General features: G+C 40.0%; 2 protein-coding genes across 6 annotated transcripts in view; one reads left to right on the forward strand and one right to left on the reverse strand.

The window, feature by feature from the left end:
- Positions 1–48,005: 48,005 nt before the first annotated feature.
- Positions 48,006–109,599, forward strand: ntng2b (netrin g2b). 5 transcript variants are annotated; one of them, XM_044012234.1, is made up of 33 exons: positions 48,006–48,416; positions 49,603–50,334; positions 63,088–63,731; positions 81,297–81,469; positions 83,081–83,110; positions 88,815–88,850; positions 90,255–90,479; positions 93,686–93,778; positions 93,866–93,961; positions 94,075–94,179; positions 94,334–94,441; positions 94,564–94,674; positions 94,911–94,994; positions 95,256–95,351; positions 95,460–95,561; positions 96,158–96,280; positions 96,430–96,540; positions 96,727–96,900; positions 97,120–97,227; positions 97,672–97,770; positions 97,934–98,032; positions 98,245–98,340; positions 98,510–98,605; positions 98,688–98,834; positions 98,952–99,068; positions 99,183–99,278; positions 99,659–99,745; positions 99,834–99,944; positions 100,073–100,180; positions 101,208–101,282; positions 103,061–103,228; positions 106,200–106,334; positions 107,375–109,599. In XM_044012234.1, the coding sequence occupies exons 2-33, from the start codon at positions 50,116–50,118 to the stop codon at positions 107,596–107,598; spliced, it is 4,296 nt and encodes a 1,431-aa protein (XP_043868169.1). In that variant the 5' UTR covers positions 48,006–48,416; positions 49,603–50,115; the 3' UTR covers positions 107,599–109,599. The 5 variants fall into 5 exon arrangements, 4 of the variants coding, with proteins under 4 accessions (XP_043868169.1, XP_043868171.1, XP_043868170.1 ...); XM_044012236.1 differs by lacking the exon at positions 90,255–90,479; XR_006358133.1 differs by lacking the exons at positions 106,200–106,334; positions 107,375–109,599 and having other exon boundaries at positions 101,208–101,538; positions 103,061–103,121.
- Positions 109,600–139,820: 30,221 nt separating this feature from the next.
- The window catches only part of dolpp1 (dolichyldiphosphatase 1), a 9,130-nt gene continuing 7,615 nt past the window's right edge, over positions 139,821–141,335 (reverse strand). The window contains exon 8 of the mRNA XM_044012994.1: positions 139,821–141,225. Coding sequence (XP_043868929.1) covers positions 141,189–141,225 — 37 coding nt within the window. The 3' untranslated portion in view covers positions 139,821–141,188. The remainder of the gene's footprint in view (positions 141,226–141,335) is intronic.

Below are 141,335 nucleotides of genomic sequence, written 5' to 3' on the forward strand. Positions count from 1 at the left end.
ACTTTACTGCATTCACTTCCTGATTGGCTCTTATTGGTGCCATGATTTCACTTTGTGTCACATGACCCCAGTAAAAGAAGAAAACAACTGGCCCACAACACAACATGAAAAAGTCAGATGACGTTGGTGTACTTGGACTGGCAGGAGTCACATTTTCATGTGTTGTCTTGTAATGTTGAGGAATTTGACAGCACTTAATAAGTAGATTTGTGTTTTCCTCTTTTTTAAAAAAAGAGAGAGCTTGGCATTCGTGGACAGGATTATTTTTAAAAGAGCAAAACATGACTCAGTTACAGAGAAAACATGACTCAGTTACCTGTGTTCACTGATTGGTTCTTATCAGCCACAACTTAACTATCAGCTGTGTATGAAAAGCTCCTTAACACTTAACTTTGCGATTCAGTTTCAACTTATCATTGGTCCAACAAAATAAATTCCTGCTCTGACCCTTTAACATTGTAGGGTCTCATTAGTAATACTTCCTGAACCTGAGTAAACAAATACAGAGGAGATAATCAGCTTCGTGTTTACCGCAGCAAAGCCATGTGCACCTACAAAGTGACGTGATACATGTTTTTAGGCCTGTTGTTATGGATGCAGATTACAGAGGTGAAACACTTAATGTGGACAAGAAAGACGGCATTGTGCTGCACAAAAATGGCACAGCTGTGGAACTACCAGGGTTCAGATTTAACTGGTGCAGTATGGATTGTGTTTGAGATTGTGTTGCACAAGATTTTTTTGGTGAGGTTTAGAACATTGTGTGTGCACAGTAAAAACAAAGCTTATCTTTGGACAAAACTAGTCGTGTCTAGAGGGAAAAGCAAGCCTTTCCAAAGGCAACAAAATCCGAGTACCACCAACTCCAAAGCACTCTAATTAACATGTTATATCTTGTTTGTTTAATCAACACAAAACCCAAGTGTAAAAACTCGTATAAGTGCAGGGAATTCCCCGGAGAGTTGATGAGGCACAGTGTGCAGAGTACAACACGAGTGCTGCTGCTGCTGCTGCAATAATATATAACTGTGTTGGTTGGATTCTGGTTTCTCTTCACACTTTGTGCTTTTGTTGCAGTTTTACAGTTGTGAAATGTCAATAAATATCAAATACACCATGTTAGCTCACTGTGAGGCAAGTCTAATTACAGTCTAAGTGATGGCAGATGCTACGCTTTGCAAACAAAGGGAAGAAACAATAAGCCTTTTATGTGTATATCTTGTTTGTAACCACAGAATGTTTTAGAATTTGTTATTTGTTTGCGCACATACCAATTAGTCATAGTGAATTTAACCTCTGCATTTAACCCATCATTATTACACACTAGTGATGAACACACAAGCAGGAGCAGTGGGGAGCACCAGTTTCCAGTTTCCTTTCTTGGCTGATGCAAATGAAGTAATGCTGTTTAACATACTTTACAGTAACTTATCCAGACAGCATGGTGAGTTTTACTAAGACGTAGATACTTATTTTATTGATTCACAAGGATGATGCCACATTTAAATTTGGCATCATCCTTGTAGAAATTTAGTAAAACTACGTTTTTTTACTAAAGCCTCTTAAATGCTTAAGTTAGTGGGCATAATTGCTGTGACAATGTAGATTTCTCCACTGCAGTACTAATAAAGGACTATCTTATCTTAACAGGTGATTTGCCCAGTGGTAGTTTTTTCCCCATTTGTGTCACCGTGCATGAACATGACGTCAAAAAAAAATGTGAATCTGAGAAAGAAGAAATAACAACGCCATCATGGAGCTTAGTGACAAAGTTACCATGGTTACTATTTTATATCTTTTAATCCTAACCCTAATGACTAGGCTAAGTGCCAACAATAAAGTAGATGAAAAAGAGATGAGCATCTGAATCGTGCGTTCACACACCGATCAAAGCGGGAACAGAGTTTAAGAAAGTGTGAAGGAGGCGATTGGAGCAAGTGTGGGTATAGCAGCAGCTCAACAGTTTACCTTTACTTTCCCTGACCATATATTTATTTATTTATTTTTTTTTTAAATGTGTAAGCATCATCACTCAACAGTGTTTACAAAATACAGTCACAGAGAGGAAGATGCAGATGCACCATTATATAAAACCATTTTTTTTCTTATGACATATAAGACTGTGTTGATAGATGCTATGCTAATGGCTGTTCTGTAAATCACATGCCGATGCATAAATTAGATTACAGCTCATGTTGATCAGGAGGAGCCTGGGCTACACGGGGGTGGGGGGGTATGGTCTGTTCGTACTGCAGAGGCTCCCGTCAGTACAGGTCAGTCAAGGATGGCTCGATAGCAGGCTTAATATTGCAACAGAGAACATGAATAAAACAAACCTGATACCAACAGTACCACTCCCTCCATCCATTACTTACAACAGCGAGATATCAGAGCAGTCTTCTGGTCTGAGAAAGTAGACACCCCCTTACAGCGTGTTAGGCCCTGCAATTTAGCATGCATGCCATGTAAACACAATGACCTGATGTAGACATGGCTTAAACAGAGCTGTCAATCAGTGACAGTCCTTGACCCCAGTTGCCCGATGAGGGTTCTCCTGAGGATGAGCTAGCATTGCTGTCCCGGGCGGGTTCGACAGTTGGCTGTCAGAGTTGTGCACGTCAGTAATGCGGCACCATTACGGCCACAGAACAGCTGGAACATCAGAAGAATGGCATTGACGGATTAATGTGTGGACGAGCACATTTGTGAGTAGCCGCAACTACGTCTTGATCAACTATCAACTGTCAAAAGAGTCAAAAGAGTCAGCGCCTGCAAAGTCTGATCGGTGATTCACGCAGTGCATTTTGCAGCGATATATACTCTCCATCTCAATCATATATCTTTGTGTCATGAGTGGGTAGGTCGTTGGAAGCAGACGCACAGACTTGATGATGGACAAATGTTGACAGCATGCCGAGCATTTGTTTCCTCCGTCACTCTATCTTCATTTCATCTCACTCCTCCAAATACACGGCACGGAATCAGTGAGCATCAAGCCTACTCATGCGACATGGCACGCAGACATTATACATCTGTTAGAGTCGGGGAGGGAAATGCTCTCATTTGTGTGATTACAGCGCTCATCAGTACTCTGTAATCATAGTTTATTGAGCAAGTGGCTATAAAGATGCACTCTGTAATTTATGCCGTTATGTGTGAACGTGAACCAGCTTTTACAAAATAGTCACATGGCAGATTCAGCTGGATTATCTAGCATCACTAGTCAGAATCCTGTTGTTAAAGCATTATGTCACAGTCAGTCCCCTCACCTGACTCACTTCCTGTTAATATGCGACTCCCCTTGTCACCAATGTCCTTGTTGGTGTGTGTGTGTGTGTGGGTGTGTGTGAGTGAGGTGTCAGCATTTTATCAGGAATCGTTCAGCCAATGGCCTGTCACCCCACCTTAAGGACGTTGAGGAGAGGCGAGGCTCACCTTTGCCATGGCTGACATTTTAATTTGTCACTGTTGGCCGTCCTGTTTCTGTCAATAGTGCATCAATGCATCAGAACAAACATCGTGGGACACGAGGGGATTTCTGGACTCGATAGTATTGATATACATCACTGATTAGGGTTTCACTGCTGTAGCTGCAGAGCTAACTCGTACTCGAATACAACACAGAAAAGCAGATCTCACATGAGGAGCTATCAGACAGGTCAAATCTTCCCACAAATAAATTATCCTTTAAAGTACAAGTGTGTGAGGTCATAAAGAGTCCAGCCTGAGATTTATAACAGCTTTTTTTTTCTCATAGTAGCCTGCCCCTATTCATATAAATCCATGAACAACCAGTGCCAGCGATGCTTAACCTCACTGATGTGATTCACCTGAAGCCATTTAACACAAAGTTCAAAAAGGCAAAGTTCAAATAATTCATTTAGATGATAGATGTTATTTCTTTGTCTTTGACACAACATTTAAATGAATTATTTTGCTGCTTAAACAGAAGCAAATGGCATTATTTTTGAAGATGATTGTGGGACTGAAAGAATGCAATTTAAACACTGACTGTATATAAAAAGTCGACTTAGTGCTCCTGGTTGGAAAAAGTCGTCAGATTCAATGGAAAATTACCCTACTTCTCACACCAGTAAGCATTTCCACGGTAGGTTAATGGTCTCAATCCCGAGGATCAGATCTTCTTCAACCCATTTAAAGGAAAACAGAAGATGAAGCATGGCACGTACGAGTGGACACCAGTGTGACTGACAGCTGGTATTGTGACATAGGTGCCTGGACGCTGGACGAATCATGAATCCTGAGGCTCTACAATGGTCGTTCATTTTGAAACTGGAGGACTTCATCAATTTTTATACTGAATCTATGAATTCCAGATATATATTTCATGGACCTTTGTCGAGACCACACATAGTGGTTTGGCGAGGCACAGCTGTGCTCAATACTAACAGCAGCATGTCAACATGACTCACAATGGCTCAGTGAGCAGTGGAGTGGAACGTCATTATTTCTGCATATTTGGTCATAAACCTAAGTGCGCCGATAAATTTTAACTGATGATGAACTAATTCTCTGAAAACCACAAAAGTTGACCTCATGGTGATGCCAGAGGAAAAAGCCATAAATAAAAACGTTCCTCCCCATCTTCATTATTATCTGCTCAAAAAATTAAATGAACGCTTATAAATTAAACAGTAAATGCTGATTTAAGTTTCCTCCATGTTAACTTTTGTAATGTCTTTGTTTTCTCCACCAAAGAGGTTAAACTGTCGGTCTCCATGTTATGAGATAATTAAAAACAACTGATCATCATGAAATTTTGTGGAGGGGTAGATCATGGGCCAAGGAGGAACCTATTAACTTCTGATTCAATTCAAAATATAATATGTAACATTTCAGCATTCAAATCTGACATGATTAATGTGTGTGTGTATATATATATATATATATATATATGTATATATTGAACAACTTCAAATAACATCCTCCGCTTTACCATCTCTATTATAATTTTCTGGTAGCTCTCTCTTCAAAGCGCAAATGAAAAGGGGAAACAAACCTGACAACAATTCCCATGATCCCGCACTGCTTCCCAACATCATCAAACCAGGATTGTTTGTTACTGTTTTGTTTGAGACCCCATAGCGGCAAAAATGACATATTGTGCATTCAAGGGGATCGAAGTGAGGTTTCTCACTTTCTTTAAGACTGAGAAATGGGCAAAATACCACATAATGCAAATGAAAAATAAATGCAAATGAATTATCCACAGAAAGATAGATAGACTGATCGATCCCAAAAAACTGTAACAGTTTCACGGTTTCAGACACTTGACAATTTTTAAATATAAGAAATAGAAAAATAAAATAGGTTGTTAGAGAAGATATAGACAGCTATACAAGAAGGAAATAAAAGAAAATATTAGAATTAAATAGAAGATATTACAATAAAGTGTGGGTGCCGAAAGTGTAGCTGTACCAGGAAGGAACAAACAATAATAAAATAATCTCACCAGATAGAAATACCAAATCAACAATGAGTAATTTGTGCAAATTAAGAGTTTTGTGCAGAATTATTAATGAATATGATATTATATTACAATGGAACATAAGTAAAAAACAAGTGTGCAGTTTATGAAAGTACAGATAGAAAATCTGCTACGTGACCCGGAAGTAGAAGGAGGCGACATGTAGACAGCGTCTTTCTTCAGACAACACAGCAACCACATGACCACATGTACAGCAGGTAAACATACAGAACCTCAGCACGATCCATCTCAGTTTCTTCTTCAGAAAAATGATTCAATACACACTCGCTTATAGAGAGATACAGCGCCAACTACGGAGGCGGAGTCAAACTTACGCGGCCAATGGCCAATTCATTCGTTTTCTCCTCTCTGCAAAATTGTTCGGTTGCCTGTGGGACTGTGGCTTTAGCTCGATTAAGCTGTGCATGTAAACATACTGATTGGCGTCAATGCCTGACTGCCAGGTATTTGTAGTTCTCCACCATGTCCGCATCCTTACCCAGAATGTACAGAATGCTGTTGAGCCAGAAGTCAATCACCATCCCTCTGGTCTTGTCCACATTCAGTAGCAGGTGATTTCGCCTCGACCATGCCACAAAATCATCAGCTCGCGCTCTGTCCTCCTCCTCCTCCTCTAGTCCATCCAGGTGCAGGTGGCAAAACTCAGTTGTACTGAAACTCAGTGGTGTATAAGGTGAAAAGGAAGGCAGACAGCACAGGCCCCTGTGGAGCTCCAGCACCACTCACCACCGTGTCAGACAGTTCACTGCTCATTCAGACAAACTGGGGTCTGTCAATCAGGTAATCAGTGATCCAGGAGATGGTGGATGCATCGACACCCATCAGCTGCAGCTTCTCACCCAGTCGCAGAGGCTGAAAAGTGTTGAAGGCACTGGAGAAATCAAAGAAGCTGATTCTCACAGTGCAGCTGGCACCATCCAGGTGAGAATGGGCTCTTTGCAGCAGGTGAATGACGCCGTCATCCACCCCCAGAAATGGCTGGTGTCCAGTGAAGACCTCTACTCACTCACTGGTGAGTGGTTTTGCATATGAACAGGTAAAAAAGATCTGGATAATGAGCCAGATTTTAGCCTTTGGCAGAGATACTCACGTGGGACAGTTCAGGGCAGTGACTAGTTCTCACAGGAATTGGATATAATCATCGTTTAAATCATGGAATCATCCAATCATACTACTACCAAACAAACACACAAACAAACAAACAAACAAACAAATAAGACCCCCAATTTTTACTGGTCAAAAAACCTATTTAATCCCAGCTTCAAATGGGTTTTTTACCAGTGGGAATGTGTTAAATCAGCATTCAGTCCTGGTACAGGTCAAATGACTCTGCAGTGCACGCAGATTTTTATCAGCTTTGGCCCTGATCAGCATTAGTGGGAAGGCAAGATCCTGTTGAATATGCAGATTTGACGCAACGATGCAAACATCTGCATCATTTCCAGTGCAACGGTACAACCTACATTCATTTTGGGGCTGTTAGCATAGCCACTAACAGTGCTCAATATTTTTTCATCAGTCAAATAAACTGAATCGTTGTTTTAGATGTGAAATACACAAAATAGTATTCACACTGAGCTCCATGGTGATGTTGATTTATCTTCCTCCTACATGTGTTTTCAGCACGTTTGTGACATCACACGGGTGAAGAAAGAAAACTCCCCAGTGCAAAAGAACCACTGACAGTGCATATGGTGTTGATTGCGTTTTTTTTGCAGGCACAACTGGCTTCACAAACACTGGGTGTTACTCACTACTTCTAGTGTCTTTAGCCCTGCAGAGTGAATATAAACAAAGAGTTACTTTTTTTAAGAGGAACTCACTGAACTTCACACAGCAGTACAAACACGTACACGCATTTATGCACCTTTTCCCTGGCTGGGATGGTCATTAAGCCCTCATAGAGGCGTCTGTCAGCGTGGCTGAGACACCTCTCCTAGACGTCAATAAAGGTTTGGCACACCTTGGCCCGCGGTGCCCTCCGAGACCTCACCACTGTCCTGCACATGTCAGCAGAAACAGAAGACACTGTGTCAGGCTGCTGTTCCCTCCGTCGCTGCCTCGCTCTAAAGTGCTCCATCCATCCCTCGCTCCGTCCGGTCCCAGGGGCAGCAGGTCAATCCTAATTGTATGCTAATCAGGACATTGCACACGTCTCTCTAACTGCTGACAATCGATGAGTGACATCAAGGTATTGTAGCCAATGCAAAAGAGAGCCTCTGGAGTAAACAAGGAGGACAGGATATGGATGCAGAAGTGCCTGTCAGTCTGTCTGACTTTGGACAGTCACATTTTCTTAACTGATATTGATCTGTCATTTTGTGTCTGTATGCATGATGGTGCTCTATGTTTCGACTTGCTCAGAGGAAATGCTTCATTTCAGCGTGAACTTGAATGCCTCCACGACTTTACTAAACCTCTTCACTTCAATGAATTTAATGAAGACGCCTTCGTATCCTCAATGCAATGACTAATACAATGACTAATGAGTGATGGTGCAGGTTTTCATCCACAACTGTAGTGTCTCTCCGATTGCCTACATTCCCTCACTATCTCTCTCTCTCTCTTTCTGAAACATGATGACTCCCCCTCATCACTCTGATAAATCTGTCCACACTTCCAGTTAAACCCAAACTGGCACTTCTAAATGAATGAAACATCCATAAGCAGAGATGACACAGAATCTGATGCGAATCTGATGAATAAATCCCCCACGATGGGATGTAGATTTGTAATAAGCCACTGCGTATGGCTTGTGTGCATATAAGACTCTGTGCATGTGTTATTGCTTATGTGAGAAAGTACATTTACAAATGGGTTTTTTCATGTGTCACAATGAGACTGAGCAGAACCTCAGTGACCACCAGTGATATTTTTCACAAAACGTTTGAGTTTAAAGACGACAGAAATGTGCGTATTAAAGGAAAACAGTGCTTATAAACAGGATTTGGCTATTCGTAAATATCAGTCAGTCATTATCTACCGCTTTATCCTCCACCAGAGGGTCGCGGGGGTGCTGTGCCAATCTCAGCTACATCGGGCGATATGTGGGGTACACCCTGGACAGTTCGCCAGTCCATCGCAGGGCCACACACAGCTAGAGACAAACAACCATTCACTCTCACACTCACTCCTATGGTCAATTTAGTGTGTCTAATCCACCTAATCCCCACATTGCATGTTTTTGGACTGTGGGAGGAAGCCGGAGAACCCGGAGAGAACCCAAGCACACGGGGAGAACATGCAAACTCCATGCAGAAAGGCCCTTGTTCCAACCGGGGCTCGAACCCGGGTCTTCTCGCTGCAAGGCGAGAGTGCTAACCACTACACCACCGTGTGGCCCCTATTAGTAAATATAATGTATTTAATTGTTATGTGCAGTACAACTCATACATTCTGCTTTAACCACTGGGATCTTGCTTTTATGGTTTTTATCATATTTCAATAACATCATACTCATTGAGCAGGGCCGCAGCTAGCAATTATCTTAATTACTGATCAATCAGCTGGATATTTTTTAAAGAGTAAATAAAAATGTTCTTCACAATGTCCCAGAGCTCAAGGTAAGACCTCAAATCTCACATCCAAAAGATGGAAAAACATTAACAAAAGATCAATCAAGATGCCTAAGATTTTTCTGTCAACCACCAAATTGATTAATTGGAAAACCATTAGAGATAAAGCGCTTGACCCTTTGCTAACACCGTGCAGTTAACAACTGCTAGTTTCCTTTAGCAGTTTGTGACACATGCATGTTACAGGAACAGTGGAGGCAGATTTACTGAAAGTCTCCTTCAGGCAAAATTTGACAAAAACAAGTTACTCATTTCTGTCAGTGACCATCACTTTAGCGACCGCAATGACAACCGCCCCAAGCAGATTTGTAGTTACGATAAGATACTGTATCCCAAACGTACTGTATCTGAAAAATACTGCAAAGCTACAAACCAGGCAAACATTTGCAGTTTAGAGTAGAGCAGAAGAACAATTTAATTCTTATTTTTTTACCCAAAAACATGTGCACCTAATACTTATACATGGTTATAACAGGTTATCACTGAAAGTTTGAGGAACTTTTGCTTCAAACATCATCTCATATTTCATGACCTGTGTGACTATTTTAGTAAGAACTTCACTAAATGAGTATAATTTGAATGTACCAATTGAAAGGATATTTAATACTAAAGAAGTTAAGAGTTAAAAAAACATTTACTGTCCTTTCATGTAACTCCCTTTGCTTCTCATGTCTGTGCAGTGAAATATTTGATTTCATCTCCCCACCATCTTTTCCATTCCTCACACATCATCCATCCCACAAAATCGACTCCCAAATCCCTTCCCATCTCCACTTTCCCTTTACTTCCTTTCCATCTCTCTTTCTTGTCATTTATCCACCTTCATCTTCCCTGACAAGTCCCATGGTTCTCTACCTCTTCTACATCCCTTACTACATCTCTTTCTCACTCACACTGTCTCAGAGGGCTCCCAATATTGGGGTCAGTGTGATCCCACCATTGGTAATCTGCAGCTAAATCCTTCCAATCTCTCATGATTAAACAAAAAAAGATGTTGGAACAAGAGGTGGAAAATTACAACAGGCTTTGTGGTTGCTTTGGGAGGAGAACGCAGGGGTGAGTGTGAGGAGAAAGATGGGAGGAGAGGTGACGAGACGGAGAATTGGTTCATCTAACTGGGTTAATTATAAGATCTGTACAGTCAAACTGCTCTAACTCGTGAGTAAACACCTTGAACTTGTGCTTGTCTAAACAGAATATAAATATAAAGTAAGTCTTGTGTAAGTATTGTGAGTACTACTGGGGCCACAGAAACTTGGCTGAAGTAATGGAGTGAGTGGGAAGCAGCGTGTTGTGTGAGGTTAACAGAGATCTTCCCCTACAACTACTACTACTACTATTACTGCTACTACTACTACTACCACAACTCCAACTACTAGTACTATTACTACCATTACTACTACAATCTCCTTAGTAGTTGTAGTAGTATCTCCTTGTGTTGTTCACAAGGAGACCAGGGTAGTGTGAGGTTAATAGTGCAGCGATCTTCACCTACTACTACTACTATTACTGCTACTACTACTATTACTACTACTACTACTACAACTACTACTACTACTACTACTACATACAGTATAAGATCATGAAAGCACTACATTGTTTCTGTTTAGGTTGTGCAATGACAGATGTAGACAGTTCCTTTGGTGCTTTAAAATGACATTTGACACATAAGTTCATCCCGTTTGCAAACAGTGAGTTGTTATTTACAAGCCCTTACATAACAAGCAGTCAACATTAACTTGAGTTTGTGATACATCACTTTCAAAGTCACAGGGTCGCATTTCCCACTATTTGCACATCGCACACGCCATGATCTTTCACGAGGAGTAACCCTGGACTGGTACGTCCAGTTTCACTGGTGATGCATATGTGAGATTTTCTAATTATGCAATTCAAAGGTTTATAAATAATGACAGGTGACTGGGGAAGCGTTTTAGTGTTGAGGACCTCTGTGTTGTAAAGAAAATCCTGGTTGCACTTTAGCTAGGTTTCCATTAAAATGTATGGTACATTTTAGAAATTTGCTGTAAAGTGCTATAAAGTGCTTGGTGGTTCAGTAGTTAGTTCACTGAGATATTGCGCTTTCCACTAACTTTCCAATACGGCAAAATGCAGAAGCGGGAGGGACATTTCATTGCTAAACATCCTCTTGTTCACTGAAACTGTTTCAATTACACTCATTCGCATCTACCTTTTATTGATACACCAACTTTTCCACTAAAAACTTTAATGGAAAACAAGAACTCATAAAAAAATGTTGCACAATGTGGGCCTTCTGTCAATTTACAGGTGCAAATTACCGTAACTTCTAGAGTGTTTGTGATATCTAGAAAATTATGGACTGGGGAACTGCCCAGGGTGTGACCCCGCCTTTTGCCCTTGGTCAGCTGAGACTGGCACAGCCCCAAGCGACCCTCATGTGGAGGATAAAGTGGTAGAGGACGGATGGATGGATTACCGGAAAGCAGATAAATAGCACTTTGCGCCCATATACTTGTTATTATGGTAGCTCGCAGGACTTCCGCGGAACGACCGGCCAATCACAGACACAGACACGGACAAGTCAGCTTCTCAGTACCGTCATTCATAAACGGTTGAATCACAGCCAGATGTCGAAAGTGAACGTTATCTTGGAAAAAGAGGCAGAAGCACTCACACATTGAACATTTTTTTGACAGTAATACAATACTACTAAACTCAATACAAAGCCAGACAGCCTCATTATCTTGATGGTCATAAGAGGGTTAACCAAAACAATAATGAAAGTCCTAGTTTGACGATCTCAGGAAGCAGCGTGGGATCATGGGAAATGTTGTCTCATTTGATTCCCTTGTTCATGTGTGCTTTATTGGGAGGGGGTTTGCCCTGGAGGTTATAGCAGAGACAGTAAATGTGACAGAACAGAAATACAGATTTCCAGAGTGTTGTAAATGGTTAATGTCAGCACATTATTCAACAAACCAAGACAATACATGGTATCTTTAACTGAACAACCCCGATGGGTTTGCTTGTATTTATTCTGACTGTTTTGTTATTGATTTAGCTACAGGTGTTTCTTGCTTCTTCTATTACAGGGTATTTGACTGCTGATGTTTTTTTTTTTGCTAACCTTTTGATTTAAAAAAACAAAAACAAAAAAACAATGATAAGGTCAGAGGTCTTTATACATTTGTAAACAAATGCCATGACATTTGAGTCATACATACAGTGTTCTGCTGCTGTTAGTACTATCTAGTGGTCCAAATGTGTCATTATCCACATCCAAAAATAGTCCTCAGAATACACTGGTTTTTGCTTAAAAAAAACAAAACAAAAAAAAACTACAATGCTCGGGTGTTTCACAAAATGAATAAGCTTCTTTAGAAAGTGCAATCATACTAACTGTATGTGATATGTGTAGTATCATACACAGTATGGGGGTCAGAGAGAGCTGGTCCTGACATAGACACTGTGCCGTCAGCTTGTGTAACTCGGTGCAATCTCTCCTGCTGTAAAAAGCTCCTTTCATGATACTTTCACATGTTGAGATTTACCAAAAATATTCTAAAAACTAATCACCGCTAGACTACAGCTGACTTTAATGTCATCTATCCAGGATAACACTTGATATACATTATTTAGATGATTTTCCTTGAGCAAACGTTTGTTTAATAAACATTAATTTATTATTGGAAGCTTCATTCTTCATTTATGCTGACTTGTGTGCCTGTTCATAGTCATTACAGAGAAACTGTTGAATAGTTGGACCTTTGGAATGAAGCGTTACTGAATACACAAATGGTGTATCTATCTTTTCATTTGCGACGGTCTCCGGCTCTGGTTAGAGGGCCCCATAGCACTTTTCATGCCAAATTCCAATTCCAGTACCACAGCCTTGAATTTCTCCCAATACCATTAGCAGTTCAATACAGTATTTTTTATTTTACAGTATATTATTTTCTTCTTCTTTTATCACAAATTAGTCCACACAGCTCATTTGATCACTGCAATGTAGCAAACATGTTGATTTCTTACATTTTGGTGCACATTTTCTTTACATCTTGCCCTTAGTGAATCATTTAAGGGCTTTTTCGATTTTTTTTTGATTGTAATGTAATTTTTATTTTTCCTATCTGATCAATTGATTTTGACCAGAATCAGATTGACGGTGACAATGAATATCATATCCTCCATAGTTTGGGGATGTATTTATAAAACTGCTTCGATTTATGGGATATGAATGTCCATTAAAGGCTCCTAAAACCTGAGACATTACATTAGTCACTCGTACGACTAACATTTATAAACATCAGTGCGATTCTCGGTGAGGTTTTCGTTCCCCTGTAGCACAACCTGGAAGTTTCACTTCAGCTCTCTTTCTAGAGACCCACAAATGCATTGTTGGTAAAAAAAAAAAAAAAATTCAGACTGCAGAATATTTGCCAAACAACAACATGTCTTTCCACAAACTGTGTACGTGTGAGTCGAGATAACACAACCCGAGTGTTAACAGTTTTCCCATGGACTGTTTTGTCATGGAAAGTAGTTCCAGTGACAACTGTTCACATGGTGTAGATGTCCTTGTTAGCCTTGGAATATCAGAGACAATATTTCTGAAAAGCAACATAGTGGTTTTATTTGAAGAAAACATTTATGTATTGCTGTGAAAGGAGGGAAAAAAAAGGCAACCCCCTGCACATAAAGACACCTGCACTGTAACTGTTAGATAACACTGTTGGTGTAAAAATCCCATTTGTCTCACCCTCAGTGTTTGAATTACACCATGACATTTGGGGGAGCCCTATTTTCAGGTGGCACCGCTACTAAACATGTCACATGCACACACAAATGGAAGAGTGTGGTAGTGCGGTCATTTGCAGAGTACCACGGATACAAAGTGTGTGTCTCTCTGGCACACACTTCACATCACTCTCCTGGCATGTCCCTCCCTACTGTCTTACAACCAGGACAAGCACACCTGTGTGTCCGTCAGCGCGGCCGACACAACAAACAACGCTGTCCAACTCTGTGAAGATGAGTTCAAGAGAGAGGGAACATTAAAATGTAGGTAATTTGAGTGCAGTGCCATCACACATGGGTGGCAACAGCAGAAATAACATGAGGTTTAATAACGGAGACGCTGACAAATGAGTAATGAGCGAATAAACACATATTGATATATTTTACTATTATTAGAAAGGCAGTAACAGAAAAACTGGTGTGTCAATGGGTCGACATCTGTGGCACAAGTCAACAAGTCATGTGAGGAGTTGACACATTTTTCCCCCCCTCTCTGTGAACACTTGTGTACACAATGCAATTGCTCTGATTTGATCGAGAGTTGGGTACCGGTCACTCTAACCCCAGTCAAGGTCACCGCACCGTGGTTCCGAGTGTGGCAGTGGGCGAGTCCGGTGGGGGGTTTCGGACGAGCATATTGGGGGAAGCACATCTCATAGTGCGGACGTAGCCCAGACTAGAGCTGGGTTGTGCACTTAAAATGACCTGAAAATTCAAGGTATTAGGCTATGTTTTGTCTTTGAGAAGTGTTGATTGTTAATGTTACAGAAAACTTTCATAAAAGTTGCTCATTGTTGTACAGCTGTGCTCCTCTGCTGTGTCGATGTGATGACGTCATCAAACGACTTCTCGCCTCGACTTTATTGACAGATAAAATGAGATGTCCTAATTATTAGGCTATTTATTTCAGGAACCTCAATATAAAATCAAAGTCTGTAACCTGTGACACCAAAAAGGTCCCAAAAGGTCTCAAAGTAGGTTATGCTCCCCCATAATTTAAACCATGCTCACAACAAATACACATCAGACCACATCCACCTTCTTAAAAACAAACACTGCCTAATTGAATAGTTGAATGGATGATGCTGGACATTTATCTCTCTCTATTTTTCATAACAACTTATGCTGAGGGACAGGTGACTAACCCATAAAACTTCCGCTTCTCTTCTTTCACACACTTATGAGAATGTGATACCACAACAGCAGCACTGGCCTTCTTCCCTTCCTCTGCTCCAACACTCCATCCACACGTCAGTAAGAGAGCGGCACCACAGACAGAAGAAGAGAAAGTGTATGCAACGTCAAGACAAACATTAAAAGATGGAAAAGGGGTGAACTGGTGCAGCGGGGAGCAGAAAAGGAGAAGCGTGGGGAGCCTGGGGGAAGCATGCAGGAGCGAGCGGGGAGACGTGGAGTTTCTTTTTTTTTTGGGGGCAGCATGATTTAAATGAAAAGATAGGAGTGTTTGAGATGAGAAGATGAGTTTAAAAGAGTGAAAGAGAGAGTTGAGGAAAGTCAGAGGAGGAATAGAAAACAGCTGGCTTAGAGGAATGCAGCGAAGACGGAGAATAACCCCCTCATGTGAAGACGAACCTGCATAATTCATGTTCTGCTCCTTTTAGAAATAGCAGCTTCATCAGGACAGGGCTGCTTGACTGTAGCAATGCAGCTTGTGTGTGTGTGTGTTTGTAGGAGCATGTTTGTTAGATGTGTGCTTTCTCTGTGTGCTGTAGTTTTCACCGTGCTGGTGTAAAATATGCTTGTGTGTGTGTTGAAAGTGGAGTTGTGCCCCTTCACCTTGCTCTGCTCTTCACCCTCACTCTCTCTGACTGCACTCAACAAGGCCATTAGAACTCCCCGTGGCCCACGGAGGCTGCTCGTCTCTGTGTCTGCTTTCATGTGTCAGTGAGTGTGTGTCGGCCCCACAAAGAGTGCATGGTAAAGTTGAGCCACTATCAATGGATGTACGTGGGTGTGCAGCCCATGTGTACCTTCATGCTTCTGCTTTCATTATCAGAATGTGGACAAAGACACACTTCTGTTTCTGTGAGTGAAATGTTAATACGTGTGAGTGCGAGAGTGTGAGTGCATACAGTATGAAGCCATGTGTGTGTGTGTGAGGGACTACTCTAGCAGAAGCAGCAGCCTGTGCCAAACAGTGTGTATGCAGCTGCAAACAAGCCTCAGTAGGGTTGTGAAAGGGCTCAGCAGGCAGCGCTGGTCTGATCAAAAGATCCCTGGGTCTCTGAAACACACAACTTGGGCTTTATCACTGTTGACTGCTAGATTAGTATGCCAAGAATAAACACCGCCATACAAATAGATGGATAAAACAATATTCTTAAGATGAGTCGGCGCTCCCACCCACTCTTCTCACAGCCAACATGTTAAAATGTGACAATGTTGTTACTGCACTTCAAACAGAGACAAAAGGGAGAAACAGAGGGGGAGAGAGAACGAGAGGAACATCTTTTCTGCTGGGAAGACCAATGCTTTCGTCACAGTAGTCTCAGATATACTGTATAATATCAATGTGGGGAATATTGGGAGAATGTTTACAAGTTTGTAAACCAATGACAAAAAAATACACCCAGAAATCTATGACTGTAACACACTCATGACAGCGGAGAAAATTTTAGTAGAACCAAGCGAGGAACGCCCTTTCAAACAAGTTATCAAGGCTGCGATTGTAGTCAGTTGGATTTTATCTGATGATTCATTTAAAATATACAGCCTTTTTGCATCACAATCAGTTTAGCAGTAACCAAAGTACTGCTGCGGAAAATCCTACCATATCATCTGTGGCTCTGGATGAGCTTTGACAAGTCATCACATCTGTGGGCATAGTGATGACATCACAGTAACCTCAGTTTGTGCACGGAGGCAGAAATAAATTGCTGTCGATTGCATTATGGGGATTTCGGGATTCACAGTTTTTAGAGATTGATCCACACTAAGGGGCTGAAAGTCAGGATATGTTTGGCATCTTCGATTTTATTCAGCTTAAATAGAGAGTCTGTCTCCTGCGAGTCCTGTGATTTATCTGTTTAACATTCACTGTCCCACACGTGAGACGCTCTGGCCTTGGTAGCGGCTACTTCAGGTGTCTTTTGGTAGTCTGCTGGCGGCAGCTGCTGTCACATAATTGGTTCAGATTTGTGGCTGTAGCTTTGTGTTCCAAATAAAAGGTTTCAAAAGTCTCTGCTTCTCTTTTTTTGCAAATAGAAAATAAAACACAGCAAAAAGGGTCTGTGAAAAGGTCTGTTATGCCAGGTTTATTCAAGTCATGCTTGAGCATTTCATAAACAATGGATGAGTAGAACTCATTGTCAGTTTGCTACCAACTTCCAGTCACGGCAACGATGACAGAATTTGACAGATATGAAAACAAAAAAAGCTGCTGGTGCCCGAAGACTTTTGCACAGTAATGTGTTTTTTTTGCCTTGATTTATGGGAAAATCAGAAATCATGCTAAAAATGCTAAAACAATAAATAAAGAGTTAGGGTTGGCTCATACTGTCTATATCTGCATGTCCACAGAGTTCTGCTATACTCCGCGTGACATACCTTTCTTTTGTTTTTCTACATCGACCGACTGTACACACCAACTGTACATTCCAGTCCAGTGGTGTGCTCTTGCTTTGATCAAAGGAAATGAAGAAGACAGTAACCGTGGAAACTTGCTTGAGATTATGTGTTCCACTGGTACCCAGACATGTACAACTCTCAAAGAATACAACAAATAGCTAATAGGGTGAAGTCCTGGTGAGAAATCACTGCTTCTGGAATGGAATGTGAGCTGGAGTAAGCATGCTGGAGCTGGAGAGAGCATGACCCACCCCTTACAACATGAAAACATTTGTTTTTACAAACGGCATTCTTTAAATTCATGCATACAATTCTGTTACAGGATTTGATGCTAACAGTTAATTAAGATGATCTTATTGAGAAGGAGAATTAAAAGGTACCTTGTTTGCGCCATGAACAGAGCCCGACATAAAATTGAGAAGTCTGAAGTGGAAGGCACTCACTTGATTTGCCAGATTGAGATGGTGAAATATTTATTCTAGCAGCTGAACTGATGCATTCAAAAAGAACTGTGGACATTGTTCCCCCTTTCATACACTGGAAACACATTAGGACTGGATCTATCTAAGCTTGGCCATAACGACCACTGGGGTCTGGGCCTCTATATAGTTTTGGACATGTAAAAAATAGAGGTCATTAAATAACTGCGTACTTTGGTGCTGCAAAACACATTATATAACAACAACACGGTATACCACTTTCTCATCTGATCAATGGTGTCTGTGTCGCGTGCGCATTGGAGGATGCAGTGAAAGTGAAATCTTGTCATTACTACAAAATCTTTAGTCACCGCAGTGGCTCTTTGATTGTGTCAACAAACTTGACTAAAGTCGTTGAATCTGCTGAAGAGTGACACAGGTAACTAGAGAAATGTGCCAACAGCCCGTATGCAGCACAGTGCCTTTCATCCCAAGACACCCTCTAACGAACAGCTCCTATGTGCTTGTGCTATTTGATGCCGGCTAATTGGATTTGAATAAGTGAATTTGCGAGCCAGATATAGATAACATGAATTCCATCCTTCCAATGTCAGACTGATAAACTTTTAACCAATGTCGAAATGCTTTTTTCTTTTCTTTTCTTTTTTTGTTATTCAATTTGTGTAAAGGTTTGAATTGCATGTTATAATGAAGTATTTTCATTTTCATTGCGAGATTATTTGAGCTGGGAAACATTTGCATATAAATATCAATTGACCCTGTGTTGCAGATGTGCCCCAAAATAACTTTAGAAAAATGTCCTTGTGCTGTTCTACACAAACCAAAAGTGTCATGATCATATTCAAAAATGTAGGCTAGCTTTCCATAGAGGCAATATTTGTTCTTCGATATGAACAGTCATGTGAAAGTGTAGAATCTGTAGGTGAGAGACACAAACTCTGGGGCTGGAAGTCTTTGGGTTTCTGTTTCTAAGCTGATCTTTCATTTTTAAGGCAGGCTTTGGCTGCTCCATGTAAGCAAAGTGGAACACATCAGCTTTGACATTATTTTTACATGGAAAATTAGTCAAACATTTGCTATTTGTATAAAATCTGAGCATATGTCGTCTCTTCAACACGACGTGCAATATCAGAGCTTGTCGGACTGCGACCACTGTACAGCGGGCAGGTCCAAATTCAGGCCAAAAGTCAGATTTTGTGTGGCCCCGCAATTTCGGTCTTATTAATGGCCATGTCAGTAAGGAGTCCTGGGTCAACCCAGCTGTGAAACAAATTCATGCATTCACCTCTGTTATGTTGTTATGATGTCTGAGTCCAGATGTGAAAGAAAGGCAGATTTGTTTCATTTGTTCACTCCTACGTGGCTTAAATTTGGTTACATTACCACTTAAAGACGATAATTGTGACAAGGAAAATAACATTATTATAAAACAGTGCATTTGTAAGTAACTTTTACCGTTAAAAAAAGGTTTGAATCTTCAAATGATCAAATCTGGCCCTCTGTAAAAGAAAAGTTTGGACACCCCTGGTGTACAGCAAAGTGCAGACAAAGTCTTGGCTCATATGTCCATTGCATTTAGCAGCAGTCTAAAATGCTAGCTATTGCTCCAGATGCTAATTCACCATTAGATATTAGCCAATAGGCTTTAAGATTCATTATATGCTAACTACAGTCAAACCTATATAGGCTTACTACACAAACTTACATTTTGTTATGGTGTCATTACATTATGTTATTAAGCAAACATATTATCTATAAAGATTATGATTAAGTACTGTGATAGAGACATTTCTGCAATTACAAATGACACAGTTTTAAAGCCATTATTATTCAATGAATGCCATTCAACAACAACTAGAGAAAGCACTCCAAGAGTAAAACACATCCACCAAGGCTGCTCAATTTCACACTGTGTCAATACACTTAAGGGGTTGATCAGTATCACCACCAAAATCCAATCTCTTCTTACTTGGGCCATAACCTACATCCTCAGAAGATTTGAACAAACCTGTCCTTTACTAGTTGTGCTTGAAAAACTTGAAAAATTATACCTGTCCTTTAATCTTGCCACTAAACCTTTTCTTTTAAAATACTGTCACCATGGCCAGGTGTTAACACTTACCCCAGGGTTTTAAATATGTATCTTAAAGGTTGTTTTGGTTTTTCTTATTGATCAACACAGTGACCTGATGAGGAATATTTGTCAGATTCCATCCTATTACTCTGGATTATGTTTCACCCAAATGCATTCATTATGCGGAACCCTTGAGTATTGATCTGAACACAGATTATAGGATATTTACCACTGTTGCCCTATAACCTGTGTAACATCCATACATGCTTTCATGCTGCAGTGAGAGCAGTGGAGGTCATGGGAGAACACAGGGCGGCCCTCCTCTGGGAAAATATATGCACCACCCATAAAAATCAACAGCAAGTCCGCGCACTAAACAAGCAGCGTTTTGATACTCACTAATTATGAAATGGTTAAACATTCTATGCGTGTTTCTCCCCTGCGCTTGAGTTGAGGTGCCACACAGCTGCAGTCTTCCACCGACCCTCAGATGAGGCTCGTCAATTAGAGCACAGGCCAAAGCCCGGCATGTTAATTCACGGTAAAATATTCCTCCTCTAGCGCTAATTAGGTGCTAGCTGTGGTCGAGGAGAACCGTTCACCAAGCGAGAGCAGTCTGTGCTGCATAGCAGTCCCCCGGTATCATTTGGCTGACCAAAGCAGCCGCAATAACAGGGAATTATTTTAATTAACTGGTCCCGCCTTCTGCAGCTAATGAGCCAAGTTAAAACTAACCCAACATCTTGCTGTTCCATGCATGTTCCCAGCTCCAGAACTGTGGATGATAATACTCAACAAACAAATTTGCAGATAAATAAATTACAAGGTGTATAAATAAGAGGAGTATAAATAAGAGGAGTATATGCATCGATAAATAAGTACTGTACTTTGATTACACTGTAGAGAACTGGTACCAATGTGTAAGGCTGAGAGAAATGTTACAATCAGTGCATTTACATGCATGTTAAAAGTCTGATTTTAGTCTGACTAAGACAATAATTTGTTTTTCTTAATGTCATGTAAACACGTTAGTCTGACTAAAATTGAGCTAGTCTTAGTCAGACTGACATAACTAGATAATGTGATTCATAGTCCGATTACTCCTGCATGTATATGCTTAGTCCGACTGGAGTCATTTGCACTAAAATGTCCTCCCCGGTCTTTGACCTGAACGTAGGAGACGACATTCGCTGTTTGTTTTTCTGTGATGTAAAAGGTCAACAGGAAACTGATTCAATAGGCACTAGCTTATAGAGAGATACATTACATTACATTACATTACATGTCATTTAGCAGACGCTTTTAACCAAAGCGACTTACAATAAGTGCATTTAAACATTTGGGTACAAATAAGAGCTAGAAGTAAGTAAGAGCTTCAAGTAAGCCAAACTATGAAGTGCTAGTCATAAGTGCGATGTACATACGTTTTTTTTTTTGTTTTTTTTTCGTCCTAGCCGAGGTAGAGTCAGAAGAAATGTGTTTTTAGTCGGCGGCGGAAGCTGTGGAGGCTTTCCGCTGTCCGGATGTTGATGGAGAGCAGTGCCACCTATGGAGGCAGGGTCACATGCGACCAATAAATTGTTTTTCCTCCGCATTTATACTCAGACTTGGCAAGTGGTCCAATTGCCTGACTTAGTCAGACTACTGTCTTTGCTCAATAAAACTGTGCATGTACAGTAAACACACTGACTGTAAGAATGTGTGTATCAGTGTGTGAGTGAACAATCCTGTGAAAAGGTAAGAGATGATGACCATGAGAGACACAAAGTCAAAGTGCACTGAAGAAAAAAGACAACAGAATGAAGCCTGATTTATATCCACTCAACACTTGATAATTGTTGCTCAACTACAATTAAGTAGACGACGTTTTCAATTTATGCTCCACCTGTTTTAGTTGACAGTTTACATTATATTGTCTAAATTGATACTGGAAGCTTGTTTATTCGTATCAATATCTGTGGTTCTTTCCCTTCACGTTGCCAATGGACGGATTTGTCGACAGAGTTGAAAGAGAAGGAGATTTTGAATTTACTTTTACTAAAAGGACGGCAAGAGCACAAGAGGTGGTCTGAAAGCTTCAGAAAGAAGATGATTTGGTCCGACACTTGAAGACGAAGCGTCCACATGGAGAAGGTGACAGCTAACCACATTGCGTGACAAAATACGACAATATCTGCGACACAAGGCGCATGACGTAAGATAAGGAAGCTTTGAGAAACATTTATTTCCTGTCCATTTCCTTTGCTCAACTCAGGCTTCAGTCTCCTGGAATCATTTAACCTGCATCTAGAAAAAAAAAAGGATATATTTCCGATGTGAATGTGTGAGAAGGACACATTTTTGTCTTCTCTCTTCTTAATACTGAGTCAGAGTGTGAAAAGAGAAGGCTTTGAAACTCTGCCCAGTTTCCTACGTGGAGCAGCAGATGGGGGGGGGGGAAGCGAGTTGGCCCTTACTGTGGTTATAACTCTTCAGCTGTGTAACAGCGACATTTGCCCCAGTCTGATGCACATTCATCTCCACTGCAGAACCACCTGCATTCTCAGAAGTGCTGGCTATGAAAATTGCATCCTCACCTACAAAAATATCCCAGTCACACACGGTTGACATTTGTTTTATTAACAGGATCTACCGCATATGGTTAGGGGAGCTAGTGTAGTACAGTAGGGAAAGATGTTAACAAAGCTGCTGAGCTGGCGAGAGCAGGGACCAGCAGTATCACACTGTGACAGTGTGTTTTAAGTGTCTATGTATGCATTCAGTGAGGTGACAGCACATGTGCAAATATTGCCTTCGTTTGTAATTCCATATGCCTGGGGAAGAGACCTTGGCATTCAGGGAGCTGACACAGGTTCACACTGATGAGGTAATCACCATCAGGCTGTGAGTGTGGTGAACTACACGGTGGTGAACTACCCTCATGTCTTCTCAGACAAAGAGCAGATATCTAACTGGTAATCAGTGGCCCTGGCCTGTAGTGAAACTGCTGTAACTGTGCAGTGCCTCTCATTACCCGTACAGGGGAACTCGACATTAAATTAGTCAGAATGGCACACTAATTAAATTTACCTTCTCAAAACCTGCTAATGTGCAACGCTATACTTTATCTGCACATCACACGTCTCACTATCATACTTAGCCTCTCATCTAAAACCAAGCGATGCCGGCAGTGACAGCAGTCAAGGTCATTTGATGAGAGCTGGAGGTGTATGTGATGTGAATTCACTCACTGGATTGATTCCTCCGCTACGTCCTAATGATCAAACCCTGGCGGATTTAGAGAATAGTCAGGGCCCTTAATGAGAGTGTGGAGGATCTCGGTGTACAGGGAAATGAGACACTGTAGGTACACACCATTACAGTAGAGAGGGCCAAATGAGAGGCTCTTTCATGGTTTGAACTGCAGATCATGTTTGTGGTAAGAGAGCAATAACCTAAATCATCTTATAAATATGAATTTGACAAGCTGGCCCTGGGAAGGCATTTCAGGTTTTTTTGCTTCTGTTGCATGAGTATTTTCTGTATTTCATATTTTCTTATATAACTTGAAAGTATATGATTAAAAAAGGTTAGATAGCAAAAAAAAAAACATTGAATACTGATACTGAACAACTACTTCAATATCAAATAATAATATTTTTTACACAGTGTATAAAATACTCCACATATTTCTCAATTATTGTTTTATTATTTTGGTTTTAAAATCAAAATATCTTCTAACAAAGCCCACTAAAACTGAAATGAAGGCAAGTGAAGTTGCAATACTTCAGCCCTATACACTCACGCTTACACTGTATTAGAATTGAGCTGTGCTTTCATTTTTTAAATTCATCTTCAATGAATAAACATTCAATAAACATTCTGCTTACTCAGATTTGTTACAGAGGCTTAAACAAAAATGCATATTGCCCCAATAAATAGTCTTAAAGTACAGGTAAAGGCCTGGGATGCCCTTGAGCAAGGTACACAACCCCTGTTGGTTCCAGGGTGCAGATAAAAGTGTGTATTAAAAAAAGAAAGAAAAAAAGGGATGGGTTAAATGCAGAGCTGGACTAATTGGTGCATGTGAAAAACTAAACTAACAAACAAATCTTTATTCATCATGAAGGAAACACTCATTTTATCTTAACCTAAGGTTCAGTAAAATAAAGTTAGCAGAAATGACAACATCTTGTTTAACCCTGCTGGAACAGAAAATAAAATAAAATAAAATAAAAGAAAAGAAAAGAAAAGAAAAGAAAAGAAAAGAAAAGAAAAGAAAAGAAAAGAAAAGAAAAGAAAAGAAACACATTTGGAAGAAGATGTTAAGATTACAGAAAAAGAGGGCAAAAAGAGAGAGAATGGAGAGGGAAAAAAACAATTTCTAAGCATAAAAAATGGGGGCACAGAGACTGAGGTCTGTGGTATTTCCTGGGTCGCAGCCCCATAAATCAGACTCCTCTAGATATGTGGACGTGAGCAGTTTGTAGCCAGAAACTCATTTTGGATTTAAACACATCTTTGCTCGCTATGATTGAGCAAGGAGACGCGTATGTGTGACAGTACAACACGGCCTTAATGAGATTCCAAACCAGCACCAAGCGACGCTGGAATTAGTGCCTTTCACTCTGCTCCCCCACCCACCCCACTCCACCCAACAGCCCCCAATTCTCCCAAACCTACGACCGGCTTTATTAAAACCTGGACATGAGGCAGAGTTGAAAAATGAGCTGAACTCAATCTCGGCTTTAGAAGGGTCGTGCAGAGGGAACTGACCTATGAAACACAGCCTTGTCTTTAAATACAATACAGATCTTGTTGCACATGAAGAGTTAAGAGTGGGCTGCATATGCACACACACACACACACGCTCGTGCAATCCTACGCACACACGTGTATATGCCAACCCTGGAGCAATTACGTGAACAGTATTTGATGGGAGAGATGGAAGCTGACAGCGTGCTGCTCGATAACAAAGTATTTGCTTGAGACAAAGCCTGATCAGCGCTGAATGCTATGATTCGCAAGATCACAACCGCGTAAACAGTGAGAGATGTCCAAATTAATGACAGAGTTATCAAAATTATACATTTTATACATGAGATAAATCAACACAACCTCCTGGTGTCTGCAGCCAACTCACACAGTGGGCCTGCCAGATGACAGAAGTAAAGCAAACACTGTAGCTGCCTATTATCAAAGGGCTCCTGCTGCATCTGACTGGTTTTAATGAGGAATTGTGGTAAAAGACCGTAAACAAACTAATTTGGATTTTAGTATCCACCCTGCTCATCCTCCCTGCCCATCAAAGACTCAAACAGATCTGAGTGATCTTCGCTTTTCTTCATCCAAAGTCTTATTGGTTTGTTGCACCTCATGTTTCGCTCTGTTCTGCTTAATTTCTTTCTTTTTTTTTCCTTTTTCTTTACAATACTTTTCTTGTTTGACTGGCCAACTTATTAGCTGTGGCTCATGGACCAGCAGGGAGTATGTGTTGCTTGTCATTGAGGTGCTTTGCTTGGTCATTAGCAGTGTAGCAGGGCTGCAACACAACAGATGCATAAAGTGACCCAAACTCTCACATACACAACACTACATACAGTAAGTGTAGGTGGATCACCGCTGACTTTTGTCCTGGCCTCGCTCCACACATGATTAAAGCCAGCGGTGACAGAGAGAAACAAGACATGTGTACAAAAGCAGAGAAGTGAACACACACACACACATTCACACAAAGATGACGTCTTCACAGTAGCGCCGCAACACACACAAGCAAATAAACAGCTTTTGATCAGCTTTCAGAAGAAACCTGGTCCACAATCTCACAGACAGTGACAGTGGCAGAACACGCTCTACCGTTGCTGAGATCATTGGTAATTCACCACAAACACAGTATTTCAACAACTTTAGATAGCATATTTAATCAAAATCTGAAGCTAATCTGCTGTCTGTTTTTTTTTTTTCTTGTCCTCTCCCTGTCTTTCTCTCCTATTAGTCAGGCACATCCGCTTTCCTGCAACCCTTAGCACCAAAGAAAGGAAAAGAGAGCCTGCGGCAAAGTGACCTTCTAGGGATGGAAGGGGGCCAGGGGAATTCTCTGACACCAATGATCTCCACCAAGTTCACTCTGAGCTCAGACAAAACTCTGATCTGATGCAGCCATCAGTGATTGGCAGGGGAGACGGGGTGAATTTTAAGCACCATTTCTGTGCAGGGGAAGATCATTTGACTAGGAATTGACACGTCACTGATGGCTGTTGGCAAATTAACCCTTGAGGAAATGTCACAAAGAGAGATCTAAGGTGAAGAAACATATTAGATTTGATTAAAGAGAGAGATGCACACACACAGGAAGGTTGAACAAAAACTTGGCTTCCTGAAGATCTTGTGTACAAAATGACGAGATTTACTGGCCCCGGAGATCCGGCGCTGCCAGAAGTAGCCGTGGCAGCATAATTAAAGGTTGCTGTTTGTGTATTTCTTCTTTCTCACCACTGCAGCTATATCAAATTATGTGGCCATAGCTCTCTGTGACACTTGAGAGACCTCCAGTGCCCCAGTATCACCGCTAAACCCTGTCAGTGTCAGCGCTTCTGCACACAGTATTGCTCAGCATGTCATATAACCTGCACTTCACCAATTCTGTGCATGCAGTCTCACATCTGCATCACAAAAATAGACAGATAAACAGCGAGTGACATATTTTAAGGGGCAACTGTGACAATCCAGCAAAGGTTCACTAAGTGAGCTTTTGTTCTCCAATAAAAGACTAAAATCAACCATGCAGCTGTTTGCCACTCGACATTTTATCATAGCCACCCAGTCCATTTACATTAAGGTTAAAAAACCCTGAAAAAACTGACTTTTAAATAACATGTTAAACATGTTAGCCTCACCGAAATTGTACTCAAATTTCTCAAAGTTGCACAAACATCCAGATATTTTGATATTGTGAAATTACTGTTACTTTTATGTTCGACTGGACTAAATCTGACTGAGGAACTCTGCACATGCTCCACAGAAGAAGCCGGTACACAGAAGAAGAGACAACAGTGAGAAAAGCTTGGTCTTGCAGTTTAAGACAAAATGTATCCACACTTAGCTCAAAAAATGTAATAATTTGACAATAATGGATGGTAGAAAAAGCAATGATGGTGCTCAACATGCTACCAACTAGTAGCCAGCTAAAGCTGTAATATAACAGGTCGACCTACTTTATTCAAAAAATCGATTCCCCAGTAGTGTTTGTACGCTGGAACCAGAACAGTAGTTCTGTAAAATGGTAGAGTCGAGCTACAACTTTGACTTAACTGTGCATGGAAACATGCTGCTCTGTTGTCGGCTACGGGTGGACTACTGGACCAACGCCAAAGATTTTTGGATGCACGATTAATTTACAAATGGCTCCTCATTCATAAGTATAGGACCCATGGTTGAAATGTACTGTAGTTCCCCTTTGATTTTTTTCTCTCTCAGTCTCTCTGATGTAAGGAATTTCCTTGTGTGTTCTCAGAAGGTGGTTATGGACATCAGAGATCTATTAAAATGCAAATGTGCTATAATTATGCGACTCGCAGTGTTCTAAATGAATCCTTATCCGTGTTAAATGTCTCAAATGTGTCTGCAGTGCTGCAGTTTCTAATAGCTCGCAGGTAAAATGCTTGCAGCCTCCACGATCCACCCATTCTCTGCAGTAGTGGCATCAGGTGCAACCACTGGCCTTGCAGAACAAAAAGGCCAAACCTGACCAGATGTCTGAAAGTACAAGTTGAATCCTTTGTACGATGAAGGAAAATCTTGTTACAAAAAGAATTATTGCAGTATATATATACTGAACATAAACACTACTGCATTAAGTATTGCATATAAATACTGTATGTGCTGTAGTAAAATGACATGTTTTGCTAAGCATAGAGTGCATGTTCATATTTTGCAAAAAAACATATAATGAAGCAAATAAAAACTGAAATGTGTGTCCTGGTTTTTCTTCCTGCTGGTGGATTTAGATGAAGTCTGAAGTGAAGTCTGTGACATGAGAAGCTCCTTCTCTAAACTAAAACAAACAATTGAAACAATTAGTATTTGTGTGCCTGGCGTCAGCACTGGCTATGGCCATGGGTTGTAATCTACAATGACTATACAGTCTCGTATTTGATCGCCTGAATTCAGCCACAGCTGGACCGGGATTGAAAGCAGTCGACTTGGCCTTCACTTTTTCATATTAGAGAAGGAAGACGCAGAAGGCAACACAGTATGTTACCCTTTCAGCAAAGATAGCCATGTGTATATAAGACATAAACAAAGAAACGCACATGTATATAAGACATAAACAAAGAAACACACATGTCAAAAAGAAATAAACAAAGAAAATACAAAACTGAAAATAGAATTCATATCAAACAAGAAAAAGCACGTACAGAGCCCAAAACTCTGCCAAGGACACTCAGTTTCCCACAGTGTTATTATGGATCAAGATCCAAATTTCACCAACACTGACATTTTTTAGCAGAGTTATTAATTAGAATGCCAAAGCTTTATATTACAAGGTTACTTTTAAAAAATCAGCATCACCACCAAAATCATGTAAATTTTTATTTTACTTTCTGCTCACAGACAGTGAAACCAATTAACACAGACAATAGTATGTCATTATACTGTGTGTCCTGGAAATGAAAAACTAAATAGAAAATATCATGCTTGTATTCAGCACAGAATGCAATTCAGATGCACTGTTCCCGTCCTCTCCTTTTTTCTTACTTCTTAGGCTCTGTGATCTGACATCTGCTGGTTGGATCCCAGGCAGCAGAATAGAGTTAGACCGATTAAATCACTTCTGGCCGATTGAGCAAGCCAATTGTTTCAGTTTTCTAAAAGAAATCAGCATTGGTTCAATTATTTTTAATTATTTGGCTGATTATTACTCATGAATGTAAGTTGTTGTTCTGATTTTTGTTCTCTGAAACTTTATCAAGGTCACTAAGTGGCAAGAAAACCCCAACTGATTTTCATCCAAAATTGTGTTGTTTTTTTTATGACCTGTTTCATGTAATTACTACTTGGTTTAGACATTTTTTCAATTATTTCAAATATATAAGAGAACCTCAGTGAAGACACAAAATGTAAATCTAGACTTTAAGTCTTGTTTATAAATGTTTATCATCAGTTAAGCAATTGTGTGTATCATTTGTCATTATTAAACTGTAACATTTTACATCAAGTATATCAGCCTAAAAATAATCAGCATCATGTACTGTATCGGTCAACCCATATCTGTCAATCTCTGGAACAGTGGTGGAGAGAGATGACACAGAGTTGCCCATCAATCTGATTAATGGCCATTTAAACAGATCAATTCCTGCAGAGTTCTGGCCTCAGTGAGCGTTGAGTTTGGACAGGTGATGCAGACACACGGTCCCAGGTAGTTGCAGCTTAATTCAGCCCCAGCCCCAGTGCGTGTGTGTTTCCACATTATGTATGTGTGTGTGAAGGAGAAGGGTGAGAACTGGATGGGTTTGGGGGAGGGAGGATGGGGTGCTGGGTGTGCATGGTTTCACTTGATGTCTTTATTCTGTCGTCTCACTGGGGGGAATAAAGCAGGTGCTTACACGGCTCAGCACATCCCGGTGACTGTGCCAGCGCCAGCAGCAAGCACACATTCAGTGTTAATCACCACGTTCCCTGCCATTTCACTCAGACGCATGCCCGTGAACACACAATACAGGCACACTTGGGGCACCCCGACTGCCTGCAGGGAAACGGGGCTAATCTGACAGTGATTTAGTGATTGTGGCCAAACCCAGTGCACAGAAGAATGTCAAGGGGGGAATGTGTGTGTGTGTGTGTGTGTGTGTGTGTGTGTGTGTGTGTGTGTGTGTGCGTGCCACATGCCTAATTTCAGCTTAATATCATGTTGTTTCCAGTTTAGCTGGTGGCAAGTTGTTAGCATGTTGGAAATATTAATTATTCACTTCTTTAAAGCTCTAGTATGTAACTTTTGCATATGAACAAATGTGCATTTAAACCATTGTCAGCTGAGTTCACACAATGCTACGCGACTCTCTCTGTGTTTGTTTCTATGTCTGTGGTGACACAGAGTTTATGTGTTTCATATCAGCTAAGAGCTCGCGAAGCAAAATGAGACGACGGAGCAAACCCCTGGTTCTCTGAAACATGAGTGAACTGTAGCATAACATGCTGGTCTTTGAAACAGGGGAAGCTCAGCTTCTCAGTGCTGTAATTCCTAAACAACTGCCAGATATCGAAAGTGAACGTTATCTTGGAAAAATGGGCTGAAGCTCTCACTCATTAAACATAAATCCAGGCGGCATGAATATCATGATGGTCTTAAGAGGGTTAAGTCTGACTCTGATACAACAGAAGGTATTACACGCAGTAGTAATTCGACTACCAATCACATTATGTATGGGTGTATTAGTCTCGCTTAGAGAAATCCTATTTAGTAGAATTTTAGGCGGACTAAGATGTTTATATGTATTTAGAATCTGGTTTTAGTCAGACTAATAGAATCATTTTGTCATGTAAACACAAGTATAACTTGGACAACCTGGAGAAATATAGCATGTTTGCTTTCCATCACTGAACACAGTTTACACCCAGAAGTGATAGTTTGTTCCACTGACTGCTGTTTTAATGCAGTTGGACTGATTTGAAAGACTTCTTTGAGGAGAAGCATTATTGCTGTAGCTGTACTGTCCCGTGGCTTCTCCTTTGAGTTGCCCTGTGTATGAATAGTGCTATACATATAAACCTGTCTTGCCTTGCCTCAGCACAGGTGCAACTCAGAGGCGACTTCATCGTACCTCACATTGTTTCCATGCTCTTTGACTTCTTCCTCTGCTTATTATGTTAGCGCTCTGGCTGATGTGTGCCCTCTGTGGGTGTAAATCTTAATTGCAATAAACTGATTAGTCATTAATATCCACATGTTACATAGTAGGTTATTATGTATTGTATATGTTATATACACATATACAAACAATATTAGCAGCACCTAGGTCTAAGAGTATTTTATGAACATACTGTACAGGAAGTGGCTTATTACACATTCTAGTAAGACGTTCAGAAAATCCAGTGTGTTCAGCTTTGTCCAAACTATCCCAGGAGGCAGACATGTAATAATACATACTTTCAACACTGCCATATTTGCATATCAACTCAACACATATTTCAACACGCCCTCATAAAAAGCAGCTTGACATGTTATGTGAGAGTGTCCATGCTCATTATTTCGCTGGTGTGGGTGTGTTTCTGTACAAACTCCCCTCACATGATTACAGGCAAACAAAACTCAAACGACAGGATGTGGAAGCAGAGTCGAGAGGGGGGGGGGGTAAAACAAAAAAGAAACAAACAAAGATTAGAAAGATTAACCAGATGAAGAATTGTTTTTTCTTTTTCTTTTTCTTTTTAAAGTTGGCTAGTGAGAAACAGAAATGGCAAGATGATGAAGCAGAGAGGTGGAGAGAGTTGTATCAGGCAAACCGTTTGGACTCTCATGGGAAAGATCTGTTTATCCCACACATATCAAGGGATGAGGGAGAACAAATGTTCCTGGGCCCACAAGTCACATTACAGATCAGACTGTGCCACAGCTCCAGAAGATTCCTCTGAGCGTGCATTGTTAGAGCACAATTACCACAAGACTCAAGAGAACAAACGTAGATCAGCAGCACAGCCTTCATAAAATAATGTACATCTGCCTTTTCTCAGATTAACAGTGAGCGGTTGTGACAGGAGGCTGGCACTGATCTGATCTTTGGTCGGACTGATGTCACGGCCCTGGGTGGCAATGTCAGTCTGTCAATGAGTTCTCCACTTTGATCCAAACTGACTATTACTATGGGATGTGTTCCTCTGAAATGTTGTGGAAACGCTTGTTTGTTCATAGTAGAATAAATTATACATTGACATTGAAAGCCGTTCCACTATTTCCATGAATATTGGTACACACGTTCCTGTTCCCCTCTTGATGAATTATATACGTTATCAGTTTGGTGATTCCTCACTTTGTATCTGTTGTGATTGGATCACAGTGTTAGTGTGTTCATGTGTTTTTACTGGGATTAAACCAATATCAACTCTCTCTGTCTAAGCCTCACAGAGTAGGTGAAAGACAAAGAGTTGGATAAAAGATCATATTGCAATATTCCTGACATCTATTTTTGACTGCAATTTAACTGGCAATTTTTCTTTTAAAGTCAATACTTGCAGATTTAAAACAAGACGGAGCAATTACTTACGATACCATCAAATTAGTATCTACTGCACTACAAGAACATTAAGGTTTCCAAAATGTACTTTTTTTTTCTTATCATCGATTCATCTGTTGATTAGCTGCAGAGCAGGCCCAGGCCCATTAACATATTCCCTTTGTCATTTTAACCACTGTGTGGAAGACACAAGAGGCAGACAGAATAAAGTGGTCAGGGAACAGACAGGGCTGAGACAACAGCTGAAGTATCTGAGGCACTAATTGGAGATGAAGGAGCAGCTGTAAAGGAAGGCAGCAGATCACAACACGGTGATAGAGGTCACAAAAACAGAAAAGATGGATATTTCAGAAAAAAAAAAAACTGTCCAAAGACACAAAATTAACATCCACATGAGACATTAACAAGCTGGGCAAATAATCGCTAACCTACCCCTATTGGGATTAAAGGTTCAAATATGCTCCTGACCTTCAAACACAGAATAAAATGCCTGTGAGCTTGAGCACAAAAAGACAGAGGTGATCCAACACGGAAGTGCTTAAGCAAATACAAATTGCGGTCCCAAAAAAACAGAGTCATTGAAATATCTGGAGGTTATCAGGACCCCATCAAAGTCGGAGATGAGAACAAGAAGAACGTAGGAGCTGGAGCATTTAAAGTAAACTGCAGGAAGACTTCTTCACAAAGACAGATTTAAGAAATGCTGAATGAAAGACAGAGAGAGCAAGAGGAACAGATGGCATTCCAGATGGGAGAACAGGACTTCAACCTCTAAGGCTGGTGTGACTTAGTTTATCCTAACGTATCTGGCATATCTTATCGCATATCTTGAATTATAAAAGATACATTTCATACAGTACAAGCTGAATAAATTAGAAATGTGAATCTCAACTGAGTAGTTTTAAAATGAGAGAGCGAGAGAGAGAGAGAGAGAGAGAGAATTTCTTTTTCAGTCAGTCAGTGCATATTTCCTTCATGGTCAGCAACCATAGGGAAAACTCAGTCTTCAAGTGCTTCACTTGCACTGTGTCACAATTTATTGGTAATGGTAATGGTTGCTGCTATGGAGCCAAACAAACACTTCCAAGGTGTTTAATCTAAATAATTTTGGTATCCACAGTCAATAATGTTTATGCAAAGCATAAACTGGGTTACATTCTATATGTATGAAAAGTGCTATATAAATAATGACTGATTGATTTATTGATAGAATGAGTACAGTTATAAGAAAACTAAAGGACACAGACAGATGGTTTCTAAAAAAGACAGTGAGAATGAGACAGGACTCTGACCTCATGGGCCTGTGGTTTCAGCCTCTCCTTTTAGTTGTGCAGGTCTCACAACAACCATATTGATCACGTTTACATTAATGGGTATGTGGGGAGTTGCACAGGAGAAGCTGGCCCTGTCTTTGCTGCAGTCCTGGGATCACTCAGAGAAGAGGAAGGGCTAATCTCTGGTCAGACCTCCACCCACTGCCTGCTTCATTCCCATACTGGAGCGGACATGAGAGGTACACCTACTAACACCTACCTCCTCTGGCCCATCACCCCACATCAGTATGCGGTGGGAAAATAGTCAATAATGGCACAAAAGTAAGTCTCTGACTCCTCAAAGCAGACACAGAACAGACTGTACTTATGCAAACAGCACAGGAAAAAGGGAGACACAGAGAAGTGAATACACTTCTGTGGGGAAGTGAACAAGCTGTTGTATGTAGCATTGACTTCTATGGATAGCCTAAACAAGGCCTTATCCCTAACCCTAACCACAACCAGTTGATGCCTGACCCTAACCTTAATTTAACCACAATTTACATCAAAACCAGAGCCTCAGAAATGAGGTTCCATTCTCCAGGAGAACTACCGGTCCTGACTAGGTCAGTGTGTATTCCAGAAAAGGTCCTAAAGAGGTAACAAATACAAATAGAAACACATCCACGGGCATACTTTTTCATTCAGAGGGAAACTGTACACACTTTGACAAGCGATTACTCCAACAGACAGACTGAAGGATACATGAGGCATGAAGGAAATCGTCCAGTTATGGTGGAGCAGGAAAAAAATAATTGCATGAGAATCACAGTGTTCTCTGTCTGGGTCTAATAAGGGAGATATCATAGAGAGGGAGAAGCTCTGCTTTTAAATACTGCAAACCTTTGGTCTGTACTGAAGTCATACATTGATCCCCAGCAGTGTACGGCTACTGTAGTATGCTGGATGTGATAATAATGAACAGCTTTCATCACAGACTGTCACTGGTGGAGCTGGTTGCCATGATGAGCTGCTGTTGGTGTTGTGTTGTTCAAACGGACATGTAAAGGCTTTTGATGCTCGAGTAAAAGAAAAAGCAAAAGGCCACAAAACATGACACGGTCAGGCCCTAATGAAGTTCAAAACACAACATGGCACCAAATCAAATGGGGAAACAGTAACTAATTGACCATTTCTCACTTTAAAACTCTTTTTACTATTTTACTCACAAGACTTCATTTTCAGATGTAAACTCAAAAATGTCGGCGAATTAGGCGTATTCCATTAACATACTGTATATAATGAACACATCAAGCAATAGTCCGGTCAGATGAGAAGAAGCTGCAGACTGCAACTTTTGGTACTTTTTGGAGTTGCTGATGTTTTGATTCTGCCTCACTTAACATTGTTCCAGTCAGACAACTCACGTTTGAATGTTAGAGTGTTTGTTGCAGCAGAATACAAACGGTTATGTTTGGCATCCAGGCTCCGACTAAATCACTCCCCATGGACATGTTACATTGACATATCGGGCGAGTGATGAGAAAACATCACCCGTGGAGCCTGCAGGTTGATGCCGGGGTGGCGGTGGTGCTTAATGCATGAGCAGCAACGCCAGCACGGGGCAGCAGTAGGGCTGACGAGATGGGGTAATATTGCAGCTTTAATAGCCCGCCAAATAGAGAGGGCGTTGTACGTGAGGCGTGTTTTATGGACACTGAAATGCAGCCCGAATTTTTTCCGCTTATCAAAGACGACTTCTTCCCCGCTATGAAAACCAAAGAGGAGTCCATACAATAGCGTGACTTCAAGTGTGGCTAATGTTGTTGTTGTTGATATGGCGGTACATACAGATGATGCTGTAGTCTGTTGACGGGAGTCTTTGCAGAAGAAGAGGGGGAGGTGATGTATGGGGTGGGATGAACGTGATCAGATAGCAATGGGATCTTGATGTGGACACATGAAGACACATGTTAAAACCGAATATACACGTGGTGGAGCAGCATTCTAACGCCAGGTGTAAAGAGGCCAGAGAGCGTGGTGTGGACAATGTGTGAACTCATTTGACAATGACTTGAATATAACAAAGAATTGTTTACATTTACAAATTAGGGCCTAAAGCTTTACACCTGTTCTTACTAAGCAATAAATCAAACTTTTCATATATCAAACACTTTACTGTGTTCGCCAGCTGGTTGCGTGCAAATTCACTTTGTTGATTAATGCCTAAAACTAGTCATTTATGACCGTTTTCAAAAAGCATTAAAAGTAAACAGTTAACACTTAACAGTAGCAGTTAAGTGTTGAACAAGTCACCTGCAAATCTGGATGGAAATTGCACAATAAACACCTTCACACATCTCAACAATACATATTAGTGCAGCTTAGATAATTAAAATGTGATGATGCAGAAAAAAAATCAGCTCCACTAATTATGCAGTGCATGTGTTTATTATCGGGAAATAGAGAGAAAATCATATGGTATTACCAGACACAGAAGCAGTCATTTACCCAACAGATGGTTCAGATGAACTGTGACAGGAAAAGTCAATGAGCAAGCTGCTTTTAAGTAAAACTGGCAAAAGGTAAAAACATGAAAACGGGAATTAAAGCCATCCGATCCAAACTCAGATAAGTCTCTAATTAAACTTCCTTTTCCAAGGAGAAACTAAGAGCTGCTCAAACAGGTGGTAGTCAGAAAATGAGTTATTTACATCTCATTTAGACAGAGGGATTATGTTTGCCTTTCTCCTCTTCTTTCTAATCTTTCTTAGATAAAATCAGGTTCAGAAAACACACACATAAAGAATATATGAAGACTTTCTCGAGTAAAAGTTTTACTGTCATTTAAAAACTTCTTTCATGTTATCCTGTTGTCGATTGATTTTTGTCACACAATCGTGTGTGTGTGTGTGTCATGTTGTGTTGTTTTCGCTTCCTAACATTGTATACTATTGGTTTTGTTATTTCGTTTTATGACATCTTACCATAATGCATTTATAAATGATAATGATGAGCAAGGATAGTATTACAGGACATGATGCAATAACACATTCACACAAAGAAATATAATATAGTATAATATAATATAAATAGATTCCTTCGTCCTCATATCCATTTCTCCCGTATCACAGAGGCTGACCCATGACCTGTTGGATGTGGACCTTCCAAAGACACAGGCCTCATTACCCAGGCTCCTCTCTGGCAGAGTGGGTCTTATTTACCCCCGAGGAAGGACAAAAATAAACAAAGACCACCGCTGATCGAGTGATGGAAACAAAACACTGCTGCAGTGAAAGGTTACAGTGGACGTCAACTCCGTTCAGTGCCCACTGGCTTTCAATCATAAAGAAACTAATCACACTCATCCATGACATTGTCTCAATTATGACAGAAAAGTCACCCCAACATAGCATTATTTCATATTTGACAGTTCAGTTAATTACCCACAAGTCAAATGTTGCAAGGCAGCAGCGGTGCAGCAAAACTTGAACAAAACATGTCGAGCTATGAGTGAAATGTGTGAATTTCTTTGAGATATATTCTCTTAAGGAAACACAGGGGAAGCCAATTTAAATGTGGAGAGGTCCAGATCGGGAAAACAGATGGATACATGCAAATAAAATAAAGCAGATAGATAAATAAAGCACTTTGGATGCACATATAAAAATATCTCCAGTAGTTAGCTGTAGGCAACTGGACTGAACTCCATATGTGACAGACTCTGACATTGCGATGTGCGACATTGAAACTGTGGAGAAGCACAACTTTCTTTGTTCATGTTGCTGTGAAACACAAACAGTTCACATTAAAAATAGATGAGAGTTCTAATCCCAACGAAAACAGCGCGGCTCACTCAGCATGCCTGCTGTAATCATGTGTTCTGACCCAAAATGAGGTAAGATGTTCAGTGATGCAGGCACTTTGCTGAAGCATCCAGTGAGGGAGGCCCCCAAACCACTGATTGTCAACTGGTCATTTACAGTGCATGTAAATTGGTCCGTATTTCCTGAACCTCTCGTGCTGTAAAGGCTGGAAAAATCTGCTCAAGTTAAATGCAAATGCTCCGTCAAAATGTGGCAGTTATTACTGATTCATGGAAATAGGATTGGGTCCGAATAGGAAGACGGGGAGTCCAGACCCCCATCTTTGAACAAGACAGTGTCTGACAGTTTAGCAAATTCCAAAAAAAAAGACAATTTGAAGTGACAAATAGATCTGTAGCTGTAGGAACCTTCACATAATCACAAAAATGGAAGGTTAGGTTGGATGAATAATTCAACAAATTGATAGTTTGTTTCCAGTTTTCCCATCATCATGGATTTATTTTAATTACTGTGACATCATGACAAATAAACAAAGTTATTTTTGTTTAAAATGGTGACTTGTACATTTGCTGAGTTACCAATAGTGAAGTACGATGGATCCAAAAATCTTATACACTGCTGCTCTGCATGACAGAAAACCTGAGTAGTTTGAAACTTAATTTGTCAGCACTGTTGTTTTCTATCTTGATATCAGGAGTTAAACCTACACTGCATAACAATTGGTGCTGGCTGTTGGTGATGTTATTATTCTGACTCTTTTTGGTCATGCTTCATCTGAAAATGGGCGCTATCAAGTAAGAAGTTTTTACCCTGTCAAACTACTGAATTACCAGGTTGTCTTAGTAGTAGTTTACTAGCGTAATGTTGCTGTTAGGCTTCCTTTGTGCTGTGCCAACTCATGTTTACACTTAAAATTTACAGACTGCAGTTTTAGGTTTTGGCTCTGTGGATTCAAACCTTTGTGAAAACCTGAAGAACCACATTTAAATATAAAAGATACAGAAAAGTATGCAATTTCAATAATCACAGCCAAGTTCAACCTCCATCATCGTCCTCTTTTTCGAACATGACATCATGAGACCTTGAAGAGCTGCTTTTACCTTTCAATGTCACCATCAGTGAAATGGATAGGCACTATATGCAGATTGATGAATGAACAGTGTTCACACGTGACAGAGAGGGGTCAGCGGGGCGGAAGAACTTCTGGGTGGGACGAGGGCGAGGTTGTGTGAGCAAATCAATGAAACGAAAAGCTGGTATCGATCCTGCTGGATTTATCCCCCCAATGTCAACACAGAGCGCCAGCCTGAAGAAGAGACCGTGCCCTGTTTGCCCTCAGAGCACCAGGATAAATCCCATTCTCTCCTCTACAGCTCATTTAATGAAGGATATAATGGCGTGGGTAGGCCGCGGAACTGTTAGCAGACCTTTGAGGTGAAAGACAGTAAATCTTTTATCCTCCTCTAGACCTGGATTAAACGTGCTGCTGGGTTATTAATCTAAACAGCAATGCAAACACATGGCAAATAATGTGTTCATTTGAACTTCTGAAATTGAATATTTCTGATTCAGTTGCATTTGTGCTGAGTGGAGACCAGACGCTCTTGAATAACTGTTAAGAGTCAATAAAAGATTGTGTTAGATCAGGTTCTCAACCATGTCTTTTTTTAACAACAATCATGGCGAGTTGGCGGTCAATCCAAGGTGGCGGTCTTAAGAGTCATCCCTGACTTTTTTGACTGTCTCAACTTAATAAACGCGTGTACCAAGTTTCGTTCATGTACGTTAAACTTGGCACCAGATGACCTGATAGAAGTTTTTGGGGTCAGTTGTTTAGCCCCTCCCACTTTCAATTTTCAATGCATATTATTCGAACCACTTTCAAACGTAGCTTTTCACCGGGATTGATGCGGTCGCAAAAATCTGTGAGTTTTGGGGCATGGGATTCATTTGGAGGAAAAAGAGGAAGAATAACTACTTCAGTTTCAATAGAGTCCTCTGCACCTTGTGCACTCTGACCCTAAATATATGTGTCTCTAAATCTATAATCTTGATAAACTGAAAAGTTAAGCTCCACCATGCGACTTCTGAGTAATTACTAAAGTGTTGCTGGTGTGTGACACATGTCAAGGTGATTGCACACCACCCACCACCTCCCTGCTAAACATTTTTTTTTTTTTTTTTTTTTTTTTTTTAGAATCCCCTTCTGAAACTTTTTCATGAGCGCTTCAGGGCCATTTTCAGCCATAATCCAACGGTTTGCAGTCGTCTCACTTTACAAGCGCAATATAGCTGATGTCTTTCAGCCTTGCCCCATCGGTCGTAACTTCACACGAATGACTCCCCGGGTGCAGCATGCTACTGCTGCTGGCTGACATGAGAACAAAACACTGTTACACTGCGAAACACACAGAGTCTCGTGGAAGTGAAAGGCTCCATCAGCATTGAGTCAACTCATTTGGTAATGGCTTGAATTCAACAGAGGTGTACTGAAATATTCTACTCAAGTAAAAGTACCACTATTTTGATAACATTTTACTTAAATACTAGTAAAAGTACTGGTCTAAAAATGTACTCAGTGTAAAAGTTATTCAGTTAATAACAAGGTTGGGGCTCTTTCTTGTGTCGTGCAAAAAGGACAAGGGGACACAATCTCACATTAACTGTTTTTAACTAAAGGCAAACTGTTACAAATTAAAGTGCTGACAAAATAAAATATATACTTCATTGCCAAAGTTTCCGGTAATTTTTATTTTTATTTTCTATTAAATTTAGGCCAACATTTTTTTACTCAGTAACAGATGTGATTTAAAACGTAGCAAAGTACAGTACTTCCAAAAAGAACACATTTTAAAAATGTCTTTAAAAGATACAAGTACATAAAAAACCTACTCAATTACAGTAACGCAAGTAAATGTAATTATTTTCCACCTCTGACATTCATTTATAGTCAACTTTTCAGTGCAATGCATTGTGTAAATACAGTTAAAGGAAAATACAAGGCTACGGGTGAGAGTATAACCAGAAAAGAGAGAGCAAAACAGTGAGGTAGAAACGAAACATTAGTTACAAACAAGGGAATTGAATGAATACTCAACTAAATTGAAAATGTTTAGCTATTTGTCATCTAATTAAGACTGAATAAAGTTTTTCCTATTTTAATTCAGCATGCTTGTGCAGAGAATACTGTACATCCACCACGTTCTCACACATTCACTACAAATTCAGCCCAAGTCTGGGCATATAAATTCTTCAGCAACTCCTTGTAGGTGACAGGATGTCAGTGCATGACTGCAAACAGTTACAGTAAATCCACCTTCAGAATTCTTCCTTCCTGCTTCAACCATTCACCGACTGCATGTAAACCAAAAATCTTAACGCTATATTGACTGCCGAGCATGAGGGTGAGTGGGCACGCTCACCAGTCAGTGAACGGTGAATACTCGCTCATTCACACGACGCATGAATGACTAAGTGAGCAGTGTCTGCATGGCTGCATTCGTCGTGTTCATGTGATCTGGCGAAGCTCAGAAGAGACCAACTTGAGATTCTGAGATAGTGAATGACTAATTGATTCATCCATTGAATAAGAGGGTGAGTAAGAGGCTGTTACCGTAACCTCGGTGGTGACAGACATGTCGCAGTGTTGGAGAGTGGGGAGAAGTTTGTGTGTCAGTTTGCATGTTCTTGTATTTGCTACCTAAGTTTTAAATCGTGGTTAAGTTAACCCTTAGCAACACAGAGCATTTAGACTGCTTTTTTTCTCCATTACTATATTAAAACGTATATACAGAGGTGACAAGAATGTGCAATATAGAGTGTCACATCCTTTTTTCAGCACAACCTACAGGCAATCTGATGAAAAATATTTTCATTTTCACCAACTATACGTATATACACCTGAGCTTAAAGTACTCAAATTGTTTTTAAATCAGAAACAATTACATGATCATTAATGATTACTGAATGAATCGTCTACTATACATAAACTATTTTGATAATCAATTAATCAGTTTGAAGCGAGAAGGTTTTTAAAACAAGATTTCTGATTGTTTTAGCTTCTTAAATATAAATGTAACAAAGAAATAACATGGAATCCTTTAAACTGAATCACTTTGGTTTGTGGACAAAACAAGACATTCGAGAACATCCTCACTTCCAGGTTTGACACTGGAACACTGATCAACGTTTTTTTAACGTCTTCTGATATCTTAGGGACCAAACGATTGCTAACGATTATTTTCATAATCGATTAATCTGTTGATTACTTTCCCGATTAATCGATTATGAAAATAATCGTAATTATTTTCGATTATTTTCATTTTAATAATGAAAATAATGCAGCTCTATTTTAAATTGGATTGTATTTCTGAAAACAAGTTGGCTTGGCTCGTTTTTATGAAGAAAAATGAAAAGGAAAAAAACTTTTTTCTACAAAGAAAATATGCAATATGAAATGAATCGTAAGTTTTACCCAACAACGCATAAGAAGACGAAAAAAATGCATCTTGTAAAGCTTGAAGATGTGACGATAAACAACCCACCGCCATTTTCATTATTATTATTATTATTATTAGTGCATTATTCCCATGGTAATTTATCAAGGGTGATCTGTGCCGCATGAGCACTAAGGGTTAAGGTGAGGTATCAAGTGATTATGGTTAAGGTGAGGGATAATGCTTTGTTTAGACTGTCTAAATGAATATTAGTCTATGAGAGTCCTTCAAAGGATAGCTGTGTGTGTATGCGTGTGTCAGTGTGCGTGTGAAAGGCACCTCAAGTGTTGCTCATCGATCACTAGATCACACGAGGGCACTGAGAAGGTTCAGTCATGTAGCAGTCAGCAAGCCAAAAAGAGGCCACTATACACACACACACACACATTTTGTGCAGCTATTGTTCTTTGGACACACCATTGACTGCCATTCATTCAGAGACAGAGAGACACACAACACATGGATTCACCTTCCAAACCCCCTGCAACACCACATTCACACATAACACAGCACAAACGATGCCTCTTTTGTACGATCAATCACACACACACACAGAGTGATTACACAAAACACACACAGAACACACACATCACAGTAGATTAGCTTCTCTGCAGCTGGCCCAGTGTGGGACATGACACCGACCGTGTCCTCCTCAGATGCAGTTAAGTCTGCAGCGTGATATCCGTCCTTACCAAGTGACTGAGGAGTGATACAAACGGATGAGCTTTGTGTGTTATTTCTGCTCATTACAGCCTCTTTAAGTTCAGCAACAACAATCTACTACACAGAGGTGGGGAAAATAGAAATGTGTGGTGTTAATACCGTTTTCACTCTCTACAAGGTAAAAGGGTTGGTGGGACTGAGGTGAAATGTCGCTGTGCTTCAGGGTCACACCAAGGTTTTTTTCTGGTTCCCTGGTGGGCAAACACCTGAGGTAAGTGAAAAGAGCATCAGTCCCAAGGTAGTATCACTAACTAGGAGTTGCTAGGAGACCATGATGTATGTGTGTGTGTGCGTGTGTGCACCTATTCATTGTCTGGAGGACCCATCTGGTTGCTTTAAGAGCATCCTATGTTCATGGTGTCAGGTGCTCTGTAGTCTGAGGTTTTCTGACAAAAAAAAACAAAACAATAATAATAAGAGAATTAAATGTTAGAAATACAAACAAATAAAAACTTTGATAAATTAAATGATTATAGCAATTTACTCAAAGCAGCAGAGCCAAAAAATGTTGATATTTGATATTCTGTGCATTTAATTTTCCAAAACTTGACTTCGGTCAGCGATTCGGGTGCACAATAGCTGTGGAAAATCTAACCTTGAGCCTGTGTCCTTAAACATACTGCAGAAGTTTAGCACGGTGTCTTCCTTTTTTATACGTAGGATTTTATGTAGATTTTTTGTTTTTAAACTAAACAATATACACAACAACAAAAGTACAACATACATGGAACAAAAACAACAAAAACACTTCCTGTAACTTCCAACAAACAAACTCACTGGATAACTTCCCTCTATAGCTAATTCATAGTTAATGTAAGGGGTTAACAGCAATCCCAAGTACGGCTCTTGCTTTATATCTTGGGATGCCTGTGGGGTACAAGATCTGACTGTAATCATTTTATTCCCCACACTGACTGTGTTTACATTCTTTTGATCACTTCTACTTATTATCTGAGCGAGAGCTATGATCAGGGCTTTTTGTAACACTGAAAAATGAATGAATGCTTTTAATTGTTTTATAGATAGGGAACATTTCAATGAGCAAAGGCTTGAAGAGCATTTCTTTAACATATATGACTTTACACTAAAAAAATAAATCTACACACCTAAGAGAAATTACAGAAAAGACGAAATGACCTCTGCAGTTGGGTGCAGGGAAAACATGTATATGTATGTATGTATATATACATATATACATACATGTACATATATATATACATATATCGGTATATATGTATATATGTATTGATATCTTATCAATTATCGGCCCAATCACTCTCGATATATCAGCATAACCGTAATCGGCAAAAAATCCAATATCATGCATCCCTATTGTAGAAACTATGTTGCCTTCAGCTAATATCAAAACACCACAAAATGCCTCTACAGAGCTGATCTGGCTCCTGATATTAAGATAATCATACAATCAAGTGATTTTACATTTATATTTAAAAAAAAACAAAAAAATTTGAACTTTATCCTCAGTGTCAAATAAAAATAAATTCACTTACATTTTATACACTGGACCTTTAAAGCCCAGTCGTGTTGTCATAGCACGTCATAATGGATAGATGAATCATTTCTGATCATGCACAACTTGTCTGGGACCTTTCCAAAGTTCTAAACTGATTTATGCAGGAGTGTGACTCCCGCACAGGTTGACTTTTACATCATCCTTTTGGCAAATAGAAAGAGAGGAGGAGAAAAGGAGAGAAAGTGTATGAGGCCTGTCCTGAATCTTGTCCAAACTCTGCAGGCTGCCATGATGAAGGGTATACGGTTTTTTGTTTCTTGTCAAGGTCTGCCAGCTAGACTACGCTAACAGTTCTATCCTCTGCAGAAACACAAACACAGGGAGAGTGAAAGACAGGAAGAGTATAGAGGAAGATGAAGAGTCTCAAAAATATAAAAAGTGGTCTAGTTTTTTTTTGCCACTCGCTGACACACATTTTGCACCACTTTCCAGATTTGGTGAGCACACTACAGTGAGTCAAATGAATTGCAGAGCAGGTTTCTATATACACTGCTAAATAAATCGCTGAAGTTATATAACATTCATGTGCAACCGATTCAGAATTAAATAGCATGGTGTTTAGTTTTGGCTCTAATACACAGCACGGTCAAATCACAACAAACGCTGCACTGCAGTGCTACGTACTGGTGTTAAACACATGGTTGTTAAGACAGGCTATTCTATTGTTATTGATGCTCTTATTGTGGTCGATATAATTGAATTCCTGCATATAAAATCACTCATCGATCATGATGAGGGTTGACATTTCTCTCAGGTTACTGATGCACATCCAGGTGAGTTAAGTGTAAAATCACACACAGCTGTAGTCAAAAGGTGTTGTTAGCTAAACATGATCATGGTTTCGGTTTATTAATCACAGAGGCTGCAAATGTAATCCTTACCCATTTGTGAAATAAATGTTTGCTGCTTAATTTTGCATCGCTAAATCTGTGATGACTGAAACCAATCACACTAGGAAAGTGAGTGGAAGAGAAGGAAGAGGTTAACAGTTTGTTTTATCATTGACTCAGAAGCCATTTGACTAATTCAGCAGACCCCATTTCCCGCCTTTGTTCAAGAGCAGTGTCGATTAAAGGCCCCGTGTTATTCTATATCAAAGGCAGTTTCATGAGTAAATGCTGTATTTGTAAGGATCTATTGATCCCTGAGAGTAAAATCTGTCTTTCTGTCTGTCCCTGGTCAAAGTCCTGGGGAAAAAGGGGGTCCTCTCCTCTTAAGTGCCTCAGTACAGTACAAAAAGTGTTAAGACTCATCTCAAAGATGCGAAATGAGAGGAAAAGCCCTGCAAGGACAAACTATCGATCCTCTCCTGGGTGTACTGTCCGCATTTCATACAAAGGTTCACAATTTCTTGTGAATCATACGTCTCTTTCTTCTGCTGCCCCACTTGCCTTTTGGCCTCCTTTTTCTCGTGTTCCTATAAAACCAGAGGAGAGGTGTGAATGATCGAAGCCCAGATGGTTGACATTCACCTCTGAAGTGTGAATTACAGTGTCCTGGCTCACTGTGAGCTGATTATACACATCTGTTCACATGGCAGTATAAGAGTGTTAGTTAAGTGATTTCCAAAATTAGGTGGGTTTGCCTTTTGTGTGCCACATTCAGACATATAATCTACCTGAACATCCTCAGTTAGTCGGCAGGCAGAAAATTAAAAAATATTCTGGTTTTGCATGAACATATCATAATTTGATTATAAAAAATAAATCAATTAATGTGAGTATTTGTTATTTAATTGAAAAGATACAAAAATACTATTACCTATTACTTCAATGACAAACTAATTTTATGGTGCATTATCACAAGTTGGCAGTAGCAGCAGCTATAGTGCGTAGACATGTGTGTATGTGTGTCTGCAGAAGTGATGACATTTTAAGAGGTTTCTTGAATGCATCTTGAAGCTGCTCCTCTGAGCTCATCGTGCCGTGAACCGTGCATTACTTTCACTAGCGCTGATGCACTGGAGTGTAGATTATTTCAATATATCTTGTTTGTGTTTTTGCTTGAAACGCCCATCACTCATAATCGATGAATGACTTGAGTCATGTTTCAAGAAAAATGTCAATTAGAAATGTAATATCTTTGGGTTTTTGGCTTTTGGTGCAAAACATTTTGAATTAAGGTGCAGAAATTATCACCAGATTATTTACTCATGACAATAATTGTTTATTTCATACCAAAATGTTCATTTATGACCACCTCTCATGAGTGTCCATTGGTACACGAATAGATAAATTAGAGATTAGTTTATTTCTTACTGTTTGATATAAATTTATAGATTAGAAAAACCTTTGGACTGTATACTGTATATAAAAATGGCCAGTCAAATCACAAATGTGGAGACCTCACAATGGAGATGTGTTTAATAACCAGACGATTGCATCCATTCTTATATCCAGTGTATGTTAAAACCAAGATTAAAGGGTTAATTCAGTGATTTAATAATAAACTTTCAACGTGCAGGTGCATGAGCCTGTTTCATGTCTGACCTGATGCTGGGTGTGATCACGTGAGGTTAGAAGTGTGCTTAGTAGCATTTGTGAGCACACACCAAACAGCAATGGTAGTCACTCACTTTCAGGTTACATGAATGCAACACGATGAAAAGTCAAACCACTAGAGGCCAGCAAAACATGACTTGCACTCTGTTCATTATCTCTGAATAAAATAATTTGCGTGTCAAAGTCGAAGCAGCAGAGGCCAAAGGTTAAATTCCAAGCTGTACCTGAACCATGTCTCCTCAATAACAACTTCTCCCACAGGCCATAAGTTACGTATGTAAATAAGACTCTGCTAAGAAATGTTTACAGCTCAAACTAATGACATGACAACTTGAGCAGTAGTGGCTGTAAACTGAAAACAAAACCCTGGTGAAATGTGGGGTCTTACTCACTAAAAAACACCTAATATTGTGTTTTAACTTTACTGGTAAACCAGCCATTATCAAGAGATATATGACTGATAAATGAATCACAACTTTATTTTATGCATGTTGTTAATGTTAATGATAATGAAACAACTAAAACAACAAGTAAAAGTCAGGACATTGTTTTGAAATTGTATTTGGTGAACCACAATATGTCCAGAGCCAGTCTCCAAGAATGACTGTAATCGACATTGTGGAAAATGAAAGGTTCAGGACCATGGACAGCACCACTCTGCCACAGGATGAAAGTGTGGTACTTGAACATAAAGAATCTCATCTGATTGTGCATAATAATCCTAGAGAGAACAAAGATTTCATTCTCACACACTGGAGAGAGCAAAGGGAAAAAAAAGTTAACAACATTGCAGAACATTGTGTTATTTAATGTTATAAGGCAATTTAAGGTAATTCTACACGGAATAAACAATACAATAAAGTGGAATATTGAGCCATAGGTGCATTGCAAGTCTCAATATAACATTTAAAGTGTGTGTGCAGGACCCTTTCTGGCATAAACACTGATCTTGTCAGGACCAGTCCTCCTCATGGGGACCAAAACCTGGTCCTTATGTGGCAGAATATTATAAATAAAATTGAATTATTTCTGAGTTGAATTGTGGTTATATTAAGGTTAGGCATTAACTGGTTATGGTTTGGTCAAGCTGTCCAAATGAATCCAAGTCAATGCAGTGTCCTCAGAAGAATAGCTGTGCACAATTGTCAGTGTATGTGTGTGTGTGTGCGTTTGTAATCCAATTTTCTTTATAACACATTACACACTATACTGAAAATAAGTTCAGCCTCCATTACGTGTTTTTTTCAGTCCGTTTTTTTAACATCTGAGCACATTAGGAGAAGGGAATACAACACCACCATCTCCCGTGTTTTATCTGCTGGTCCTTTAAGTCGAGCAGGCTGCAGACCGGACCTTGTGGGGAACACTTTGGAGTCGGAGCGGAGCAGGGAAGTTGCACCGCCCCGGTTCAGGCAGCAGGACTGGAGCAGATAAAAGCTCAGATAGTGATTGAAAGTGATGGTAAAGGATTTAGCCACGGTATTAGAGAGAGAGAGGAGGAGGAGGGAGGGTGATATTTTCCATAAAGCCTCTTTATTCTCTCTCTCTATCTGCCCTTGAGCATCCCGGGTAAACCCGAGCTTGTAAAGTAGGGACAGTAGGAGGAGAGAGGGGACGGAGGGCGGGCACAAGCTTTTCCTCAAAGTCAATATTTTATACTTTTGATACTCCTGGATTTCGGTCCTCGTTTCCCTGCCGTTCCAGATCTAGGACAGCGATCAACGATCTGCGCAGCCATTCACGGCGTGATTTTATTTCTTTTTTTAAAAAAAAAGGGGAAAAAAAAGTATCCAACAGAAGAGAAGGCACAATCAAACAGGCAGATCACGGGAGTACAGTGAGGACGGACGGAGAGGATTTTTGTGGCCAAAGAGAGGACGACGGTGTTTTCACGGATGCATGTTTGAAGTAAGTGCCTTATCTGATCAGATTTAAAAATAAACAAATATCCTGTAAGACGATGCATCTGTGCGAACACCGAGAAGCTACACACGATGTCAGGAGGAAGCACAGTTTCACACAAATCCATGCGTAATTGTGAGGATTTATATAAATATAAATATAGAAACATAATACTACAAATGTAACGTGCGCGATGGAATGTACTACTGAGGTGGGCTGGCACACCCTTACAGTTACTGTCAGTGCTGTGGAAATTGAATTTGGCGACTTCACAAGTGAAGTAAAGTCACAGAGTCCACGGGGGAAGCGTGGGACAGGGTTGCGCAAGGACCTGGCTTCTTCTGTGTTCGTGTGGGATGACAGTCGGATTGTGATCAATGGATCCACACAGCACAGAATGTCACCTTGTGTTAATTCATGTGTTAATATATTCCGTTTAAAACCTGAATTATAATTGCAGTGAACGCACCTCCCAATGACGAGTCCCACTGCAGTTTGTTCTGCTTAAAGTTTATTATTAAATTAACGACAACAGGCTGAAGTAAAATTGAATCTTTTTCAAACTTCACAGATAAAAGGAGTCTCCATTTAAAAACAACCCGAACCACATAATTAAGTTTTTGGTGTTACTTACTGTGCCATTACGTCAAATACAGCTGTACCTTCAGCAGCAGTGACACAGGAGCGATTACAACTCTCTCTCTCTCTCACACACACACACACACAAACCGGCGGCGGCAGAGCACGTGTTTTTACGCACAAGTTCATCCACACGTTGCTGCGTCTTTCTTGCGTTTTTAATGTGGAGCTCTCCTCATTTTAGTGTCAACGACTGCGCCAAAGGTTTGAGGGACAGGATGAACTCATCTCTGAGCTTTTTTTTGCTTTTCTTTTTTACCAAGTGACTGACATAAAGTGAGTGACACGCATTTACTTCAACGATAACCGCGTGATCTACAGATGTTTCATTTGTTGTACCAAAAAGGCAGATTTAAAGACGACACTCACTAAATAATAATATATTTTTATTAACAATATATTCAAAAGTCCAACATCAAAAAAGGGAAGCACTGTGCTTGATTTCATCTTCACTTTTCAGGATTATTCTTGCATTAAGAATGAATGACGAGTCATTAACCACCGCTCTAACTCTCTGCTTCTCTCACGTTTGTCTCTATTTTTTTTGCTCCAGGACAATCACTGGAGCTCAGTCCAATGGATGCACCTGAGGACACGGCGACTTCTCCGTCACCCTGCCCGACTTGCCCCACTGTTTGTCCGCAGGACGCCGCTCTCTGAGACATGGATGCACGCTGACGCTCCCACACCCAACTCCCTGCAACACTATGGTGAAAGTATATGCCAGCAAGAACAATCTCTGTAACATTATCCGCCTCTCCATCCACCGCCCATCTTCCTCGGGAAGTCAGTCTTCCAATCAGCAAAGTATCTGGGCTCTGCATGAGCCGTCAATATTTATGAAGAGACACTGAGCCAAAGTTGCCGATACTGTGTTTTTCCTGCTATTTAGGGAATTTATAAACCTGGAGGCGAGTCGTGTCCATTCAAAGTATAGCAGTATGGTGGTATAGGGATGTCCACCATTTCCTCATGATCACCACTCCATGCGCGTCACCTCTCCTCTGAGCTCCGTGGCCCCCTCACCCTGCGCCGGACCTCGCTCCAAACACTCCCCCAGCCTGCCATGCTCCTCCAGGCCGTGTTACTGTTGCTCCTGCACTGTGTGGCCTCCACTCTAGGCCAGTACGAACTGTGCAAATCCCTGGTGAGCACGGATGAGGGCTCAGTGTGGGAGCATTACGCGTGCCAGCCCAAACCCGCGTCCATGAAAGACTACATGCGGATCAAGGTAGATCCACCCGGAATCACGTGTGGAAACCCCCCGGAGAGGTTTTGCACTCTGGTGAGTTCCTGCAGCTGAATAAGCATACTTTTTTTCAATTATTTACTTTAAAATATAAACCTATTATTGATTATATTAAAAACAAAAAAAAAAGATATGTAATGTAAACACGTTTCATGTGATGTGTGTAGAAAAAAATGCATTTAATTTATAGTTAAGAGCATAAAAGCAACATCATTTTGGGAATCACAGTTATGTTAGTGTGACAATATATAAAAAGTAGTGACAGATAAATGGTCAACTTCAAATCAGAGGAGGATTCACACTAAAAAAGCCACAGCCAGATCTAAAAAAAGGATGATGTAGTGTGAGTGTAATAACTTGGCGTGACTGTTAACATCCTCAGAGAGCTCTGGAGGTGTTGTTTACATTAATGTGGACTTGGCATTAATTGGATCCGGTTTGATTTGGGCTTTAGAGGACCTCACATTTCCTCTGGTTAAATAGCAGGACCTTTTAGTTCCAAGGACACTGAAGGGTGAGCGGGAGGAAAACTCATTAAAATGTCTGCCACAGCAATATTTAACACACACTTAAGCCTGCAGGCTAGTTCCCATCCCAGTTAATGTAGGTGTAATAATTTGAAACAAGGGTTATAAAATCATTGTAATCCTGAGAAGACTGCAATTAAGCGTCACCCTGCGTCTTCTGAGGAAAGTTTTATATTTGACAGCGATTGAGCGTCCATGTCCGCTCATTGAGTTGGCAATTACAGAAGGTGCTGAAACTCATCGTGAGCTTAAATTTCACAAGTGTTTAAGTCTGTCTACATCACATCACATGAATCAATCACACCATGTTGTTAATTAGCTGTTTGTGTTACTTAAGATTTGTTATGTGAAAACAGATGTTACAAACAATCCTCCTCTCGAGTCTCCTGCTCTTCCTCTCACTGAGACTGATAAAAGTAGTTAGGGTCATCTGACAGGAGCAGGAAAGGATATTGTGCTCGTTGGATACCTAATGGTTAATGATTTGTTTAATGTAGAGGTAGCGGAAACCACTGTCGTCTTCAGAAAGCTTCTCCGATGACTTCTCTTGAGAGGGTAGACGGACGGAGGCAAAGAAAAGGGGGGGTGGGGGGGTGTAGAAAGTGAAGAGAGAGGCTTGCTGCCATAACGTATTGACGTCTGCCCCCTAATGGCCCTGGCCTGGAAACTTCTATAACTATGTTTCTGAGTGAGCAATGATGAAATATTGATGGGCTCCTTAATGGGCTTCCTTACAAGGGTTGGCCAGCCTTGCTCCATCCAAAGGATCTAGGGTTTGCTGCCCAGCTGACGGGAGCGAAAGAAAGCGAGGTATACAGGGTGGGACAGGAAGTCTGGTCTTAGTCAGCACTTTGAAATCGGACAGCGTCTTTATAGTGGAAAGTTTGGGTTCCTCTCAGGTCATCGGTGGCTGTGGGGATTGAACCAGGCACCATAGTGCACCAGCTAGGGATTTAGAGAGTAAAGAAGCAGTGAGATGAAAGTTTACAATAGAGAGGGACTGGATGTCAGACTCAAAGTCCCATATAATGAGAAAGCAGGGCAGGTTTAAAGGTGCGGGTTGTAACTTTTGGAGAATTGTTTTGTTGCTTTATGTTGTTATTATTCCGCCTGTTTGCATGCTGCATATTTAATCTGAAGACAAGCTCTGTCCAGCAAAACTGTTAGGTCCGACAGAGGGAGCATTTGTTTGTATACACTCGTAGTGCAGGGGCAAGAAAAGTTTATCCCATCCATCTGCAGAACTCACTGCTCAATGTTCACTAGTGACTTGTGAACATTTTTTTCATATTCCAACCTGTTAATATTCCAAGACATAATGCTTCATTAGTGCAATATTGCTGTTGCCCCATCTGTCTTAATGTAAAATGAATCACTTCCTGTGTGCAGGGCGGGAATGTCGCAGTGTGACATAAGATCTATACACCACTATACGGAGAAACGCAGAGAGAGTCGTGTGGAGCTGATGGGCTTAATCAGCACTGTGTGAACTCTTTGTGACTTGGTTTGATTTGGTTTAAATGTAACAGATTTTAAATTTACACATGACAGTTTTAAGTCTCATTTAAAACACTTTCAGCACAACAACAGTAACCTATATTCTTTGCATGTAAAAAAACTTAAAATCTCTACATTAGCTAGTGAAGCAACATTCCAACTTCTCAGGTTTAAATCATTTGAACACACTTCACTTCAGCAGAGAATCAAGGTTTTCAGCATCGTCTCTTCCTCTCTCTCTTCTGGACACACCGGTGAGGTAGTGGTAAAGGGTTATTGGTATACAGATCATTTATTTTCAGGCAAGCTGCAATTTTCCCCCTCTTCCTCTTGCCCCCGGATTTTGGCAGCTTTACAGAAAAGCCGACTTCTTATCTAATTGGTGTACATTTACATTCACTCACTCATTCGGCAATCCCATAAGTGAAGGGAAAGTCAGGGCACTGAAAAAAAAAGACTGCATCACCCAGCGCGCAGAGCTGCTCATCCTTAATAAGACTTGAGACATACTGCGGAAGATGCAAAATAATCCCCCCCCTTCTTCTCTCCCCTATGAGTGCTACAGTGTGTTCCTAAAAAAAACTATGGGAGAATTTAGTTTTGGGGGTTCTGACGTGGAGGCATAATGAAGCTTCCCCTGCTTGCATTGGTTTACAGTAGTTTTGGTCTCTCCATCTCCACAGGGATGCATTTCTTCTACTCTATTTATCACTCTTGCTCCCAGGGAATGCAGCATCTTTTCTCCTCAGCCAAACAGGCCAGCACGTTGGCTTCTTTAAACATAACGGGCTTCCAGCACTTTGACAAAGGCGCTACTGTCACGAGCGCTGCGTTAGGAGCTTCAGTAGTTTCTTTGTAGTTTCTTTTTATGCTAGCTACTATAGTCTTAGCTTGCAGTTGAGGATGATGGCGTAAGGAGGTTGGGGGGGTGAGGCAGTGTGTTGCAGAGGGGGATAGCTAATGATGAGGGAGAGGTGAGGAAGATCCAAGCTTAGCTAAGCAGAAAGATGAAATCAGACCACGGTTCCACAGTACACACTGTGTCGATGTGAAAACGCTGCATTCAAAAAAGGCTCTGCTGTTTTTGGTTTTGAACAGAAACCTTCAATCAATCGTCTCCCTTGAGGACGAGAACAGAGAGGAGCCAAATGCAAATGGGATGCGTGCACGTGTGCAGGAATGTACGGTGTGCGGTGACACTAAACAGGGAGCAGAAGGCGTGTGAAGCATGTGCACGGCACACAGTAGTATGTCCAAGAAAGACAGAACACACACACACACACACACACACATATCTTCCTGTTCAACAACACATTTGCCCATTTTAGAAAGTAGAAATCAGCCAGCTCTAAAAATAGACCTGAGAAGAGAGAGAAACGGCGCAGCAGCGGAAGGGGAGCATGCAGGAAGAGGAGGAAATGGCAGCTGGTAGTGTGAATCAGTGCTTCTCAGACTGGGCCTATGCCCATACCTCACACTCCCTGCCTGGTGTAGTCCTACCACATCCAACTGCCCAGTGGTGAGGCATCAAGGCCGCCCAAAAGGGCCACCCACACCCAGCAGTGGGCTGTTGCTGATGCACCTCGCTGGTGTAAAAGATAGCTCAGGTGAACGTGGACTCACAGCACAAGCAGGTCTGATAGTGTTGGACATAATTAACAAAGAGACAGAGATGGGAGGGAACGAAACAGACAACCACAGTAAAGTGACCAAAGGAGGAGGTGAATGCTATGGTGATGTAATGGCGTGGCTTGTTTCCCCATAAGGACACAGATGAAAGTGATCAGTGAGTGTTTAGATGCGTTGGCAGAAACAGGAGGACAGTTATAAGTGAGATTTATCTCCGACTATCTCCGGTGATTCTAAGAGGGATTGACTGCAGCGGCTGAGACAGCGCGAGGTGAACTCAGGAAGTCGCCATGTTGCACCAGTCGGGATCACAGGACCGACAGCTGGTTTGGTGATACAGGTCATATGTATTGTTCGCTTTTGACAACAGTTCATGACAGCGCTTCAGTCGCAGAGATTTGGGAAACAGAGATGAGAGCAAAGAGGACAGGAAACAGGAAGTCATCCCATGGCAGCCTCTGTATATATTTGAGATTATTTCTGCTGAAGTGTTTTTGTGCAATGGCACAATTCTCACTGCCCGACTATGTCAACAACTATGGGTTTGGGGGAAAAGGACATGATTCTTTCCAAAAATACTTTTTGAAATACTTTTCTGCAAAGATTTCCAAGGGAATACACTGTGTTTACTTTTGGTCCGGCTCAAAAGCAAATGTTTGAGATGATGATTCTGATAATTTAAAGTTTGCGAGAGAAACTTGTGCTCTTTGCCCCGAGTGATGTTCTTACTAGAGTTCAAATTACCCAAGACATCCGTACAATCGGAAAAGGTGGATACAATGTATCATGACCAAGGAACGACAAGGATTCTTCTTCAATACAAAGTGTGGAGAAATACCAGAGAGAATACCAGCGTTTTACTTAAACACTGTCAAACCAGTCCAGACACTCAAAGGGAAATTGCACCGATTTTACACATCAAAGTGTTTTTTTTATAGACCTGCATGTGTGAAGAAACTCGTATAGAGCTGTTTGAAGCTCAATAATATCTGATACCGTCAGTTGCCTTAAGTGATGTCACGAGAGTCAGAGCCACAGACAAAAACTAAAATAATTTTTTAAAAAAAGGTTACCGTGGGATTAGAAACTATGTATTGTATTGTAACTATGATCACAGAGTTTTTGACTGAACATTGACAATCAAGGCAGAAAAAAACAGTATTGCTGGTTCATGCTAGGTCATGCCAAATCACTCTGACAAAAACATAATATAAAAAGCTCTGACGCACATCTCCTATCAATTGTCTCCGAGATTAAAGTCAAACTTCATAAACTCTGCGTCTGCCTTTATATAAACGCCCTCTCCTTTATGATTAGTTTAGATTCAACAACAGGCCTCAATAAAAAAAGCTTTTACCTGAATTCAGTAACAATAACTCTCTCTGATATTTTGTTTGTACAGTGCACTTACTAATGTCCGGGCAGTAATTCAATAACGACATACATTTCTTCAATTGTACATAACACAGGTACAATATACAGTGATATGATGTTTATGCATTGTACAAACACATTTAGAGGTATAACAAATGTAATCGCTTTCAAAGTTTTACCGCAGATTTGTGAAATGTTTCTGGGTTACACAGGTGTTTGTTTTCTGCCCTTAAAGCGTCTACAACCAAAAAATCTGCCTTTCATCATTTGACTAAACCACTGATATTCACTAATTTGGTGATAAGCTTTGTAACTATTTTGTCCAGCCAGCGCTTAATCATGTAATGGCCCAACTACGGTGATGTGAGCAGCGCAAACTGTGGCCTCTGTTCTGGAGCAGCGTCTCGTCCCCCGCTCTGTCCTCCTCTCCTCCTCCAAAAGAATCATTCATTCCCCCGTTAACATTGACTTTGGCTTGCAGACACACACACACACACACACACACACACACACACAGACACATTTACACTTGTCAACTGCTGCTTAGTGAGCAGGTCATAAAAATCAAAAGGCAGATTTATAATTTACACATGTAGGCACACACCAAAATACACACACATACTGTACAGTGCAAACACTAGCACAGACACACACACACACACACACAATGAATCTTCACGGGATAACAAGAACCTCCAGTATGATGGAAAAACATTTCAACATAATAAAAGATTAACGTTATAAGTGAAAAAGCAATATCCCTTCCTCTTCCCCTCTGTGGCCTTTTTAATGGGAAGGTCATTTCATTTGATGTTTCACCAAAACAAAATAAATTGTATTCTCTGAGTGTGCGTCCTTACCTTTATTCCCCTTGCTGGCAATATAACTTAGAAACTTATATAAGGGGAGGAAGAAATAAAGAGAGGCGATGACTGAAAAAAGTTTCAGGGGACGGGAAACGGTCATAAAAGCAAGAGGGAGGGACGGGACGACAAGGAGAGCGCAGTTTTCTTTGTGCTTTATGCCTGCATAAATGCATTATGGCAGCTTTATATATCCATAGGCAACCAGTAAGTGCTTCGTTACTGCCATTGTGTTCAAAAAACCTTGAAATATATGACTTGTAAAGCGACAATGATTTTTTGGGTTCACAGAGTCTCAAAAATCAAACGAGGTAGTCCGTGCTTGTGGCCGCACAGCGAGGCAACACTATCACACTTGAGAAGTTATTAATGAGATGTTTCCAATGGCATTCTTGCACCGCAAGTGATAACAAGGAAGTAACTCATGGCTGTGGGGCATCATGGTGGCCGTTGTCGTGGAGACGGGATTCCGGCGAGAATAATTGCTGGAGGGGCTTAGCGGCGCGGGCCACCTGCCGCAGCAGTTGGCTCAGGCTCTGTATGTGTGTGTTTGTGGGTCTGTCTGTCTGTGTGTGGACGTGTGAGCGAGCGAGAGTGTGTTTACATGGAACAGATACACTGGAGCGGGGCAGAGTAGTGGCAGCGGACAGAGCGGGATAAGGAGGACAGGGCACACAAAGGGCTTAAACATAAATCTCTCAGGAGGGATCAAAATCATCAAGCCTATGTAATGTAACAGCACATACATGTCACCTCTGCTGCGGCTAAAACTCAGAAGGTCAGAGCAGACAGATGAAGAGCAGCTTTTGGTCTCAACAAAGTGATGTGAGCGAGTCAACAAAAATGATCATATTGATCTCTCCTCCTTTAATGTTGAATTCAAACTGCAGCTGGACGATATGGACAAAAGCTTTATCATGACGAGTCATTTTTGCTCCTGAGTGAATGTTGAATAAAGCAGTTAATTGTGATTTTAAACTTCTTCAAACACACACACCGTCTCAAACACACACTTCCTGGAGCAAGCCTGCCGTTTCCACTGTGTATGGAACAGTGTGATCATTTTCAATAGGATTTGTAGGTTTTGGTTCACTCCAAGAACGACAGACGACTAATCCAGTCTTGTTTATGCAGACGTGTGTCTGTCGTAAGGTCATGGGACGCCGCGATAGAGAGCACAGAAGCAGCAGGGCCACTACACTTAACTACAGAGCAGCTTTTGAATAAAACCAGCTTCTCATTTCAACTACACCCCCCTGCCCACTTATCTAATAATTATTATCTTTCCTGGTTGCACTTGCTTATGAGTATTGTAGATTATCATCCTAAGTGTGTTTGCACAGACAGTGATCTCTATCCGAGTCAGTGCAAGGGAGATAATTGTGTTATCCAATACTCTGTGTCATTCTGGTGAAGAAAGAGATAGATTATGTGCAGTTTTTGGTATAAAGATACTATAGTTTCACTGCACATGCATAATGGTCATGTATAGGCTCTTCTGTGCCGTACAGCTTCCCTCAGCAAAGGCTCAGGCTTTGCTTATGTTTGGAGTTTTCTCTCCTCTCTGTGTTGTCACCATATATCAGATGATTTATAATCGCGGCCTTGCAGGATTGTAACTTTTGCCTTTGTTATTAGATCACTACAGTGGGTTTGAGTGACTGCCCCCTTTCCCTAGGTACAGCCCAATGACTCTATTCAAAAGGCGGTAACGTCGGCAGATGCTGCTCCTTGGCAAAGGACGTGGAGGAAAAAAAGTGACCGACTGCAAAGAAGCAGTGACACATGATCCGAGCTTGCACAGTATATTGATATGATGCAGTATTGCTTTCACGTTAGAGCTTAGATCATAAAGAAGAAACTGCTGTTTGAGGTGATACTCCATCCAAAATCCTCTACAGGCATTAGAGTACTGCATACGCCGCATTTTTCTCAACTAGACTAACCCAGTCTTACCAAAACCAGACCCAGGCTCCACTGAGTTTGTGTCACTTTTACCATGGTAACTGCTCGTTCTCCCTGTTTACAGACACACGCTGTGTAAATGACCTTCATTGCGCACGTAGATATAACATGAAAAGACATACACATGGACTCAGGTCGGCTCAGCCAACAAGACCAAATCCAACTAGGGCTGAACAAATAATCACATCCCAATCAAAAGAGAGGTGTCCTGCTGTGGTCTGCGGTCAGCTCATAGCATAACCGACACTCACACCGCACACCCCCACTCATGACACGCCCCATTTATAATCCCAAATCCTAATCCTAACCCTAATTGTCAGGGAGTGTGGTGTGAGTGGCGCGTGTGCAGTAAGTGTATGAGTAGCTGTATATGAGTGACCCAAAATCACCATTTGAAAACAACGCTATTAGCAAATCGCAAAGGCTGCAGTTAAATCACGACATTATTGATTGGTCTGTGTTCAATGACACTTAATGTCATTTATAAAAAAACAACTCATATATTTTAGTTCTCATCATTTTGATAAGGTCACATGTGGGAATGTTCCATGTCCTTTGAAATTCTATAATACAGTTAATATTGTTCTGTTGCTTGACTCAAAGCATATATTGCATATTAGAAAAATTAGAATTAGGTATTTTTCACAAATCATTCAGACCAATTTCAAAATATTTGTCTGAACCCAAACCCAAACCCATCAGGTTGGGTATCCAAGCTCAAATAGGCAAGTAGAAAGTTTGTTTCAAATTTCAAACAACTCGCTGGAAAATTATGAAAACATCCAAAGAAAGACTTTAAATGACTTCATTATGTTCATCTACATTCTCTGAGCGTGCACCATATAATATACACAGCTGTATTTGTGTGCAATACGGCTGAATACACAACTTGCAGCCCATTCATTATGCACAACTCTCATTAGCAAGCACATGTGGGTTTGCACATGTACAAGAGCTCGCCTCCTGCTGATGACATCAACCATTTTCCATCAAGTGTAGAATTACAAACTATTTACAGCTAACTTTTAGGTCTCCCCCCGAGTGTTTGCTGGTTTGACTATCACTTAAATGTCACCATGATCTAATTCTGCTGTGCTGAACTAAAGCACTGGCAACACTTCATTACATTAATGTGTAATTCCAGTATCTCAGTCATGGCTTTAATTTAATTAATGGTTAAATAGGCAGTCATTATGGTTAGTTAATTTCCTGCATCACTCTAATAAGAGGATAAATGAAGCTGCAAAAAATCACATCCTTTTTAAATTGCTGCCGTTTTCATCCGCATTAAAACTAAAATTTAATGAGTATAATGACAAAGAGGTGAACACACACACCCTCCAGTCATTGAAAATGGTCATTTAAAAAAAAATGCTGGGGTAATATACCTAATTTAGGTTTGGGTGGTTGTAGCCTAATATTATCATTTGATTTGATTGATTATTACTTTTCAAGTGTCTCATCTTCTTTAATGTTAATCACTGCTGTCTTCCATTGCACACCTTAGTGATGTGCCCAAACTACTACTTCTTCTTCCACATCAATCAAGTGTGTACTCAGCAATGTTTCAAGTTATTTCTTTACAATATTATTTTTGCTGTTATTATTTGCTGATGAACAGTTTTCCTTATTATTAAACCCAGACTTATTCACATTCATAGTTTAAATAAGTAAAATATTGAAGTGTTGTTGAAGAGGTGCTTCACAGCAAGAAGGTTGCCGTTTTGGATGCCGGTTCGACTAAGGACCTTTCTGTGTGGAATTTGCATGTTCTCCCTTTGTGTGTAGGTAGGTTCTCTTTGGAGGCTTCATCCCATAATCTGGATAAATGCCAATGAGACCCTCAAGTAGAGGATAAAACTGTTGAAAATGAGTAATAATAAGGTTCTCGGTCCAGGGTGCTTGTATCTCACCTGGTTGTAGCAGAAGCCGGAAGAGCAGTGAGTCCTCTCCAGTGGTCGCGGTTCAGTTCTGACCTCAGTCTTTTGCTGCATGTAATCCCCGACACAAGCTCGCCTCCTTTCACGTAAACTGTGCCGTGTCTAATAAAAGCAAGAAAAGCTTTGGTAAAATAGCTTGAAAAACATTCTCTCTCTCTCTTTGGCCATAATAATGTTCACTGAGGATTCACGTTAAGCACAAGTTAAACACTACGTAACTATGTAGATGTCACTTGATAAAAGTAGCACATTTCAGCAAGCCTAAAAAATATAAAAAGTAGTGTGCAAAAATGTAAAATGCAACAAGCTACTGTTGTTCATGTTTTTGTCATATGTGGGTCAAATGTTTTAAAGTGTTAGCCTTCCTCAAGGACTATTTATACCACTTCTTTGTCCTTTGTACAATAATACTAAAAAAAATCCCAAAAATTCTAAAAATATTCTTACTGCTGTCAACATAATTAGCATCGCCTTACCAATAAGGCATTACTGGTCACATACTTAAACTCTACGGTTAGAAGTAATATAAGACAGACACAATAATAAGAGCAAAAAAAGGAAAGGAGAGGAAGCCTGAGAGGAGGGAGGAGGTGGAGGTGTAAAAAAAGAAAGAAAAAAAACAAGATATTTATACTCTGCACTCCATCAAGAGCTTGTTAAGCACAATGCAGTAAAATCCAGAAAGACTATTGGACTCCCAATAAATGAAATAATAATAACAACATCAGCTGTAAAAGGTAATAAGTTACTGCAAGAGAATAGAAAACACAGGTGGAGGCTGGGAACAAGTGAAAGCTCCACGGGGAACCGCAGCTAATTATTTGTCTAAATAAAATGTTCCTCCTACATTTAAAGATGTTTTTTTTCGAAATATTTAACAGATAAAAAAATAGCTTTATTGTGTAAGAAATGACAGCTTTGGGACTTGGATTTTAGACTGTTGTGCTGCAACTACATTATATACAGTAAAATATATTAAAAAATAAAGTCAGTGGCTGTGTAAATGAATACTTTTGATATGATTTCAGACAATAATGGGCCCTGATCAGATTAATTAGTGCATTATTTGTGTGATACTATCTACCAGGTGAGATGACCGTATGGATCTTTGGGTTTTCTTTGTGTAAATATTAAAACTCTGAGGTGATGCAGATGTAAGACAGCTGTTGGCTTACAACAGTGAGCTACATCAGTGAGACTAAAATGTCTGAAAATGTGTCAACATGAGGAGGTACAGGAAACTGGAGTGATGGATTCTGGGACCTGGAAATAGAAACTAAATTTAGATGAAGGGCCATGAAAACTTTTGATAAAAAGTTATGGGCAGAACAAACACCACCCCCTCGGGCGTCTGTCAAAAAACATTGGACATTGTAACACAATATCTGCTCACAGCAATATTTGCTTTAATATTCGCCTGTTTGCATGACTTTGATAAAGTCAGAGAAAGTTCATGTTCCTGTTTATTACAGAAAAAGTCAGCTGTGTCTTCAATCACGGTGGCTTTATTTTTACATTTAAGCAAAACCTTAACGACAGCATAATTGCTTCTAATCTTTGTACTTGATTGGATGTTAAGATGTTTTTAATTTATGTGATTACTTTGATTATAAAGCACTTTGTGGTTTTATGTCTGTCAAAGGTGCCATACAAATAAACTTCACTGACTTGTTTTCATACTCAACTGGAAGACCAGTTAATTACATACAGTATTATGTCTCAGGACAAGGTTAGAGGTACAGGAACGAATGTTTTCTCTCACATGGATATTTGGGAATCTGAATAGCGATTATTTTAATTTTGAGGGAAAGGACAATGTGTGGCGTGAGATCTCTGCACAGAGAGGGATCGAGCGGCAGGTGGAGAAAGGCCTGTAGCTCCCTGCGGTACGTGTGAATAATCCCGTTGACTTGTGAGTCGAGCACAGAAACCATGGCTTGAAAGTCTTGGCATCCCTAAAAGAGAGGGATCAATTCTCTGGAGTTAAAAGTGCAGCTGCACTCTGCTGTCTATGCAAAGACAGTGATGATGCATGATCCTCTTGACCTTCACACTTCCTGTTGTGTTGTTGTTTGGCAAGTTTCCTTTAAAGCTCTCTGTCCCTCTGTGCCCTTGGTCAGGAGTTAAAGTTACTTCTCATTTAGAAAAAAACACAATGTAGGTGTTTTGGAGAAGAACTAGACTGCACAAAAGTATACACACATCTTTTGGCTCAATCCCATTTCACCCATTTCCCCTGACCACCGAGCCCCACCCCTCTGTTTTGCGCGTTCACTCGTAGGTGTAGTGTGACCAGATCATTGTTGAGGTCGAAGGGGGAGTGAAATGTAAGGGCTTATTAGCCCTTCAAACTAAGATTTTTCAGGGGCAAACTTTGAACAGAGTGCAATGACATTTTCCCCGGATGAAGCAATTACAAGGAATCTAATGTTACTGTGATAAAGCTGGCACTGGATGACCATAGATTTTTTTTCTCCAGAAAAACAAGGAGCAGCTGCTTATGACATTTTACTTTCTGGAAGGGGGTGTCAAATATCCTCGGGGTAGATATTAACCACTACTTCTTTTAAATAAGAGCCATGGGGCAGAGGAAGCTTACAGTTTTTTGACCATGTTTAATGGTTTGTTATACTATATTTTGACTGAATAATTGTTTTGAGTTTGATCAAATGGAATTGTTTAAGTTTATGGGATGGAAGGAATAAATACTTTGATTTTGGAACTTTGGAGAATGTTTTTTTTTACCGGTGTGGGCTTTTTTGATTGCCAAAAAAGACAGGGCAATTACATTAAGCTTAACATTTGGTGTTACAGTAAGTCCTACAGGCTGCATTAATGTCATGTTTAAGTGTTAATGACCAAAACATAAACACTATGCGGTCAGCAAATGATGGCATGTCATGGTCATTCTATGACTTAATATAATTAATGACTTACATATAGCAGCTTTAAACCCTGGCTGATTGTACTTCTCTGTGTCCATCTCTATTTTAGGAGAATCCATACCTGTGCAGTGATGAGTGCGATGCCTCTAACCCAGACTTGGCTCATCCTCCTCAGCTGATGCAGGATCGTGAACGCAACGGCCTAATCACTTACTGGCAGACGGTCACATGGAGACGCCACCCAGAGCCCCTGCTGGCTAACATTACTATGTCTTGGAACAAGAGTCTGGAGCTCACAGATGATGCCCTGATCACCTTTGAGTACGGTCGTCCCACTATCATGGTGCTGGATAAATCCATGGACCATGGGCGCTCCTGGCAGCCCTACCAGTTCTATGCTGACGACTGTCTGGACGCCTTCAACATGCCACCCAAGCGTGTGCGTGACCTTTCACCTGCCAACATCACAAAGGTCATCTGCACTGAGCAGTACTCGCGTTGGGTCGGTTCCAAGAATGACAAGAATGTTAAGTTTGAGGTGCGGGCACGCTTTGCTGTGTTTGCCGGAGCTCGGCTACAGAACATGGACAATCTGTACACTCGCATGGAAAGTATGAAGGGATTGAAGGACTTCTTCACCTTCACCAACCTTAGGTTGAGGCTTCTCAGGCCGGCCCTTGGAGGCACATATGTCCAGAGAGACAACCTGCTCAAGTACTTCTATGCCATCTCAAACATCGAGGTACCAGCCAGGTGAGGGTCAATGTTGCCTTGACAATTACCATAAAATAAATAACTACCATTAAAAACACCATATTTACACAAACGACTACTGGAAAAACACTTGAACTGCAAAATTAGGAAATAGGAGCTACACTGTTCAGTTAAATCAATAAATGTGCATTGACAGAATTAGGGGAAAAAACTTTTTTTAACCACTTAGTTGTTAAAAGCACATGCATTTATCACCTACCCATTAGCTGCCATTTCAAAAAGATAATGCTCCAACAGTTTAACACATACTCTGCTCCAATAAAGATGAAATAAACAGCCCACAGTTTTACAAACTGCTTAGTGGAGCATTTATGTGATATATAAAGTTTTTGGATAGTATCAGATTTTAGATTTTTGTTTTTCAGATATCCGATTCAGTGATTGTGAGCAGGGTGAATAATTCTCCCATGAAATGTTTAAATAGCTTTTCAATATATGTCACACCCTGTGGGTCTACTTTGATTGACATTTGATACTTGGGCCCCTCCTAAAAATTAGAAGGGGCTGTCTTTCTCATGAATTAAAATGCCTTGTGATAGTCCATTCCCTAAAATTATGTAGAACACAAATCACATTTTACTCACTTGTTCAGTTGAACAAGAATCACTGACATGAATTATGCAAAAGTTTTTTCTTGGCAGAAATACATCCCGCAATTATATTTAGTCCGTTGACATGGCTCCAGTTACACATCAGTAACATGAGATGTGTCCTGTATGCATCTATATAGTTTGAGTATTCTTGCCTCCATATGCCTGAGTATCACTTGTGTCTTTCATTACACTTAAACAAGACAGATAAAAGAAAACCACCTGGTGGTGAACATAACCCTCTGCTCTGACATGCATGCACAAATACACACGTAGCTACTGTGATCCGAAGACGTTTAAAATGACCCTTTCTTTCTCAGCGTGGGTCTTGGTCTGCCTGTCGCTGGCCTGTGAGGACAGTGATTAATGACAGAAACATACGGCCTCGGTGGTCTTAGCGTAAACCGCCATCCACACTTTGCCAGGGAGCTGGAACCCCTTACATGGCAACTTTATGACAGTGAAGGATGCTCAGGCCGTCACGCGCCCTGCTTAGCATCAACAAGCCATCTCTCCTACCTTTCAGAATTATTATTCCAATCAATACGGCAGGCTGACATTTGAATGGTATTTAACATCCTCGTTGGGATGGCCTGGAATAGAGGAGGGAGGCAAACTTTGTGTGCGCGTGCGTGTGTGTGTGTGTGTGTGTGTGTGTGTGAGTCAGAGAGAGAGAGAGAGCGAGAGAGAGAGAGGAGAGGAGAAGGGGAAAGTGAAAATGAGCGGAGCATCAGCCGATGTGGGTGTGTGGGGAGTCAGGGTATGGGGGATGTTTGATGAAGTCCTGAGTGGATGCTGACACAGCACACACACACACACACACACACACACACACACACACACACACACACACACACACACACACACACAAGCCCTCTGGCACTGGGTAAAAGGCCTGCAGGTACAGTATTGATCACAGCCACTTTTCAGGCTGAGCACAACATCAGAAGCGCCTTTAATACAGGAATCTGGCTATATTGCCATTAAGAAGACCCCTCCTTATGTCAACTTTGTTTTGTTTACACTGAAACACACGAGCCGCCATATTGCCACCGTGGTGATTATAGACAGCATGCCTGTATTCAAGAATCAGAGGCATGACGAGTAACTCGACAGCATCTGCGCCGCCATGACGGCTGTCTGTTTTACACTGATATTGATTCAGCTCTTTGACTGCATCTCCTGCCAGCATAAAAACAAAATAACAATGGCTCTATTTCCATATCCTTTTTCATATCCTTAATGCAGAACAGTGAGATGGAAAGTGCAACATTCTTGCCCGGAATATGCTAAGGGTTCAGGAGAGAGCAGGCCAAGTACCTTGGAGATGCAACATTCCATCACAGCTGGAAAAATTTCACCCATCCCAGTTTGAAATATGTGTGCTCCTTTCCTTTGTTTTGCAGTCTGCAAATGGCCCACATGTAAGAATTTATCAACTAAATTCCCTGAATCCCTGCTGTGCCACATTGCCTGAAACACCCCCTATAGGGCTGGTGGCTGCGTGGTGGCAGCTGGCGATAGTGTCAATATGTGCTGGATCTGGTAACAGAGGACCCAAATTTAGCTCTGTGGAGATGACTGAGGCCAGTCCATCTTCCGCCCCGGCCACCCTCGCCTCCCGTAACATAATCACTAATCAATAAGTTATTCTGGGCAGCCAGCAGGAGTATTAGGTGATAGTGATGGGGGGTCCTCAACAGTACAGTACAATCAGGAGTGTCTGATGCTTATGGCTCGGAAATTGATTTTGGGGTCGAGATGATTAGTCAATGTTCCCTGGACAAAAGGCTAAGCTATTTCATCTCATCTCATCTGGCCTTAGTAACATATTGGGATTTCCAATGCTTAAAATTTGAATAATGAATATTCCACTCTGCTGGTGCTCCAGCGGGGACGGCGCACTGAAATGGGTTTTATATGATCAAGACCGAGTGGCAGTGTAGTGCAGGTCACCAAGGTAATGAGATATGCTAGTGTTATCGATGGAGAGAGGGTTGTAGTCACTTCCTGGCTGTATTGTATATCCCCAGGCCTTTAGCTATGGCTCTCCATCTGAACCCAGTTAAAAGTAATTATTATTAGTTAACTGTACTTAATGATCTGTGCCCGGACAGTGAGAGAAAAACAAGCCCTTTCCCCATAAGCTAATTTAAGATGTTAGCTCTAAGGGATAGGTCTGTTTTAACTGACGTTGCAGTGGCAGAGTGACTGGCAGGAGTCAAAAGAGCTGGTGCAGGTATGCGGGAAGCCAGGTAGTCAGGCCCAAATAGTGCTGCTTTATCAATAAATATGTAACCTGATAGGCCAGTAAGTGCAAACGCAGGCATGCGATGTTTGATGGGAGGGAGATTGTAAGTTTAGATTTGTGGACGTGACGAAAACACTCAGCAAACTGGATCGCGGGGCAAGTTGTGAGAGGACATTTATAGTAGAGGGCAGCCAGAGGTGGAGCAGGAATCAAGAAGTTGGTACCAAAACAAGAAAGTCAAAAAGAGTACTGGAGGAAAAGTCAAATTAGACAGAGCTGATAGAATATTATTCTAATATTGAGCATCACTCACTTTGTGCAGCAAAGTTTTCTTCCAAGGTTAACTGTAATGAGCTACAGTACCAACTACAATATACACTCTAAGCCAAGGTGTTTGGGGTTTTAAAAAGCCTCGGGCTTTATGCTCAGTTTACAGGCGATATTCAAGACTTGGATGTGTCCATTTCCATATCACTGATGTGACATGTGAAAGTCATCTCCAACCATCAAAGATAGAGTAGCAAAGCCTCAACTCTATCATCATTTACATCAGTGAAATCATATTCACCAGGAAGCTTCACTCATGAGCGCAGATCTCAAATTCTCCCTCAGTCATTGGACCTCTCTCTCTCTCTCTCTCTCTCCCTCTCTCTCTCGTGTCTCCGTCTCATCTGTCAGGAACCCTGCTGGATTGTGAGGCATGACTATAGCGGGCCTTGGCTTGCTTGTAGTCCACATGGATTAGATGTGGGGTCATGGACTAGGCCTTTTTAATGAAATAAGCAGCAGGTTGTACTGTGGGTCTTTATAATGGAATAAAGGAAAGGCAGTAAGCTCAGGAAGAGCCAACTAAGTGGATTAGAGCAAAGATGGAGAGGGAGGAGATAGAGCATTGGTTTTCTCTCCTGGCTGGTTATCGCTCCACCATCAGGTCCTCTTCTCACAGACATCTGAATTTGATTTGATTGGCTGATGGGCAAAGAATGACATTTAAAGAAAGAGAAGTATGTGTTGTCTATTCTTCCACAGAAGAACACAGTAATAGGCTTTTTTGCTTTTTCAAGTCAGCTTGAATGGAGAATGGGAGAATAAGTCTACTGCTCACATGTACACCTTGTTTTTGGTCTCATTCGCTAGTTTCAGGTCTTTTTCAAATTATGTTCCCATTTAGATGAAAACATACAATAATGAGTTGACACCAGCATGATTGACAGCTGGTAACCTCAATATTGCACTGTTCTAATAACTTATATCAAGGCTACAAAATGGGAAACCAAATTTTCAAAAGCAACATCACTTTCAATGCCTTTTGGCATTGGCAATTTTGGAGGAAGTTCGAGAATAGTGAGGCTATTTTGCCAATTATGGTCAAAATTCTTGACCACAGAATAGAATTGCTACCATACACAAACTATATTGTAAATAGTAACAAACAAGGAGTCAGACATTAGGTCTAACGCTAACACTAACCAAGTTTGACTGCACCAAATTCATTAAGTAGATTATGTTTAAGTGAGGTCTAAGAAGGTGAACCAACTGGAAACAACAAAGTAACCACACCCACAACAAACATACGCAGTCTAGTCTTGTATGTAAACCCTTTCTCCCTAACTATGAATTATTTTTCCAGTCATGAAAATGAGTTAAGAACAGTCCTGGCAGAAAACAAGCCATATGAATGTAAATGATATTCAGATTTTTTTTTGTTAACATGGTCATGTTGTTTCATATCTGTTTGGCTCATTTGTCTGTGTGTGTGTGTGTGTGCGTGTGTGTGCGTGTGCTTCTCTCAATGCCATCTTGGCCCCCCGCTGACACAGCTACTGTACTTCCAGACATTGAAGAATAATTAAGGGGAAGTAAAGTGATGATATCTCTCTTCCTGCTTTATTATGTTTCACAGTAAAGCTGAGTGAAAGAAAAATGCACACAGCAACAGCTGAAACATAAAGCTAAACAGTCAGAGCCGATCAATTACACAATAAGAACTAAATTGCCATATAAACTACAGACTTACTCATTAAAACTTGAAAATCACAACTCTCCAATAACCCTGATCTGTACTGGCAGTCACATCGCTTCCTGAGGGATTGACTAATTAGACCCTGAACGGCTTACGTTGGCTAAATCCAGCTGTTACAAAGGTTTTTACTTGTAGTGGAAGCATGACTGAGGATGACAGAGCAGATAGAGAAAAATCTCTGTGGCCTCGAGGCTTGTCCGTCTTCTCCAGCGGAGAACAAGGCAGAACACATGCTTCTCCTCTGCTCCCCTTTCGGAGCCTTCGGTCATTTTGTGTATTGATTATTCACGAAGGGTGACTTTGACTTTGAAAGCTGTCACTACTATTTTTGAATCACACCAAAGTTTTCTTTTGTGTCCTTTGCAGAGTGAAGGTGAGAGGATGGGAGGTATAAGCCAGGATCAGGGGGAGAGGGAGAGAAAGAAAAGAGGGAGGCAGATGATGGATTAACTCCTAGTTTCATGGGACTAGCTGTGGTGTGTGATTTTGTGATGAATGATGGGAGGTGTGATGCTCTGTAAATATTATCCTCCAGTTCGCGCGGCCACCGCTGAGCAGTCTCTCCACGTTGTCTCTCCATATTTTCCACCCACAGTTGAAAATCTTTTCTGTTTCATGAGGAAAACCACTTTGCACGCGAATATAACTACTTATACCTCCCATGCTGGTTGCGAGAAGAGGAAAACAGTGGCGGCACAGTATGTTGTGTGGCCCCTCCCACCACACTCAGACTCCACCCCCCCGAGTTATCTCCCTCCGAGGCAGCCGAGCCTCAGAAAACAGATCACTTTTTAAATCATTCATGAGAACTCTCCAGAAAAGAAGGGCATGCAGAAAGCTGAGGGACTGCAATGAGGAATGTGTGATTGTTCCTCTCATATGCGATGATTTATGACACAATGGATGTAACTGATTTGATAATCACAGTTTATTTCCCCTCAGAAGAGCAGAGAGTTAACGTCAGCAATTTTGCCAGTTTTCCTTTCATTCCCCTTCTTTTGTTTCACATGAATGTCTTTTTTCCCCATCCCCACACTCTACGATAGATTTTTCTTTTCCTCCTGCACCTTTCCCACCCCTCCTCTTACTCATCCCATAAATATTCTTTTAAATTCACAAATACAATAAAGAATTCTCCCCACCAGTGCCTGCACTGTGCCTTACCGAGCATCTGGCGAGAGGGGAATCTCTTGATACCGCAAGCGTGCTTTAAAGCTGAAAAGCATGCTGGGAATTGTAAGTGGGAGAACACGAGGTGGAGGGAGTGTGTCCTTGGAAAGATGGTTTGTTCTCAGTCAGCCACATCAATTAGCATAGCATTATTACTGGCATGGTGAGTTCAAAGCAAACCTGTGTCTTTACTGCGGGACTGTCGCGGTCATTACGAGACATGATTGAGCACGAAAAAGACAACGCAAGAATTGGAGTGCGAATAATTGCAAGAGGAAATGAGTCCATGTTGACGAGAGACACGGGTTCTCATACTGTGATCTGCTGGTTTTTGATGTTAAGATACTGTAACATAGGAGTCGTCCTGTAATGAAGGGACAGAATCTTGCAAGTTTTTATTCCAAAAAAACTGTCCGGCTGTCTCGGTGACCACAGGTTTGGTGAATTATATGAAGAAAATCTTCAGCTGTACTGTATAGATGGTACATAAAAAGTGGCCATAGTCATAGACCGGAAAAGGATCCTACCTCTGAATTGACGTATAATATCAGTCAACATTTCCTGTGGAGTTAATGGTCTCAATCACTACTTTCAGGTCTTATTCAATAGCACAAAAAAAATAGGTTTTTCCATTTTGTGACAATTGGACACCATGTCATTGACAGCTGGTGTCGTCCAACAGAAAAAGAAAAAAAAAACATAGTGCAAGTCCATCCATCCATCTGCTACCACAGTGCCAGTCTCAGCTGATAATAGACTGATAGTACACCCTGGACAGGTTACCAGTCCATCACAGGGCCACATATAGAGACAAACAACCATTCACTCTCACACTTAATTTAGTGTCCAATGTACCTAAATAACTACTACGGATGAACACAATGAGGAAGTCCTAATCCACTTTGTGCCCAGATTGGCAGCTGTGTAGAGCAGAGAAGAGAGCCAGGTCTTGACCTTCTCGCTCTCTCTCTCTCTCTCTCTCTCTCTCTCCCTCTACACATCTCTGTTGTCAGTCTTGACATAGCAGCAGCATATTTCAGTCACATTCCATGTGAACAACACGGTAAATGCTAACCCAGGAAAGAAAATGATATCCTGCCATACTTTCAAGATAGCACTCTGAGACATCAAAACACAGTGTACCAGATCAACCTTTTTGATGGCCATGTTTTAATTGTGTTCACACGTTTTATGGTAACGTGTTGCATGATTAATTGATTAATCAAAAAAAATAATTGCCCGTATCACGGGGTCATTTTGACTCTGTATCACTGTATGAGTTGTTTAAAGTCATATGAAGTTCAGCACACTTGAAAGAGATAAAGACAGATGCATATAGCATCCCCTACCCATCCTAATGCGTTTCAAATGGAGTGAACTAATATGATGAATTATTTTGTGATCAACTATAGCAGCCCCTGATCTAATTGTTTTCAGACCTACGCTTTAATATCCATCAATTAATTTGCCGGTTACTAAACGCAGTCAGTTTATAAGAAGTGAGCAGAGTCCAGAGGTTGTTTCATTAATTGTTTAATAAACAGGTGAATCAACTTTCTGAACCATTTCATCACCCCACTAACTCAGCTATACGGACATTATTAAGGAAAATATAATTATTCCATAAATGAATAATTTTCCGCTCAGAGCACTGTTAAACACCATTCTTTCAGTTTTTTTTTTTTAACAAAGACCCCAGGTTTTAGTCCTTGTACTAATTGTCTTGCTAACTGCACTGGTGGGGTTTGAAGCCCTCCTTTCCTCCTCTCTTCCACTCCCCTCCTCTGGCCCGGGGCTGGGGATAGCTCTCGCCTCACTATATGACTAATGATGTTCCTTCTGTCTCAAGGTTTTAGCAGGATAATTATATTAACCCTTGTCCTCTGGCTGATCCCTGCTCAGCTCTTCTTCCCCAGGCATCCTCCCTTTCACACTCTCCCTGGAATTAGACTCTCTTGCACACATGCGTATGCAAGAATGCGAAGTGTGTATTTTATGCTTGACGGTGTGTGTGTGTGTGTGTGTGTGTGTGTATGTCTGCAGATATGTGTGTAAAGTAGTGGTGACTTTTAGGATACTTTTTCCACAGGAGTTTAGCATTTAAATTAGAGGACACAATAAGAAACAGGAGCAGGTATGTAGATGCAGTTGTGATTGTGTGAAAAACTGAGCGCATGAGCGGAGATGGATAAAGGGTACAGGTTTAAAAATTTGTTATTTTACAATCACATCCAGTCGGGTTTAAAAGTCTCACTGTCTCAGGGAGAACTTCCAGATATCCAGAGTATTTTTGCTTCTCCATTCCAAAGGATTCTTTTATTCTAATATGCACAAAAACACAGACAAAAGATCCTACAAACATCCACACAGCCGTAGGGGGTGTGACAACTCTGTGGGGGGGTGCAGCATAACAGGAAGAACCTCCCACCAAACCCCATGTACAGTAGCTTCAGAGTTTTCAGTTTCTTCATCACTTTTTATTCCTCCCTTTGCCTCCCACCTCCCCGTACCTCTTCTTTATTCATATCTCAAGTAACTTATAGTAAAGACCCCCCAAATTGCACCCAATTTCCTCTCTCCCTAGGCGTAAGTCTCTGCTATATAGTGTTTATTAAAGCATATTCAGCAGCAGCAAGCACTCTGTGGGGAGGCCACACTCTAATATTCTGCACAGTTACACAGCGATCTCAGGACGATCGCAGGAAAGGCCAGCAGTCTTTAGCTGCAAGGAGCCTAACGATGCCGTGACGCGGCTGCTTCAGTAAAACAGTGTCAGCCATTCTGCACCTTCATGCTGCATCATTCTGCATGAATATTACAATGCTGGCGTGCCGAGTCTTAAATTACCACCCGCCAAGAGCCAAATGCCAGTAAAATATGTCTTGTGTGGATGAATTAATGAGGGTCACCCATCACAGTGGTCAGTGATGTTTGACAGTGCATCTGTTTATGGGTGATAAAACTCAGCATATGTTGTGTTTTTTTTTAAACAGATACATTAAGATCTGACCAATATGAAGCCTGAGCGAGGCCATTAAAGTACACAGCTTTAAATTATATGACTTGCATCTGCCTGTGTTTCTATTTTGGTCCAGTGAAAGTAGCACAAACATGAGTTTGAATTATTCCTACATGTGTTCATTATGACACAATTTTTTACAAATATGCAACGTTATCAGGCTGTATTTTTTTTTCTTACACAGTTTGGTGTATGTAGTGTAGACAACAACACACAAAAACAGATGGAACAAGTAATTGTCCACGAACACACATGTGTGCTTTACCTATGACGTCTCTGTGTCTCCAGTGCTGTGATGTCCTTACGGTACAAACACGGTATATTTAAATGAATTCAGACACGCTGCACATTAAGCCGCACCGAAGGGGAGCACATAAATCAACATACTCTGCTTGGTTGCAGCAGACTGGCTCACAGATATAATCAGCACATTTTAACAAGTCAGGTGATCTGCAAACAAATACAAGAAATCGCTTTGTAAAATAAGGGCGACGCACAAACGGCTAAGTAAACAAGAAAGTTATTTACAAATTGGGTCTTATCCTCATACGCATGCAGCAGATCAGTGGAAACAGCCAGTGTGACAAAATCCTTTGAAAGCTGTAAATTAATTACCCCCGCAGTTTGAAAGGTCAGCAAAAATGCTAAGTTTCACACAGCTGGCATGTAACCCGCACCTGAACATATTAATATAGAGCGAACACACAAAGAGAGGGAGTTTTTGCTATACTCATGAGAATGGTCCACTGAGGTCTGGACTAGAGAACAAGATGTGCCCATGTAGGCTGTATTATTTAGTTATTTGGTCCTGTGCATAAAATATACTTACTTAACAGAGCAGGTAGCTCAAAGTGGACCCGACTTCGCCTGCTGCTCTTTACATGACCCAACCCGGCCAATCAGAGGGCTGCGCTCAGATCTGAATGCCAGCTAAGCAGCACGCAACAGCCATTTACTGTATCCTGTGTAAATAATTCACTCAAACGCTTAGTCTCACACAGCCTCCCCCAACCCTCTCTCCCTCTCTCTTTCACTGTGTGTGTGTGTGTGTGTGTGTGTGTCTTCCATCTCTGTATCCACCCCTCTATCTAGTGCATGATCCCAAAGTCAAAGTCACACTATTTTACACAGAGAAAACTGTGCTAATATAATGAATCATCTCATATACTCACACCAGGGAGCTCACACTGTGCACTGCACAGCAGATACACACTCTCTCTCTTTCTCTCACACACACACACACACACACACTCACACACTCAGTCCAAACCCATGGTATGGATTTCAAAGTCAGTCAAGGTCATTACTGCACCATTTAAGATTTCTTCCTGTTGGACATTTTTGATATTTACTGTGTGTGCATGCCTGTTCAAAAACATGCAGATTCTTTTTGAAGCTCTAGTAAAAGGTTTTCTTCTAATAGGTGTTTTTTGGGGGGATTTACCCAAAAACATAGAAAACTGAGAGGTGGGGGGAAAGACAGGAAAAGCGGAGTGAAGCAGGAATTGTATCTAAAATACACTTGCAGTTAACAGCCCATCATTAAATATATCACATGTCTGAGCGAAGTGATTTGTAAAAAAAAAAAAAAAGAAGTCATAATTCTTGTAATAATTGTGAGGTTGACCTACTGTGCTACTAAAAACGAGGCACTGAGTAATTCCTACTCACCACTTGCTTGCACAGGAGGCCAGTTATAGATTACCTGTTTAGCGAGCAGGGAGAGCAAGAGGGTGCACATGTGTGAGAGAGGATGGATGGATAGCAGATAGAAAAAAGGTGAGGAGGGGTAGAGAACAGAGAGGAGAGGGAACGTTTGAAGAGACTCTTGCTGCTCCCGTGCTACGGGAGGCTGCACTCGAGGAAAATCGATCCTCTCCCTTCAGAGAAAGAAATTTATGAAGCTGGAACATAAACGCAGTCATGTCCAATTAGCTGCACTGAATTTACGAGGCGAGGCGAGGGGAGGAAGTGGGAGGGGATGTGGTGATAAAGACTTCAGCAGAAGCCAATAAGTTGTGCTGCTGATCAATGATCCCGTCGTCACGCAACTCCAACTCCTCCCCTGGTCATTGTACGCCGCCTCTGTTCTACAAGCAAGTTCAGTTGCCCAGTTTAACTAACGTCTCCCCCGTCTCCCTCACCCAAACACACAGAAACTATGAATATATGAATTTTGTTTATTTGAAACGTTTAATTGGTAGACACAGCATTTCTCCTTTTTCATTTAAAATCCACTCTCAATGTAAATGTGCTGAAAGCTTTAAGTTACTATATCACACTTGTGTAAGTTCTGGAGTAGTTGCAATGTCACAAACTTGTGCTCATGTCCTGAATTTTGATTTAAGGCGAGCGCAGCGATGAATTTGAATGCATCTGGTGTCACAAACAGTACTGTTCTGAAACTTAAATGAAAATACTTGTAGTTTTCTTTAATCACCTACTAAACCAAGTGTAGGAAAAAGAAACAAATAAATAAATCCAATCAATATTTGATTCATATTTAACTTATCACACTAATCTGGGGCAAAAACTGAATGTCTGTGAACAGATTTTTCAACACAATTAATTGGGAAAACATATTGCATAAATAAAATGTAATTTATAGGAAGCAGAGTTCCTTTAATTCATCCCCTCCATGTGCACATACATCTCCATTATCATTATTCTGTCCTGGTTTGGGTGTTAAGCCTCTCTCCCTGACAAAAAAGCATTGACTCTCATTGCCCATTAGACTCTCACTCCACTATGATTCCAGCATTTGTGCAGACGGCTGTGTATTTTGTGGTATCAAGAGAAAAAAAGTTGTTGCAAGTGAGCCTTCTCAGTGACGGCTGATCGAACACAGAGTAGGAGAGGAGGGCTTGCTTGGTCGGCGCTGCATTGATGCAGTCTGTCATCACAGGTTCGAGCACGTCAACGCAGACCCTCCCCCCGGCTGCTCCTTTTCATCCTCCTCTGAGCCTCACCGTTGAAGCCAGACAGGCAGCCAGACTGTCAGGGCTTTGACACAACTGCCCTACTCCCTGCTGCACTCACTGCTCAGCCTATGCCCCACTATATTCTCCTCCACACACACTCCTCTCAAACGCATGTCCACAACCCAATTTACCCGACACACTCACACTCAGTGAACACTCATGCAACGGGGCAGCGGCCAAAGAGCTAAAAGGAGACAGGGAGACACAAAGATGGAAAAGAGAAAGCAAAAGCCCAAAAAAAAACTGGAGGACTGGAACGGCTACAGTAGATGGAGTTTGGGAGCAAACTGGGAAAAAAATAAAGTGGGAAGAGAGCAAACCAGAAAAGAAGAGAGAGCGAGTGATAGCCGCGTCTCTGGAGAGGAACAGAGGCATAGGAGTCGACTACAGTATAGAGACAGATAAAGCCCCATTAACTGCTGCTTCCAGCTGCTTTCTCAGGCTCTGCCACCACATGACTCCCCCTTGATGTTTGTTTATCTTTCTTCTTATTTATTCTCCTAATTGCTGCATCTCAGCTGTCTAAAAGAGGCAATCCTTGTATCATTAACTACACAAGGGCCGACATGACTTCACAGACTGTGAGGAGAGTGGACAGATAAGCCTGGACAGTGATACAGATCAGATTACACTTATTTTAAATGTCTAATAGATAACTGCAACAGGTCATGAGTTACATCGTAAGTCATTATGACATTTCCTGTGATTCTGACCATGGGCGGGCCTTAGGAAGCTGCCTGCTGATTGGCTAGTGAGTTTTGGAGCAACAGCTCAATGGACCGAAACTGTCCGTCTGGAACTCGTTCCCCAAGTTTTCCCCCGTCGAAATCCATCAAAATTATCTGATCATTGCAAACAAGTGTATTTTTAAACTAATATAATATACTATCTTTGAATGATTACATCCATATTTTATTCGTAGTTTGTGTATTTTGATTTTGTGGCTCATTTTTGTTTGCTCAATTCATTGAGTGTTGCTTGCTTCTTAAAAAAAAATAAATAAATCGACACAAATCTAATTCCATAACCTTCAAGCATTTTTGTGCAGCTCGTTGTGAATGGACTCTGGTCCTCTTAAAATGTTGTGGCCTCAGGCCGCTCGCACGTTAACCCTGGATCAGTTCATCACTGGTACAAACTCCATCCACACCAGGGAGCACAGCATTTAAGTGGTATCAATCGTGTTAACTTTTGTGGTGTTTATCGTGGCAGAATCACAACCGTTTTCTCTTGTAAACAACAATAACTGACTATATTAATTGCCTTTTTTGAACCAGTGGAGAACACGCTTAAATGTGAACGCACTCAAAGAACACTCAAAAACTCTTGTTCTCTAACATTTACCGACATTTAATTTGGACATCCCCATGAAAACATAAAGTGGCAATTGTTTTGCAAGAAAAGAAAAAATTGTACTTTCCAAATAAGTTAACTTAAAAATTGTTGTCATTCTGTCATAATATAATTTTTCTTTTAAATGAATGCATGGGGTATTGCTTTACTCTGTTTATCAGTTTATTCCCTTGAGGTGACACAAAAACAGTAGCTTCTAGTAAAAATCTACACAAAAAGTAATGAATAGTAACTGATGTAATGTGTTACAGCATCCGAATCTTGTCAAGAATTGTATCTAATATACAGTCACCATTAAATGAATACTACAATTTTGATATTAGAAGATGTAAAGCAGCGTGCATAGGTCTTTTTCAGATACTGCCTTAGAACACATACAATTAATCCCCCAGGTTTTATCCTTTAGTCTTTGTAATTAAAGTGTTGTTTAGTGCCTGCAGCAGTGGAGACAACATAGTTTCCAGCAGAACTTGGGCATCTGTATTATTATGACACACCTGCTGTTACCACAGGTGTTGCCAGTTCAACCAGCTGAAATCCTCAGTGGTCAAATTTATAACTTTAACAGGTGTCCTGTGTAGTGGACTTGTAAACAAATAAGTTGTGTTAGCAGTCAGTGCTGAAGACATGTCTGTCCTCATTAAACGTTAAAATTAAAAGTATTTTTTTTCCTCTCTAGTTTGAAACACACAGTTTACATCCACGTACACTTGCATGCGGTCTGTCTTTACTGCTTTGCTGCCACACTGCTGCCCATCTTGGTACATTATCATCACCTGCCTGTCAGTGAAGTACTGTGAAACATCAGCAGAAACTTGTCTTACATCGTGTGTGTGTGTGTGTGTGTCCTCAAGAATAACCTCATAAACATCCGAAACGACAGCTTTTTTATGAACTGAACAGAGTATGTTTAAATGTCTAATGGTCAGGCTGCAGAATGTAAAAAATGGAGGACTCACCCATCACTTTCCCAAATGTTAAAAAAGCTTATTCTAATGCCTGAAAAAAACCCAAATGATTTTTATTTTAACGTATACACGTATAGAAACACACTTATGGGTAGTAGATTCAATTTCTGACAATAAAAACGTTGTAAATGGTACGCACACACACTGATAAACAGAAGTATTGACCCATAATTACAGCAGCTAATTAAAACACCACCTTGTTTGTGTGGTTTCTAATGCAGACTGGAATACATTTGCATGCCTTATCGTCTTGCCTTTTGCAAAATATACACACACACACACACTCTTCTCTCTCACATCCTGCCCTTCTTTGTCTTTTCCTTCGCTCACCGTCTCACATTTCAACCCCTCTCACTCTCTCTCTCTCCCACTCTCTCCACGTAAACAGACAGGGTTGAGAAGGATGCAGCTGTCCCATCTTAACTCAGCTCAGTGCTGCTACTTCCTTACTTTGACGACTGTGCAGTGAAGGTGGACATCTTGCACATTAACATATGGTTGTGCCCATGTATTATTTGTGTGCAGAGGGACTAAAGAGAAGGATTGGGGAAGAAATCCCAGGGCAAGCTGTCACCCGAACGAGCAAGAGAGACAAGGCACTTGAAAAGTCAGAGTGTCACATCACATCAGTCATGTGAAAAGAGTCAAAGGCTACAGTGCCCTTGGTCTTCCTGGACTGCATATGGCAGGAGTCCGAAAAGGCAGGTTACGGGGATAAGCCTGAAAGACTGTGCAGCTCAATATTAATGATACAAAAACTAGACGGGCTGGTTAACAGTGGGTGAGTGACATATCTTCAAGGTAAATTCAAGGACTCAGATGGTTCCAGTCATGCAGGCTTTAACGTCAGTCTGCTGTTCACGTAATTGATAAGTGGAGGGCCATTTCCTCTACTAGGCTGCAGCCATTAAGGCCTACAAGACACAACAGTATGCCTAGAAAATCACTCCGCTCTTCAGTATTGATTTTAAACTACAACTTCTAGGCCCCCGCACTCAGCGGCGCTTCCACATTTGTGATGAGACAGATGAGATTTATCACCAAAGACGCAGAAGATGAGAAGCAGTGATATGTTCAGCGCTGTCAGTCACTCAGCGCGGGCATTAGTCACCGCGCTTCTGCCTCTCTGATCTGTTGTCTGTCATCGGCTCTGTCGGAGAAATACATCACAATCACACCGAGCAGAGACACACACTCACACACACACCTGTCTCATTTCACACACAGTCACTCTCATGGAGGCATGCATGATTTTCTCCATGAAAAAGAGATGTTCAATTTCCCCCTTTGCTAAGTGGACAGCTCGTGTCCTTCAGGAAGCATGCGGGAAACAAGGCCTTGTCTGTGAATGGATTCTCCCTTGCACATCCTGTCAGCTCATTCAAGTGATCAGAGAGAAATGTGGGTAATTTATAGGAGTGAGCGCAACAGTGTGATAGCAGACACAACTCACCACCAACGGCTGTCTCCACTTTTGTCCTGTGAAGACAACTCTGTGTTTCTCTGCGAGTATTGTGTTAAGTTAGAAACTTTGGGCTAAGCTCGACAGGCTACCAGCGTAAACCAAGATAAATAAATATACGGAAGCTGATGAGAAAGCGCAGATTAGTGTGAGGAAGGAAGATTGAAGTCGTCATCTCGCCAGAATACAGGGGCCATTCTTTGAATATTTGATGCAGGCGGATAGCTGTTCACTCCAGTGGAACAAACTGGATTGGAGTCAGTCGCTCATCTGGAAAAGGCTGTAATTTAAAGTCGTAGCTGCCGAGTGTCCTTACGATCCTCATTTCCTTCCCAGCTGAACTTAAACCTCTGAATCTGCCAACCTGGGGCCTGCGGTCGTAGTGTGTGTACGGTTATATATACAGAAGATAGGTTTATGTCTGTAAGCGAGCGTATACAAAAACACATTTAAATTTCACTGGCAATAACTGTCAACAATTAAATGCTCCCAATGGTAGAGTGGGAAAGAGGGCAGGGGAATACTGTAGATTATCAGTAATGTTAGACCCACTTACTTTTGTGTCCATTTGTTTTTGGGGGGTTATAACACATTGATATGTAGTTTCCAGAATTATTTAGACAGTGGTCACACAAAAAGTAAAACATACACAGCCTTTTAAACGTCCAGTGTGTCATTTATAATCAGTTCTACTCTACATTCTGTTCAATCAAGATCTTTGTCCTCTGGGAGATTTATCACATTCAGTCAAATACTGTTTAAATTCAGTTTTAGAGCATTACTCGGCCCAAGGGTTCAGTAAAGCTGCTGTAATCCCATGCCACAGAATAAGATGTTGTGCCAACTGTACCAGTCTAGCAGCACACATCAAAAATACAAGTGGACGCTTTAGCTCTGCCTGTGACTTCTGAGAGAAAGCTGAATTTAAGCCAGGACACAACACTGTAAGCTTTATTTTGTCACTCTGATATTTTCCTTCAGATAAAATGTTTTTCTAAGCAATTACTCTGGACTTAGAATGTCGTATATCGGTTTGTTTCACCTCATACGTTCACCAGTAGCAACCGGTCATGTCATCACAGAATCTGAACTTCCATTTTGAAACCTCTAGACTTTGGCCAGTACCATGTTGCAGCTATGCAACTGGAAGTACAGCAGTGTTTCCTACAACCAGACTCCCATTGGATGATACCAGCTGTCAATATCACTGGTGTCCACTATCTGTTGTGCTTTAGAGTCTCTCTTCCTATAAATGGGAATTGAATTTATGAAATGGCCATCATGTGCTATTGAAGAACATCTGAAAGCAGTGATGCTTATTGATGTTGTGAATCAAGTGGGAATTGTTTTCCCATAGATTTCCATTCAAATGGAGTCCCTTAAGTGGCTATTCAATTATTCTTATTATTTGGCTTCAGGAAGAACATTGACACATGTATGAGAAAATGTATAAATCGAGCATTTTTTTAACTACAAAGTCTACAATCTTGTCACTACAATACAACTTAACAGCCCTTACTTGAACTTTTTTCTGACTCCAAGTCAGTTTACTGACACTGAACATGCTCCTATATTTAGCAACATTAACACCTCAAGAAGGGGGGAAAAAAAACACTGGGTGATTACAACTTTCACTTGCTGCCTTATGTGAGATGTGTGCAACCCCCTTCCACACATACTGGATATCACCTCACATGTGTTACCAATCTTCTCTCTTTTATTTGAAGGTGTAAGTGCAACCTACATGCCTCCCAGTGCCTGCTGCAGGATGGGAACCTCCAGTGTCAGTGTGAACACAACACCACAGGCCAGGACTGCCAGCGCTGCAGGAAGGGCTTCAAAGCCAAATCCTGGAAGGCTGGTTCCTACCTTCCGACACCTAACGGAACACCCAACACTTGTACGTACCCAGAATATGTTCATCCAACACATCAATATCACTCACAGAGACACAGAACTGCTGATGTATTTCCTACTGTTACACATTCATTCACTCTGGACTGAAAAATGTATGTTTCTAAGTATGATATTCATATGACAAACTGCATTTTATAGTCCTTCTTCCTCACAGCTTTTATATGATTTAAACAAAGACACAGAGTAGGGTGTTAATTGGTGAGATTTAAATTTGTTAATTAGTGACTTTTCATGCTTTTCTCTGCTTTTCAGAGCTTCTACTATTTCTACTTAACTGTCATTAAAGCTTACTCATTAGTAATGAACTACCATTCTCATATTGATTAGTGCAGCATTAAGAAATTTGATAAGCTAGTAAAATAGGTAGACTGATACATTATTTAGCGTCTAGTTTATACCTATATTTGGGTTATACTTGCATGGTGTTGTTATTTTGGATGAACAGTCGCTTCAGTCCCACTGTGTGCTGACACTGTTACCTGATGTGTTGAAACCAGAGAGTAATGATAGTGTAAAAATCTAACTCGACTCACTCTGCATGGCCATTAAACCGGGAAATATGTGACTGGCTGAACAAAAACTGTGATCGTCTTGACACACCATTATTCTCACAGTGACACTGTTTTTCATATAATTGTTCATAGTAAGTTAAGTCCATCTTGGTCTCTTATTGCACTCGGTGTTTTTAACACGGCTGTGCTTTTATTTTAATATCAGTGTATTTGTGCATCGTTTTTTTTCATCACTCCGAGGTCCTGAAAAGGCCCTGCTAAGCCGAGGGATAGCGTTTGAAGCACAGGAGACAGTGAGAGCGACTGAGCTTTCAGAGTTGTCGTTAAATTACTGCAGAGAGCAGATCAGAGCTGTGTAACAACGGGAAAGTGCGTGGGGGGAAATCCTCTTGGAGAACTGGCTACAGTAGTGAGCAATGATAAAATAATAATCTAGGGCAGCCCCTCCCTACGTTCCTCCTTTAAAAAAGAAAAGAAATGGACCCACTCATGCACAGGGACATGCACACTCACATATACCTGCACCTGCACATTCGCTGCAAAGAATGGCTTTATTGTCAGCCTTTTTTTTTTTTTTAATCAGGCTAATGTTTCCAACCCAGTTCTAGTGGTACTGACACACACCCTCAGAGCCCACCACTACCCGAGATCCATTAGTGGAATTTAAAAATTTAAATGTTGGCAACCTTCTTGGCTTAAATGCTACACAAAAATGGCCATGGCTCTTAAAATAGTCTGGTCTCGACAGATTGCATTATGCACGCTAAGCTATGCTAACTAAAAAAAAAAACAATAAAGAAAAATATGCAAGGAAGGCAAAAAGTTTAGTTTCAAGCACAGCAAAGCACTCTTAAAACATACATATATGATGAGGTTTGGGAAGTAGTAACAAGTGAAAACGGAAGGGAGTAATTACTGCAGGATATTGACAGGTGGTCTGAAACAAGCCGATACTTTGCAGAACAACTCCTAAGCTCTCTAGGCCAGTCTGATGAATGAGGCACAATCAAGTCTTGAGGCAAAGTGAATGCGTACATAAACAACTTCTCATCTCTCCTCTTTCTTTTCTTATTCTCTTTCAGGTACAATTGCTGGTTCCCCCTCCGGTTCTAGTAAGTAATAATGCAAAGCAGAAGTGGTGATAATCCACTGTCTCTCCCTCTCCCTCTGTCACTTGTCTCCCTTTGTTGCATTATTTTCGCAGGTTTTAACCCCATACCTCACCTTGTGCTTGTCTCTTAAACTCCCCCTCTTGACTGTGATGTTCTTTAGTCAGTCATTTTTCTTTTTCCGTTGTCTGTACTCTCAGAGCTGAGAGGCTCGGGCCCGGTGCCGTGTACTTCATTATTAATAGTCCTCTCTGTCACCATGTCCTTTCATCACAGCACATCACACTAACCTGCACAGGAGGAATTCTTCCACAGTTGTGCTTTTCTTATTTAGACAAAAGTCAGTGGTGTTGATGGATTAAAGAAAAGGCACGTGAAAGAGGGTTGGGTGAGAGCAGGCGCAGGATGCAGCAGCAAGAGTCACAAAAAGAGGAAAGGAGAGAGAAGGATGCGGGCATATGTTAGTGTGTTGTAATGCAGTGTGATTCCGGGTGAGGAGCTCTGGGAGGCAGGAATAAAAGGGAATTTGATTAGGGATTCTCTCTGTGGAGAAGCTCTCAGCCTCCGAGCTGTTAGACAGAAACGATCGGCAAAGTGGCAACATCAACTCTGACAGCATTGGGCTTTTCTCCACATGGCCTACCAATAAAAGGCTGATGCATGGACAGACTGAGCAATTGGACTGCACTGCAGAGGTCTGCTTTTAAAAGATCTCCTCTCACAGTTAAATACAAGAACTGTACGGTGATTTATAAAAACAGCAGGTATATACTTACATGTCTCAAAGAATGATGTTAGTAATGGACCAATAGGTTTCAAGGGGAGTCTGATATTAGTTTTAGTTTTCTGATCAAGATTTAGTCGAAGATCTTGACTGTCTCTGCTGCTGAAGGTGAGATAGAGGGTGAAGCTAAAAGTAAAGCTGAGGATATAGCCGAGGTGAAACACAGGTTGAAGCTAAAGGTGAAGGTCGACCCAAGAGTGAACCAGAAAGTGCAGCAACCAACAGGCTGAACAGCCTCCAGCTGTTTCCCATGAGCTATTTGAAGCTTCATGGTAAGCAGTAGCTTAGTTACAGCCAGAGGTAGAATGTATCCCATTAGATTTGTTCAATCCTGTACCAACTTCAGATCTTAACACTTAACTGCAACACATCAGTTTATTCACCAGTGAGTCGGGGAGTAGGGCGTCTGTACACCACAACATGTGCTGATAAACAGGTAACATCAAGACTGATGGCCAAAAAAAGAAAAAGCTGCAGCAATAACACACATCTTATCTCTGTTACCATTAGGGGAGGGAATCGCAGGGTACCTCACGATACAATATATAGTCCATGATACCAATAATATCACAATACAATGATTCTGCGATAATCAGTATATTGCAAGACAACCATATCACGATATCCGTCTAACCGAAGAAAACCAAAAATTAAAAGTGCACGATTCCACTATTTATTCACAACCAGGTAACTTTCCATGTTTGTGCTGAGCTAGGCTAATCAGCCACTGGGGCTTAGTATTTCTCAAAACATCTATTTATTTTAATCACTTATTCAGTTTAATCACTTTATTCCAAAACCTGGCTGCACCATTGACCAGCCAACATAGTAACTTCTGTACTTTACAAGCAATATTGTGTCGATAAAACATTTTGAATGAAGAATTCTTAGTCCAGTATTTAACTCATGTAAAGGATCTGAATACTTTTTGTATCGATGGCGACAGCTGAACAAACAAATTAGCATTAAAGCAGAGACTTTCCATATACTTGCCTGAGACTGTTGATGTGCTTATTGACGCTGACAAGCTGTGCGTCTTTATCTGTGTACACATCATATATAATTTATCCTTCAACTATGACGTACATTGGTCACTTCCGTTGCTGCATATATCTCTGGTGGCAAAGTCAACTGGAGGTTGTTCAGTCTTGAGAGTATAGGCATCAAACTATATGGGCCTTCAGACTTTATTTGATCTGACTGACTGACTTTTAAGCAACCCCGGCATGATGTGAACAAATGCCTGAATGTATATTGAAGTGGTCCTCAAATCCAGCATGCTAAATTTAAACCTGCCATCTTGGTAGGCCAGTGAACCTCTCATGTTCCACCAGGAAAGCACTTAGGACGCAGGAGGATCTCAGCAAGGCTGTGATGTCGATGTCGTCAAACTTTTTTTTTTCTTCTTAAGGAAATCCATTAAGAGCACGCGTGCAGAACAGCACAGCACTTTTGTGTTTGGCTGACATCAGTAGCAAAGTAAGCAGAGAATTCACTGATGAGCTGTGATTTAGGAGGAGCTGACAGAAGCTTTAACACAGTTTAACAGTTACAGTGCTAAAGTTTTATTTATTTGCAGTTATATGTAATCATGTAATTTATAGTTTATATCCAGGTTTGCAACTACAGCAACTCCATCATTTAACATATGACAAAATATTCTGTTAGCTATCCTAGAGATTAGTTAGATACTTGTATTCTAATAACATATCACATATTTGCTGTTTTTTTTTGTTTTTTTTAATTAATAACAGAGAAGACTGTTATTATTAGTAACACTAAACTCCCATCTGTATTTGTTGTATTTGTTTTGAAAAGATCATCAGCAAGAGCAGACATTTTGAGACCAGACAAACAGTTTGTGCATGACGATAAGAACGTAAAGTGAAGCATGTGACATTTGCAGCAGCAGTTTTCTGTGTGTGGAGACAAACTGTTCTTTGTTTGTGAGCCAGGTTCATTTAGTTTAGTTTGAGGGAAATTGTTACTAAGTCTGAACTGGATCTGAAGAAGTTATTCTAACATAAGACAGAAAAGAAACACTAGGGGTGCAATGATTAGTCCAGGTTGTAAAAAAATCAACAGTCGAATTTAATCTTTGTTAATTGTCTGCTACATTATCCTTCATATATTTTTTCTGCTGTGGAGCTGAACCACATAATTTTTATGGATTTTTAACCATCTCTGCTGAGAATTACAAACGTGACCACAGGCACTTGTGTATGACGCCGCCACTGCCGCCGCCATCTCTGTTTACTCTGCTAACTTGTTTTTTTTCCACTAACCCACTATAATTCCACTGCTTAGCTAAACTGTTCCAGTGAAGCTCAGCTGTTCTGTTTACACTTTACCCCACCGTACAAATACACCAAATCAATACATTTTAAAGTACTCACATTGCTTAATGACTCCGACAACCCTGGGCTGCACCAAGTGGTTGAGTGAAGTGACAAGAATGCTTTCCAAAAACACACTGCTAAATCTGAAGAGATAGTATCTGGACTGTCGTAACGTTCCCATTACCATCCATAATGAAGAAATCAAACGTACTACTGTATCTTGTAAATACTTGGGTGTAGTGATTCACTAGCTTTTGTTATGGAAAGACCACATTGAACTGGTCTGCAACACAAAACAAAGGATCTATTTCCTCTGAGGTCTTTTGGGGCAAGAAAGCAAGTTCTTCTTCTGTTTTATACCTCTGTGGTAATAATGAGTGCTCTGCAGTACTGTAATAGCGTCATGGTACAAAAGTCTGTCCATTGTTGTCAAATCAAAACTGCATCAACAAATGAAAATCTGCCTCTGAACTTAACCATGTTAGGTGCAGGGTTCCACAGTTCCACAATAAGGTTAGAATGAAAAACGCCTTTGCACACCAGTCAATCTTGGAACTAAATATGGGACTTAAAAGAGTCTTGTCTCTGGTTCTTGGCTGATTGGAATGTTTAATATCTGTAGTTTTTTTGTGATCGTCTGCTCAGGAGGACAAACAGCAAACAACACAGCAATCAACATGTCACTGTTGTGTTTTATGCAGGTCACAGCGCTCTGCGATTGACTTGGTTCAAAACAGTCAGGTGGCGCTTCTGGGCTGACTATTTTGAATTTGAAGGGATTTTTAAGGTTATGGTAATAGTCGATTAATAGTTTCAATAGTACGTAACTGGCATCATAGTCTTTAGTTGGAGCCCTAAATAGCTCATACTTGAAAAGTAGCGCTGTTTTTGTCTCTTTTATCTCAAGTTTAGAGAAGTGTATTTTGCTTGAACCTGACCCTGATGTGAGAAAACGCTTGTTATCTCGCTCTCTCTCTCTCTATGTGTGTGTGTGTAAAATCATGGTGGGGCATATGGTGCAGTTCAGTGAAACCAATAAATCATCTTGATCCCCTCCTTTTCCTCTCGGGATCTGAGGTCTTAAGTTCCATTCTCACAGTGGCCACCACCGCCACTAGTGTGCACGCGCACACACATGCACGCACAGATAGTTTTATCATACCTGAAGGTCCTGTGACATTTGGAACTAGATTACAATGTAATGTTTTATGGATTACTAACAATATATAGTTTTCTTCTCTGGCAGCCCACTACTTCAAAAAGGCACATTCCAACTCTGTACATTTTCTAATGTTTGTTATTTGCAGCAGCATCAAAAAGAAATCAGTGATGTAATCTGTGAACTGTGTATGAGAGTGTTGAAGCAGCGCAGGATTAGATTTTGCAATATTTCATCCATATAAAGTTGGTTATATAAATCATAATTTTCAGCACTGTTTCCAGGAACATGAAAATGCAAATCCCAGCTTAGAATATATATTGTTTAATTTCACATTGAGATAAGTGCTAAGTTCTTGACTGGAGTGTGTGTGTGTGTTGCAAAGACAGATGTTTGTCTATAAACATTACAACATCGAACAGGTTGGACAGTAGATCATAACAGTGGCATCTTTTGTCATGTGGCTGCCCCAGTTAAATCAGTGAGCATGCTCAGATGAGGATTAGCAATCTATTGGCAAGAAGGTCTGATCCACAGAACTTGCAGCCCATTGGTCAGCTGGACAGATGGGTGTTTGGCACAGGGGGGAGGGGAGGTCATAGAAACTAAATCCTAAAACCCAGTCATACATCTGCCTGTCCAGCCACAGTGACCACACATGACCCCACTTCATCTTTTAATTTAAAATCAGATCCCAAAACGGCAGAGGAGTCTGAGCACAGTACAAGCACACAGAGATACGGTCACTTACCTGCACACACAGAGACAGACAAATGTATGCAAACTCATACACACTAATGATGTTCGACACGAGGTAGACCACAATCCTATCTCTGTATGACCGTCATCTCACTCCCGTCTATGGAAATCTTTGCATATTGATAAAGGATGAACTTGGCCTTGGACTGAGAGAGATTGGATCATGTCTGGAAAATCATGTGACACATTAATAACAATCACGCTGTTACTCAAACCACCTTCATTAGGCATTCTGGCAAATGTTAACCAGACCCGAATTACAATGGCTTCATTAGAGTGGATCTAAATCAATGTCTTGCACTGTGGTAATAAATGATGAGAATGCCGAGACTGACGGGTGGAATTAAATATTATTGTTATCATTTTGCAGGCTATATTCATTCAAGAGACAAATTATCACATTATATGTAAATGCATTTTGGTGGAAGACACTTAAAAATGTGTCTGTGCAAAAAGAGGGTACGGGAACCAGCCCTGTTTGCTGTGTGCCAGAGAGAGTGTCATGGGACAGTTAGCGAGTCCATCTGTACAGACAGACAGGCAAATGTTAAAGGATTATGTAATGAAGCAGCTTAGATTGCTGATGCGTTGTGTGAGAGAGTGATGGTGCTGTTGCATGGCTGAAAGAGACCTTGACCCCTGCCTAATTGTTTTCTTTTTAAACAGACTCCATTGACTTCAGCAGCTCTGATCACAGTGAAGGTAGGCACTTGCAAACCAGGAAGTATGAGACTCGAGGTCATTCAGACATGGTAGCAGTTGCCATATAAAATTGGACATGGTCCTCTGGTTGCAAAACAAACTCCAATTGCTCCAAATTCACAGATGTCACCAGCAACCGGGCTGTCAATCACACTGGTGTCCACTCATGAGTCATGGTTTATTGTCTATTTTCCTCTAAATATGAACATAATTTACAAAATTTACATCATGAGCTATGGAAAAAGCCTGGTGATGAAGCCCATTAACTCCTCAAAAAATGGTTATTTGCTTGTTACTTTTCATACCAGAAGACTACTTTCCAATTTAATTTACAGTCTACAGCAGCTGCACTGTACTAGAATACAGTGCTATAGGTGCATCTTTATTAAAAACAGAAAGAGAAAACATGTAAACTGCTGCCTTTATTGATGATGTAGTGCTTTAAAAAACATTAGATAGCATGAAATTAAAGGCTGCAATATTCTTCTTTCCTATGCCTGATTGATGCTTTCTCCATCACTGCTTTCCATCAGTCTAGTTGAATAATAAATATATACTTTACTATGTAGGTGGATAACCTGCTGTCTGTTAGTGAACATAATTATTTGTACAAAATACTTCACAGTTGTCACAGAAAAATGCCTTGAAACGGCAATGACTGGAAAAGCCTTAGGAACAAAATTAACCGACAAAAACACAGCAAAAGAGACTAAACACACTAGGGAGGCAGTGGTAATCAAACACAGGTGAAACTAATAAGACATTAGGGCAGGTCAGGTGATCAGGATTGAAGATAGGACAGGAAGTAAAACTACAAAATAAAACAGAAAAACAAAAGGAAAGTACTAAAAGCCCAAGGTAACGAATACAGACAGGAACAACTAAAAGTCCAAAGAGAATAAACATCAAAACAAAAGCACCTGGAGTAATCCAGGGGTCATGGCATCATTGTGTTGTGCAGAAGGAAAAAAAATGACATTCTTCCAGCACTGAAAGGGTTGTGGAGCAGCTTTTGAGTTTAGCCTATCTCAGCAGTGTGAAGTCACACTTTCATTTTGTGTTCTCACTTCTGTGTGTGTGAAAGTGCATACTTGCGTGTGTGTGTGTGTGTGTGTGTGTGCGTGCACGCAAGCACATTTGAAGGGAAAAAAAGTAAAAAAGGAAATCTTTGGATAAACAATCTAAGGCAGCATCTCTTATGCTAATTTCCTAGCCTGCACATTCCTCAGTGCATTAAAATATTCTGTTCTCATGCAACTCATGCAACAGACACCACAGCTCCTCCACCAGCAGAAACCAGAGTCACGCAGAGCTCAGCCCCATTTAGAGATAAAGTGTTACCCGCCAGCCCTTTGTCTGCACCCTCACCCATGGGACAACCTGACACATTTCTTCTTACAACAGAGGTTCTCCCTCCAGGAGAGGAGCACAGAGATTCCTTGACACCGGAAGAGTCCGCACCCTCGGACACAATCCACACACACTCACATCTGTCCCACCCAGTCCCTAAGGAGCCCGCACATCACGCAGTTGTTTTCGATCATCATCACCATCCAGTCACAGCCGACCACCATCACACAACTTTGGTCAATACTGGGGAAAATCAGGCAAAGAATGGTCAGAGAGGAGGTAAGGCACAGCTATAGCTCTAGATGGCAGTAGATGTAGACTAGAAGCCCCAGGAAACAGAATAATCTAATTTAGGATCAGGAGATCGTTTTTATTTATAGTCAGTGTGATGATTTTTATGGTGTCAAACACGTCTGAAATTGACAATTTTCATGAGGTTAAAATCACTAACATGCTCGTATGAACAATCTATAATCATTTTATGTTGCTCAGCATCATATTCTATGTCGGAGAAGCTTGTTCATGTTATGGAGGGACATTGAAATCTTGTTAATATGAGTGAGAGGCAGCTTTAGGGTGAAGAGAGAAACCAGCGGTGTATGATCACTGGTAATGGAGGTCTGAGAGTTCAGTTGATATATTGCGACATATTGGGACACAATGAGCAAGGCAATATATTACAACCTTTTACCCACATTACTCCATTTTAAGAAAAGCTGGGACAGTGAAATATCAATGTCATATGCATAAATAATACACACTTTTTCTTTGTCTGATGAGGAGTGAAAGCCTGCTGCCAACTAGCATTTGAGGCTTAAATACGATATAAAAAAATGTCCATCTGAAAATGACTGCAAGGTATTCTTCCAATATATCAATACAGCACATCCAACAGTTGATTATTGAGTATCAGGTCTTGAAATGTCACTATATTTGTGTGTATCAATTATATCTTACAGCCCTACTGGTAATGGAGAGTTTGTGAATGTCTGACTACAGTTGACGTTATTTTGACATCACTCAGAGACAAAAAAAAAAAGGATTTGTTCAGACACCAGATCAGAGCGATGAAAAGATATGAGAACAGGAGAGACAGAATCAGGACTGAAATTTAACTTCTAACTGCAGCACATTACAAATACTACGCCCTTCGGGGGGCAGCATTAATATGTGAAATGTTGAGATATAAATAAAACGATCGCATGATATTTCAGGTCACTTCTGGTTGAGGCATGGTGCCATTCTGCCAGTAAAGGAAGCAGATGAGGAGCTTCATCACTGTCAAGGTTTACTAAACCAAATAGACTCTCACTCTGTCTCTCGCTCTCTCACACACAGCACTCTCTCGGTCAGGGTAGAGCCACGGGAACCCTGAATGCTCAGTTTTCTGATGTCTGATGTCAGACGGTTTGGGCTGAGCTAACTGAGATTAATGCCAAGAATAGTTCAAATCACTCCTGCCCCTCAGGCAGCATGGATTACTGAGATTAAATGCATTTATGTTCACTACTGTGCTACATCAGCCTTTGAAACAACTGTTATTCAGAATCCTGCTTTCCCACTCCAGAGCTTTTCCAGCTAGGCTGTGTATACACGTGTGTGTGTCTGTGTGTGTGTGAGAGAGAGAAATGTGTGTGAGAGTGGGAGTACGGGATGCAAGAAGTCGGACACAAGTAGAGGTACATAGGGGTTACTTTGATGAGATATAATGATGGCATGATGCCAGTCGTGTGAAATGGTTCAGGGTGCTGTGAGAACAGCTGCTGGCGTCCTGTCTCACTGGAGCCTCTGGAAGGGGGAAGGGATGAAGGAGAAGCGAGTGGGCGGGAGGTAGCCTGAAGGGGGACACTCCGCAGGGGAACAGGATGCCCCTCTCTGAAGATGAACAACTGTAGATGTACATCGCCCGTGCACAAACACCACAAGGGGAAACACAGATGGAAGCATGCAGCACTGTATTCTCTAACGGTCCGGTGATCATTCGTCCCTCGATGACATACATGGTGTGGTCGCTTTGTGTGATTGGTTATCTGCATTTTTGTGAGTGAGAAATGTGGTGTTTTAGTTTCCAGAAATGTGCATGAGTTGCAGTAAATGGCAGTAGGTAGAGGAGGCTTGATCGACAAACTGAGCTATAGCTCTTCACTCCCGCTCACTTTTGTTCTAAAAGCGAAGCAAAAGGATGCTGGGAAAGGAGGAAAGCCCCCTGGGAAAGTGTAACATTCACAGAAACAGAGAAAGGACAGGGAAAAACTTTGAGCAGGAGACAATTAAAAATGAAGTAAAAGAAGGATTCTTCTCTCTCACACACCCACATCCTTTCTTTTGGTCAGGGTACAGTGACAGGAACCCCAAATGCTCAGGTTTCTAATGTCTGATGTCAGACAGTTTGGACTGAGCTGACTGAGATTAATGCTGGGAACACTTCAAATCAGCCCTGGAACATTCACTGGAACAGGGAAAGGACAGGGGAAAACTTTGAGCAGGAGACAATTATAAATGAGGTAAAAGCAGGTTTTATGTGTTTGCACTGTGCAAAAGTGTCTGACTGGAGATGCTTCGCATGGGTGTAGCACCAGAATGAACATGGAAACTTACACCCATGAGCAGATATTACTTTACTATTATGATTGGAATATTATTTGTGGTAAATAGGGATAGCAAATATAAGCCCACGCAGATCCCCTTTGTCCCTGAATGGGAACCAAGAAGCAGGAGGAAAATTTCATGACATGCAGATAAAAGGAAGTGCATGTCATTTCTTTTCACACCCAGTGAAAGTGGAGCAAGGAGTTTCTCAAGCCTCTCTTACTCTCACAGCTTTTCCCCAAGCCCAGGGCTGCGGCTCCTGATGGAGCAATCTGCTATCTGACAGAGAGACAGAGAGACAGAGAGAGAAAAGGCAAGCAAGGTCCCTCAGAGAAAGATGGGAAGAGATGCAGGTGATCAGAACAGTAATTTTTACTACTGCAGTATCAGCCTAATTATTACACCCCTATAATTCAGGTTGCTGCAGGTAGGAGTGTGTTAGATATCTCATATGATGTCATGTCCTCTTCTGTTAATGATGACTGTGTGAGAGTCTCCCACAAGTCTGAGGAATATACTCATGAGACTCAAGACATGGTCACAAAAGGACATCATCATCTGAGCTCAGAGGCGCAGAAGGGAGGCGGAAGAAGAAAAAAATAACTGTAAAGAAAGAAAACTTATACAGATGTGATAGATTCATATACTGTAGTTCAGTTATGGAGCAGAAGATATGCAGTAGTTAAACCTGACAGCTTTGAGTGAAAAGTGAAAGAGAAATGTGTCTATATTTATCTCTGCACTGACACATCTGTCTGTCAGTCAACTCTCAGACAACGTCTGAAGGTGCAGAGCAAGAACAATACCAAACAAAGGTGGATGAAGCAAAGACATAATAACTATGGTAAAGAACGTGTCTTCTTCTTGTAACCTCATTGATTATGATGGTGTTTCAGTCTCTCACACGTCTGAGGAACATGAGACACACTTTCACAAAACAACCATCTCGTCTGAGCACGGAGAGGAGGAAGGAGATGCTGAGAGCAGAGGTAGCTTGTAGTATTAGTGGCAATCTTTCGCAAATTGAATCTGAGAGATTTACTCGTCATGTCAATTATGGTGTTATGGCGTTTCAGTCTCCCATGATTTTGAGAAGCACGAGCCTCACAAAATTACACACACGTCTGACCACGGAGAGAGAGGAGAGGAGTTAAAAGAAGATGAAAGAAAAGGTATCTCTTTTGTACTGTAGTGGTAGTTGTAGCTGACACGAGTTAATTGTAACAGTACAACTACTTTATGAAGTAACTACATTTTTGCTTATATGTTTGTTTTTTACCATCAGTGTCCCATGAATCTGATCACCATGGACATGACACTCATGGAGAAAAACATTCAACCTCATTTGAACACAATGAGAGGGGTAGAGAAAGAAAACCTGAGGAAATAGGTAAATTACATTATTATTTGTAGTGGAAGACAACATAGTGGAAAGATCTGCAGTACATATGTGTAGTTTACATGTCGGCCGTTTGAACATGCATTTCTACAAAACTAAATTTCTTGCTTGTTATTTTAACGGCATGATTTGTGGTGTTTCCCAGTTGCCCACAACTCTGAAGAACATGAACACGAGAGTCATGGCCACAAAACTACAACTCTACATGAGCACAGAGACACAAAGTGGGAGCATACAGAAGCTGACAGGACAGGTATCTCCATCTATGTGCTGTGTTGCTGTGGATGTAGCTACCTGTAGTGATCCTCTAGTGATGGAAAAAGCCGCAACATTCAACTTAAGTTTTATGCCCTTTAAACAATTATGTTGAGTTAGTCTCCCACAACTCTGAGGGACACGTACACGAGACTCATGGCCACAAAGCAACAACCTCATCTACGCACGGAGAGAAGCACGACCACAAAGAAAGACATGCTGAAAGGACAGGTATTCTGTAGTGGTAGAAGTGTTCTTGTAGTTTTTACAATTTAAATAATGTAGTTGTGTGCATTATTTAAAGCTGTTAAGCTAAACTTGAACCCTCAGTGACGTAAAATTCCATTATAGACCTCAATTTGGTAGAAAAGGCTGAGGTGGAAGAAAAAAGTAGTAAAAAAATATATTTAGAAGTTTGTTTAGTTCTGCTGTAATGGCATTTTAAACTGATTAAACATTTCTGTCAGACCACCACAAGACTGAGGAACATGTTCACGAGACTCATGGCCACGAAACGTCAACCTCATCTGACCACAAGGAGGAAAAAGAAGGTACCTTCTCTAGAGGCAATAGATTTACACAATGTAGTTCAGGCGTAGTTCTCCACAAAAGTAAACACATTTGAAATAAAACCATATAAAAACAGCTAATTCTCTACATGACCCCTAGGGTGATTATGATAAATTAGCAAGGGCATCAAATTTAATTTCCTTTGCATACTTCAACCACATTCACAGATTACAGGGTCACAAGTCTTTGGTGTCTTTGGTTATTTTGTGAGTTTGAAAAGTTTAACACTCACGTTGTATCAGGCCTCCACACGCACGAGACTCATGGTCACAGGACAGCAGCCTCGTCTGAGCACGGAGCAACATGGGGGGAGGAGGGGGCGCATACAGGGAGGAAAGGTATCTCTCCACCTTTAAGTTGTAGCTGTAGTGAAATAACCATTGAATTAGAAAAGATAGAAATGTATTTGAGCTTTTTGCTGTTTATGTTCAATCATGTTGAGCCAGTTTCCCACCATTATGAGGCACATGTTCCTGAAAGTCATGGCCACAAAACAGCAACCTCATCAGAGCATGGAGAGGAGCACCACCACAAAGCAATAATGACAGGTATTCTGTTTTATATGTAGTTAGAGTTGAAATTCAAACCACCTATCAGATGGAGGGGGGGAAAACTGCCAAACATATCGGCCGTATGCTCTAATGCAGTGGTCACCAACGTGGTGCCCTCGGGCACCTGGTAGCCCGCGAGCAGCCAACGAGGTGCCCGTGGGCACATTTCACTTCACCTCACTTGCAAGTATCCATATGATCACTGAGTAAAATGTCCTTGATATTGTTTATACAAACTGTGATAATCATTAGGAGTAAGCACTGGAAATAATGTGTATGCACTTGAATGCATAATATTCATCATTTAAATGGTAAATTGCACAAAATAATAAAAATGAATATGGTAGCCCTCCATATTATTCTCTACCCTTCAGGTAGCTCTCGGTCTCAAAAAGGTTGGTGACCCCTGTTCTAATGTCTAAAGATCCACATCAGCCAGAGAGAAATCCATATCGGTCGCCGCTAGTCAATATCGTTCATTTAGAAACTGACCTCGACTGAGTTGGAGGGGGAAAGAAAAGACATAGAGCAAGTGTTTAAGTGTTCCAAGTTGTTCTAAATGTTTGATTTTCATGTCAATGTTGGTGTGTCAGACCACCACAAGTCTGAGGGACATGAGCACCATGGTCACAAGACATCAACTTCATCTGAGCACAGGGAGAAAGGACAGGAGAGGGAGGAAGAGGAGCATAGAAACAGAAACTCTGAAAGAAAAGGTATCGCTTTGCAGTACAATGTCTACTGTAGTGTTGGTTGTAGCTACCTGTAGTTCATCTGTTGTGTAGATGTGGAAATATACACATTAACTACATGGGCTAAACTACATTCTTGGTATGTTGTTTGTAATGCAATGGTGGTGTTTTAGTCCTCCATCAGCTTGAGGAACTCATGCATGAGACTCATGGCCACAGAACCACAACCTTGTCAGAGCACGGTGAGAGACAGGAGGAGAAAGAAAGAAACGCCAAAACAACAGGTATCTGCTTTAGAAGAGAGGAGGCAATGTTCCACATTTATATAATCTAAGTCACTGTGACACAGTAAATGTGCAGCAGATCTACTTCCCTTTAGGTATTCACCAAGTCAAAAGGGCCTAAAAACAACAGGAATTTCTGTATAAACTTTCGTTCCATATGTCAAAGTATATTTATTGGTGTTTCAGGCCACCACGTGTTTGAGGGACATGAACAAGAGCCACACGGACACAAACATGTGACACCTGGCCATAAACATGACACACATGGGTACAAACATGAGCTACATGGCCACAAAACGACAGCATTTTCCAAGCATGAGGAGGAGACAGATGAGGTTGAAAGACACGCTGAAAGGAAAGGTATCGTAAATGTAGCAGAGATAATGTTTTCATACACTGCAGTCTTCACCCCGGTGCAGTAGATATCTTTTATTCAAAGATAAACTCGCAGCTTACAGTGAAAATGTGCCACTATAAAAATGAACTGGCAACTGGGAGCAGCAGAGAATAAAAATTCACCTCAGATGTATTTTTTCTTTTTTTTTTCTTGTTGTGTTCATGACAATCACGCCGTGTCAGTCTCCCAGAGGTCTGAGGGGCATGTACATGAGACTCACAGCCACCAAATCACAGCCTCATCTGGGCACGGAGGGGAAAAACATGAGGAGGCACATGACGACAGAAGAGGTGAAAACAAGCGTAGAATGTAAAGTTATCTGGTAGAATTAATACAGTCCTTTCTCTTTCTTTAGTCAGGCTGTGAAAGTCTGGTGTGAATTCATTAAAATGTGCACATATTATATTAAAAACACAAGCCACATTGAACTTAGGCTGTTGTGTTGATTAACTTCCACAGGAGTTACATTTGGCACAATACAGTGAGAAAGATCCCTAGAGAAAAGGAAACAGAAATTTTCTGAATTTTGTCTCTTCATCAACATGAGAAACTGTCAGTCGATTTAATTTCCCACCTGTCAGAAACTAAAGCTACAGAGAAAAGGACAATGAGGTAAAAGAAAATGGATAGCTTTATTGGAAATACTTAGTTTGGTGAGAGAAAAAAAAGTAACGCACGTAAGGTTGACGATTCTGCTTGTTATGTTAATAACTCTGGCATTTCGGTCTCCCAAGAGTCTGGGGGACATGTGCATGAGATTCATGGCCACAAAGCCGCAAGCACACCTGAGCACGGACACATCAGGCATGAAGAGATGCATAGAGAAAGCAAAGGTAAATGCACAGGTATTTCTTTAAGTCGCACAGTAGTTTGCCTGCAGCAATAGAAACAGGAAATATTAAGCATGGACATGGCAGATCTCAATTAATGGCTTTTGTAAACTTAAAAGCTGCAATAGAAGTACAATATCTAAATATCTGCTTATGTCAATTGGAGTTTCCCACAAGCCTGAAGAGCATGTACATATGACACATGGTCACCAAACAACCTCATCTGAGCATGGAGAGGAAAGAGAGGAGGACGGACATGTGACAGGTGAATGGAAAAGTATCTTGGATATTGTAGTACAATTTATAGCCATAGTAGTGTCCATAAAAGCTGCACCAGTAAAGTATTTAAATTTGTCTCCTCATAGTCAATTTAAGCTGTAGAAGTAAAGCTTCACTTAGCACTAAACTTAGTCTCATAGCGCTTTTGTTGAGATTGCTGAACCTGCGCACATGCAAGTGACTTCTGTGGTGTTTCAGTCTTTCATAAGTTTGAGGAAAACGAACACAAGACTCATGGCCATAAAGAAACATCCTCACATGGGCACGGGGAGGAGAGAAAACCTGAAAGGAAAGGTAACGTTTTTACAGTAGTGGTAGTAGGTGTCTGAATATAGAGCTGAAGGGCAGTGCGAAAAGAAATGACATTTCTTGATTACTCTTTAGGTTGTTGGGAAATAAGCCCATATACATGTCCTGATATGATTTTCTGACTGTTATGCTGACGGAAATTGTGGTGTTTCAGACTCCCATGAGTCTGAGGAACACGTTCACGAGACTCATGGCCACAGACCAACAACCTCTCATGGGCACAGGGAGGAAAGAAAGCCTGAGAGGAAAGGTATCTCCGTTAGTGAGGGAAAACGTCTCGTACAATTAAGCTCATGTGTTTGCTCATTGTGTCGACGACTGTGGTGTTTCAGTGTCCCATCATTTTGGCGAACACGTCCATGAGACACATGGCCACACACCAGGAACTGCAAATGAACACGGCCATGACACTCACAATCACAGGACTGTGTTATCCGAGCGTGGAGGGACACAGAAGGAGAGGCATGAGGAAACACATGGTAACTCATATGTAGTGTTAGCAGTCACATGGTAGTTTACCTGTAGTGTCACCTGACAGTGAGAAACATCAGAACTACATCTTCTGATCCCTATGCTGTTGACTGTTTTTGTATCAGTCCACCACAAGGCTGATGGACACAAATATGAGACTCATGGCCACAAAACAACAACAACAACAATCTCTCATAAGCACGGGGAGGAGGGGCATAGAGAAAGAAAACCTGAAATGACAGGTATGGAAATATGTAGGAACCTCACTGTGCTACAAAGCAAGTGGGCACTGAAAACTAAAATGTAGGAAGAGCAGAAATAAATTTGAATTGTTGCTCATTATTGTAATGTTTCAGTTCACCACACGTCTGAGGGTCATGTACACGAGACTCATGGCCATAAAATCACAACGTCTCATGAGCACAGGGAGGAGAAGCATGAAGAAAAGAAAGGTATCTGTTTTCTATGCAGATGTGGAAGCTGTTTATTTTTTCGCGGATTAACTCACCGTCGTATATCTGTCCTTATTAAATATGCAGTAGATAAACTTTCCTCACAAGCTGAATTTGGCAACTTTAGCATTCAAACTGGGCCACAATAAACAGTAGTAATTTATCTAAAGTCACGCATCGGCATCTGTTCATACATAGTGGCCAAGTCGTTAAATTTAGGGAATAGAGTAAAAATCTTAACATCTTAGAATATTATTACCTGAGTATATAGCTGAAGTAGTCTGCTAGACAGAACAAAACAGACATTTCTTGATTGTTGTTTAGGTCTTTGAGACAGAAGCGTGTCTGTTTGTTATTATTGATCAAAATTGTGGTGTTAGTCTCCCAGAGCCACGGTCACGAGACTCATGGTCACAAAGCAACAACCTCACATGGACACGGGGTGGAAAGAAAGCCTGAAAAGAAAGGTATCACTGTTGTAAATATTGAGGCAAACTCTTTCTTAAATTTGACTTTACATGTTTGCTCATTGTGTCGTTGATTGTGGTGTTTCAGTGTCCCACGATATTGGCGAGCATGTACATGAAACACATGGCCAAAAAGCATCTGAACACGGCCATCAGGAGCACAGCCACAGATCAAGGGAGGGGCATGAAGAAACACATGGTATCTATAGTGTTTGCAGTGATATGACCGTTTATCTGCTGTGAAAATATTTCCCTTTAAAAGTGGTGGAAATCTCATGAATAGACCTCATATTTTTGTTCACCGTGTCATTAATTGTGGTCTTGCAGTCTCCCACAATTTTGGGGAACACTTACATGAAACAAACAGCCATAAAACCACCTCATCTGAGAAGGAGGAGGAGGAGGAGCACGCAAAAAGAAAGGCTGAAAAAAGAGGTATCTCTTATGTTTGTAGTGGTAATGGTGAAATACTATACAAAAAAAAGTAAAGGCAGAAGATAAATTATCCCTGTGGGCGAAACAAGTAGCACCTCATAATAAAACAAAGTCTCTAAATGTATCTCTTCAACTACATGACAACCTGTCAGTCAACATCAGCTATAAGGCTAAATCTTTATTTGGTTCAAACAGCAGTGGCATATTTTTTACTAACCAATGACAGACACTGAAGGGCAAACAAGGAAATTAAGCAGGAGACATGGGAAGAGTAGAAAGGAAATTTCTACCTTAAAAGAGTGCAAACTGTTAAATTGTCACTAGGTTTTAAACTCACATGTAGGACTGAAAGATGTATTGTTTTGTATCGAAATCACAACTTGAAACAACACAAAAGGCAGCCTTTTGTGTTGTTTCAAGTTGTGATTTTGATGTTTCAGTGGTCTCATTTAGATTGTTCCTTGTTCTGCGCCAAAACAATAACTGCACAACATAAATGTTAGAAACAATTATTATTTTAGGTTCTTGTCCTAGCATTTGAACAAGGTACTAAATCATTTAATTTATATTGTGGTAATAATTCATCTTGTTTTAAATCTATAACAATAAATACTGAACAAATTACAACAAATTAATCAATCAGTCCTACCCTCATGATGTCACTGTCAATTGTTTATAAATAGTATGAAAAATATGAAACAAAGATGTGAACAGGAAAACATTCTGACTAATATTTGAATAGGTGTGTCTTTGTAATATCTTCATTTATAAAACAGCCTGACATAATCGTGCAACGTGAATGTAGGTTATTTTGCTATTTTCCTCTGTAGTCATGAGGTTGACTGTTCCACGTGTCCTCAGCAGAAAAACAAGCCTGGTTATTTTTAGCCTTTGTTTTAAAAGTTCTTTTTAGAGTCAATTAATCTTTCTCCACAGACGAATTGTGACTATCTGTGTGAAGGTGTGCATGTAGTGCAGTGTGTGATGAGCAGATGACTCTTACACAGAGATTCCTTCATCCCTCAAGGGCTCCTGAAACTCTTGATCTCAGGAGAGCCTCAGGCCAGACAGTTGTTTGGGATCATATATGATGATTTCAAAGGTAAGAGGCCCACATGAGCAGCATGTGGTCTGTAGAATAGATACATAGAGGAAATAAGCTTAGTTAGATCCTCTGATCACTGGAGTGTAAAGTCTTTTAGCCGTTTGACTAAAGTGTAGATGCCTGTTCTTTTAAGGATAAAACCTGTGGAAAAATTCCTTTCATTGCATGTTTAGTGTTGTTTTATTTTGCTCATCTTTCCCTATGCATCTGTTTAATCCCCCATTATTGTGTCTGCTTTATGCACATGATCAAGGTAAGTATTTGGACTTCATATAAACTGACATTTGCATTTATTGATTTGAAAAAGGACGACTGTTTGTATCGTTTGTCATTATTCTTTCAACCTCACTTACTCTTTGATGCAGGAAACATTCTCACTCTCTCTCGCTCACTTTAACTGTCTTTCACCGTTAACAATTCACAATTGATGAATACCAATAAACCAGCATCTTGACTCGTAACATTAATTTGTGGAACAATGTCCCATTGCCTCTCTAGTCTGTGAAGTAATTTGCCATTTATATTTAATTAGGCAGTTCTTCCCCCACTGCTACCGCGGTTCCCTCAGTGCTGAGAGAGGCATTTTATGGTGCTCCTCGAGCCGGCTTCCTTTAAACCAGCTCATTAATATTTCAGCTGGCATCATCAACCAAACAATAATAAAATAATAATGTGACGGCTGATTAAACAGCTAAACTCTGACTTTTTAATGTGCATTTAAATGTGTATTTGCATAAACATGCCTGGTAAACGCCTCTTTAGAGGACAGTGATGCCTTGCAGCACACGATTGCAGCCAACTTCTAAAGCTTAATAAAACCTTAATTAGGTAGCAGTCTTAGCCAAGATAATCGTAGTGAGAATGTAGAGCAACAACCCTCCACCTCTTGGTGCATCCCTCTGCACAATGCAGATCTTTCGCTAAGTGATATCATGGTTTTTATTTCATTCCCTGAGGGAAAATTGCACAAAGGTCTTGGGGGGCTTTTCTTTGGATTTCGGGTGTGAATGCTCGGACGAAATCTTTTTTTTTTTCCCCAACTATTAAAGCATGTACAGTGAAACTTGAAATCCAATCTTATCCTCTCAGCTAATTCAAGAATTACAAAGAGAAAATTTAATCACAAGTACAGATTGCACAGCACATTATGAAAGAGAATCCAAGCCTTTGGAAATGAAGAACAAACAGAAGAGAGGAGAAAGGTTTTCTCTCTGGCACGAGTGGTGCAGGTGCAGTGTAAAAAAAAAACTGTACTGCTGAACTGGATCACGCACCTGTAACTCCCCTGGTTATGATTATGTATATAAGCCACTCATCTGGTAATGTCATTAAATTCCCAGACAAAATGAACACGCCTGTTCTCGTACCCCTGCAAACATACACACGAAAACACACAAACACACACACGCACACAGGATAGTGCAATTCCCATCAGTAATCAGTGCAGCACAGTGAAGCAGACTCAGCAAACCTGTGAGTGTAGTAATGGAGAGGGAGTGGTCTGTCTTTATTGAACCAATATAGAGTCAGAAAGGCAAGACATAAAACACACACAGAGCCATTAATTTGTTCGCTGACAGTTATAACTCTAACTTTTAGACATAAGTGTAAGTGAAAGTCATTTATCATTTCTGTGTCTCATTACAAAAAAATCCTATGAGAACGTTCGGCTTAAAAAAAGAAAAGAAAAGAAAAGACATCCTACCACAGAAATGTATGCTGGTACTCTCCTCCTCCCAAAGACAAGGAGCTGAAATCTGTCTGTTCTGTTGCAGACTGTGAGTGCTACGGCCACTCCAACCGCTGCAGCTACATCGACTACCTGAACATCGTCACATGTGTCAGCTGTAAGCACAACACCAGGGGCCAGAACTGCCAACACTGCAGACTGGGATACTTCCGCAACGCCTCTGCTGAACTGGATGATGAGAGCGTCTGCATCGGTCAGTCTACAGGGAGACAGTGAGAGTGTGTGTGGAGAGCAGTTGTGTGTGTGTGTGTGCGCGCGCTTGTGTTACAGCTTGTTAATGTCTAATGTTGCCCTGTACTAACTGCACATGGGCTTTGAAAAGAAACTTATACATCCACCATAAAGAGGCAACACAAATGTCTTTTTTTGTTTGTTTTAGACAAACTCCATAATACTGTTACTCTCCATAGCAAATGCATTTTCACTAATCTGCACAATTTGCACACACTGGTCGTTTTCACACCCAATAGCCACACTTCAATTGGGGGTTGCAACATTCAGCCGGTTCGAGTTTGCTTTTACACTGTACTTAAGAGAAACGAACCAAGCCTCTTGAATAACGTATTCCCCTCCTCGTCTGATCAAGACTAACTTGAACAAGAAAACTTGCTCATCTTTTGGTTAATGCAGGGCAACTTTTGTTTCCGCTACACAAGAGCAAAACATGGAGCTGCATCAAATCCTCAGTCTAGAGTTTTTGATTTTGTTTTATGCAAACAGTCATTTCTCCCAGCTATCATTATAGACGCATGTATGTTTTGGTTGTGTTTACCCATAATGCCCTGCATTTGCCACTTCCTGCATTTGGTTCACTGGAAGCGAACCGAGACCTATGTTTTTAGGCATAACAGAATTCGCTTCTGTGGTGCGCATCAGAGGTCGTTTGCACATTCACACCTCCCCAAATGAACTTGGGTTTGATTAAGAAGGGCAGTCATGCACACATCGTTTGCTACACAAGGATGTTGTATTTGCTCACTTTCACACACAAGCAAATCAGCCAGCAGTCCCAGCAACCCGCCTACGTGCAAATGCACCTGCCTTTAAAAAGAAATGGCTCTCTAATTGGTTTATTACATTGCTAAAACACACCCATTTGTCAGCCCTACCATGCACCTGGTGCGTCCATTTTTTTACACACCAATAAATAGCAAATGTAGGTTTGACCACGCTGGCACAATATAACTACAGTTTATCATCTGTATCATGTCATATGACATGATATATATCTGCAAAACACATTTCGTAATAGATGTTCTCATATCGCAGGGACTGCTGTGATATGAGAACTGTGATGAGTGTTGATTTTTATAATTTTCTCCCAATATGCCAGCCAAGAAATCTTTACTTGAATCCTCCCTCATTCTGCAACACCCTCACACCCCAACAACTTAGTGGGAAGCGAAATGAGAAGAGAATTGGTTTAACAGTTGCATCAAAAGATATTGCAGTTGGATTTATTTTCCATCTTAATTGTTCATTAAACCAAGTACAATGAACAATTACATTTCTTAAATGTAAATGGATGTGTGTGTTAGGGCTGAACAATTAATTGAAACATATTGCGATTGTATAGAAATCGCAATATGGTATAGTGCAATTTGCAAATTGCAGGAGGCGCAATATGTGTGTCAAAATATAATTTTAAATTAATTCTGTCAAGTCTGTCAAGGCTTATTAATATTGTATTTGACATAGACATTGGATGTGACACACAAAATATTATCTCTAAATAAGTGCTACAAGAAGCCACTGCGCAGGAGCTGACCCCTGCCCTAGACCATAGGGCTGGACTTTTTTTACCATGACTTCTTTAAACTTTGTGGGTGTTTGATGTCGCTGCCTCGCTGAACTGTCCTCATACTGGGTTCATTAGAGGTCCAGTACCATCCAACTAAAATGAATGCAAACACCCTCAAGCATGCCTAAAACTAAAAGTTTATATGTGAACCTTGCTTAAAATCCAATCCACTAGAGTATAGAGCCAACACAAAGCCACACCGTGTGTACTGGTGATAAACACTCCGTCTACACAGCTTATACTCCTTAAACTCACTACCTTAATAAGGGCATGTCCTAGTAAGAGGTCACTGTGTTCAGATAGCTGTGGAGCGAAAATCTGGTGTTGATTTGGATCCATCTGCAGATGAACTGCAGGGGGTTGAAGGGTAAACACACCACGGTTGAGGACCACATTGGGCTAGGCCTTGGAGTCAGCACAAATAAGGCCTCATTAACTCATCTGCCAGCACACTGATACACCAAGCAAGGCACAGCAACGTCCCTAGAGTAAGAAATGATGTCCTTTCCAACACAAATGTATTTTGCACAGACATTTAACACACACATTTGCTCTAAGCAGTTCACTTACACACCCGACACTACTGCAAATGATCCACAAACACACAGATACCAACTGTCTGGCGGTGACTGTGTGAGTTTATTTCAATGTTTTTAATATTTCATAATACATTTTAAAATGAATAAGTGAATTTGATCTTGGATGGAGATGAGCTATCAGTATACATCAACAAATGACAGAAACTGTGGTTCATCACCAGTCAAATGCAGAAAAGTTCTGCCATTACATTAAATATATATATATATATAATATACATTATATACATACATATATATATATACATACATACATATATACATATATACATATACATATATATATATATACATATATATATATACACACACACATATATATATACATATACACATATATGTACATATACATATATATGTACATATGTACATATATATATATATATATATATATATATATATAGTGTATTAGCCTGCAATCACAAGCAGTAGGCCGCATCACAAACCCTGCCTGACTATGGGAGGAAGCCGAAGAACCTGGAGAATACCCATGCACACACGGGGAGAACATGCAAACTCCATGCAGAAACATAAACAACTTATTTGGGAGAAATTAGGTTAAAAACGGTCTTAGTTCCAACTGTGAACTGGCAAATCTCTGCATTTTAGAGAAACCTCACATGTACAGTAGTCTTGTAATTCTGAAGCTCCCAGACACCAAAGACAAATGTTTGGTCTGAATACAGTTGGCTGAATGTGTTCCAACAAACTCACATCCCCAAATATCTAAAACAAAGCCATCTATTTTTACTCCCTCTCTCTTTTAGAATGTAACTGCAACCAGATGGGTTCTGTTCATGACCGGTGTAACAGTACAGGCTTCTGCCAATGTAAAGAAGGCGCCACGGGGGCCAAGTGTGATGACTGTCTGCCGGGCTACTACTGGAAGCAAGGTTGTTACCGTAAGTATAAGACTTTTTTTTCTAGTGAGTGAAAAATCCAGGTTTTAAGAAATGTAGCCTTCCAGGTCCTTTGTGAGTAAATCTCTGAGTGTTTCCTTTATTCTGGAGGGAATAGATCATGTAGCTCATTAGCAGCATCACCTGCTCCTTTAATTGATGACCCTGTCACACCTTAACCCTTATTACAGGGAATGGTCTTCCTTTACAATCTACCATGCATTAGACATACTAACTGACTCAGACATACACACAAATTAAATCTCCACAGGCAGGCATGCATTTTCAACGTCAATTAATTTATTACAATATGGGACACATTGTAGAAGCACATTGAGTTTGACATCTTACTCCTAATACTCCAATTCAGCAGAGCCAATTATCTTTGGTGCAATAAAAAATGTTATCTAATGTAATTATTTCTTGTCATGGAAGCCTGATCCTCTATTTTCCCTCAGAACATTTTTAGGTCAAGTATCCTGCACAGTACAACTACCTCTGCGCTTTTCCTAATGCCTTTTATAGCATTTTAATGATGCTATTTGTTCCTACAATCATTATTTAACACATCACACGTGCTGTGTATTTTCTGCTGGGCTTCAGACACTGATTTCAACATGACCCTGAGAAAGTGCAGGCTAAAGAAAAACAGACAGAGAAAAGGGCTGCAAAAACAAAAAAGGCAGGTGTTGTTGTTGTCCCTGAGGCAAACACTGGAGAATTTATCATCCTCTTTCTTTCCTCCTGCCTTCTTTTCTACTTTGTTCTTTCTGCCCTGGATTCTCCCCTGTATCACTGTTTCCCCATCATGCTTTTTTACCAACATTGTCCCTCCCTATCCTTCCCCACCTGTCTTTCACTTTGCTGTACATTTTCCTTTCTCCTTTGTGCTCTTTACTCCCACAATCTCTTTCTGCCGCCTGTCACTCTCCCGCACCCTCTGCATTCTCAACTTCTCGCTCTCCTTCTGCGATTCCCTTGCTCTCCCTCTTTCCCACTACTTCTCCCTCTGCTGCACTGTCTGCTTTCATCTCTGCTCACAGCCAACATTTGTGATGAAGAGATGCTCCTGTGCCAGAACGGAGGAACATGCTATCAGAACCAGAAGTGCATATGTCCTCCAGAGTTTAAGGGGGTACTGTGCCAACACTCCCGCTGCGAGGCGGGCAAAGACTGCAATGCCGCCTCTTCGCCGCGCCTCTCTATAACCAGCCTGCTGCTCTGCACTCTGCTAGCCCACCTGCTGGCTACGTTATCTCCCCACTGAGCCACGACAAACGCCCCTCAGACCAAGGAGTGTGTGTATAATGTGTGTGTGTGTCCGTGAGGAAAGTGGAGACCCAGACTAGGTAGGGCCATCTAAGTCATGGACCTGTTGAATACACACACCGCAGCACTCGCAAAAGAGCACACACTCACGCAAAACACCAGATATCTCCAATCTCTTTTCAGACACAGACAAACACACACACACACATACACACACTCACACACACACACACATCTCACAGGACAGTTATCATAGTGAGTGTGTGCTCAGGTGTGAGAAGTATGATGAACAGAAAAAAAAAGGGCCTCAGAGAAAAGAGATGAAGGGGGCAAAATTATACCAACCACTGTTCCCTTTATTCCTGAGCTGGAGAAATGTGCATCAAACCAAAAAGCATTAAGAAAACACTTAAATCACCACTGTTTCACTTCAAAGGGAATGGCTGTAGTAACCACGAGGAACTGTTCTCTTTTTTGTCTTTGTTTTCTTTTCTTGGTTGAGTTAGTAACGTCACCTCGATTAGACTGACGGCCAAATGTGTGTGATCAGACTCTGTGAGAGGACGAGACGCACGAACAAGATGGACGGGTCAGGAGGGGGTGGGGGGGGTGCATTTGATCCTGTTGCTGAGGCCTATATAGTATATTAACCAGGTTTCATTTCTTCTCAAAAAAGATGGGACTTGATTTTACATTTATTCTACTTCTGCTGCATTTTTTTTATTATATTGTCAGTCATTGTATCTAACGTGCCCACTAACAGTCGCTGAGATTATACATATTATATAATATCCAGGGGGGTTACGAATTACAAAAAAATAGTCACTATTATGGTTGTTATAGGAATGAGTGATTGTTGCCACACTTAGCGAGATTTAATCTTCACACAGTATTCAGGAAGCAGAATTTAAGAGAATTTAACTAAAAGAAAAGAGAGAAAAGATATCAACCACGTATCAATATTATATGACATTATTTGACTATTTTTTGTAGAAATTATTTTTGTTTGGAGTTACAATAAATTATAAAAAATGGCATTTACAGCTATTCCAAAAGAGCATTTTATTACACTGAGTGTAAACCTTGCAGTAAATATGACTGTTATTTGCCTTGTGTTTGTTGTTTTTTTTCCCCCCAATTACTCCAAAGTCTGCAATCACATGTTAATATTTTCAGTTTCAGCTCGGTGAAAGAAGGATAAATCAGGCAGGAGGAGGAAAGCAAGCCATCACTCTACATCATCATTTTGATGATTTTCACTCACTTTGACATGGCGTTCAATGATTATTCCAACTTGCAATCCAACAGCCTGTTTGACAATCACAAATAACTGCTTTATTGTCCAAAGAATATAAATTATTTTATCCTGATAAAAGAGCTTTTATATATCTGTCGTTGTCACTTGCAGAAGCACCACAAGACAGTAAACAAAATAATTCTCCACGATACAAACGTTAGAAATACTATGATTCGCAATGGTCCCTTAGAGACGGAGACAGACGGAGAGTAATGTCTCAAGGCCACATTTTCTCCTCTTTAACTCAACTTAAGATCGCTGATATTTACAAGGCTGTTCCACCAAAAAAAAAAGTTGTCTGACTATAATTCATTTTATTTATTTTTTTTTTTTTTTAAAACCTGCAAATCAATTTCGCTGAAAAATGTGCCATTGCCGAGTCTGCCCGGGAACACGGTGGATAAAGGAACAAGAACGCTGTATTACACCAAGATACAGTGAACATCAAAGATAAAAGAAATACTAGGAGAGATGACAAGACTAAGATTCTGGTATAACTCGTGTAGGGCTTGTCCTCTCCGAGCCTGGATGTTGTCAAGAGTTGACACAATGTACATGTTGTGCATGTGTAGTACATATGAAGCTACATGGAGCTAGGCTGGTTATTTGGGAAAACAGGTAACTGGGCTCCAAGTCAAGTCCAGAACCATCCAACTTCCATTAAATTCTCTGGACCCCCCCTAATAAACAATTAACAAAGGCCTCTTTAGTTTCATTCTTACACAAAAGGTCAACATGTAAAAACATGTGTTTGTCCAACAGCAGACTGCAGTGACTAAATGTATTTATCTACAATCCTAAAATGTGAAACTCTTCCTTTAATAAAGCATAGTTTAGGTGAGAAGAAAAAGATGCAACACATAAAAAGTTAAAACAATTATAATAAAAACAGAAAAGAAATGGAACATGAGCAAACCGCGAAAGTTGCAGTTTGACATTTGTGATGAAAAACAACACCACCACAGCATTTTCTGTAAATGTGCTCAACATGTTGCAGTGAAAATATTGTTAATTTAATCTGTTTAGTTGTGGACAGTGTCTACGACAGAATGCCTGAAACGAGGGAAATCTATCCCCCTTAAGACATTGTCAATCAGGATAAAATGTGATTATTAATTGATTACAACTGATAAATAGGACTGAAGCTACTACATGCTGCCTTGATTAAACACAAGACTGTCAGTAATCAACCAGCTCTGACAGTGAAGCCGGTTTTCTTTTTAACTTGTAAAAGTCGGTCTTGAAGACATATTTCACTGGAAAGTATCACAGGAGGCGGCAAATGTTACCAGTCCAGTGTGTAACATTTAGGAGGGTTAAATGGCAGAAATTTAATGTACTACACGTAAGTATGTTTCTATGTATTATCACTTTAAAATAAAAACTGTCTGGTTTTTGTGGCCCTAAAATAAGCCTTATAAACTGGTCAAGGGCCGCAATCTTCCACCGCCATGTTTCTGCAACAAGTAGAGCAAACCAGCCAGAGTGTGTATTTAGCATTTTGAAGCAGAAGCTTACTATGCAAAAGAAGAAGAATGCCATCCTTTCTGGTATGTAATGGCCACCGTAGTTCCCTCATGTGTTTGGGAAAAGGAGGGGTGACCCAACTCTTACAAAATGGACCTGTCCGTGGACAGATTTTGTCAACAGCAACACAGTTTTGCAGGTGTGGAGTTGAGATCAAAATGTGGGTGTGGTTAAAAGTAATAATGTAGTAAAAAAAACAATGAGCACTTCATAAGATGCTCTGTGGATGTATCATTGATTGTTTATCACAGCAATGTTGCTGTTTATAATGAGTATTCAGAACAACCGACCTAATTAAACTGAAATGGAACAATGTGCTGTGCTGCTTTGGGATGAACCAGGAGAAATATGAAAAATTAAAAAATGAATGACAGTAAACTCTGAACAACAGAAAGCAGCTGAATACTGAGTGCATTAGAAGACATTAATCATCTTTAAATTTGTTTTACCTGTGTATCTCCTTTCAGAGAGAGAGTAAGCATTTAAGTAAACTACAAAGGATAAAGTACATACCATGGATGCAACACCTATCATCTGAGCTCATACGTTGCCCTTTTACAGGCAGACAGTAGCACCTGCCAATTGAAGTGTGTGTGTGTGTGTACGGTCAAAGATGTGGGAGAACGTCGGCCGGATAAGATTGTCCTTGGCCTCCGGCATGTGACGCAGAATTGGCGGAAAATGTCTCAATTTGTTGCCGTCATATTTGTACTGCTTCCCAGCTGTACCTCTGCCTCCCATTTGGATTGTTTTTGGCAGTGGATTTCACATGGGTCCTTGAGGCCTCCTCATCTGATTGCCCTCAGATTCCCCTTTCACACAACCTTTGTTTTTGCGGATACACGAGCCAGCTACGTACATTACGTGTGCCCATGGGTCTCCACCAATCACACATTCGCCACCTCCACCGTCTCCTCTACCTGACCTGATTTTGCCACGGGTCTGCATTTCTCAGAGTGATCTTGTTTTGTAAAAAGTCAAAGTAAACAGTACAACGAACAGATGCATGGTGTAGTAGTAAGTATGTTTATTAACCATGGGTAGGTTAATGTGCATTAAGGCTGCAACTAGCGATTATTTTCATCATCGATTTTCTTAATTAATCAAGTACTTGTTTGGTCTGTAAAATGTCAGAAAAAATTTTGAACGGTGTATACCAAACCAGGAAATGATGGAGCAAAGAAACTCACATTTAAGAAGCTGAAAAATATGAGCGCTTGTTTTGATTATTGGAAAAAACACTCAAATTGATCGATTATCAAAGTAGTTGACGATTAATTTAGTACGCGATTAATAATTGATAGGTCAAGTAATCGTAGCAGCTCTAATGTGCATTAAACAATCTGAGAGCCATCCCTCATTTTTCATCATTTTTTAATTTAGGTGCAATTACATTTGGGCATTTTCAAGGTACTAAATGAGAAAAAAACAAGACTATCTGTATGGTTAACAGGTAGAGTGCAAATAGGTTGTCCACTCACATACAGCATATAACATATTGTTATGATATACTTATTATGTGCTTTTAAAATAACAATATAATTTTAATAATTCTTCTTTCACCAGGTTTTAGCTGGTCCAGTCACCATCACCAGTCAAATACGGAAGAAACTATCTGCTTTCACGATTATTCCATGTACTTCAGATCTTCTCGACAAACATTAATTCATTTAACAAGCACCAGTCTCTCAAAAACACAACACAAACGGAATCTTCCTCTCCTGGTTTGGGTAATGAGCTCTAGCTGTGTCTCAATAGTCCAAGTGTGGATTCATTGGCCAGATATTTGTCAAAAAGCATCACAGCACCACATCTGGTGTGTCCTTCACAACTGACTATGTCCCAGAATTATTTGCCTGTCAGTGGCAGAGCAATAAAAAAGTTGTTTTTTTTGTAAACCTCACAACAACACGACACAAATATGTGTTTTTTTTGTAATAACACAATACACAAGCTTGGTGGAGCCTGGAGACAAAAACAAATGCAAAAAAATGAATACATAAATAAACTCTAAAAATAATAACAATACAACAAGAGCATGTAATAATGATATAATTAGTTAAATAAATAAAAATAATATTGGCAGGGACTTGCTAAGTAATTTCAACTCATTCTTCATATTATTTAAACAAGGTTAAGCTCAACCAGCTAAACCAGGTTTCTTTTACCTGTTTTTCCAAATCAGAAATCTGTGTGGAGTGGAGATAAGTTTTGCATGGAAATCATATTCCAGGTTTGCTTATGCAATGAAGAGATTTAAAGGAAATTATGTGATTTATCCATGGTTGCTGAGATACATCACAGGCGTTGATGCATCTTCATTTACTCCATTACTACATAATAATAATAATCAATCAAAAATAAAAAAAATTATCATAAAACTGGTACAACATAAATTATAAATACGACTGAGTAGAAAGACATTTAAGACATATTTATTTTATATCAGATATGTTTAAATATATATGATTTTTAAGATGTTTTGGCTGATTGGGACTTAAATTAGCAGTCTGGCTTCAAGAGGTAGGAATAACGGTTTAACATCTCAGTTTACAGCCTGCCTGAATTTATTCGGAGAAGAAGAAGAAGGAGATTTGGGGAGTTTGTCAGCTAGAGCGTCTCATTTCTCACGTCACCTGACTTCCGTCTCCCCCAAGTGTGCAGCCGACAGGGGCCACAAGGTTGCAGCTTTGATTATTGAGACACAGGATTCTGCCTCTGGTGGTTCGACCTTGGTCAAACAGCATGCATGCATGGTGCATGCTTATTGGTTCACTGATGAGACTAACTCCCTGTGTAAGAAAATGTACTATTGAATGACAACACATATTTGATATAAGGACTTACAGAGGAAGTTAATAACACAAAAGTCTTAAAGTTCCATACCCAGCCCTAAAAATAAGTGAAAGAAAAAATGCTACATATGACAAGAATGCAGTGGACCTCAAGTGCATTTGATATTCAAGCGACTCTGATGCTTGATGGCACAATGACAACTGTTTAAATGAGTGAAAATATCTGTGTCGTGTTTGATGTCCTTTGTTTATTTTGGGTGTAAAATACAGCCCACAATTTCAGTTCTCATTTATTCAAGACACTCATTTATATTTTGAAAAAAGGAACTTCTTTATGGTAAAAAAAAAAATAATAATTAAACAAGGCAGGATTTGCTCTCGGGTCCCCCCACAGTTGGTAAGAGGTATTGTTTGACATCTAATGTACAAACCATATCTTCAGACCAGGTACAGTAGCCTATGTCATAGCATTTTATGCAAATACGGTTCCATCGTTTTATTTTTCATTATAATAAACATTTAAACTAAAACTAACTAAAAAAATTACTTAACAATTGTGCTTTCGTTGTGACGTTTGCAGTAAAGGAGAATGCTGTTGTTCAATTTGAGGTACAGACCCAAAACCAGAAGTAGTTTTAAGTTGATGTATCATCAAAATAATCTTGGAGACAGCTCCAGCTTAACATTAAAATGCAAAAACTATCATCAGAATGCATCATAATTAGAGGAAAGCCTCCATCTACCCAACAGATTGGACCTGGAGCCTTGCTGTCCTGGACACCATCTACAGTTCAGATATCCACTAAACAACAAAACTGATTTATTGAGAGCATATACTGTATACACACACCAATAACGCACAACCAAACTGCACTCGGGTAAAATCATGTGCAATGAAAACATCAGTATTTTCACATTATCTGTCGTTCTAAGACTCTAAAGTTGCCTCCAGTAACCAAGACTCAAGGATCTGTTTCAAAAGTGAAATGTGTCTGATCCGTCATCATTGTGCTGTGACTGAGAAAAGACTGAGTGCCACTCCTGTGCAACCGTTCCACTGACGTCTGACCGACGTTAGACTTCACTGCCCTTTGAAAGAGTCAAAAACCACAAAAGAAAGAGAAAGTAGGAATCAAAGACATTTGATTTTGTGCTGTATGTCGAGCAGAATGTTCAGCATCAAGCAAATGACTACATACATGTAAATAAAAAATGATGTGGGCTTTTATATTTTAATTATTTATTATTATTTTTCTACAAAATACCTAAAATAGTAAACATATGCTATATATTCTCTATGTTAAATAATGCAGACTGGCTGGATTTTTTTCTGTCCTGCTAAAACTAATCAGTTGTGTCAAGCAATAGAGCGATGGAGATAACTGCCACTTATTGTGCAAAGATGTGAATACTGAAAGCTGTTACTTTGTTAACTGTCAACTACTGATAGAAAACACTGATTCTAAACAGTAGTTACAAGCGCAAGCCATTTTTTTTTTTAATGCTACAAATATGAAAACCGAAGTTATCAGCATGTACCTTGACCGGTAAGTCCATTGCAGAGATTTGGCATGGTGTGAAAACTTGTGATGAGAAACTGTAACTGAAACTAAGTTTGCATGAAATGACACTTTCTAACTCCACCTGTCACCACCAGACTGGCGAGGTAGCAATGCTGAACCTGTGAAAATCACTGAATAAAAGTGCATTAATTTCATGAATAAATCATGCTTCACCAGGCCAACAACTACATACACAACAGCCTTTGCTGGTGCACAGTCCATGTACTGTACACACACACACATACAGGTTTGAACAACTATTCTTAAAAAACTTCATTGAATTCCATTGATTTGGACAGCCTAAAACAAAGCGTTATCTCTAACATTAACCATGACCAGTTAATGCCTAACCGTAACCTTAACCTCACCACAATTCAAATCTTAGCCCAAAACCCAACCTGTTCCTCAGAAATTAGGTTCTGCCTCATTAGGACCTGGTTTTGGTCTTCATGACTGATGACAAGGTCATCGTTTATGCCAGGAAACCAGCAAACCCACATGCACACACAGACCTGACAAGAGGTAATCATCTCAAGCATGTCACCTGCTTACAAATGGAAACTAAAACTACATTATTGAAATACATATACAGTACGTCAGTATGTAGCTCGAGTCAGAAGAGTGAAATCCCACTCTCTGCCCTGTTAACTGGTCAACTTCCCATCACTCATATTGATGAGGTGTCGTCCTGAGGCATATAGCCTGAGGCTGAGCTAAAAGAAATCTGTAAATACACCCAGAAGCATGAGCTGGCAGTGCAGCACACACTCCCCTAAAGATTAAGTCTATATCCTGAAGACAGACTCTTCATCATGAATGCCAATAACTTTTAGGTGAAACTGATCAAATGTCAGTGTTTCGGGTTTTTTCTTTTTTCTTTTTAAAGGAAAAACTTGAGAATGCTAGAATGAATGTTGCAACAAACATCTATCAAAAGAGATACAGAAAAACACAGGTCAGTGCTTTCTTTTCCATGCACAGTTAAGTAGCACAGGTGTAGCTCAACCCACGCCAATTAATTGGACAACTGTCCTTGTCCAATTATACAAGCACTAGTGGGGAAACTATTTGCTGAATGAAGAGGCAATATGCCCGCATTCCACAGGTTATTAGACATTTTCCTGTTGACCTATTGTATCACAGTTGGTAGCATGTTGACCGCCATTTTGTGTCCTTCTACCATCCAAGTATAGTCTTCTCTTCGGTCTAAAAAATTTACTGCTCTGGATTTTTCCATGTTTAACTCAACGCTGTCGCTAAATTCAATTGAGAAACATTTTAGCAGGACCATGATGTTTACATGCAATTCAAAGGTCTGGCAAATTGACATTGTCTCTCAGAAACACAGAAGTCTGCAGAGAGGACAATGATGGTTGAGTGTGTATGTGCGTGCTCAAGTCTCAGATGTCTTTACTGTAGAAAAAAGGGAATACACATGCAAACTAAGTCTATCGCATGTTTCAATGTGCATATCTGCAGCGATACACTGAACAGATATACAAATGAATTATACCAAACACATACAGAATAATTGTCAGATAAATTGAATGTTTCCCATAAGTAGTGTGGCAGCCTGCCATATTCTGATATGTTCCACTACAGTGTCATAATTATCCTGAGGTTAGTGTCACGCACATGCTCATGCTGCCGTTCATGAAGTTTTTCCGTTCACACTCAGACTCATGACTGACTCACTCACTCAGATCTGCTGCAAACCAACTCAACACCACCAATGACTTATCAAGACCTTCAATGTTTCTTGAATGCATTTACACCAAGCACACGCCATCACCGACCAGCACTTCCAAAAAATTATTTCACACCAGCATCCACATTTCACACATAATGCATGCTTTTGTAACGACTCCTCTCCCTCAGACCAAGTACGAGTGCTTGGACATCAGTCGCTCTGAATTTCTACAAATGCATGAGCAACTAAAAAGTGGAGCCGTCGGACTCCCGACACTTGTTCAATCTCCTTGTTTAACAACTGTTTGTAGAGTAACCCCTGCTATCAGGTGCATCACATTAAGTGATTGTCTTGAGTTGATGGTCAAACATCCGCAGTTGTCAACTGAATGGCAGGTTAAAGCGTGCTATCGTGCCTATTTGCCCTAATGCCTCCACAATCTAATGTACATGCATTGTTCACCTTGTTGTTATTTCCTGCTGAAACCTTCGAGGTGACAGTTATGTTGACAAGTGTGTTTGAATAAGCATTCGGGGAGTGCTTACAGTGAGATGAGCCCACAGTTTGGCTGTCTTCCATTGCCTTTGCTTTGTTTCACACATTGTCCTTTACCAGCACACGCACATCTGAAGCATCAGGGCGCCACATTTCAAACATGTTGGCATATGTCAGCAAAACAGCGGCTGCTGTGCAGAATGTGACCCTCAAAATGCTTCTGCTTCGGGCCAAAGAAAGAAATCTTTGTCAGTTCTCTAAAGTTGTCTCAGGCTCAGTGTGGCAGAGCAAGTCGGGCTGATATCACAGCTCTGAATACCAGTTTTTACAACTTTCTACTATCGCTGCTGAAGACGTACAGCTGTACGGAGACATGAAGCTGTGTGAAAGCCTGAGGCTTGAAACTCTTGAGCACGAATTCTAAAACATTATTTGGTAGAAACATCTACAATGATTTTCATTGAATTCTTGGTGATATGCTTTTATAGTGTCTCAGTCAAAGTCCCCTGCATTTTTAAAGACTACTGTCACGGGAAGAGTTAACGTGCTGTGATGCTGCAAGAAGGATTTTCACTTGATGTTTAGGTAAATTCTGCAGAGCTTTTAGGGACATCGTGCTTTCAGGCAGAAAATTAAGTTTGTTTTGGAGGAGTGCTGTTCCGTTCTAATGTGTCTGAAATGTTAAGTAGAGCAGGCTTCTCAGACATAAATAGCTAAGCAGTTATGCAGACAATATCCCCATGTTAGAGATTGTTTTTGCATTTTAATACAATAGCTGAGTATATTCACCATATAGTGCTTTATTCGGTTGTAATTATCTCAGTAACTTCCACATTCGCTGTTACTTTGCAATGGCTGAAAACAGAATGCTGTTGAAGAAATGTGAATGTGCATTGGTGTGCTTTTTTTTTTTTTAAATGTCTTTGGCTTCAATAAATTCAAGTCAGGCACTGGAAACTTTTACTGAGATTTACAAACTTAGCCAAACTTGTAAAAATATGTATGTAGGGTTCATGCTTTTTTACATATTAGACTTATGGTGCTTTTTCCACTGCACAGTTCCAGCATGATTTGGCTCAGCACGTTTGGTTTTTTTTTTTGTTTTTCCATTAGCAATAGTACCTGGTGCCTTTTTAGTACCTGATTGGCCAGAGAGCGTCTGAGTCTAATGTCAATTCAGTTTACCCTGTAACATGCCAGTATGTATTCAAGGTAAAGAAGCACCAGCTGACCTTGGCCAGTGGTGAAAAAATACTGACATTACGTACATTAAACTATGGAAATGCATTTCAACCATTAGCCATAATACCCAATGTAACTGTGTTAAAAGTAAAGTGTCAAGTCGAGTCTTTCACCAACTTTAGTCAAGCAAGTCCTCAAATTTGTGACTTAAGCCAGACTCAGGTCAAGACACGTGACTCGAATCCCCCACCTCTGGTTAATAGTTAGAAAATGTATTGCTCTTGCTCTATTAAATAATTTATTTCTATCCATTCACTCATATTATATCTAAATAAATAAGCTGTTACAGTTTGTGTGACAAACAAACTGAAGGCATTTTTGATTTTTGAGCTTCTTATTTATACACCAATGTATATATGGACAAACTAATCTGCAGATTAGTTAAACTTAACATTACTTCATCGTCATACTTGTGACAAAAACCTTACATAAAAGGCTCAAACTAATATTTAATAAATCAGAAAAGGCCATCAAAACACCATGCATGTACTGCCTACATGTGTGAGGCACACAAAAAAGAACCTACTGTACTGTATACATCCTTACAGTTCATGAAGCGGCAGCAGCATCAAAACAAGTGCACATACTGTATATATTCTATCACAGACAACCAACAAATGTGTAAACAACAAATAAGTGCAACATGAAAACAGACAATTATTAGACCTCAGGCTCTGTCCCTACAGAGAGCGACACAGACTGCAGCAATAAAACAACATGTTCTCAGTCCAGAGTCAAAGCAGACCATATTATTATGATTGTCTTTATGCTCACATTTAAAAAGAGACGAGAAAAGATGAACTTGACTCACGTTAGTTGTAGAGGAAGTCCACTCTGCTTTGTTGAATGTGTCCCGTCATGTTGTTGATGTGATGGTCTGTTTGTTTACCTTCTCTCCCCTCAACGGCTGCTTCCCGTATACATAGTCTTACACAAACTTAGAAACATTGGTAACAGGAAAACAAGTGTAACGCTAAACTTTTCTTTCTTAAGTTCAATAGTGTCACAGGTTCCTGTTTATGTGCAGTTTGTCCTGCGTCTGCGACCCCGACGGTGTTTTTCAATCAAAGTAAGGCAGTAGCACCTGGCGCGGCCTCCACAGACACACCTGCTTTAGCTTTCACACTGCAGTACCGCCTTTGACCACACAGCCTGGTGACATTAACAACCATTACAACCCAGGGAGGCGCTGTGGCACTCATTTATAAAAACTCAAACAGAGCCACTGAATAAGAAACAACCACAGAATATAAAAGGTGTCAACGGTGATTAAAAGATTTAAAGGGAAAACGGTTTTCTAAAAAAAATATGATTGAAAACTGAAATGAAAGAGAAGACATTGGCAGCTGTATTGATTGTGATAAAAAACAGTTTTGATTATGTTCTATTAATTACCACATTAAATCAAAAAGCAAGTTGCATTCCTGTCAAAATATTTATTCAAACATTAATAAATATTTTAATTCATGTTTGTTATTGCATGCGCAGGTTCATGCTAAATAATATTAATTTCTTCACTTACGATCTGTCTACTTTTATTATTTAGTGCTGGGCTGATTAAACTTAGGCTACAATACCAATGTTATAAATAGCAGAGAAAGCAGACATATTTCACACTTTATACTTTATTCTTATTATATAAGCACTGTTGGACCTTTGCATATTTATGACGTGCTGGGTCCTGAATATACAGTATATGTAAATGAATGTTAACATACAGTAGATACAAAAGTATGATGTTGTGTGAAGTAAGTAGGTAAATCTTACAAATTTCATTGGTAAAAAATATCAGTGTGCAGAAAGTTGTGTATGCATAATTTTGTATATTTATCCCTGCTACGCCTGGTGAATTTTTGGCAATGATATGCCAAAACAACAGGTGACACAGGTGCAGAAGGCATTTCAGACTTTTATTCATATGCAGAAACTTTGGGACACGGGGGACCTGAACATCATTCCTTGGAGGCTTTGTCTAAAAACAAATTTGGGCATAAAGTTGCTGTCACAATGGAAGACTGAAAGAAAACATGCAGATTATTCTGTCCTTTGTATATATAAAAAAAATCAGCTTGAATACATGGGAGCAGATGAACAGGATTTTTGGATTACTCTGACAGTTATTCCTTTCAAACAGCTGGAGGTAATTCAAAAACTGATTTCAGCCTGTCCAACACCTGAGATCTGAGAGAGACACACACCACTCAGCAATATGGAGGTCAGGAGAATTTTGGGCAAGAAAGAGTTTATTAAAAAAGAGAAATTAGGCACAAAAATAATACTTGGCAACTGAGTGACACAAGGGAAGGAAGCCGAGTTCACAACAAAAGGAGCACTGACATTTAAGAGATGCACATCTCTGCAGAGTAAACATCGTCTCCAGCAGTGACACACTGTACTTGTAGTTTGAGTCACCTGAAAACTGGGAGTTGTGCTTAGAAGAGTCAGTGGAGCAGCAGTTTCTGACACAAAAACTGACTAAAGTGACTGAGAACTAAAAAAAACAGCTTTCTTTTGTGGAGAAAAGAGAAACAACATTCACAGTCACTGTAAATACAGTTTTATTTATATAGTGCACTGTTTATACAGTGCTGAGTGGTCACAACTTATAGTTATATCGTGATTTTTGCTGAATTGATGCTCTAACTTTTCCTAGGAATATTTACTTATATGAATTACAAAACTTAGCAGCCCCACATTAGAGTCACAGAAAATATTAGATTTCCTCCTCATCTATAATATCATGAACTTCTGTGGATTTTTATTCTTTTTTTTCAGATTTCAAAACGCCTCTCCCGGTTGCTCTGTTTTTGTACTCTCTAAGTAGTATATTTCCACCTCTTCTGAGGTCTCTGCTCTTGTCTCTCTCAAACACTTGTCTCGCACTTATCCCATTCCAGCACTTTCTTCATGGATGGCGGAGCACTGTGGCAGCTACTGTCACATGTCTGAACATCCAAGTGAAGGCTTCAGTTACATATTTACTGTATACTGGCGGGGGAGGAAAAAAAACAACTGATTTTTGCCTGAAATGGGGAAATACTTTTTGTGAACTTTTCTCCAAAAGGTATATGTTTTCAAAAACCTTTATGCCTGAGTCGAGTGTGAGCCATTTAAATTTGAAATTCTGGGTCCCACTATGAAGCAGAGCTTCACAGGAATATACTGTATGAATAATGGGGGTAAAATGAGTGGTTCTCGATCCACAACAGCTGGTTGTACATCCTGTAATTACACATATGGAATGTACGGAGCCCCAGATGTGAAATGGGGAAAAAAATACTAATTTGTTCCCAATTTGTCGCTGTCATGTGTGGCCTGTGAGAACCTGTTGTTGCAGCCATTAATGCGTATCCCATAGGGCTTGAGTTTGTCGAGTCTACGTGCCACACGAAGTTTGGTCCCTGAGGAAAATATCACCTCCTTCTGAGACGTCCGGTCTCTTTTTGTTTGCACTTTGTAGACATCCACCGGTGACGGCGATCATTTCCAGATCCTCGCAGTTGGTAAACAACAAAATCTAAACCGGCATCCAAGTCGTACCTCTGCTGGTAATTTAACCTGGCTCTTCATATTCTATTTAAATGCCTCTTGCTAATAATGATTCCTTGCAATGCCATGCTTTTGAGAATCTCTTTGTGACTCATCCCAACTAAAATCTCAATCACACTATCTCCGTCCATCCCGAAGCTTCAGCCCTCTTCGCTCGCTTTTGTGCTTGTGCAGCTCTCAAGGTAATTCATGTTAATATACTGTTTTTTCCCCCATGTCATGTCTGGGGCTTTGTACCGTAGGATTTTTTTATTTATTTTTTAGATACTTTATTAATCCCCTTGGGGTAATTGTTCTCTGCATTTTGACCCATCCTAGAATTAGGAGAAGTGGGCTGCCACACAGAGTAGCGCCCGGGGGGTTGGGTACCTTGCTCAGGGGTACCCCAGCCCTTTCGACCTGGTGGGGACTTGAACCGGCGACCTTCCGTTTACAAGCCAAGTTCCCTTTCCACTTGGCCATAGTCTGCCCTATGGTCATGATACATTACTGTATATGATAGGACACTATATGATAACCCTGCCTTTCGCCCTATGACATGAACCTCATGGGGAGGATAAAACGGTAGAAGATGGATGGACACCATGTCATATATGACATCATATGATACAGGACCTGAAAAGACAAGATCATATTTATTTTTGGTTTGTTTTTAATACTCAAAATATGTTTAAAAAAAAAACTCCCTCTGAATTTTAAGCAGTAAACTGAGGGCATATAAACTGAAGCTAAAGCTTATTTACACCTTACTTAAATCATATTTTTTTCCAAAAACATTGTTATGGCAACAACGAATGAATTGATGTGCAAGCTTGTGCGAGTACTAGTTTTTCAAATTCCATTTACATTTAATTTGTGGCCCTGGTCTTGTAGCCACAGCCAAAACTATAATTCATTTTAATTATGTTTCATTTATGTTGTGCTCAAGCAGTGACACAGAAAAGCATTATCGGTTCGGTTTATGGGTGTTTGAGAATTAAGCTGTCAAATATGTATGTGGGGGTGCATCGGGGTCTTTTTTCTGGGGACCCCACATCAATATGTCATGAGTCAATCTCCAATTTTATTTACACTTACAGCCATATATTTGGTGTCCAAGTGCTCACATATTTATACATATATTATTATTATACTCTTCAACTGGCAGGACTTAAGACGTCAAAACAGAGTCAGTGAGGCTTTTCAAATTTCTGATTGATTTAAGAATTTTTCCATGTAGCTAACGAGTTTGCGAAAGCCTTAGGGAGATCTGCGATAAACCTCTTTAGACGCAACGTCTGGTTATAATGAGATCTGCCAAAAGCACTTTATCATAAGAGGGAGATAGAGATGGAGTCAATAAGGTCACTTTAAAAAGAGCAAGAAAGTGAGCCTGTTCAGTGTCTCCCTGCAGACGTGGGAACAGAATCTCCGCCGCAGAGTGCAATTATCCGTCACACAAAAGGTCACAGGTATCCTTCCATTTCTCACAAATCTGGTTACGACTCAGACAATAGGCAAATCTCAGTGATCACACTGTGTGTTTGACACTATTTTTAGGTACATGGAGAATTTTGCCAGATCCCCAAAGAGTACGTCAGTGATAATTGTACAGAGCAGGAACCGACGGTGATGTGTGGTCAGCATTTCTGAAGCGGAAGCAGAGGGAGAAAAAAAAACATTGTTTCTCGTGTAACACGTGTGACCTGCCAGCAGGCAGCCTATGGGGCGTCTAAATGTGCCATCTGTGACCAGGGTCTGCCATCATAACCCTGAACCTCTGCCACGGATGACTGATACATGACTCCTGCGTTCACTGCCAGATCTGGAGCCAAAAAGGAAACAGCATCATTTGTTGTTTTTTTTGTTTCTTCTTAACTTGGTTTTGTTTAAAACCAACAAAATAACAAGGAATCAGACAGAGCCACTCTAAAGAGGTCTCGTCTCTGCCCCTCTGACCACACTTTGTACAGAGCCAGACAAAACACATCTCTGGTCTGGATATGCAAAAATCAGATTGTTATTGATCCCCTCGTGTATCCCCGTTTAAGGCAGCAGACAAGTGTATTTCCACACACATAGAAGGAGTAAAACTGTCTTGTGTGATTCACCATTACCTTTTTATGGCGCGGCATGATACTAAATACTTTTTTTCCATGTCACATATAATAGTTGTATTCATTTCTTGTGACAGAATGGAAATTACTCTCCCAACTCAATGTCTCCCAAGTTCTTGATGCCTCACTGTGACCAATGTGTCACAACGCACACAGCAATATACAGCTGAACGCATCTATATTATTGAAGCTGTGAACCAAAGAAAAATCAACTCATTTGTTGCTGTGCTGGGTTTTGTTGCATCCAGTCTGCCGTCAGCCCTGGGGTATTGACGCTTCAGAGTGTCCCAGAGGGTGTGGTGGTGCTAAAGCGCTGCCAAATGTTATTGGATCTGCAATGCAGTGTGCAAAATGGAAGACGTTTATTAATGCAAAAAAAAAACTATTGCCATCGTAATTTGTGTCATTATTGATTTAACACTAAAACAAAAAAGGAGGGTAGATATTGGTTTGTTAGATACAGTACGGCAACTAATCGATCAGGGATCTGTCAAGCACGGGTGTGACCAACATCCTGCAGAGCAGGGCCCTGATATTGCACATGCTGGCTCACAGCTTGGCACATCGAAACAGAACAGTGTAATCGTCAATATTATTGATCACACTGATGCTTCATTTTGATATATAAAGCAAAAAAATATATAAGCTGAACACCCAGAATAACATGCAACCACCAGATCACTTCATCACAGCAACATAACATCTTGTTGTTGAATAACATGTTTCCAGACACATCCGATGAATATTTAATACAGCAATAAAAAGTGCAAAGCATGTGCCAGTAGTGCGTCCATCATTTGCATTACTAATAACAAATTAAACATGATGAAATCAAGGCCAAAATAACATACAGGTAGTGTTAAATATGACAGCTAGCTACACTGTCTCCTACTTAAGCTGCAACTCTAGATTATCTGTGTCCAAGTGTTGATTGTGAATAACTAACATGTGGCAAGTCTCATTCTGGAATAATGAAAATCAACACTTCATACAATTAGGTGATAATTAACGCCTGTAGAAAGAGAAATGTGGCCTTGGGCCACAAAATAAATAATGTTATTATTATTATTATTATTGCTATTACTCAGTTTGGTGTGAACGTTAAATGTTAGATGAACAAATGTTCAAAAGGATTACAGATGTTTAGATGTGCTTTTACAGCTAGTGCCTGGTCCTGAGCCATTAGTGGTGTAATTAAGCTATACAAGTCTATATGTGTTTATAAGTATTATTTTCCATTGCAGTGAAGCACAGCGAGTCCTTTTCCCTTGAGACGTGTGTGTGAAGTGCACTAAAATGCATGACAAACAACACAGGAGGGTTCAAGCAAAAACGTACTTAAACATACTTAGATACAGATTTTGGTAGACTGGCAGGCAGTCAGACAGAACACGCAAACAATGTTGGTCATAAATGAGTCATGAAATAACATTCTGGGTCACTTGTAGAATTTTAACTAAAATAGTAAGTCAATGACAGGGAGTGGAATGTGAAATGAGTTTACATGTTACTGAAAAAATAAGTGAATGAGTAACAGGTGCAAGTAAACATGGGCGGGAAGAGAGCACCAAGAGGAGGTTTCAAAAATAACCTTTCAAAAATAAAATAGGATAGGATGGTTATTAGGCCAGTTTAGTTTTTCTTGAGAACTTTGCAATATTAGTACAAATGTGCCTTTGTATTATATGACCTTACCTGTGTAAGAACTAGCTAAATTGTAACATCACCAGTCCTCTAAAATTTGCATCCATGTTGCGTTGCCTTGTAGCAGAAGCAATTTTAACACTTCCCAATTCATTCTCTCCTCAAAGTGGCTTTTTTTCTTTTAGCCGTGTGCTTACTGACAATACACTATGCCAACCAAACAAAGGCTGTAAATATAATTTGTCATGCCACTGATTTCTATGCAGCTGTGAGAAAAAGCCTGATAAAGTTAGAAAGTTTTATTCTGCAGGAAGTGTCAACTACATGTTCTAGTGGTCTACCTCTTGAAAAAGTCATCTTTGTTCTACTTCAAGTTGAGGCTTGTATAAACTTCAAATTAGGGAATTAAATAAACACATACTGGTTTTGTTTTTGGATAAACATGAGAGTGACTTGTCTCCAAAGGATTTAAAGCTGACCTACTGTTGGTCATGTATTTTATTTTCATACAACTCCTGCTGGGTGATAGAATTTTGAGATCGAAGGAACCCTGAAAAACTGAAAAAGACAAATCAATGTTGCAGCAGTGAAGGGTATCAATTTTGGAAAATATTCATGATGCTGTCAGGAAGCTCAGGAAATCAGAAAAGCATGTGGTCTAAGCTCCCTGCACTTCCCAAATTGATCACTGCTGTCCATCACTGCACACTTGGTGACATGTTGCATCAGGCCAATGTGAAATGTGTAAAGGGCCATTGTGTAATATGTATAAGCTATTTTCATATGGCAGAAATTAAAAAAATGGGATTTTTTAGAGATTGTACAATCCCCTTTGAGTATCATTATTGGGTGAAATTCCATACTTTGATTCCACTTTCAAGGTGAAATACCTTACATTTTACTTTAAACCTGCCGTTCCTTTCCTCGAAATGCCTTAAAAAATAGTGACAAGAAACATACAGAGGCAATGTTTAGTATGGTAAATGAGTAAACTCCTTTTTAAACTTGGTTTCTAAGTCTCTAGACTTCAAACGTAAAAATAAGTGGTTAATGAATGAAATATGTACCTAATCTGTTCCCCCCCATCCCCATCCTGTTAATTCTTCCATTAGGTTTCTATTTAGTGGGTTGCACTTATGATTTCAGTAGATCAGTGTCAGGCAAATGAACAACATTCTATTTAAAGAGCAGTCTTTGTATGTTTTTCCTCTACATGACTTAACCAAGTAGAAAGAGTGTGATTCTGAAGGACATAGTGAGACTATGGAACCATAATTACATTAAATAACTTTTAATTTTGATACTTAAGTACATTTGAAGCCAAGTACTTTTAGACTTTTACTCAAATCGAGTACTTCCACTTTTACTATAGTATTATTGCACATAAGGTATCTCAACTTTGACTCAAGTATGTGGTTTGTGTACTTCATCCACCACGAACTATTATTGACTACCATGTTTTTAAAATATGATGGTCAGACCACAGTGGGCGGACTAAACTTGTTTTGATTTTTACTAAGTGAAAGTTGTATTGGTTATCCAACATACTGTAGTTGGAAGGGAAGGGTGAGGGACGCACCATCATCTGTAAATGTACACACTACAACAAGACAGTCGTCGTTCTTTAACCACATTATTAAAAGACAAAAACTTCATGACACTCACTGCATCTGTATTGTCTTCAGTGAATTCTGCTTTCTGGAAATGTGTTGGGGAGAATGTGGAAGGAGCCAGAGTTCAGTGACATCCGACCACATATCAAACACCGGACAACATGAGCAGGGTGAGGTGACCAAGGTCCAAGGAGCTGTGTAACTGATCCACTGTGTTCCTTAGGTGCTAAAAAGGGATTTTTCTGGAGAGACGACAGTCAGTGCTGCACTTGAATAAATCTGGACTGTGTGGGAGAGTGGCCAGATGGCAGAAGATAGCAGCCTGGAGTTTGTGTATGTGCAATTGGTCGGGGTTTGCTTGAATTAACATAAAGGCCATACTGTGAACAGGTATTTTTAGTGAGTGAAACATTAGAAGTGACAGTAGCCAGTTAAGCACCGGAGACATGTTATAGGATGTCGGGAATCAAGAACTGAGACAAAAATTCAATATACAGTAGTGCTGTGCAAAAAGCTGATTCAGGGAACCACATGAACAAAAATATTTATAGAACAATTTTCAAGCTTGAGCACAAAGAGTTTGCAGATTTAAAAATATGTCACTCATATATAATTATTTTCAAATATGTTATAACAATATATATATATATATATATATATATAAATAATTTCATAAAAAGCGTACATTTTGACATAAATATGGACATTGATATTAAACTGGCAACTGCAAAAACTATAAAATAAGAAAAACTATAATACTAAAATATGAAAGTTACTTTGAAGATCATTTCAAAATAAAGATAAAAGCGTAGATAAAACCCCAAGTAAACTGTGCTAACAATGCAGGACAAAAACTACAAACTGAGGATAAATACATCACCAAGTGTGTCACTTCTGCTTGATGTGCTGTTCAAAACCAGATGAGAACATTTGTATCTGACCTCAGTTCAGCATTACTCTTGACCTGTTAGCTTGAGTCACTGGCTATAATTAAAATACACACTCCTCCCAGTGGTCCTGCCATTCAGACATTTTCTACATCACACTGTTATGTTATCAGACAGTTATGTTATGCACTGCATTGGCTTAACATACAAGGCAACATGAGGAAGTAAATTAAAAACACTAAGTGATTATCAAGCCAGCTTCAGACTCTACATATGGTATCATACCTCATCATTAAGCACAGTCCAAAGTACACACTTGTCACTTGAACCAAATTGAGCTAAACCTGGTTCATCTTAAGCCAACCTCAGCTGTTTAATTGAGCCGTTCCATTAATTTGAATTAACAACTCATGTTGGAGTGATGCCTCGGGAGCAAACATCAGACTTTACTATCTACATGATGGTTGAAATGATGCAATGACCTCTGAGTTTTTAATTAAAGAGAAAAAACAAAAGTACATTCATGCTGCCAAAAGAAATATTGTTTGATTTTGCAAAATCATTTTGTCAGACCATTAGACAGTTTTGTTCAGATCTAAACCTAAACCCAATTTCACACATGAGTTATTTAACAGAACTGAATTGGTCTTAATAGTAGCAACAGGATGTGTGTTTGAGAACCTATGCAGCCTTCACTACTACGCCTTCCAGCTACTGCCCTCTGGAAGGCGCTATAGGACAATTGCCTCCAGAACATCCCACTTTAAAAACAGTTTAATTAAGAACAATTCCCACTGCAATAAACATTCTGAACACCCTTCAATTGTCCTGGGATAATAAAGAACAGCATTTCATACAATCAAATGATTATACGCTTAGAAAACAGTTATTTTACCTTCAATTCCACCTACAATAACAATTCCACCTACATTTTATATATTGCACCTTTAATGTAACCAATTCTATTATCACAGGATTTTTTAACACATCAATATTCTAATCACATTAGCATCAACAAAACCAGTACAACAATAATGATAATAATAATAATAATAATAATAATAATAATAATAATAATAATAATAATAAGCAGCTATATAGACATCCATATCCCCAAAGCAGAAGTCGGGAACAGGTGACAAAGCACATGAACATTAAGAAGGATTAGAAATTATCCAGTCAGACTGACAGGATTATGAAGATGAGGGAGGCTCACAAACACCAGCAGCTCCTGGCTCTGATCCCAAACCACGTCTCCCACGGTTTCAGCAGTACTTTCTGCTGGTTGTTAAATAGAAAACAAAGTTGTTCCAACACATTTCATTAGGAGAGACATTGCCTGTGTTGGAGACGCCATACACTAACCCAACAAAACAATGTGTGTTTTCAGGCAGTTTGCTTATTAGAATAGTCTTAAGTTTCTATTTACTGAAGGGTTTACATTCATTGTGGCGTAAACTCTATAATTCCAAAAAAGTGATATTTGACTTATAATATACAGCTGATGCAGAAACTAGAGAGATAATGTAATGTACCATTTTACTGTAGCTCACATTTTCATCCAAAAGACAAATTAAACATTTATACATTGGAAACAATGTAGATTTGTTTGGTTCCCTTGTGTCTGATCCTTGTACAGTAGATTTTATTTATGAGAGAAAAACAACCGACCTTCACCTGAAATAGTTACTGGCGGCTGCAGTCACCAGTGCAGGGCAGCAGACAAAAGGTCTGACAGTAAAATGGAAAAGGCATCAATGGAACGGTGAAGAAAGGAAAGTGACAGCCTCAGGCTGTGTGTAGTTGTGGAAAAAGAGTTCACAGGGCAGGATGTTCAACAGCCAGTGGACAGTTTTCTGCAGGTTAAATACATCATTCATTCATTGTCTACCGATTTATCCTCCACATGAGGGTTGCTGGTGCCAATCCCAGTTTACGTAGGGCATCACAACCATTCACTCTCGCACTTATGGTCAATTTAGAGTGTCCAATTAACCGTTGCATGTTTTTGGACTGTGGGATGAAACCAAGGAAAACTCATACACACTTGAGTACATGTACATTTCATGCACAAATGCCCCCATTTCAATTATCCTTTTTGCTGCAAGGCAACAACACTAATCACTCATCCATCGTGTGTATATAAACTTGTATTACTCACTCGATTCAAGGCCTGTTTATGGTTCATGGTTGGTGTTTATCACAGTCATTTCTGCGACAGATTCAGAAATGCTAACCCAAAATATTATTAGAGCTACAATGACTGACCAAATTAAGAGTTATCCAGGTATGGTTGATATTATGAAAAGTACACACAAGTGAATAGCATTGAAATAGCTTTACTTTGAAAACCATCTATTAGAATTCAAGCTGAATGTCAGGCTTTAAACCTTCGTAGAAGAGAGGTGTAAGTGGTAATCAATGGGAAAAAAACGTCTTTAGGGCACTTTGTGTAAAATTTAGCAAGATTATTTGATGGATTTGCATCAAAGAAACTGAAAATGAAACAAATATACACCAAAATATGGTCAAACAATCCAAAACCTGAGGACACGTTTAACAGAAAATGTGAACAGAAAATTACCTTCAAACACAGGGAGCCAAAACATGGTGGACATGGACCAGAATGCACGAAAGCAAACAGGATGAAGTGACAAAGATACTGTGGCGCACAGAGACTACATAAGGGGGCAGGGCTAATTAAACACAGGTGAAACTCGTCAGACAAATTCATGACATCATGGTAAGGTAGACTATTACTGGAGGGACAACAGGACAGGAAGGGAAACTATATAAGATGCACACACTAAGAAGAACGCCAAAATAACACAGGAAATGTGGTACAGTGAAGACAGAAACAAAGAACTAAAAAGACATGATTTTTGTTGTTGAGAAAGATTCACAACTTGAGCAAGATACAACATTTTAAAATGATCTGATGTACTCAAATGCATACATACAGATAGATGATAAAGTGATGATTTCACAAGTGAAGCAATAATCAATGTTTCTATATATGTTGTATAAAAAGACACAGTGACAGTAATACAGTAGAGCAGTAGTCCTGAATGTTATAGATGTTTCCCTGCTTCAAATGAATGGGTCATTATCAGACTTCAGCATAGCTTGGTGATGAGTTTACCCATTGAATCAGGTGTGTTAAAGGTACACGTAAAACATGCAGGGGCAGTGGGTCAGGGTGGGTCCCCAGGACCAGGATTGAGAAACCCTGCAATAGAGTAAAAGGAGATGCCCAGTGTCATAAACTGTTCAGCCATTTGAATCATGACTTTATTCACACTCGTCACTGCCAGTCTATTGTTTTCAGCAGCAGCAGACAGACACAGACAGGGTTGGAGTCAGGGATGAGCTGGTGGATCCAGATTTCCCTCAGGAGTTTGGTAGAGGCCAGAGACAGAGCAGCTAAAATGAGCGACGACTGGATTTACATTCATTAGATGGTCAGAAACATGACTCTGCGTGAATGCTAATGGTGTTTTGTATCGGCTGGATGTGTAAACACACAACTGAGTGTTCACAAGTTTGCTCTATTCATTTTAAGATGTGAGGGGAAAAAACTGCAGATACACACTGCAGATTATGCAGAACGACATGTGGGCATTTCTTCTACATTAAGGGTCCACTGTGTAAGATTTGCTGTAATTGAGTAGGTTTTTTGTGTACTTTTACTTTTTCGAGTAGTTTCTAAATGTTGTAATTTTACTTTTACTTAAGTATGTTTTTTTGGGAGTGCTGTACTTCACTATGTTTAAATCGCATCCATTACTGAGTAAAAAAAAATAGAGATGTGAATGATGAGGACAGGTGAATTGGCATTAATTAAGGTCACTGAGTGAGTGAGAAAGTTAAAGCATTTGTGACTTTTGACCCATTTTGGAAAAAAAGTTTAAAACTTAGTCATTATTACTGTGAGTGCGTTTTAAACAAGCTACTTTTTTACTTTAACTTGAGTAGATTTTTAGAGCAGTACTTTTACTCATACTTAAGTAAAAGTTCATCAAAAACAGTGGCACTTTTACTTGAGTAGAATATTTCAGTCAGATTTACAAATATATGAACTAATGGTTATGTTTCATTTTTATTTGTCATAAAAACCAACCAAGTTTTGTTTTATTTAAAAGTGATTATATATCTATACTAGCATATCTACATTTCTGTTACATCATCTCTGAAGCTGTACGAGCCAGTGAAGCAGAAATCTCACAAAAAAAGCATGTGTACAGAAGCAGATGTTGTGTTTTAGTGGTACTGTTATAGATATAAATAGTGTCAGGCTACAGCTTTAGAAGTGTTTTTTTTTATCCTCTGAAATATTAAAATGAATGAAACTTAAGATCCATTATGTGTGTGTGTGTGGGGACTGAACCAAGACCTGACAGATTCATTAACTACAATTCCTTTTCTATTGTGTCCACATAAAGGCCTGAAATAAAGAGCATAAAAAATATCTTGCACATTTCAAAGTGCAGAACATGATAGAAATATCAGTGACATAAACAGGAAAGAACAACATTTACATACTCTAAGTGAGATCCCATTTGGGCTAAATTGTTTGTCCTTTAAACTGCAGTTTTGTCCTTGAACCAACCCATGTTCAAACCAAACACTACAGGTCAGCGTGTGGCGCCCCCAGGTGGAGAAACAGTGAAAAGTGGGAAAAGGACAAAGCTTTTGGCTTTTTATCACAGTTAAAATAAACAAGCATTTATAAATCAGGTAGTGAACACAGTTGTTTTTTACTCTCTCTGTACTCTTTTTTCCACCACACAGGAGAAAATAAATTACACTTTTTAACTCTTTAACCTTATTCTGAGGGCGCAGGTTATGAATTATTTTCTTTCAACAAACGTTAAACATATTCAAAACAATTCAAATTTAAAGGTCATTATTAATATGTATTTTATGATTGAACAGCAAGATTATTCACTGTAGTGCACTGACAGATTTTTACTCTTTTTTTATTCTTCTTTCAGTTCACTTTTTATTCTTGTGTCTTTTATTCTTTTATCATCTGTTTTTAATGCTGTGTGTCTGTAATGCTTTTATTTCGTAAAGCACTTTGGTCACCTGTGGGTTGTTGTAAAGGGCTATAGAAATAAAGTGCATTACATAATTGAATCCTGAAACTTATTTGGAAAGAAATCAGCAGGAAAAGAAGTGCAAAAAGAAAGTTTCCCCCTCTATTTTGCACAGATCATCATTGTAGAGCAGAACTTTTTATTCCCAACTTGCAAAAATAATCTCACTCATTTTAGACTCAGGATTGTTGCAGTTAGAGCGGCATTACTAATACTTTGTGAAGTATTATTTAAAGAGAGTTGGTCTAAAGGCAGCAATAAATTGGAATTGGAACAAATGAATAAAAGGATTATATTCATAAATCTTACTATCCTTCCATCTGTCCATCCGTCTGGTCATCCAGTCATCAGCTATACGGTTTACCTTTCTAGTGTCGCAGAGGTACGTTAAACCATCAAATTATGAAATGAATTATTTGTTTTAAATACCCAGCTCCTCACCTCAATCCAACCCATTTTCCCCAAAAGCATCAGGAAACTATGGTGGCCTGATTTTAATCTTTGCACCAGCTTCAAATCATGAAATGTTGACTCAGGCTAGTTTGTGTTCGACTAAGACGATGAAAAACCCAATTGTTTTATAGTTTAAAGCAATTATAGATACATATGGGTCGTATATTCAGTTTCTGGCAAGCATCCCTGTGTTACAAACTGAATGTTTAACCCTTAGAACTCTTAGAACTGCTTTATTTCCATTACAATGTTAAAAAGTACAGAATGTGCAATATAGAGTGTGTCATGTCCTTTTTTTTCAGCACAACCTAAGCAATCTGATCTCATATTCACCAACCATATAAACACACCTGAGCAAGAGTACTCAAAATGTTTAAAATCGGATTTATGTCACAGTTCAAAGCTCACTTGGCTCATTTTTATGAACAAAAAGAAAATCGAGTGACTTCTGCACAATTATTGCTTCTTTATATCACCACTAAAAATGAAATGATGTGAAATGAATCGTAACTTTGACTCCACAACACATAAGAAGACGAGAAAAAAAAAGGCCTGTGACCTATAAACACACACCCTCCAGGATGTCCATATAAGGAGTTGTGTATTATTCCCATGGCAATTTACCATGGGTGCACCTGCGGCCCAGATCCACCAGCCATGTAGCACTAAGGGTTAAAAGCAATGAACTCCTCACTCACTCACTACTACAGGGAATTAATTTTTATCTGCATAGCAAAGCAAAGCAGCTGTTGTCGTGCTCAACGTGACTCACCCCAGTGTCTCGTGTCCCTCGTCCGGGGCGACAGGGCCACAGTCAGACGCAGCAGATGCACTTGCTCAGGTGACATGGACGGGAATTGATTGTCGTGACATTTCTGAGGACTTGCGGATAATGGACGGGAATACAGCTGACACTGGAAATCTGAGCACGTTACAGAGGATATCATGTGATCAGGCAATCTTTGGCTTCGTCTCAACTGCTCTGAATGGGGACACGTAGGGTGTGAAGAGCAGACTCGAATCAATGTTTGTTTGGCTGAGTAAGTTGTAACATTTTAGTGTGACAAATACAGAATTAGCTGCTGGTAATGACTGTAATGAAGATATAATTAAGGTCTATATTGTCTGTAAGTGTGAAGTTGATGAATAGTTTTTTTTTACTGTCTTAAACTCAGATAAACATGATTTCAGGTCAACTAACTGAGATGAAAGATAATAATAATAAGAGTACAATAAAAATGATGTGCAAAGCAAAACAATTGGACAGTTACCACCAAGTATCCAGGGGTTGTTTAAAGTCTAAGGTACATTCAAGAGATTAGTACATTCAAGTTCACTGAATAAGCTAAACATCTTACAATAAGTTAACCCTTTTTAAGTGTTAAAATTTAAGTTAATGGAAAGTTTGGGGTGTTGTTTTGTAGAATATTGATTCGTAAGGTAAGAGCAGTCTTGTATAAAGTATCTTACTTTGAATTAACTTTTTATAATATAAGTAAAAGTCTTAAAGTATATGACATTTATTGTACTTAAGTGTCATTTTCTGATATAAAATGTAGAAGTAAAAGTATTAAAAAAAGTGAGGAGTTAGGATTGAGCCATGGTGGACAGTGGTAGGGTGAGTTGTCTTTCAAACAGGAAGGTTGTGGGTTCAATTCCTGGCTCTGCTAGTCTATATGTGTCCTCAAGCAAGACAGGCAAAACTGTAGTGTAAAGCAGTTCATCAACACTAGAAAAGCTCTATATAAATACAGACCATTACCAACACTTCTTCTTCTGATTTTATTTGGTAGAAACGAGTGACGAAGATAGTTAGAGCAAATGTAGTGGAGTAAAAGTAAAAGTTGCTAGAAATATAAATAAAGTAATGTACAGATCTGTGAATGTTGTATTTAAGTACAGTAACAAATTATTTGTACTTTTATAGGTGTCTGTGTTTTTTGTTTTGTTTAAAAAGAAGCTTTTTGTCATTTAAAAACCAACCACAATAGTTTAAAATCGATTGATGAATCAATCCATCTGCTGCCAGAACACCTCATTTATAATTGTACTTGTTTAGCCCAACAGAGTTTTTGTACGATAAAAAAGAGCTGGAACATAAAGGACACATTTGAACATTTCCTCATTGATTTTTTTATTTCGATAGTTCCTTTTTTTTACAGCAGACATTTCGTCAGGTGCCTGTAGAAAACGCACAAGTGTAAATAATCAAACGAATGGCGGCTCAGTTCCACTTAGCTGCCTCAGTGTCACGCTGTTGTGACTCGCATGAGCTGAACACAGCCGTCGTGAATGTGATCAGAAACACCTGCGCTTTCATGGATTGATTCAACGTGTCGATATTACGTCTGCTGTGGCTCAGGCTCAGTGATTTTAGATTGACAGCTGAGTGGAAGATCAAGCTTGTTTGTGGTATTTTTATGTGCAAGGAAAAAGGGGGAAAAAAGCAGATCCTTATGTTACTGCTCATATATTTATTTAAACAAAATAGATAATGTTGTTGGAAACATACAGTTTAGATGTTTCAGCAGAGGAGATCTAAATTTTCATCATTTAAATTAATTAGTGTTGTCATTCAGGTTAATTGAATGTCTTTATTGTTAACTTTCTGATTATTTCAGTCTGCCTTCAGTGGAAAAAACGTGTTTTGCTGATTAATATAATCTTCTGTTGAAATAATGACCTTTATTTTTAGAAGGTTGTTTTCACATTAAATCTCCCCGAGGATAAAAAATGTGTCTCTGCTAACCTTAAATCCAACTGTGACAGGTTGTTATGGTAAATCCATGTCCATGTTAGAACTTACACAAAATATGTAATGTAAAAAAACAACAACACTGAAGCCGCCAGTGTAGACATGCAGGAATTAAACAATAATTTACTTGTGTCCAGTGACTCAATCAACTTGACAGCTGGTTGAAGAAGCTCTCACTTGTGTTAATCAATACTCTAATATTGTGGGAAGTTGTTTGCTGAGTCGATGTGTGAGATATGCAGTGTTTTTCTTTGGCATCACCAAAAATATGCATAACCTTCTACGTCTGAAGATGCTTCACTTCTCATACATATTAATATTTTTCCTCAATATTTTGTTTTCTTTACGGAAAGTTAAACAAGAGGAAGTATGCAGATTAGTTGTACTGAAAATGCATCTAGGTAAGCAACATTTATTCTGGAGGCACAGAGAATGTTCTGAAAATAACATGACATTACGTCATTATTTCAGTAATAGGCAATGTTATCACACACTTTTGATTTTAAAGATTGATTTCTTTAGAAGGTCCAGGCTAAGTTAAGCACAGCTAATCTGTTATAGTGTTTGTTGATGGTGTGTGAGTTACAGGAAGTCTGTGCTGCTCCTGATCTCATTACAGTTACCTACTGCAGATGTAAACTGGACGCCATCTAGTGGCCATGCTTGGAAACTGTGAAAGTGAAAGCACTGACCTTCAAATAAAGTTGCCTCTGTTTTTATCACAGACACTCACGATGGTGGATTGGATGCAGAGGGTCAGCGCGCACACAGCAAAGTCCCTCTGTAGTTTACTGGAGAGAATCCGGGGTTTTTTTTGGTTTTTTTTTACCTTCAACAGATATTAGATCAACGTCACATAAATGATCACATATAAATGTATTTGCAGATAAAGAAGATACTTTCATAAAAAGGTTCAAAAAATGTCAATAGGAAAATTAACTTCTAAAATGTGAAAATAGTATATGTTTCAAATAAATATGGCACTTTATATCCATGAAATCCTTGTGGTAGTTCATGTATTATTTTTACCAACTTTATCTTTTCTATATGCATTTATGCTCTTATTTATTGTATCTATTGTGACCTTAAATTGCAAACCAAATTGCCTCTGGTCTTCTAACCTTGTTTTTCTCAAATGTTTTACACCAAGAACCACCTGAGAAAATATTGAACATTGAATATTATCTTATTGCCAATAAGATAATTTGGTCTCTCATTGTCCTCCTCTTCCTCACATATACTTCATACACTGCTATAGAGAAATTAGATTAAGATTATTTAATTTATTATATTTATTTTTTTGTTAGTAATTTCATTTTCTACTCACCCTGTTTAAAATCCCTCGTTTCTGACTTTCACCGGAAGAGGCTCGCGTACCACTGGTGGTACACATGCCACAGTTTGAGAACCATGGGTCTAATCAAATTTGCTAGTCTACGGCCAAAAATTTTCCTTCACATTACATGAGAAAACTGTAGTAATAAGTGGTTTTGAGGTAGTTCTCTTCAAAAACAACATTTCAGGGATTTGAATTTCAAGTGAGTGTGTTTGTCCGAGCCTGATAAGTGAGCAGAATTCAACCAGGGGACTAAACAAGTGCAAATAACAACTTGTTTACATCATTAAAGAAATTCCCTCAAATCTCTCAGTCAATCTGCTTGTGAATATGTATCATCCAAAATGCCAGTTAAAGCCCCTTTGATTTAAAAGTCATAAACTGTAAATATGTTGAGTTAGAACAAGCAACAGATCCCTCAGGGGTCTATTCTTGTGCCTCTTCTCTTCTACCTGTACTCACTTCCTCTTGGATACATTTTTCAAAGACACGGTATCGCATTCACATTTTTACACTGATGACAGTCAAATGTCTGACTGTGCATTTTCAGTCGCTCTGAATCTGTGGAATGAGTTGCCCTTGCACATCAGACAGGCCGACTCACTAAAAGACATATTTTTTCTCTTTGGCTTTTTAAAGTGCTTTAAAAACAAATTTGGATTGGAATCAAGTGCAGTTGTTAAATGTAATTCCAGGATGAATATGAATCTTCACATATGTAATACAGCCATGTCAATCTGTGCCTAGGAATCTTATTTATTCCACTTGATATCATATTTTACTTAAAATAATTGAGACATTTCATATCTGAAGGTATTTCTTCACTGTTCATTCAGCCGACTCCCCAAAACCATATGTTTAAATACTGCACCACATTATACAGACATTGCTACTTGCAATATTTATCACTAGTTACATATTTATTACCTTTTAAATGAAATATATTTCACTGCAGTAGAAAAATAACGGAGCAAGGATGTGAACTGAGGAACTGAGGTTTCTGTTTTTACACACGATTACAGTGTGGTTATAAAGAGTTTCATCCAGAGGATGGAAGAACTCAGTGAGTGTGTAATAAATGTATATACATCATGGCCACACTAACTGTAACTTTTTATAACAAAGACAGAACAGAGTAAAGAGTCACTTCACTAAAGAAAGACATCTGTGGAGTGACCACCAGCTTCACATCCACGTCCTGCTCTAGTGCTCACGGCTCGTCCAAACAAGAGAAGAAAGAGAGAAAATGGCTTCAAGAAATTAAAAAAATAGACCTTTTCTATCTAGGCTATGCCTGCTCCCTGCAGATGTTTGGGGATAGCCTGAGGTTAGACCTGAAGAGAGAATCAAAAATGGTATGGGTTATTAAAAATAGGTCAGATGTTTCTTTGACATCCTGGTTGTCAGAAGGAGAGTTGTTCTTTAAGCAGAGTTTAAAAAAAGAAAAGAAAAAAAAACTTAAGGAGAACAGAGAGAAATACACAGCGCTTCATTCACAAAACATGGAACTTGATCATTATTGAAACAGTTACATTTGTCTGTACATGTCTCACATGTCGTGTAGCTTCCAGAAGGGGAAACTAAGGAATTATTTTACTTTTACTTAAGTATTTTTTTTTGTACGTAGTACTGTAGTACGTTTAAAATCATATCCATTACTGAGTAAATTGTCATAAACTGTCATTTTACTCAGGTGTGCTGACTGCTAGGGGCAAACATTTTTCTATTGTGCAGAGGTTTCAGTTAAGAATGGAAAGATAAACGGACAGTGGAAGAAAATAAATGGCTAATATGATTTCAGACACTAAGGAAAAATCTGGTTGAGATTTATACCCGAGTGCAACAAACAATCAGCAGTGCCACAGGACTTAGTCACTACATATGATAAAAATTAAATGCAGCTTAGCATTTACACGTTACCGTTTTGGTAAACCAAAGCAAAAGGTGTCACACTGGTTACTGTTTTGTGTGCAAACCTATTCAATAACCTCCTATTATGCCAATTTGTTTCAAAACAAAAAAAAAAGGTATTACTCATCCTGATTATGGCTGCCATCCAAGCTTAAGTTATGGTTTAATGTGTGAACATGTCACAAGTTAGGGTTACCAGTCCTGTGCACCATGTCACACTGATGCACACTCGTGGACGACGCAGTGAGTGGACAAAGACTTGAACCATGTATTGTACATAAACACAATTTTATTCAGCCTGATATAGGTTACACAATGGATGGGGGAAATTCTAAGAGAACTACTTCCCTTTGTTGAACTAATGATATGACAGTTTTTAAATCAGCTTCAGATCCTCACTGAACAGCTTCCACCATCAGCTGCCGTAAACTGTGAGGAATTAAGCATAATCGCATGCTACGACTGACCTGAGGCATTTTTTTTTCCTTTCTTTGAAAAAAACCATACAAAAAAAAAACAAAAAAAATATTCTTCTCCTCAGCAGTCAATATGTACGTTTTCTCACTAAATGATATGGAATGTTATTTTGGAAATGCAGGTATAAAGAAAACTGTTGTCGGTAACATCAGAAAACATGATAAGAAACAGAATTAAAACAATGATACAAAAACAAAAAAAAGGATTCCCAGAAGTCTGTTCCCAGGCTGCTACTGTGTGTGAGGCTTTAAGAAAACACCACCTCGATCCAACATGTGTTCAAGAACAAAAAACTGAAACCTGCTGCAGTGATTCAGTCTTGTCGTCCTCCAACGTGGACTTGAGCGGAAACCACCTCGGCGCTCGACAGTACAGAAGAAGTACATTAAATTGACACTGCTCGCAGATCAGCTTTGAAGTCTAATATATTAGGAATGACAGTCAAAGATACAAAGCAAAGACAGAGGAGGGGAAGACAGGGAGAGGATCTTAACATTTAACTAGTGTTTTTTTTTTCCTTTACTTGTAAATTTCACAAAGTGCAAATTTTCATTTATATTACATCATAACCAATTTTAGAAATTGTTCTTTTTCTATTATATAACAATGTTAAATAGCTAAACCCCCCACATATACCCAACCTAACCATAACCAGACCCCCCACCAGCTATTCAGAATATTTAAAAAATAAAAAAAATGAATCACTAAATACATGCTGCAATGACGCCCACCAATTTTGCTTGAAATTTGACCAAAGCCTCCTTTTTTTTTGGCTCACTGAATCTCTTAAAGTACACTGTTACTGTCAGCGTGCGTTTATATTTAAAATCTATATATTAATCTATCGTTAAATATTATGCCTCTTGCACAGTCTTGCATGCACTGAAGAGCATTTAGAGCAAGCTGTACAAGGAGGAGAGGCGTGTGGACGGACTGGGTCAGGCTGAAGACTCTGGTCCTGGTCCAGGTCCAGGCACTCTTTCGCCACCTGTAAACGTTTTTGTTTTTTTTGCCTTTTATTTCTTGTAACCGTGTCAGTCCAAAAGATGGTACTCCAGTGTGTTTTTGTCGAGTAAGCGTTGTGTTTGAGCATGTATGTATGCATGTATGCTTATGTGTGTGCATGGTCCTAAACTCAGTCTCACAAAAAGATCTGCCGATCACTGAAGTTTTGTTCCAAGCTTTCGCTGTCTGTTCCTGAAAGAAAGAAAAAGCAAGTTAGAAAATGAGGCAACAAATCCACACAAGCATTAAAAACACAATTATTTCACTCTACTTGCATCAACAAAACTTTGTTTTACAATTGT

Source organism: Solea senegalensis, linkage group LG21, assembly GCF_019176455.1.
Source record: "Solea senegalensis isolate Sse05_10M linkage group LG21, IFAPA_SoseM_1, whole genome shotgun sequence".
NCBI lineage: Eukaryota > Metazoa > Chordata > Actinopteri > Pleuronectiformes > Soleidae > Solea > Solea senegalensis.

What these genes read in the sequence shown, in the direction of transcription:
- ntng2b (XM_044012234.1), top strand. Translation starts at nt 50,116, where the DNA reads ATGCTCCTCCAGGCCGTGTTACTGTTGCTCCTGCACTGTGTGGCCTCC. An exon ending in GAAGCATGAAGAAAAGAAAG is followed by an intron (nt 99,279 to 99,658) that starts GTATCTGTTTTC and finishes TTGTGGTGTTAG; the next exon opens with TCTCCCAGAGCCACGGTCAC. An exon ending in AAGAAAGGCTGAAAAAAGAG is followed by an intron (nt 100,181 to 101,207) that starts GTATCTCTTATG and finishes TCATCCCTCAAG; the next exon opens with GGCTCCTGAAACTCTTGATC.